At 38.6% G+C, this 144,179-nt stretch overlaps 3 protein-coding genes and 1 long non-coding RNA gene across 4 annotated transcripts in view; 3 read left to right on the top strand and 1 right to left on the bottom strand.

Moving 5' to 3' along the window:
* The window catches only part of LOC121314350 (potassium voltage-gated channel subfamily B member 2-like), an 80,158-nt gene extending 79,740 nt beyond the window's left edge, over positions 1-418 (bottom strand). Inside the window, exon 1 of the mRNA XM_041247508.1 lies at positions 139-418. The gene's annotated coding sequence lies outside the window, so the exon portion shown is untranslated. The remainder of the gene's footprint in view (positions 1-138) is intronic.
* Positions 419-532: 114 nt separating this feature from the next.
* On the top strand, positions 533-14,001 carry LOC121313821. The gene is made up of 3 exons (XR_005950044.1): positions 533-682; positions 13,095-13,237; positions 13,678-14,001. It is a non-coding gene; the product is annotated as an uncharacterized LOC121313821 (long non-coding RNA).
* A 65,862-nt stretch (positions 14,002-79,863) lies between these two features.
* Positions 79,864-119,676, top strand: LOC121313911 (transient receptor potential cation channel subfamily A member 1-like). Its single transcript, XM_041246693.1, has 27 exons — positions 79,864-79,947; positions 81,509-81,671; positions 82,362-82,537; positions 82,858-82,965; positions 83,631-83,739; positions 84,307-84,452; positions 85,390-85,526; positions 87,811-87,859; positions 90,403-90,502; positions 90,916-91,016; positions 94,063-94,232; positions 95,027-95,191; positions 96,672-96,786; positions 97,157-97,323; positions 97,794-97,884; positions 100,565-100,624; positions 100,754-100,852; positions 102,280-102,350; positions 103,053-103,221; positions 104,051-104,140; positions 105,908-106,077; positions 106,583-106,712; positions 106,857-107,039; positions 107,171-107,239; positions 113,920-114,024; positions 117,552-117,655; positions 119,343-119,676. Exons 1-27 carry the CDS (start codon positions 79,864-79,866, stop codon positions 119,572-119,574), a joined length of 3,363 nt encoding a protein of 1,120 aa, XP_041102627.1. The 3' UTR covers positions 119,575-119,676.
* Positions 119,677-141,775: 22,099 nt separating this feature from the next.
* LOC121313820 (musculin-like) lies at positions 141,776-143,335 on the top strand. Its single transcript, XM_041246614.1, has 2 exons — positions 141,776-142,294; positions 142,985-143,335. Exons 1-2 carry the CDS (start codon positions 141,848-141,850, stop codon positions 143,069-143,071), a joined length of 534 nt encoding a protein of 177 aa, XP_041102548.1. The 5' UTR covers positions 141,776-141,847; the 3' UTR covers positions 143,072-143,335.
* Positions 143,336-144,179: the final 844 nt, after the last annotated feature.

Raw genomic sequence — 144,179 nt, 5'->3', positions numbered from 1 at the left:
ATCAGACACATATATACATGGTACTGGTTAGTTTTTTTTTTTTTTTTTTAATTAAAAACTGAAATCAGAGAACGCACCTAACATTTAGACAGTACTTTAACTGGTGGTGCCGCAGTAGACGAGAAATACAGCTCTTACCTTGTACAGATAAACCACTTCTTGCAGAAAAACAATCGCTTTGATGACGAGGGAAAAGCTTCGGGATTCCCTTTTTGATGGCTAGTCAGATCCCAAGCTTTTAGAGGAAGCCTCGCTGAATGAATATACGTCCCACATTGCTTTAAAAAAAAACTAATAAGAAGAAGAATCAAAACACGTCAACATCTCAAAATAATATGCATCAAAAGGAAAATAAAATTAGTGCTCTGATTTGCCGCTCCTGCTGTAAGGAAAGAGGATCAAACACACAGTAATCTCCATCTACTGCTGTGATGTGGTAAGATGGGGGTGTCTGCGGATGTCGAATGTGTAATAACAGCGAGCTGCGGGGGGGAGGCGGGGGGGGGGGTGTTAAGCACATCATGGAGTGAACTGCAGAGACACACAGCGATAGAGAATGCTACGGCTGAATCTCACAAACTGCATCACAGCCTAGAGGTGAAACCTAATTGGATTCGGCTATACATCACCAAGGACAGCAGCAGATCAACTAGAGCAAGAAGACCACTTCGTTCTCAATTGGGTAGGGATCAATCATAAATGCTACGTTCGCTTAAAACAGATTTTATTTGCAGGTTTTCATTTATAATTGTTCATAACCGGTTAAATATTAATAATAAAGTCTCCGGGACAGAAAAGAACATGATATATATATATATATATATATATATATATATATATATATATATATATATATATATATATATATATATATATCTATATTATATATTAAACGTAAACTATTTAGATATAAATTAATTGCCATTTGCTAAATTATTATTAATAACTGCTGCAACAATGGGATGGGATTGGGATTTTTGAGTTAACACAAAGGTTACTCTTTTGCAAGGTAATTGAACTTTGACCTTTTATGAGTTAGAGCCAGGATACTTTGAGCTATTACTTAACAGGGACATCTAATATCCAATAAGTGCCCATTTGTTAACTCAAACCACCTCATATAAAACTTTAAAGAGTTTTACAGTAAGTACAACCTGTCCAATCCGTCGTTGCTTGGCATAAGAAAACTGTGCAGGATAATCGGAACAGACAATTGTGCTGGATTACAAAATTGCTGTAAAAATTTTAATACTGTACTGTATGTAAAAAAAAAAAAAAAAAAAAAAAAAAAAAAAAGGTAAAATGACTAAACAATTTTAATGCTTAAAAAAACAACTTTATTACCACACAGTATAATAAACACATTAATGACTCAAACTTTAAACACAACAATGCCTCAAGAAAATATTTACCTCTTATTAGCACAAGCTTGTTTAAACCATTCCCAGTGAAAGACGTTCCACTTGTTCGTACTGTTCTTGAATGCAGGATTCAGCAGCTTTCAGCTGCCGTTCAGGTTTTCTGCCTGTTGCTTTTAAGTAGGCTTTTTTTTTTTTTTTTCAGAATGCCTGAAACGGTTTGCCTTTGATTTTTAATTTTTCACTTCGCTGTTTTTGTGGTAGTTTTGTTAAATGTTCAGTTTTAGTGCACATTTTCTTTCAAGAGACAACTAGCTATGTGGACATTTAGACATTTTATTTGCTGTTCAAAAACAGCATCATTCAGAATCCCTCGCCTTAACAGTATGCTGCAGTCAATTATATTGTTTAATCAACCGAACGCACCTGGAATCACGTGATGAATCACATGTGGTGTATTACAGCTTCTGCTGCTGAAACCGCAGGGAGATCTGCTACTACTGAGCAGCTAAGAATGTTAGTTTACCTAACGTAAACCTTGTTCCCTGAAAGAAAAGATGGCCACCAAACATCTTTTATGGGATATACGCCTGCCTATTGGTAGGTGTCACTGAACTCTTACTATCAAAGCTGCCGATAGGCCCCACTTATCTCGATGACCCCCTCGGTCCCGCCTACCAAGGGAATAAAACAGTCATGCTGGGAAGGATCGACCTCTTTTCGCGACGAAACCATGATGACGACCGACTCGACCCTGCGGTTGGTGGTCATCTAAACTAACATTCCCTTTCAATTTGAAGATGGCTACCAAACATTGTTTATTGGAAAACAAATACAAGAGTCGTTGTGAGGGAGGGAAGAATGGCAGCACACGAGGGAGGCCTCAGCCCTGCCTGACCAAAGCTCAGCGGTGTGAGCATCCAACTTCAAGGACCCTTGTGCCAATTGAAGGCAATGAGGGACCTACCACATTAAGGCGATAGAACCTGGAAAAAGTATGCAGCGTAGTCCAGCTGGCCGCATTACAAATCTTAGCCATGGAGGCTCTTCTAAAGAGGGCCCATGATGTAGCCACACCTCTCGTGGAATGTGCAGCTACCCACTCAGGCGGGGGTAAGCCAGTACCATCAAACGCAGTCAAGACTGTGTCCGCAATCCAATGCGACGGTCGCTGCTTCGAAAGGGGCTTCCCCAGGGTCCATGTCCCGTGGCAGACAAAGAGCTAGTCAGAATGACGCAATGCTCTCATCCTATCCACGTAGCATCTCAATGCCCAAACCGGGCAGAGGAAATTCAACTTCCTATCCTCCTCCGAAGTAAACGATGGTGGATGAAAGGATTCCAGTTCCACAGACTGATTAATGTGGAAGGCTATGATCACCTTGGGGAGGAAAGCAGGATTTGCACGCAGTGACACTCTGCTACCATCATCCCTAATACTCCTGCAGGAGCGATGCACAGACAGTGCCTGCAACTCACTAACCTGCTTTGCGGAGGTGATAGTCAAGAGGAAGACTGTCTTCATAGACAAATACTTCAACTCAATGGAGTGTATAGGCTCAAACAGGGCCTGCGTGAGAGCCTCCAGTACAACCTCAAGGCTCCTTTCGGGGAGAGTCGCTCTCCTAGGAGGGTGCAACCAGCGAGGGCCTTGGAGAAACCGGGTAGCCAGTCAATGGGGGCATGGCAAGCAAAATAACCACTAGGTGTATCTTCAGTGTGGAAGGTGATCTACCAGCCTCAAGCAGATCTTGCAGGAACTGAAGATGACAGGCATGGGACAAGAAATTGGGTTATGACCGTTAGTCCGGCACCAATCCTGGAAATATTTCCACTTATAGATGTACAACGACCTAGTGGAATGCGCCCTAGCATTCTGCAAACTACCCACAACTGTATCTGACAGCCCTAAGGCTGACCAGTTGTCCCTTTCAGGGACCAGACCCACAGCTGGAACCTGCCCGGCTCCGGGTGCCAAAGCGTGCCACTCATCTCATCTGACTGAGGAGATCCAGGCAAAGCCGGATCTCCCAGGGCGGGCCGTTCAATAGCTGGCACAGGGTCGAGAACCAGATTCTACTGGGCCACCTGGGGGCCAGTAGGAGAACTGAAGCCTTCTCTGACCGGACCTTTTCGAAGAAAAAAAGGTCGGGAGTAATGACAGAGGCGGGAACGTCTAAAGGAGCACTCTGGGCTATATGTGGGCTAGGGCGTCGACGCCAAGTGGACCTCCGAAGCGGGGGAGGGGGTCGACCTACGCCTTCTTGAACCGTTCCCAAATGCGTTCCACCACCTGAGGGTGGAGCCGCCACTCCGACGGGTGCAGAGTCTCCCTCGAGAGGAGGTCTGCTGCCCAATTGAGGTCAGCCAACGGTGTCTGTCGCGCTTGGGATGCAGATGAAACGCATTGAGCCACGCTTGCAGCGGGAGCGTACGCAGTAAGCCCAGCTAGATGGCTGAGATCACTGAAGCCATCAGACCCAGTAGTTTCTGGCACAAGACAAGAGGCACCCTTGATCCATGTCAAAACAGGGAGAGATGACGCTGGAGAGCTGCTACTCTGTCATCCGACAGGTATGCGCGCATCGTAGCGGAGTCCAGCCAGAGCTCCACATATGTTGTGTACTGCACAGGCGTCAGCCGACTCTTGGCATCCTTGATGGTAAGGCCCAGCCTCACCAGAGGCTCCGTCACAAGCACCGTGTGGTCCACCGCTCCCTCTCGCGTGTGGGAACAGATCAACTAGTCATTGAGGCAGTTCATCACTCTGACCCCTTGCAGCTGCAAGGGGGCCAGTATAGAGTCTATGCACTTTGAGAACATATGGGGAGTCAGGAAGAGGCCAAATGGCAGCACAGAAACTCATAAATGCTGCAGAGGTATTTCCTGTGCTCTCGATGAATAAGGACGTGAAAATACGCGCCCCGCAAGTTCACCACGGTAAACTAGTTGCCCGGCCGGACAGACTGGATTATGTGACAATGAGTCAGCATTTGGAGCCTCCTCTGTTTCAAAAACTGGTTGGTCTAGGATGGGGCGAAAGCCACTGTCCTTCTTCTGCACCAGAAAGTATCTCGAGTAGAACACCGCCCCTTGAGAGGTGGGGTCTGTGAGACAAATGGCGCACTTGCACAGCAAGGCTGCCACTTTGGTCTGGAGCACCAAGGCCTGGAGTGGATTCATCATGAACGTACTCGTGATACCACGAAAGGGAGGAGGTCCCAAGTGAAACTGAAACTCATAACCGTCTTGTGCGGTCATGAGCACCCAAGCATCTGAGGTATAAGCGTGCCAGTAGTACAGCTATTGTGCCGTGAACTGGGTACGAGGCTGCAAGCCTTCAGGGGCCCTGCTGGGACTGCTGAGGCTGAGGCAGGGATGACTAAGGTGGCTGCCTAGGGCGATTGCCCTGGAACCACCTTCTAGGGTGCTGTTGCTTGGACAGGCCATGGCCTGCGGGCCCTCCACTTTGTGGTAGAACCCTGCTTCTTGCCTGGGGTGAGGTTTGTAGGCGATCCCTAAGGTCACCCAATGGGGTTGTGGGGATGGGCACCGTCCTGGTTACCGTCCACCTCGGAGATGTGTGTCAGCGGCTCAATCTACCCCGCGCCGGAGTGGGGGGAGGGAGCATGCAGCCACCTGCGTAGACGCCTCGCATTCTCGGAGAGACCGCTGCAGGATCTCCTCCACTGCTTGAACAAAGGTATGGTCTGGCGATATAGGTGCGTCCAAAAGCGAAGCCTTAACCGCATCAGGCACCCATGCCTGCGACAGCCACAGCTGCGCGCAACCACTAGGCCAGCCACTAGGAGGCCATCGAGGGAAGTAGGGCCCGTCGGCAGCTTTGATAGTAAGAGCTCAGTGACACCTATCAATAGGCAGGCGTATATCCCATACACGATGTTTGCTGGCCATCTTCAAATTGAAAGGGAACTTTCATTTTATTCATTTCAATTGATGTCAAAGTATAGAAACATTTTACTGATTTTTTTTAAGTTTAATGATTCCTAAACTTCTGTAATGTGTCAAAGTTGTAATGAATTGTATTCTTTGATGATTTTCAAAGTTGGAACATAAGAAAGTTTACAAACGAGAGGAGGCCATTCGGCCCATCTTGAGTGTTTGGTTGTTAGTAGCTTATTGATCCCAGCATCTCATCAAGCAGCTTCTTGAAGGATCCCAGGGTGTCAGCTTCAACAACATTACTGGGGAGTTGATTCCAGACCCTCACAATTCTCTGTGTAAAAAAGTGTCTCCTATTTTCTGTTCTGAATGCCCCTTTTTCTAAACTCCATTTGTGACCCCTGGTCCTTGTTTCTTTTTTCAGGCTGAAAAAGTCCCTTGGGTCGACATTGTCAATACCTTTTAGAATTCTGAATGCTTGAATTAGGCCACTGCATAGTCTTCTTTGTTCAAGACTAAATAGATTCAATTCTTTTAGCCTGTCTGCATATGACATGCCTTTTAAACCCAAAATAATTCTGGTTGCTGTTCTTCGCACTCTTTCTAGAGCAGCAATATCCTTTTTGTAGTGAGGTGACCAGAACTGCACACAATATTCAAGATGAGGTCTTACTAATGCATTGTACAGTTTTAACATTACTTCCCTTGATTTAAATTCAACACTTTTCACAATGTATCCAAGCATCTTGTTGGCCTTTTTATAGCTTCCCCACATTGTCTAGATGAAGACATTTCTCAGTCAACAAAAATGTCTTTTTCATAGATTCCTTCTTCAATTTCAGTATCTCCCATATGATATTTATAATGCACATTTTTTTATTTCCTGTGTGCAGTACCTTACACTTTTCTTTATTAAATGTAATTTGCCATGTGTCTGCTCAGTTCTGAATCATGTCTAGATCATTTTGGTATACCGGCAGGTAGGGGAATTTAACCCCATCCCTGCCAATCTATACAGGGCAGAGCTCTGCTCTGCCACACACCTCCCCCCACGTACAAAGTTCCACAGGCTGCAATCGGCCATACTGGGCAGGATGCCCTTCAATCAGGTGCAGGGAGAGGAGCAGTTCTCACCCTGGGCATCAGCGGCCACCCCACTACTTCCAGCACCATCACCTTCACCACCGTCCCAGGAGATATGGGACTGGCTGAGATATGGGACTGGCTGAAAAGCGATCTCTGTTCAGCATTTGAAAACACTCTATCCCAATTAAATGAAGTACTTGTGTATGTTAACTTTATTCTATGTATATATTAAAAGTACAGTAATTGTTATTAATACCTGTTCGATTAGCCATACAAATCGAATATGCAAACTAGTATTGGTCCCAATTAGTTTGGATAGTTGACTTCCATCTTAGTGCAGGAGGTCACCTTGTTATAAGGGAAGAGCGTCCCATTTTGTCCCTTGGGTGGGCTGTTTCGGTGGGAGGTGGTGGGTGGGGTTGATGTTGGAGCCCCAAGCCTTCTTTGGTTGAGGGGGCCCCGGATCGCCAAGGAAGTAAGGCGACGCTGTCAGGGGACCAGGACCCTCCAGCAAATGCAGCGCTGGTGGGCAGGCAGATCCCCCGGGCAGTGTGGGTGTGGCCTCCTTGGACAGTGTAGGTCCCCCTAGCAGCGTTGGACCCTCTGGCAGCACTGGACCCTCTAGCGGCGGAGGCGGGAACAGTGGCCCATCTCCCTCTAGTGGCAGAGGTGGGAACGGTGGCCCGGCTCCCTCTGGAACAGCTGGTGGGACCGGCAGACCCTCGGGAACAGCAGACGAGGACTGTAGCCACTCCGGTAGCGGCAGTTCCAACCCCTCTGGCGGCAACGGCTGCAGCCCCTCCACCACCAGCGGTGGGGGCTGTGGCCATTCTAGTGGCATCCTGCCTTAATGATCGAGTGCACCTCCGCGGGGCTCCTCTCAGCAGCACATGTAGAGGCCGCTGTGGAGCATCAGCCTTCTCCCCTTCTGGCTCCGTGGTCCATGGCTCCTCCCCTCTGGGCTCTGGGAGCAGCAGCTCCCTTCTCTCTGGGCTCTGGCAGCGGCGGCTCCTCCCTCTCTGGCTCTGGGGATGGTAGCTCCACCCTATCTGTTTGAAGGACTGGGGTCTCTCCCATGTCTACCGCCAGGTAATTAAGGACCATGAGGGGACCATGCTGGGAAGTATGCCGGGTGATGTTGTTCCTCCCACTTTTCTCACCTCCCCCCATCTCGACACCACAGCATATTGATAACTACGGGGAGGTCGTGGAAGAGGTCCGCCTCAGGGTGCATCAGCCAGTCCCATATCTCCTGGGACGGTGGTGAAGTTGATGGTGCTGGAAGTAGTGGGGTGGCCGCTGATGCCCAGGGTGAGAACTGCTCCTCTCCCTGCACCTGATTGAAGGGCATCCTGCCCAGTTGTGGCCGTCTTCCTCACAACGGCCACACCAGTCTGCCGGTGGCCCTTCTGGGCAGGACCTCCAGCAGTGGTCCTCCTTCCCGCACCAGGAACACCAGAGGAAGAGGCTGGCCGGGTCCTCCAGCGGTGGCTGTTGTTGCAGCAGCTTACATTTTTTTAGCTGCTGCATCTCCTTCTGCCTTTGCCGCTGTCTGCTCTTGTTTCCCTTTTTTTTTTTTTTTAAACTGTCCCGAAAGCTAAAAAAAAAACACTGCAGTACTGTTCTGAGCCTTCTGGAGGTGCTATATCAAGTGTGACACCAAGTGCGACAGGCTGGCGAGTGGATAGAGGCCCAGAGACAGACAGCAGTTCAAAAAAATAATACTTTTATTATAAATAAGCACAAAATAAAAGGGCAATTACTCCAATCAACCCCAGCCACCTGAACACAATAAACCCAGGCAGGCAGGGGAATTTAACCCCATCTCTGCCAATCTATACAGGGCAGGGCTCTGCTTTGCCACAGGTACGTTTAATTACAGTATTTCATTACCTTAACTGTAGGTGTTAAAATTTTACTGAATTGCATTAATGTAATGATTTGTAAGGCTTTGTAATGTTGTATGCTTAATGTGATATTATAGGTTATTAGCTGTGTATCACCAGTAGGATGTGTGAAGTCAGTTCCGCTTTACTGCGATGCCTCGGAAGAAGGAAAGATATCATGATTAAATGGTTGCCCAATTTAATAAGAGGCAGTTGAGTTGACCTTAGTCACACTTTTGAAAAGAAAAAAATGAAATCACATCACGTTATGATTAAATGATAGATACATTTAAAATTAGTCTTTTTTTTTTATTCCTAAACAAAATGAATGACTGTTTTTTATTTCTACATGAAATGAAAAATAATGAAATCACAACTTATCACACAGTGAGCCCCCTGCAATGTTGACACCCCAACTTTCTTTGCAACAGCAGCCTGAGAAATCACAGGAGACTCCTCCTTCTTCAAGAGTACAATGTGGTTTACGCAATTCACGCAAGTCACAGCATAATCACGCACTTGCTGCACTGTGCTACATGACCGGTCTTGTTCTGAAAAGCGATCTCTGTTCAGCATTTGAAAACACTCTATCCCAATTAAATGAAGTACTTGTGTATGTTAACTTTATTCTATGTATATATTAAAAGTACAGTAATTGTTATTAATACCTGTTCGATTAGCCATACAAATCGATTATGCAAACTAGTATTGGTCCCAATTAGTTTGGATAGTTTACTCTCTACTGTATATGCAATATCACCCAGCTGAAGTTAGACATTTATTCATTATTCACTATTCAGTTGGTGGTTACAACCTGAAGTTAGACAGTTTTTATAATTGGTTTAACCTTAAAACTGGACATTTTGAGCAGTGAAAAATGAATACATGTCTAACTTCAGTAGTCCATTCTTTGTTTATTTTCTGCCAAAGTGATTTGTTGTGAAGTGAGTGTTACTAAGTGGAAACAAATATGGCTTGCCTGGATATTATGAAGGAGAAATACGTTCAAACATTAGCAGGTGTTCTTTTGAGTTGCTACATCTTGTTCTACTATTTTGCTGTTAGCTTCTTAGGCTGAAATTCAGGGGAGGGATTACTGAATGATTGCTCACTCACTAGGATTACTGAATGACGCTCTCATTTGATCACTCCCTCGTATGCTATAAATCTTAAATAAACTCATCTGGGCATTGCCATCGCAATCCATTTGTAATCCTACCCTTCACCTCCCCAACTTCCATCTTAGTGCAGGAGGTCACCTTGTTATAAGGGAAGAGCGTGACTTCATCACGGTCCACCATTCTGACAAGTGGACAAAAAAGTCCAGAATCACCACTTCACCATACCCAAACAAGCAGTCATGATCACCACTCTCACTATACCCATACAAGCAGTCATGATCACCAGTCTCACTATACCCATACAAGCAGTCATGATCACCACTCTCACTATACCCATACAAGCAGTCATGATCACCAGTCTCACTATACCCATACAAGCAGTCATGATCACCACTCTCACTATACCCATACAAGCAGTCATGATGACCAGTCTCACCATACCCATACAAGCAGTCATGATCAACACTCTCACCACACCCATACAAGCAGTCATGATCACCACTCTCACTATACCCATACATGCAGTCATGATCACCAATCTCACTATACTCAAACAAGCAGTCATGATCCCAATATTGAATCACAATTCATAGCAAGGAATGTTGCCTACCTGCATTACATTTTACTGTGTAAAATTATATTATCCAGATAAAATGATTTACTGACAGACCAAGCATAATAAAGGAGCCTTAAGTCACGTTCTGTAAAGTTAAGGCATGTCATATGCAAACAGGCTTGAAGAATTTAATCTATTCAGTCTTCAACAAAGAAGACTATGCGGCAATCTGATTCAAGCATTCAAAATTCTAAAAAATATTGACAATGTCAACCCAAGGGACTTTTTTGACCTGAAAAAAGAAACAAGGACCAGGGGTCACAAGTGGAGATTAGATAAAGGGGCATTCAGAATAGAAAATAGGAGGCACTTTTTTTACACAGAATCATGGGACTCTGGAACTAAGTCCCCAGTAATGTTGTTGAAGCTGACACCCTAGGATCCTTCAAGAAGCTGCTTGCTGAGATTTTGGGATCAATAAGCTACTAACAACCAAACGAGCAAGATGGGCTGAATGGCCTCCTCTTCGTTTATAAACCTTCTTATGTTCTTATGTTCTTTCCTAACCAACGAAGACACAATATATTTTCTTATCAACAACTACAGCTCTGGAAAAAATTAAGAGACCACTGCAAAATTATCAGTTTCTCTGGTTTTACTATTTATAGGTATGTGTTTGGGTAAAATGAACATTTTTGTTTTATTCTATAAACTACTGACAACATTTCTCCCAAATTCCAAATAAAAATATTGTCATTTAGAGCATTTATTTGCAGAAAATGACAACTGGTCAAAATAACAAAAAAGATGCAGTGTTGTCAGACCTCGAATAATGCAAAGAAAATAAGTTCAGATTCATTTTTAAACAACACAATACTAATGTTTTAACTTAGGAAGAGTTCAGAAATCAATATTTGGTGGAATAACCCTGATTTTCAAGCACAGCTTTCATGCGTCTTGGCATGCTCTCCACCAGTCTTTCACATTGATGTTGGGTGACTTTATGCCACGCCTGGCGCAAAAATTCAAGCAGCTCGGCTTTGTTTGATGGCTTGTGACCATCCATCTTCCTCTTGATCACATTCCAGATGTTTTCAATGGGGTTCAGGTCTGGAGATTGGGCTGGCCATGACAGGGTCTCGATCTGGTGGTCCTCCGTCCACACTTTGATTGACCTGGCTATGTGGCATGGAGCATTGTCCTGCTGGATAAACCAATCCTCAGAGTTGGGGAACATTGTCAGAGCAGAAGGAAGCAAGTTTTCTTCCAGGACAACCTTGTACTTGGCTTGATTCATGCACCCTTCACAAAGACAAATCTGCCCGATTTCAGCCTTGCTGAAGCACCCCTAGATGAGTCCAATTTTCAGCTTTGCCCAACATCTGGTCGTCTAATGGTTAGACAGAGACCTGGAGAGGCCTACAAGCCACAGTGTCTCGCACCCACTGTGAAATGTGGTGGAGGATCGGTGATGATCTGGGGGTGCTTCAGCAAGGCTGGAATCGGGCAGCTTTGGCATGAATCAAGCCAAGTACAAAGTTGTCCTGGAAGAAAACTTGCTTCCTTCTGCTCTGACAATGTTCCCCAACTCTGAGGATTGGTTTTTCCAGCAGGAAAATGCTCCATGCCACACAGCCAGGTCAATCAAGGTGTGGATGGAGGACCACCAGATCAAGACCCTGTCATGGCCAGCCCAATCTCCAGACCTGAACCCCACTGAAAACATCTGGAATGTGATCAAGAGGAAGATAGATGGTCACAAGCCATCAAACAAAGCCGAGCTGCTTGAATTTTTGCGCCAGGAGTGGCATAAAGTCACCCAACATCAATGTGAAAGACTGGTGGAGAGCATGCAAAGACGCATGAAAGCTGTGCTTGAAAATCAGGGTTATTCCACCAAATATTGATTTCTGAACTCTTCCTAAGTTAAAACATTAGTATTGTGTTGTTTAAAAATGAATTTGAACTTATTTTCTTTGCATTATTCAAGGTCTGACAACACTACATCTTTTTTGTTATTTTGACCAGTTGTCATTTTCTGCAAATAAATGCTCTAAATGACAATATTTTTATTTGGAATTTGGGAGAAATGTTTCAATACTTTATAGAATAAAACAAAAATGTTCATTTTACCCAAACACATACCTATAAATAGTAAAACCAGAGAAACTGATTATTTTGCAGTGGTCTCTTAATTTTTTCCAGATCTGTGTATACTGGGATGGGCCTACTATTGTCAATAAACCATCAGTCACACATTAACAGGAAATTGAACAGTAACAAGATACATACCCTCTTCAAGGTGTTCCTGGTTATTATTAGGTATTTTGATACACTGTTATTGATTTTGTGACTATGTATAATGGAAAACTAAAAATGAGGATTAAAGTATTTGTATGAGCCATAAATAAACCAATTGGTATTTCCATAAACATAATATTGTTATGAATACAATAATTAAATATCAGCTTGAACAAACTGTAGAAATGAAGTGATAGTTTTGATGGGTGATTTCAGAACTGCTGCAACAGGATATTTAACTATCATCTTATAGTCTTGTGGCATCTATTTCTTTAAATTGGCAAATGCAAGTTTGCATTTTCAGACACATCTCATTCTCAGCTCCCAGTCCAATCTGTTTTCAAGAACTTTAATCACACATTGTTTGGTGCCTGAATTATTAAGCAGTTTTCAGTGACATTAAAATGTACTCAGTTAACAATAATTTGTATTAAAGATGACCACACATTGTATGACAGAACATTTTTTAAGCGGTCATTATTGTCTGAGGAAGAAAAAAAAGCCTATACCATCACACAACCTCCACCATGATCAACACTGGGTATGATGAACTTTTCTTTAAACTCTTCTCCTCTCTTGCTCCAAACATATTGTTGCTTTCTTGTTGAAAATAGTTATATTTTGGATTTGTCTGACCATAGAATTTGGTTGAAGAAATCATCAGGCTTCTTCAAGTATTCAATGGAAAACTCCAAATTCAAATAATTTGTTTTTAAGTTTCACTTGTTAATTATAAACTGCATATTTCCATTAATTGCAAAATTCTGCATTGAAATGGAGTGGATGGTCTAGGCGGAGTTTTCACTGTCAGGCTCAGCCATTTTTTTATGTGTCCTCATTATATGCGAGGCACACAAATTCACGTCCATGTTCATTCTTTAAGATCTCAAAAGATGCTTTTGTCAGTTGGCGGACACCCTCGTGCCCACGTCGTGCCTGGTTAAGCTGAAATCAGACCTTGCCTACCAATTCGGCCGCGGACACCATGGAAAGCTCTTCAGATTCCCACAGGCACTTCAAATCCAGGTTGGTAAGGGTGGTGTTTGGCTTTGTCTTTACCAGCCTTTCTGAAAGTTATAATGTCTAACAGGTAGACATTATTGTTAGTCTTCAACTCGTTGTCAACAGAGATGTTAAAACATCTACTGTTAAAAAATGTATTTAGTCCAGCTTTCAGCGTTATAAAACTGGAGATTGAATTATACCGGTTGCCAGTTGAACTTGCACTGGCATAAAATTCCCCCAGAATGCTGTTGAGGTTTTCTGGACTTATTACCTTAAAATTAATGTCCACATGTTTTCTTTAAGCCAGTCTTTACATACATTAACAACTCATGTTGTTTTTTATTTTATTGTGTTTTTTTTATCTTTGTTTTCTTTTATCTTATTTAGCTGTGTATCATTTACTCTTTTGTGTCTACTGCTGACAGTTGCTGTAGAACCTTTTTTTTTCTTCTTTTTTTCAGGTGGACTGAAATCGTTGGGAAAGTTAATGCTTTCTCCAAATATATTTAGTCATCTCCAAATATATTAAAGAAAATGGGCGGAATGTCACTAATTTTGAGGCAGTGGTTTTATAACAAATACATTAAATGGCAGTGGAATTTTCATGGAATTTTGTGATAGAATTTAGAATGTGGTGTGTGATCACTTAAACCATGTGAAGTGGCTCATTGTATGCGTATGCGCTATTTTTACAGTTTGGTCATGTGATGCTGTTAACCAATCAGAGGTTGTTATTTTTCTGAGCAGTTTTATAATTCCTCAGGTGGTGCTATACAAGTGAGGATGACCTAATAACACATGATTTATTTACACTTCCTTTGTGGCTGGAGGTATTCTAGCTATAAATTTGCTTTTGCAAATGCTGTTGTGAATGCCTGGAACCACATTTAACCTATAAACACAAGTAAAGGTGAAGCAAGGAGATTTTCCATTGTGGCAAAACATTTACATATGTGTCCTTTGTGGCTGAAGTCATATGGAGGAACTCTAGCTATAAATTTGCTTTTGCCAGTGCTGGTGTGGATGCCTGGCTGACACTTAGCCTTCAAACAAAGCTAAAGATGAAGAAGATTATCCATACCAGCTAGATAGATTCACAAGAGGTCACTAAAGGGGTCAAAAATGGTAATACATATAAGAAGTGAGAAAGTAGAAAGTTATAAATATCTGCTGAACTATTGTATGGTATTTATGAGTACATTGGTATAGTATTGTAACAGCATTAAAAAAAAAAATAGAAGGATGTACTTTACCATTATTGACTGGGATTCGAACAAACGAGTCAGGTTTAAATATCACTTACCTTTTACTTCATGCATGGCAGGCCTTTTGTGGTTAAATGTCTGTTTCCTCTGCTAAGATCTAGTTCTGAAAATATTGGAATGAGCTCTATGAGCACCTATACACTATGTACCATCTTTATATTGCACATTGTTACAGGCGTACAAACAGTGCACACAAAAAATAATGTCAGGAAGAAAGTCACCCTGTATTTATATGAAGTCATTTTAACAGTATCACTTGTGATAATTATTATTCTGTCCAGTAAGGTGCAATTGTTTATGATTTGGTTATCACTTAAGGGTAAAGGGTGTTATTTTTGTTAAAACAAATATTGTGTTCTTGGACATCTAAAGTGTTAAAGTCTGTTTTATAATAAAGTGCAGCATTGCTGGGGAGTAAAAAAAAACAACTTTTCTTTAAGCAACTATTGTGTGTATGCACATATGTGTGTGCTTGTGTTCTCCCAATGGTGTTGAAATGTATCTGAAACCTATAAAGAACCTCACAACTACCCCAGACCACTCCTGAATGGAAGTAGAAGTTAAAGAACATTTTAGAAAACTGCAGGTTTGGGTAAGTTAAAATACTGTACTGTAGCTTTTGGGAAACAGATCTGTGGTGGGAGGCCCCTATTTACAAATTAACCAGACAAACTGGTACTTTGCGTAGGACATAATATATAATATTATAATTTAGTATTATCAGTTACATAGCTATCTAGACCTGCTCTGATCACAAACAAAACAGACTGCCCTCACACTCTATGTTTCTCCAACTTTACGCTGCTAGCCCACCCTTTCCCCAGTGTAATTGCTTTTTTAAAGGTACATTTAAATTATAGTAAACACGGTAAATTCAAAAACAGTAAACATACAAATAAACATAAGTCCTTTTATTAATAACGTAAGTCAGTCAATATATACTCGGGTATCCTTTTTTTTATCTCAACTGATATTTATAGAATGTTAAATGGCCATTGTAACATAATAATAGCATATCTTAAATATAGTTACGGTACTGGTATGAAATAATAATGATAGTAAATAGTACAATTAACAGTAATGCAAACAACAGCAACAATAATGCAGCTAGTTTCTTTTCTGTGCACACAGGCACTAATCGTTATTTGTTTTTCTTATATGTATTTTCAATGTTCTTGCTGTGGCTACTGACAGCAGTCACTAATGTTCATGTTTTATTTTTATGTATTTTCCTTACAGGCAGGTAAGTATAATAATTAAATTACTACTTATTATTTTACCAAACTGGGCGGACACCGGAATGATAGTTCACTATCACAACCACATTTAATGTTTTTATTGGGTTTGAAAGACTGCAAAGACAATGCATAGTCTTCTGTAGAAAGTAGAGCCAAAAGGCAATAAAATTGCTAAATGGTTAAAGGGAAGACAAATATGCTACCCACTTGGGCTAGAGATCGATTCATGCTGTGTCATTTATTGAATGGGTGATTGTGTTAATATATAGTTTAAGCAAATGCTAAGAAATATGCTCAACAAAAAGCAGGTTGATAAAGACATTTATTAGACACCGATAATAGAAAGTGCCACACCCTCCAGACAAAGTTTTGAAAAAATTCAAAGTAATGACACATATTTTAAAGTCACTTCTCTGTGTTTGAAAATGATCATGACTGTGTACAGCATGTCGGCCTCGAGACACAAATATACTATGACAAGGCCTGTACATCCCTTTATGCTGGTTCCAGCCCCTAACATGACAGTTGCTCCTCCATATCTATCTTGCTCTGCAACATGCTGTGGCAAGAAACGTTGTTTCCAGACCCTGGCACACCTGTAATCAAGACAGAATCTGGATTCGTTAGTGAAGAGGATTGATGTCCAATACTTGATGTTTCACATGACGTGATCCGCAGCACATTTCAATTGTTCCTGGGTGAGTCGGGCTCAAGAAGCCATCTGAAAACCCCTGTTACAGTTTCAAGGTTGATGATTCTGGACCAAATTCACAATTTTGCTGGTACTGATTTTGACGTGTAGACTGTTTTTTACAACAAACTTTAGTCTACTGTGAAAAGCGTGGCACATTTTTACAAATTTATGTGCCAGTGCTCTGTGATTTCTACAACAACTATTCTTAAATGTTTCTAATTGCCTTTTAAGATGTAAAAATGTTTATTTGTACTATGTTATCTTTAGAGGGATGTGTAACAGGGGCTTTCTGTTACTGTGTGGATATCCATTGAGAGACGAGCGAGACACAGAGGGTTTGTGATTGAAATGCCACTCAGGGGTCCAGGCAGTTGCAGTGGTTGGTGGTCGCCACTAGGGTACCAGCAATGGTAGCCCTAGTGCGGAAGAACACACATACCTGAGTATATAATTATACATAGAAAAATTCAAAACAAAACACTGTGGATAAAACAGCTACAAAACAAAAGCTGGCCAAGCTTAAGCTGAATGCTGCCCCCACAAAAAAGGGAGGTCCCGCACAAGGAACCTTCTCCCTATACAAACTAAACAAACTTAGGAGAGTTTCATAATTAATAATCAATTATTCAATTGACACATGGCCACCTGCTACACATTATGTTCAATTAGGCAGGGAGGGAAGTCTAGCCTGCTAGCCCTGCATTATCTAGTACACACTTTTTAAAACATGTTAATAAAATTTTAAACCAAACAAAACTATTTTTATTATAAACCCAAAGCAGAACCTGCCACAGGCTGTTTTCAAAGTTTATCACATTATCTGCACTATCATACTGAGCTTGAAGCACAACCTTGAAACACACAGCTAATTAAATACACCAAACATATATTAAAGCTTTACTAATTCCATGGACAAACTTGAGAATCCACTGTCAGTCAGGAATACAGCGTATATATAATATATATATATTATATATATATATATATATAATATATATATATATATATATATATATATCCTCATTCTCAAGCGCAAACAGCGTTTACTTTCCTATGACTGTCCAATTAGAAACATTTATTTTATACATATGCCAGGCAAAGGATATTTTTTTCTTCTAAACATTGCAGTGTATCCTGTTCATGTTCCCTCCTGCAACTATGTAAGATTAGGATACGCTGAAATCCTTAAAGATTTTTTTTTTCCCCTCCTGACAAGTAAATGTTGAGAAATGTATTACCTAGTGTTCAATACTAATAATAATAATAATAATAATAATAATAATAATAATAATAATAATAATAATAATATCTATTTAATTACTTATTTATTTGGCAGACACCTTTATCCAAGGCGACTTAGTTAGCAAGGTATCTGAAATTTCTACAATTATTTGTCTGTCCCAGGACTGTAGATATGTTATGGTTTGGATTATCTGGTCAATTCTAGCAATAGCTAGAATTATACTTTTCAGCATTAACCCATTTTGAGCTGGTAATCTTAAAATGAACCAATTTCTGTCTTTATCAATAATGAAAATATAAACAGCAATAGCTATGGCTGTCACAGAAGACTTATGTGTTTTCTTAAGGAATCATCACATCAAGTAAAACTACACTACATCCAGCAATGTGTTTTAAAAATTACAGAGATGGGAGATGTTATAAAGAAGGCCGGAGGCCAAAAGAATAAAACACAACAAAAGAAAAGCCACACAGCACCATACAGAGGTAGAGAATGCAACCCTAGAAAAAGAGAGATAATCTGTTTAGAATTGTTTTGGAAGGGCTGTCATAGAAACATGATAAATTAAAGAGAAGATAAAGGCTGGCCCCTTTTTGTGAAGATGATTATCAGGGACTTCCATGAAATATATAGCTTGGCCTCATGAGGAGAGTGTAATTGAGAAGTTAAGAAACCCTGCTACAATCCCCAGCTGTGCCTTTATGGATTCTGATCGTTGTCGATGGGCTGTGGTTAAGATCTCTATCACCAAACCTGCAGGTGAGCCAGGCTCTTGTGCGTAGTGGTTAAGACAGGTGCCTGTGCGTGCCGAGACTCCTCCTTGTTAGACATGTGTCTATTGAGTGTGTTTCATTTTGTACGCAATTATGTAAAACACCTGGGAGGTCCCTAGTTTAAGGATTTGCATAGCAGCAGTAGATCCGGTTGTGCTAATCAAATAATACATCTCTAATACAAATATGCACAAGAAAATGTAATGTTCTGAATTGAATGCGGCAATGTTTATGACAATGGGACTGTCCTGAATCTCTTAAGTGTCCTGGAATGTAAAGAGAAGAAGTGCCATTACTGAGTTGCTGTGTCAGAGGAAAGCAGGGGAACGTCTAAGTTAAATTATTATAATAAGCATTCATCCATGTGTTACTAAAAATAGATATATCAATAGCAATATCAGAAATAAAACACAGAGAATGAATACCCCAAGCACATACTACACAGTAGAATATACAGTATTACTGATGCACAGTGTTTAAACATTTTCATTGTATTTAACAAATATAGGCAAAGAAAAACTGTTTTTGAACCGTTATATAATCTTGCAGTGTCACTTTGAACTAATATCAGTCATAAAACTGAACAAAAATTGACACCATGCTTCACAATGACAGTAGAATAGAGTATGTTAGAGTGCCTAATACATTGCTGAAGAAGTTTTCTGAGCTGTGGTTTATAATGCTTTACAAGGCAAGGCTGGAGGATTACATTAGACGGAAAGCAGGATGGCAATCAGTGGCAGTCAGAGAGAACACCTATCACGTTTGGGGGACACCACACAAAGATTTATTTTTCATGCATTAGAATAGAGCTGTGCGCATACAGATAGATATTTATTTAAATCTTGTAAACTGATAAGAAACATGGTTACATTTTTGTTAAAACTAATCTCCCCAGATCTGGCCCTGTTTTTAAAACTCATTTTAGAACCCATATATCATAATCAAAAGTAAATATCTTATGGATTTAACTTTTACATAGACAAAGAGCAACTGTTTATATATATATATATATATATTATATATATATATATATATATATATATATATATATGTGTGTGTGTATGTGTGTGTACAGTTGAGACTTCTGGGGGAGAAGTGGTACAGTATAGTACATCAGAATGCATGTCACACATACACATTCAGCTATATTTTGAGAACCACTTATCCACTGGTCTACTTCAGGCATTATTATTTGGGGCTGTCTGTCCATAAAGTATTAAATACATGAATACATAACCATTGCATAACACTATTCTATCATGACCAGTTCTGGAAGTCAGGTATTAAATGTGTAACTGGCATGTTGCCATAATGCTTACTACTTCCAAGAAGTGAAGGAGGGCAGAGTGATGGTATAGCCCTGTGTATCTTCACTTTCTATCTTCTTGGGACACCTCTTACAGCATCTGGCAGGTAGTCAAACAAAAGTTTTAAGTATAAGTCTCAATTTCATCACTCAGAGTCTTCATTTAAAGAGTCGGTATCACATCCATATAAGTTATAACAAAACCTGTAAACCTTTGAAAAACCTTTTTCGCCATTGTGCAAAGCCTGATGGTATGCTTAGTTTTTTGGCTTTAGTTCCAAAAATTAACATGATCCACCACAATGATATGTATTTATTTATTTATTTATTGCATTTATATAGCGCTTTTTATACAAAAGTATTGCAAAGCACTGTACAGTACATAGCAGAAAAAAGATCATACCACAATACATTTGTATAGCATGTCACACATACAACTGCCACAATCAGACCATTTAAATAACAGTATCCACATAATAATACAAAAACAGCAATTTTAAAGTTACATTAAAACCCACTAAGATAAGAAAGCCATTTTTTATGAGTGCATTTTTAGTCTTGACTTGAAAACTGTAATGGTCCCAGCTTCCCTGACAAACGATGGCAGAGCATTCCATAATTTAGGAGCGCTTCAAGAAAAGCTCCACCTCCCATGTTGCTTTTGTGACCCTAGGAATAACCAGCAGCCCTGCATCCTGTGATCTCAGAATGTGGTTTGGAAGATTCGGGGTCAGTAGCTCCTGCAAATAACTAGCTGGGTATCATCAGCATAGCAATGGAAGTTCACTCCGTGTCTGCAGATAATGTCACCTAACGGTAGCATATATAATGAAAACAGCAAGGGACCTAGAATGGAGCCCTGTGGAACCCCACAGAAAACTTAGAGACGAACAGAAAGATAAGATTTGAACTAGGATAGAACAAGGCCAGGCAGTTCTGCTGTCCTTTCAAGACGATTCAGTAAGATGGAATGGTATACAGTATCAAAGGCGACACTTAGGTCAAGAAGAATTAATACTGATGGAAAGCCAGAGTCGGAGCTTATCAGCAGATCATTCACAACTCTGACAAGGGCTGTCTCGGTGCTATGTGCAGCACGAAAACAAGACTGAAACTTCTCAAATATACCACTAAGAGTTAAAAATAGTCTCTAACTGTGTTTATAAATTTCAATACAATATTATTTATAAGAAAAGTCACTAACTTGACAGTTCCCTTGACACTTCCCATCTTTTACAGACATTGCTCATGTTGCTAGGATACGGTCTGCCTGGTGTCCCGTGCAACAGTGTCATCTGGGATGAATGAACTCAGTGGCCTATTGGCTTTAGACAGGTTATATTTTTAGACACAATTAAAATGTAATTTACAATGCCAAATACAGATTTTCACATAAAGTCCTGTCATGTGTTTGAAGGAAATTTCACATGAGGCCTCCCATAATTCCTTGCTGATCAAGCCGATAATGGCTTTCATATGCTATTACAATTGAGATAATGCAGGTTTAATCTGATTTCAAAAGAACATTTTAGTCACTGCACAAGTAAAGCTGAAAAGTCTTGTTGTAATAGCACAATAGGAAAGCACCAAGGTACTTCCTTTGTTTTTAGTTTTAATAAAAAAAAATTGTGATGCTCTAAAAATACCAACAGTGGTTACCATGGGAGAGCATTCCAGAGTCTAGGTGCTTGTAATTTGAAGTGTAATTTGGAGCGAAACCATTCAAGGCCTTATAGGTGAACAACTACATTTTATAACACTGTGTAACACATTTTTTTTTTTTTTTTGTTCCTGGGTAGTAAGTGTTATTTCCTAATTGCTTATGCCTCAAAAGTATAGAAAATGGCTATTATTCCCCACAAACTTTGCTTTTGTGACCAGGACAGGTACATTTCAAAATATCACTATTTCCAATGAGAAAACGGGCGAATTTGTATCTTTTTGTTCACAGTATTATAAATTTACAGTATAATAGTAAATCTCGAAAAACTACTCACTTCTAAATCTGTTGTAGTAATTTTTGTATTACTTTAGTATAAATTCATGTTAATTTGGATTCATATGTTGTTTTTTTCTGACTTTATGTGAACGAAAAGACACAAATTCGCCTGTTTTCTCATTGGAAATGGTGATATTTTGAAATGTACCTGTCCTGGTCACAAAAGCAAAGTTTGTGGGGAATAATAGCCATTTTCTATACTTTTGAGGCATAAGCAATTAGGAAATAACACTTACTACCCAGGAACAAAAATTGTGTTACATAGTGTAATCTATCCTACTCTTAACAGACAACCAATGCAATGATGCCAGAACAGATGTTGTATGACCCAAGCAGCTGAGCCGACTAGTTTGGATGTGCATATAATAATAACACACAGATGAACAGATAATCACAAGTGAACAACATTAAGTACCGTATTCCTTCAAAGATGCATTTTTTAAACATTTTTTTCTTCTCAAAAATAGCCTGCATCTTAAATTTGAGTAAAGTGATGTGTATATTAAAATTGTCAACAAAAGGTTTGACTACCCAAGTACACAAACAGCAGTGTGACTGACTGCTGAGAAAAGATGATCCAAAACAATACTTGAGTCATCCATGACATACAGGCAGCCATTTTCAAAGAAGTGTCATTAACTTCATGAGGAATTCAAAGAGAAGCTTTTATAATTTCAGTGTTTCTAAAAAACACTACCAGCTTGGACAGATTGGAAAGGCTGATCAGACCCCCATATTTTTTGAATTTGCAAGCAACAGTTCAAAAATTGTGAGAAAAACAGGTGTGAGTAATCACGACCGAAAATGAGAAGCAGCGCGTAACTTTAATGCTCTGTGTGATAGCAGACGACTGCAGACTGACTCCATATGTTTCATTGAGGTTGTATCTGTAAATGCATATTTATTTGGTGTTTTAATTTGTTCTCAAATTGAGGGTGGGAAATTTTGGCTGCATCTTAAATTCGAAGGAATACAGTATTTATATTCTCTCTAACACAGGAATGCAATGCCAGTTCTTTAAAATTAACTTATATAGATATACTTCATATAATACAGATACACAATACACAGAATGTATTGCCTTTTAGAAAACAGTATGTGAATTATTGTTTGTAACTTAGTAATCTAAAAAGAGTAATTACACTCGTATGATGTAGTTGTCCACCTTGGCCTCCCCAAAACTGTCACATTTTCATTTCAAGGAACAACAGTGCTAGCTTAAGCAAAGTAATATGTGTACAACTATTGTTCAGTGTGAGCAATCATTTTAAAAAAAGTTTTGCTACTGTACTTAACATGAGTGAGAAAAGAGTGCATCTCTCATTCGTACCCTAAGTGCACTGCAGACAGATCAGTCTGAAATGTAGATTGAGGGCTTTAGGGGCAGTGTTTAATGACAAACACACACTAGAAGCAGGTATTTGTATTCACCTCTGGAGTGGTGGGAATGCTTCTTGGGGTTTCCACCAACTGGAAACTTTAACGACAATCTTGTTCCAAAACGACTTAACAAATGCATTTCACATTGTACTGAGTGGTGACCCTGCACACAGTATTTAAAGGTGTGCTGGCTGATTAGATTTTGGAGATGATCTGATGTGACTGACTGTCGGCCATCTGTAGCTTTTTATTTGAAAAGTGGGTTTGTTCTTTTGTATCACACTGAATATATGTGTGTGAGTCTGTGGTCATATATATATATATATATATATATATATATATATATATATATATATATATATATATATATATATATATATGACCTATCATGAGAGGTATTGTACCAATGTAAAGTGCTGTATAATATCAATATTATAAATATTACAAACAAAACTACAAACATTTCACTTGTCCCCATTTATTGATTCCATTTTCCTGTGTGGCATTATTAGCTGACCTAATCAGTTTTTCAGCTAGAATTGTGTTTTTTTTTTCATATGAAAAAGCTTGTCCATAATATCAATTCTATTTTCCAGCCATAGCATGACTACATCTTCTGTTGCTTTTATGTCACATTTAGGATTTGTTTTTTCAGATCAAAGAGTTAGTGACTCTTACTACAATATTAAATGAGACACAGTTATACTTATTTTGAAAAGTCATCAAATACTGTCTGTCTAAGGATTTCTTATGTTCTAAAGAAAAGTGCTGCAGCTGGTGGGTCTTTGGGGGATTTATCACAACATGGACCACAGGGGCTGTAGAGTCAACTACATCAAGTTATGAAGCCTGAAGCTTTGAGTAGCTCTATATAAAAGATCAATAGCACAGTACAGTATGTTTCCATAGGTGAACTGCAATCAGTTTTGTAATTTTTTAAAATGCTGCTCCTGGAATAAAGCCATAACCAAAACAGTTAATCAGACAATCAAATGCCAAAACATTCCTCCTTTCGTGCTGAATCACCAAATCTGTGGTAGATTTGTATGTTAGGGCTGAAGTCTACAAAAGAAAAAGAAACATGCATGGACCCCGATACTGCATTCTTTATTACTTGACTCTAAGACAGAGGTCTATCACAGTGTTGACTTTGCAGCATTAAAAAGTAATATATTAGCATCAAAACAATTTTTGTGTTTGCTTTTCTTCTAGAAGCAGCAATTTAAAAAAAAAGTGTTTTAATGTGCTTCCATCTCTCCTCCAAGGTGCAAAATGTAATCACATATAGAAGGATTATAAAGATTAATCATGCAGAAGTGATGCACACCTAAGTGAAAGTGCTTGAAGGATAATAAATCACTTTCTGAAAACTCATATTCAGTTTTATACAGGTTTGAGAGATTAATGAATACAATTATGCATAGTACAATAAAATTGCATACTATGGATTTCTATTATATTTTTCTATTAAAGCTTGCAATCACTGGTCCCTGTTCACTAATATATCTGTATTATCCTTTGTGAGGTGCGTATCCTAGGTGACAGGACAAATCAAGCTCAATGCAAGTACTGGGTTAATGAGCTAACTGAGCTCTGTATGTGCTTTCTGCGATTGCTTTGGCATAATGTTATATTGTGCACCTAACATCATTTTACAGTTTATGAGATTTTAATAATACATTTGCAGAAAGAGGATTCATTCATGATCAATGATATTTAGACAGAAGAGAATGATTCGGAGCATTAAAGGGAGCCAGAAAGTCTTAAAAACAAATAAAGCCCATTGCAAAATTTTAGTGAACCAGGACAAAGCTGCCATGTTCTTGTTGTGGAGTTGTCTCTCTAATGGATTTTCTGGCAGAAAAAACAATATATTGACGTTTCAAAGCATCCACTCTGCTTTAACATTTTGGATGTTAAGGAGTAAGTGCAATTTTCCTATTAAAGCTGCTGTAAAGACATGAATTTAAAGTTTCCTGTGAACATTCACTTTCATTAGGCATTCTTACACCAGTATGCTACTGCATTGATTTTGCTTCCTGATTAAATTATGTCTGAATAGCTCTCAATGGACCCAGTTCTTAGAACTAGGCAAGGCCCTAATGTTAATGGAAATGTCATTTGCTCCTGATTTTGAGGCATGCAATCAAACTTTGCCATGTGATTTAATTTTTTAAATTGAAAACAATTCTACCTAAAATGTGCCATGCTCCTTATCATTTTTGTTCAGGTAAATGTATGTATGTTTTATTGTTTAGATTTTTTTTTGGAGCTGAAACAGAATCACGCTTGTTTTCCCCCCATATTTATTTAATATACGTACAACATTATTTTCTTTAAAGCTGATTCTTTTTTTTAACTTGTCATGACATGGTCAGATTTTCAATATTCACAATATACACAAATACCTGCAAAATTTCTTGTGAAAAAGGCAGATAAAATTAAAACTTCCTTCAGTCTAAAGTAGTAACAGATACAATGTTTTAAAATGAAAATCTTTACTTTAAAAGTCCATAGAGCTCACAGTACTAGCAGTACTGTCAGACGACTGAAGGGACCAGATGAGAAGCAGATGTCTGAATTTAATGAAGATTATTATTATTATTATTATTATTATTATTATTATTATTATTATTATTATTATTATTAGTTGTCAGATGCTTTTATCCAAGGCAATTTACAGGTGTTACAGGGCAGTACAGGGTTACAATGATTTGTATTTAAATACAGTATAGTTTACAGAAAGTGCAAATTATACTACTAAAATACATTATGAACTAGGAAGCAACAAATTAGGATTACAATTTATATCTACAATTACACAAGTGGTTGTAATGCAAATTAAATATATTGATTCATGAAATGTATACTAGACCAGGCTACCTTAGCCCTTGTGTGACCAACTGTCTTCATTTCAAGGAATCCTTAAAAGCACTGCATGACAGTAGTGGAAGAAAATCACATACAATGTGCAGATGTTACTGTAATTCAGTTGTTCCCACTCCTAGTCCTCTACACATTTGTTCTTCAAAATAAAAAAAAGAACCTCCTGAAACACAGTTGCTAGTAATAGAGTACACGCGACAAAATGTTCTGTTTATCTTTAGGATGTGGTTAGAATTCCAGTTCCAAGTTCCAGTTCTCTCTGTTCTAAACAGAAATAGCTTTTGAAAATGGAGAAACTGGTGTTTTTTTTTTTTTTTTTTAAAGTATGTAACTCATTAACGTCATATGTTTAATACATAATTATAATAATGCAACCCGCTTTCACTGTTGAGATCAAGTTGCCATTTGAAATGACAAAATGACAAATTCAAACCTGGAATGAAATTGAGATGTACTGTTTTGTAATACACTTGTTATTTTGACCAAAGAGGTACTATAGTAATCATATAGTATGCAGTAATTATAGCAATCTAATATGATGCACTGCCAGTAGTTTCACCATTCCAATGTTGCTTTTGCTTTAATTTGAGAGCATGAATTCAGTCCAACTTGACACAACTGATTTAGACCGTAATTCCTCAAAATCAAAATGAACATTAATACTTACCACTGAAGCAAAAATGGCACCTGAAACAGTAAAACAAAGTCAACTTAAAGGACAATTTGAAAGACATGCTATGTTAAGATTCTTATAGTAAACATATTACTGTTACTTCATTCTGAATCTGGTTTTATTGTTGCAGGTCCGTTTTAAATGAAATCCTGTTTGGTGGATAATTATGTGTTACGGTTTGTAGAAATAGCCAGGGCAGATGTACTTTGTGGATCTGATGTCCGATAAACATGTACTGACTGGCATCTTGTATTTTGGAACTTTCACCCTCTATGATTTGCGTACAATCACATTAAAAGGATCTCACATGTGTATCTATTACATGCATGCACCTACAGTTCAACCAATAATTCTACAGTGCGTACATCGCTATTAAACAATGGTCTGTGATCATTGTTTTTTTAAATCAAGCACTTGAAAGGGAGACAAGTCTATTTTAAAAGATTTTTCTTATTTGATAGACATCAGGCTGCACTGTGGCATTATTGTCACAATTTAAGGGGCTCCAGCTGTATTAGGTAAGATAGAAAGTTTTTTGATTGTGCTATAGACTCTGAACCTTATATCATGTGAAAAGTACTCATTTTTACCACTATATAGTACCTGTATACAGGCTGGCTACAGTGAAAAAGGAACATGCAGGTGACTTGAAAATGTACGCTTTACTATCCCTGTGCATGGCCTCAGCCCTGCCACATACTCTCACACTCAAAATGGCACCCCCAGGTCTATTCGATAAACTGCCCTCCCCAAAATGAACAAGTCTCTATAACATTGGGGCTCAGCAGGCCAAACTTGAGCACCCTGCCATCTGATGCCAGTTGGTCCCAACATAAGCTCTTTGTAGTTGTCTGGGCTTGTATACAGGGTGTCTGTTTAACCCCCGTATAACCCCAGGGCTACTATATGAGGGTACCCGTTTAACCCCCAACCTTAGGCTTCTGCAAGGGGGCATCCATTTAACCCCCTTACCTGGGCTTCTATGAGGGGGCACCTGTTTAACCCTCAGCACTGTGTCCCCATCGTCCCTTCTCGATTCCCTTCTCCGGAGGATGCTCCCGGCAACGACAATGTTTGGGAGCTTTCCCCTCCACCTTCTGCAATGACAGCTCTAGCTCCTCCAGACCTGGCTCCAATTCGTTTTCTATTTTCCTCAACAGCGTGGCTGCTGAGGGTTATCTGCTGCTTGCCCTTGTTGCTCCCTCTCAAACAGCAGCGACAGGGGGTCCTGCCTCTCAAATGGCAGTGGTGGTGTCTCCTCACTCTCAGACTGTAGCAGTGAAGGCTCCCCTCTCTGAGATGGCAGCGGCAGTGTTTCTTCCTCCTGGGATGGCAGCAGCAGTGACTCTCCCGGCTCTCAGGATGACAGCGGCTCCTTTTCCTGATCTGGGCAGTCTGCCTCTTCATAGCTGTATAACAGGCAAGAGCACAACACTGCACTGCCCTGGACCAACTTACACGGCTGTGCCTCCCAGTGATCCTCCTGTGGCTGCACCAATATGTCTGCCATGCCATTGACGGCCCCAATAAGTCCAGCGTACCAGTGATTTATTGCTTTCCGCTGGACTACTTGGGAGAAGGATCTCCCAGTGGATGGTCAAGTGAACATATTGTACATCATTGCTGCCTGAGAACGTATCTGTCTTTGGATAATCAGACAGCCCATCATAGTGTTTCCGAAATGGTTCTGTTCTGTTTTCAATAAATTAATATAACTAATGACTTCCATTAATGTCTGCTGGGGCAAAAGTGGAGTCTACTGTGATTTATGTATCTTTCATAATTTTATGGAACATTCTCAGGACCTAGGAGTAATAAGCTTTATTATAACCATTATTGTTTTTTTTTTTTATATTTCTTTTTTCTTGTTTTATTTTTTACACATTTCTAAAAATCTACTTTATTGATATAATCCTTATTATTTATATAAATATTTTGATGTCTGGTTATTTAAGCTTTTTGATTTGATGCAAGGTATAATTAACCAGTTTTTACAAAATATCATTTTTGAACAATAGCAACAGGGAAATCTTAATGAATCAAAAATTAACCAAACCAAGAGAGAGAGAGAGAGAGAGAGAGACAGAGAGAGAGAGAGACAGATACCATTAATATTATTTTGAAGAACTCTATTTTGTTGAATAAAACTGCACAACCATACAGTTTTTGCCCCACATTCCTGCCTTTTGTGCACTGCCTTCCTGAAATCACCAGTTCAAATCTCACCTCTGCCACTGACTCGCTCACTGTGTGACCCTGAGCAAGTCACTTACCTCCTTGTGCTCCAGCCTGTGGATGAGATTTTAAATCAATGTCCTGTTATAAGTGACTCTGCATATAATGTACAGTTCTCAGCCTACCTCTGTAAAGAGCTTTGTGATGGTGGTCCACTATTAAAGATGCTACATAAAAATAAAGTATTATTATTATTATTATTATTATTATTATTATTATTATTATTATTATTATTATTATTATTATATATTTCTTGTATAAAGTTATTTACCACAACTATTTACTTTGGAGAGACCAGGTGAAATGTCAGGAAGAACTTTTGAAAACCCAGTCTTAAGTTACAGCCCATCTGAATGTAAAGTATTTATTGATTACACAAGTTACCCAAGGCATGGGTAAGCAGGGAATAAAACCATTTTCTATTGATGGATATGCCAAATATTTTCAATTGCTCTTAAACCAGTCTTTAATGAAAACCATTTTAACAAATCCATGCATGGTTGGAAAGTGTGACTATCTAATGCTTCCTTGCCTGAATGGCTTGAAGATATAGCTGCAATACAATTATTATTGGAACTGTTTGTTATGTTGCACACAGTATATGAGCTTTGAATGACCATAGGACAATGTTATTAATTTTGTATGCGTATGGCAATTCCATACTTTTAGCATGATAGCCTTCTTGAATAAAAAACAAATTAAAGATCCAATAGGGTTAATATTAACCAATTCCATGTCTTTTGAAAGAAAATGATGTATGAATTAGACAAACAATGAGTAATTAAGATTCAGGGTATGTGAAAAAGTAAGTGAACCCCTGGTTTTATCAGCTCAATTAAGGGGATAATTAAAATCAGGTGTTTAGAATTAGGTAGATCTTCAGGGGTGAGTTTGGGAGGCCCCACCCTATATAAAGACCAGAAACTTTGTGAGTTTGGTGTTCACCATACAGGTGTGTAGAAACATGTCATGGCCTACCCAAGAACAAACTGGAAAATCATCAAGGAAGTCACAAAGAAGCCCAGAGTAACATCCAAGGATCTGCAGGCCACTCTCGCCTTGGTTAATGTTAGTGTTCATGATTTAACTATCAGAAAAAAAACTGAACAAGAATGGTGTTCATGGAAGGATAGCCAGGAGGAAACCACTGCTGTCTAAAAATAACAATGCTGCCTATTTGAAGTTCGACAAAGAGCACGTAGATGATCCACAAGACTTCTGGAACAATGTTCTCTGGACAGGTGAGTCAAAGGTAGAAATTTTTGGCCTATGCTTGGCGAAAACCAAACACTGCGTTCTAATAGAAGAACCTCATCCCAACCGTCAAGCATGGTGGTAGGAGTGTGATAGTTTGGGGCTGCCTTGCTGCCTCAGGACCTGGACAGCTTGCCATCATTGACACAACCACAACCTGCATTGTATCAGAAGATTCTAGAGGAGAATATCAGGCCATCCATCCATGAGCTGAAGCTGAACTGAAAGTGGGTCATGCAGCAAATCAGTGATCCTAAACATACAAGCAGATCTATGAAGGAATGGTTGCAGAAGAAGAAATTATGTGTTTTAGAATGGCCTAGTTAAAGTCTGGACCTAAACCCCATCGAAATGTTGTGGCAGGACCTGAAGCGAGCTGTACAGGAAGGAAGCCCTCAAATCACCGAGTTGAAGCAGTTCTGTAAAGAGGAATGGGCCAAAATTCATCAAAACTGATGTAAGAGATGACCAACAGTTACAGGAAACGCTTAGTTGAAGTCATTGCTGCTCAAGGGGGTACCACCAGTTACTGAATCTAAAGGTTCACATACTTTTTCACACATGAATATTGAATGTTGAATCATTGGTGTTAAAAAAAGTATCATGTTTTTGTGTCATTTGTTTAATCAGGTTATCTTTATCTATTATTAATACTTAGATTAAGATCTAACAACATTTTAGGTTTCAAATATGTGAAATATGTCAAAATCCTAAGGCGTTCACAAACTTTTTCTCATAAGAACATAAGAACATAAGAAAGTTTACAAACTAGTGGAGGCCATTTGGCCCATTTTGCTTGTTTGGTTGTTAGTAGTTTATTGATCCCAGAATCTCATCAAGCAGCTTCTTGAAGGATCCCAGGGTGTCAGCTTCAACAACATTACTGGGGAGTTGATTCCAGACCCTCACAATTCTCTGTGTAAAAAAGTGCCTCCTATTTTCTGTTCTGACTGCCCCTTTGTCTAATCTCCATTTGTGACCCCTGGTCCTTGTTTCTTTTTTCAGGCTGAAAAAGTCCCTTGGGTCGACACTGTCAATACCTTTTAGAATTTTGAATGCTTGAATTAGGTCGCCACGTAGTCTTCTTTGTTCAAGACTGAACAGATTCAATTCTTTTAGCCTGTCTGCATATGACATGCCTTTTAAGCCCGGAATAATTCTGGTCGCTCTTCTTTTCACTCTTTCTAGAGCAGCAATATCTTTTTTATAGTGAGGTGACCAGAACTGCACACAATATTCAAGATGACGTCTTACTAGTGCATTGTACAGTTTTAACATTACTTCCCTTGATTTAAATTCAACACTTTTCACAATGTATCCGACACTGTATATAGGTTTAAGGATCTCAGATCAATCATAAACTAAACAAAGAAGTTAGAAATCATGGTACCAGAATTAAGTATAGACATAAGCAGGAAAAAAACATTTAAACAAATGTTTTCATAAGCAAGCAGGCTTCAATATGGGTATGTACACGTGTACATTATGTACAGTGTTGGTGTTAAGCTTGTTTTGCAATGTAGACTGCATTTTTATTTCAACAAGTTCAGTTTTTAAGCAGTTTCAAGTGCATTTAGTATTAAGTTTTAATCCAGAGTTACTTCAAACTTGTAGATAAACTCAATCAATGTTTAAATGGTTCTGACGTTCATAGTTGTTTTCAAATGCATACAATATTGCCAGTTCAGTTACGTCTTATATATTGTTTCATCAAATTATAATTGTTTGTATTTTTAATCTTAGCAAAGTGCTATGGTGTATTAAATGTTTTTACTTCTGGTTTGCGTGTAGATATTTCCTACACAAACAGTATTTGACTTGAATCTTAAAGTCTTTGAAATGCAATACATCTGTAAATGTGGTCGTTGTTGAAAATCAAAGCTGGAATGCAATTGGTCTTCTCACGTAAAGTTGCAGGATGTACGACGAGGAGTCTGCATGGCTAGATGTGTCCGCGTCCAAGAGCCCAAGAGAACAAGTTCATGCTTGTTTTGCTTTAAATATAGCGCCGAAAGAAGAGTTTACTTTGGGATCCAGTCACTACAGAAATTAATTATTTAATTGGCTTAAAGTTTGAATGACGCTTCTTTTTACACAAGCAATGTGTGTCCGTAACACAGCTAGCGTCCCCTCCACCATGGAGAGACAAAGGTAATATTTATAGAACAAAACTTTGTTTTGTTCTAATTTTAGTTATATTGATGGACGGATTACGAAATATATATTATATATATTAGACGAATACGAAAATGTCAGTTTCATTCTCCCAATATTCTCTTAATTATCATATAATCTGTTAAACATGTTATCCAATAATTAAAGTAAAATCATTTAAGAATTATTTTCGCTTTAAAAGTCATTAAAACACAATAAACGTTTAAATTTTATTGGGAAAACATACTTAAACAACTCTTAAACTTGCGTCCACAAGATTGGTTTTTAAAATGATTCTAAAATCAATTTAAGTTTTTCTTATTTGTTATGTTTCAATTTCCAAACTTTAGTAAATCTATAACCAAGCTTGTTAAACAAGTTAATGTTATACCCTTGTAAAGGTTTGTTTTTCTATTAACTTTTAGAATAAGGAAATTAGTAATTTCTACTCACTGAAACATTCCTATGTTTCATTTGTAACAATTATTCTCTTTGGAGAAAGTCATGGCTCCTTCCACTGGGTGTCTCACTTCTTTTACCTTTATAGGAAGAAAACTGTATATTGGTCTTTTGGACAGACATTCTTAATGAACAGACTGGCAGGTCAGCACAGCAGGTAATCTAAACTTATTCCACAATTTAAATCTTTATGACCCTGTCAGGATGCGAGTGATGTGGGGAAGGAGTGAATGTCCAAACAGCAAATACAGTTTTCCAAAACGCCCGTATTTAAGAACAAATAATAAATCCACCCCCTCTACTAGCAATGGTATGGGGGTTTACACGGCAGGTTTAGTCCCCAAACAAAAGAGTACACAAACAATCCCAATCCAGCAATTCCACCTTTGTGCATGGAAAAGTGCTCCGGGGTGTGTGCTGTGCTTGTCCTGTGCAAAGGTAGTGGTGCTCCTGGGTGTATGTCCTGCCTCACTGGCTCCCAGTCCTTCTCGAACTCTGTACAAAAACAAAGCAACAACTGTGCTATGGCTGTTTCAGCGTAAGGGGCCATCCTCGTGTAGCTGCGTCCCCTTTGCACTGCCAATCCCTTTCCTGTGATCAGCACGGTGCCACGCTCTATCCAATTGCTGCGTGCCCTCCAGCTGATTACAATAAATTTGTTTTGCAGTCTTCCAACTACTCTCTTTCTCCAAGATGGCTGACTTCCGGTTCCGTCCTACCATCGAGTTGGCCCATCTCTGTGATTGTATACCATCAACCTTACTTAGCGCCTGTCCTGGTCGGGAGGTAGACTTGCAACTCAGATTCCTTCTCTTCTCATTACAGACCCTCTGTTACTAATATCTAGTCCTTTAGAAGTAGATCTAGAGAATGTTATGGGGTAAGGAAGGGGAAAGACAAACTTAACTAACATCACCCGATTTAGCCAAAGCTAATTTTCTAAACAACAATAATAAAAATTAAATACAATAAAAAAGATCAACAGGGATGGGGACTAATAAAACAACAATAAAATACAATACAAATAGTAAAATAATAATAAAAAAACAAACAAAAAAGCCAATAAAAAATAACAGTAAAAAACAAATGGAGGGGGACTAGACGTGATCACAAAGCTGGTCCCGTTTGAACCAGTTTTTCAGTTCTGAAAAAAAAAAAAAAAAAAAAAAAACTAATGTAGTCTGATATAAACAGAACATGGCACCCTTAATTGTTAATTATTCTGGTGTTGCATCACCTTCCATCACTGCTCTTGGTTCTCTGCCTCAAGTTACATCCGTTCCCCATGGTTTTGTTGGGCATCTTAACTAGTTAGGGTTCAAATCCTGTTAAAATTATGTGTGCAAATGTATGCATATTTGATGAAAGTGTAATTCATAGCAACTGCATTTTTTTTAACAATAAAAATGTGTTTGGTACACAAATAAAATACATTAAAAAAATAAATAAGCTTGCAATATAAACCCTGTATGCGAATCGAACCAAAGACATGCTACCAATGCAGCTTGCAATGCAGATGCCCAGTTTTTATGCCACAAAGTCTGTACTTCTGTTTTACAACATTTGCAAGTAGTACAGCAGTAAAGTTACAGTTTTTAACAAGTAACAAGAAGATTTTGTAAATTATTATTATAAGCTTGATCCCTTCATTTAGTATATTGTACTGTTTTCATGTTTAAGAAGTAGTATTCAGTGAGACAATGTTGAATTCTCAAAATGTTCTCAAAAAAAGAGAATTTTTGTCAGGGGCTGGAATTCACGGCAACAAAACAATAACCCTACGTTTTAGTCTTGGCACTTTCACTGCATATTCTCTCCGGTCACACCTCATACGCTCACTCAGTCACACCCACAGTTTCTCATGTTCAGCGCTAGACTGCCTCCAGTCCCCAGGCTCATGAACCACCTTATTATATTACCTCCCATTGTTTCCTGCCACTGTCCAACTCATCAATCACATCCATGCACTGCAACCCCCGAAAACAGCAACACACATTCTCCCCACTCATTCACTCACTCCCCCTTCCCATGCCAAGTACTGTAATGGCGTGACCCATTGCCCTTACAATACATAAAAGACAGACAAGACAAACTGAACAGACAAGAAGTCCTACAACAAAGCAATTGTCCGGGTCGTTACAATATATTTTTTTATTTGAAAGTAAAAATATATGAAAGCATGACGACCTTTATGTACAAAACCCCTCAATAATATACAATTCAACAAGAACCGTTAAATATTTATTTTCATTTCATACACTATTAAATGGCAGTGTTTATATGATTGTGAAAAATAAATAAATACTTATCAAGATAGATAAATTAATAAATGTCTGTGTATTGATTTATGTATTCATTTATTTATGTTTTACTTTTACCAAATATATAGGCTATCCTTCAGCATAACTAATTCTCAGAAAAATGTATGTTCCTATGTTCCTTTTTGTCCAGTGGGGATCATAAATAGCGTTACTCTCATCAACCAGTATTGAGAGGAACAGTACTTCCTTACACCAATAGGGACCACAATGAGCATTACACTGACAGGAAACCAACATTTTTCAGATCTCAGAATCAGAATCTCAGAATGATGATGATGATGATGATGATGATGAACATGAATGATGATTGGAAAAATCTCAAATAAATCAAAGTACCAGCTGGCGGACTTCATCATTCAAAATACTGCTTGCTTAACTAATCGTGTAACTGAAGGTTATAGTTTTCAAATCCCACACACGACAAACCTTTTTTTTTTTATATTTATATAAAAAAAAGATACATTTTGCAGACAAGTGTTCCATTTTAAAACTTTTTTTTTTTTGCGAGAGAAGCGTGCGTCTAGTCCATTTTAAAATATCAATAAATTGTTTACTATAAATGAGACATCAAAATAAATGCATTCCCTGGTATATTTCTATGTTGACAAAACAAGTTAATTGTCATTAAACTCGGATGTCCTCTAATATATATGTGCATGGATAAAAGTGCCTGGAGTCTGCAAAATATATATGTTGGGAGAAAAACAAGGACATTTTTACCTTACTTTGGTGACTTATTTCTCTTGCTGTATGACAGGTTGTGGCAAAGTGGCTAGTGGAGGGGTACAGGTATAGCGGTGATGTGATGCAGGAGTGACAGGCAGACAACAGTTTCCAGTGAAAAGGTGCTTTTATTTATAATCCAGGTCTGGTGACCGTTAAATAATAAATCCCCGGCTATACACAACAATGTGTAAAGCACAGGGATAGCAATAATAGGGCACAGTCCCGAACAGAACGAACACACAGTCACCAGTCCTGGGTGAGTGCAGACGTGCTTGTGGTGGGTGAAGACACTGTATTTTGTGACGGTTCCGTGCAGTGGTGATCCGGATTGTGCTGACCCTGGTCGACAGCTCCGGATAGGTGAGTTAACTGTCTGGTGGTGCAAAACGCAGACAATTACAAACAAACACAACACGCAATTCCTCTTTACAACGAGAGCTCCTCTCTCGCTCCTTCTCTCTCCGAACGTTTACCCAAACGAAGGAAAAGATCAGCTTACCCTGGCCCTTATATGTAATCCTGCATGCTATCTAGGTAAACGGTTGCAGCTGCCTTATTACTTGCAGCTGCTTCTCGTTTACCTTTCAAATCAATACGGTCTTACAACAGAGTCGCGCTTCTTTCCAGGCTGACCCACTTCCCTGACCCGGAAACGAACTGTCAGGCCAGCCCTTCCAGATACTTCTCCTCTCGTTCTTTAGCGCCCTCACAGGTCGGGAGGAAGATTCATCACCAGAACTCGTCTTTCCGTCACACAGGTATTTACTTTTTTTTTTCATTTCACCTAAGAGTTTTGGGAACTACAAATTAAAAGTGTAATGGCGCTTTTGGCCGGTTTACTTTTGCTGCGCCAATATCCTGAAACCACGTAAACTATCCTTGCTGTATAGAGTCTGGCAGTTCTCGCACTTTGCTGATAACTTGGCATAAGAAACTACCGTTCCTCTTAATAATTCGTGCTTTGCTTGAATTTTCCCTGATCAAGTCATTTATTTTTCTTTTCTGTGCATTTTTGTTTAACTTTACTGAGTTCATTTTTCTTTTCTTGCACCTCTTTGAACACAAACTAACGACTTGTTCAAAGCCTCAATACTCACTGTTTTTGTTTGACCATGCCCTCTATATGTCTGCTCTTTCTTTGATTTTTGTAGTGAGAATCTCTCTCTCTCTCTCTCTCTCTCTCTCTCTCTCTCTCTCTCTCTCTCTCTCTATCTCTCTATATCTATATATATATATATATATATATATATATATATATATATATATATATATATAGTTTTATTTTTGTATTAATTTTTGTAACAATTATATTTATTCATTTTACAATTTCTCTCCCAATTTTGGACTATTCATTACTTACAGCATCGGAAGACTAAGCAGTTCTGAATTGCGTACAGGCCAGCCTGCAGGCACCCGGCCAGCCACTGGGGACGATGGTATGCGGTGAGCCAAATACTCCCCAGCCTACCTAACCCCTACCCGCCTGGGCACCGCTTGGTCAATTGTGCACCACCCGTGGGAACTCCCGTCCACTGTCGCCAGTGGCATAGCTTGGATTTGAACCACCTACAAACTATAGGGTGTATCCTGCACTCCGGTTGGAGTGTCTTTACCGGATGCGACACTCGCGAGCCCAATAATATTTGTTTACCTTTCTGATAACGTTGATTCAGGTTTTTTCTTCTCTTTTAGGAGCTGTGCTTTTTTTAATGGAGTCTTGGAAACTGCGTCACAGATTCCCTTAGCTATCCCTTCGATAGGCAGCGGTATCAATGCAGGGCTTTGTGGGCGTGCATAGGCATGAATTTCAGCAGTATTTAACTTTTATTTGGATGTTGCATTCTCGAGCTTTCATGAGCTGTTTTACCTTTGCTCTCTGAAATGTACCTTATAGCCTGACAAACAGTACCTTTTTAATTTTTTGTAGTTTGTTTACTTTTTTCACTTGCCTGAGTTTTCCGTCGTTGTATCTATCTGTGCAATCGGGACTGTTGGTTACGTCGGGCCGTTTCTCAGAAATCCCTTTTTTCCTTTTTCTGGTGGATATGCTAATTAGCTATTTCTGTTTATTATCTCACATATAGTCAACATAAGCAGTTACAACGAGATTAATCTTGTGCATTTTAGTACAAAACAATACCCATGTTTTCCTCGGAAGCAAAAGCTCCCTTACACTCAGGCAGGCATCTTGCAACGCCCCCACTCTCTTTTACAGAAACTCCAAATTCTCTCTCCATTGTTGAGAATGTGACTTAGCACGCACATATCACACACATTCCTCATGCCTTAAGAAGTGTGCGGTCAAAACATTGTACAACTTAAAAGTATGGGTAAATCGCCTTCTAGAGAAAGAAAACATGAAATACAAAAAATAAAACCTGCTGGTTCCAAGAATTTCACTTCAAGCAAAAAAATAAGTAATAAAAAATAAAAAGAAACTGCAGAATTTGCAAGTAAGGTGGGATATCAGGGTTGTCTCTCTTGCTAGTCTTCTGTAGTTCACACTGCATGGGCTTCTAAGGCTGCCTCATTATTCAATATTTAATGACTGACATTGGCTGGGTTTCCACAAAGTTTAGAAACTCCAAATTCTTTCTCCACTGTCAGGACTTATGTGATGTAGCACACGTTCATTACTCACGCTGTAGGAAGTGTGCATCTAAAACATCGTAAGACTTTAAAGGTTGGATAAATCGCCTTCTTACGCTAAAACGCTGCATAACTGACAAAAAAAAACAAAAAAAACTTTTTTGTCTCTTATATTTTGTTGCCATAAAATTAACTCTTTTAGGGAACCGTCCTAAAATACCTCACCGGCTCTTGTATGGCTCTCTTAAGCAAGAGACGATCACAGGGGATGTTGCAGTCTCAGTGGCAGGATTCTAAGTAGAGCAATGTAAGACATTTCGTTTGGCACTTTGTCAGTTACTATCAATACTAAATGCACTTTTAAAACTGAGAGAGTTTGCACAATCTCTCCCTGAGGAATGCAACAGCAACAGCCTCTTCGATCTGTGGAGAACACTGTCACAACTTATAAGCCTGTGCTTCCCCATCCCCCCCAAGATGTAGGTAGTATTGTTCAGGCGGGTAATATTTTTAAGACAATAACCACGTCCTATTATAATGTATAAACCCATTTTCAATATCGCTTTCTGAAAACTATAGTGGATTTACACATTACAACAAGCCAAAAATAGACCACATTCCATACTGTTCAAAGTTTGGAAATCACACAATACAGTTACACATTTAATATCACATTAAAAGCATTACAATAAGAACTAAGGCTTTAAACAATAATTTGTCAATTAAATATTAGTACATACTGACACTCAAGGAATCACACAATACATGAATAGATTATTCAAGAGTATTGTTACCTAGCCTGGAAAGCAGTCGAGTTTCAGCGTGCTGTTACCTTGTGTTTCTCCGAGTGTCAGGACCCCTGATCTCGATGGATTAATATTGAAAGCTGAGGGCTTCAGGCACAATCTTGTAGTTTATTTTCTTTTTTTAATCCAAGAGAGTGCAGAGTAGAAAGCAGGTAGCCAACGATCAGAGAGCACTATTGTAATGTTTGCAGTCAGCTTTTATACTTTTCAAACAAAGAAATCTCGCGCGGCACGTTCTGATTGGTTATTTGTGCCTGAATTGGGCTTGCAATCTGGATTGTTTTCCTCCCCCCCCCCCTTTCTCTTGCTTGATTTAGTTTATTATCATAATTTAGAAAGGGGAAACTTTTAAATGTACGTAACTTTTGCTGAACCATTCTGATTTTATTCAGAATTCTCGTTCTTTGTACCATAAGAAATTACTTTAGACACCAAATATGTGGGGCTGTGACTGGTTAGAGACCACAAACAGTTTCACTTTACTTAGGGTTTTCTATGCTTCTTAAATGATTTAAGCATAAAAATGCTTGTACTTGTAATGATTGTAGATCAATAATGTTAAATAGTTTCAAATCTCTTGTTTTCTTTAAGCTTATTTAAACTACATTGTCTTTTTCTCCCCATCCCCTCCCCACCCCATTAGATGGGGTAATCAAATCTTGAAGATACAGATTCATTATCTCTTTTGTTTCATGTGTGTCTGGTGTAGGCAATGCTAGACAAATTAGATTAGATTGAATTGAATTTTGTTTTCTGTTAAAATATATAATATCCATGGCATCTGCAATATATTTCTGATGGCAGAGACTATATGATTTACAAAGAGAAACAATAACAAAGTATATACTGTACAAATAAAAAAAAGTATGTGCAACAGTCTGTTATTACAATGTTATTACAATACTGTGTCACACACATTTCTCTGTTTTGGACAATAAGGAAACATAAAATAACAAGAAGTAGTTCAGATATAAAAAATAATGTAGCTACTGTATAGTGTAAAATGTGTAGTATAAAATGTACTACATGTACCTGAAAGTGCAAAAAAACTAATTTCCATGGACAGCCAGCTCAAGTGCGCTCGAATTTGCTTGAATTCTCCCAGAACTTGAGTTGTTGGACAACTCATTATAGCATCTATAATGTCACTGTAGCAACTTGGAGAACAACAAGGAAGGCTTTCTAATCAGTTACAACTCGAGTTGGTGAAAAACGTGGTGTTGCCATGCTTTTCTGAGTTATTGTGTGAGTTGGGCAGGAAATACTACCGATTTTCCACAGAAATACAGCACTTGTGAGTTAAATGTCAAGAATCGAATTTGCTGCAGACAGTTTTATAATAATACCTCCACCAATCAGAGGGTTGTGTTCAGTGCTCGTATTAGCGACCCCGCCCTCTGTCAGACTGGTATACGTGCCACCTGCAGTTAACAAACACAAACGTCTTCACCGACTTTGCTTGGTAACAGCTGTAAAGACCAAGCCTTAATTGTGGATTTTAGCAGACTCAGCAATTTGTGTTCCACACTTCACTTTGGTGATACAGTACGTGTGATACGTGTCTGTTAAGGTAATGGTAGATGATTTATGGTTACTTGCATAAACGATCAAGGAAACTGTCTAAGAAGTGCCAAGCAGTTTAATTTAATATATACCGTAAATACAATAATGAGTGGATTTCTGTGACAAGACTCAATTTTAATATCTATTTAAAAAAGGAAGCAATTAAGGCAAACAATTTTAGTTGACAAACCCAGCCAACATCCACTGGTAAAGAACATTATAATTTATAGTATGCTATTTTGTGTTGAAAAATGCTCCCCCAGGCTCTCCAGCAATGGTTATCAATCTCACCAGTAATGACTCTCCATGTCAACAAATGGTAAACATTTGCTATTCAGAGTTATTGGTTATTTACTCAACAGCTGGATGTTGAAGCCTTTTAAATAATGTTTTGTCATACAATTTTTATGTTATAAGCACTATGAACATAGGTGAAAAATAAGGTCATTTTATATTTTGACTTATCAAAACGATTGTTTAGGCTACACAGTTTTACTTTGTATTTTAAATCCTTTCCCGCCTCCCGGATTCTTCTTGGTTGTCTTGTTACTAATTGTTATAGATGTTTCCAGAAAAATCATTGGCAGTCACTCAGGTGCCACTCACGTGACTTAGGATGAAGCAATGGGTGGTCTCCAAGGTAAACATCACAGGGTAGATCGGTGACATTCAGCTACATTTTGTGCAGGAAGAACCATTCCTTAAAAAAAACCCCAAAAAACCCTAATCCTCGCAGTGAATACTCTTGCAGCGAGCAAAGCTGTCACAAGTAACATCATTATGGAAAAAAAGGTCAACACTTACTACTCGTTATGTAGCAGACTTAACTATTCATTTAAAGTGTTGGACCTCTATGGAAAAGGATAAAAAATGTATTATTTTGTACATGTTTCAAATATTTTCTACATGTTCTAATTTGACTTTAGTACTTCTTGTAATTCAAATTATTATGCATACTAATTTTCCCAATCAGATCAGTGAAAATTAAATGAGAACCAATTAATTTAAAGAAAATAGTATGTGCAACAAATTATCCAATTAAGTCACCTTGCATCTGCCATTTCCGCCCAATTCATTGTGGTATATGAACTTGGCATTGGGTAAAGTCTAGTGAGAGATGAACAGACCTGGACCATCTGAGTCGAACATCAACCGGCAGTTTCCGAGCCTTAGAAATCGCTTTAATTCAGCGGTAACCCAGCTGTAACTAATATGTAATTTTAAACAAGTGTTGAAAGATCTGATATTGAATCTAATATTAGCATGGTAATTCAAAATGTTAGTGTAAAACTGAAATAAATATAATTAGAAAATCAAAAAAACAATTGCGTACATTGTTAATACAAACTGAACTGTATTAGAGTCAACACTGTCTGTCTCAAGAAGTCGGCAACACTCAGCAAATCTATATTTGTACCGTAAAAGAAAATCTCTTGCCTTCATAATTTACAATTTGTCTTATTCTTTCATGTCTAAAAATTAAAACGATGTTATCCCGAAGGTGACTGGCTACTCTTGTAATTAGACTGCATGACTGTAAACTGATTAGCAACTACTGGTACTACTATAAAATGAACAACCCCTACATAAAAAATATGTAGTTAATTTGCATTAATTTAGAACACATACTATTTTATGTATTCTGATTGGTCCAAATCAATACATGTACTAAATAATGTGTTTTAGAGTGGAATCCTAGGCCATACATAAGAACATGGCTTGGCAAGGGATGACGTTTCTTATGATGCGAAAAGTCACAAGATTATCAGAGCTACCAGCCACTGTGGGATTTTCTTAAAATTCAGTGGTACTATATTGAATGGAATCAAACTTTAAAACGTTTTTTAAATCAACCTTAACTAGACTTAAATATATATTTTATTTCTATTAAGTGTTGTTATAACTGTTAATAGGAAGTTAGAAAGGCCAAGAGAGAAATAGAAATGAACATTGCTAAGGGAGCTAAAACCAATTCCAAAATGTTTTTCCAATATTACAACAGCAAGCAAACATTCAAAGAGGAGAGACTTATGTGTAAGAGATACAAATGGCAAAATCGTAGATGAAGAAAAAAAAATAGCAAATATATTAAATGATTACTTTTCACAAGTTTTTACAAAGGAAGATACTGACAACATTCCCCACATGTCATCCAGTTCCTATCCAGTTTTAAATAACTTTAGCATAACTGAGGCAGAAGTGTTAAAGGGACTAGGAGCTCTTAAAATAAACAAATCCCCTGGGCCGGATGAGATCCTCCCAGTAGTACTCAAAGAAATGAAAGAAGTAATTTACAAACTGCTAACCAAGATCATGCAGCAGTCTCTTGACACAGGGGTGGTACCAACAGACTGGAAAATTATAAACGTAATGCCGATCCACAAAAAGGGAAACAAAACTGAACCAGGTAACTACAGACCAGTAAGCCTGACTTCTATTATATGCAAACTTATGGAAACTATAATAAGATCCAAAATGGAAAATTACCTATATGGTAACAGGGTCCTGGGAGACAGTCAGCATGGTTTTAGGAAAGGGAGATCGTGTCTAACTAACTTGCTTGATTTTTTTGAGGATGCAACATCGATAATGGATAATTGCAAAGCATATGACATGGTTTATTTAGATTTCCAGAAAGCTTTTGACAAAGTCCCGCACAAAAGATTAATTCTCAAACTGAACGCAGTTGGGATTCAAGGAAACACATGTACGTGGATTAGGGAGTGGTTAACATGTAGAAAACAGAAAGTACTGATTAGAGGAAAAACCTCAGAATGGAGTGTGGTAACCAGTGGTGTACCACAGGGATCAGTATTAGGTCCTCTGCTATTCCTAATCTACATTAATGATTTAGATTCTGGTATAGTAAGCAAACTTGTTAAATTTGCAGGAGGAGTGGCAAACACTGTTGCAGCAGCAAAGGTCATTCAAAATTATCTAGACAAGATTCAAAACTGGGCAGACACATGGCAAATGACATTTAATAGAGAAAAGTGTAAGGTACTGCACGCAGGAAATAAAAATGTACATTATAAATATCATATGGGAGATACTGAAATTGGAGAAGGAATCTATGAAAAAGACCTAGGAGTTTTTGTTGACTCAGAAATGTCTTCATCTAGACAATGTGGGGAAGCTATAAAAAAGGCTAACAAGATGCTCGGATACATTGTGAAAAGTGTTGAATTTAAATCAAGGGAAGTAATGTTAAAACTGTAGAATGCACTAGTAAGACTTCACCTTGAATATTGTGTGCAGTTCTGGTCACCTCGCTATAAAAAAGATATTGCTGCTCTAGAAAGAGTGCAAAGAAGAGTGACCAGAATTATTCCGGGCTTAAAAGGCATGACATATGCAGACAGGCTAAAAGAATTGAATCTGTTCAGTCTTGAACAAAGAAGACTACGTGGCGACCTAATTCAAGCATTCAAAATTCTAAAAGGTATTGACAGTGTCGACCCAAGGGACTTTTTCAGCCTGAAAAAAGAAACAAGGACCAGGGGTCACAAATGGAGATTAGACAAAGGGGCATTCAGAACAGAAAATAGGAGGTACTTTTTTACACAGAGAATTGTGAGGGTCTGGAATCAACTCCCCAGTAATGTTGTTGAAGCTGACACCCTGGGATCCTTCAAGAAGCTGCTTGATGAGATTTTGGGATCAATAAGCTACTAACAACCAAACGAGCAAGATGGGCCGAATGGCCTCCTCTCGTTTGTAAACTTTCTTATGTTCTTATGTTCTAATATTAATAATATATATAAGGTTCACAATTAACGATTCAAAATTCCCTCTCCAATTAGCTTTGGTCCCTATGAATTAGTAGTGCCTTGTAGCTTACAAAAACTTTTACAGGGGGCCAGACGGATGAATGAACAATAATACAGTATTGGTAAGAAATGAAAGTTACTTTCACCTCTGACTATGAAATATGCACATGATTATCACACTTAAGTAGTTTGTTCAAAAGTATTGAAAGCAAGGGAGTACCCAGTGCTGAACAGAATTTGAAAATAAAAAAGTGTGTGGTTTCTTTAATCTTTTTTAAAAAAATGTTATAATAATTGATTTGAAGCGTTAATACTGTTTATTGTATAAACTGCTATTTCAAGTATTCATCTACTAGGACAGACTCAATTTGAGATTTAAGTTAGGATTTGTTTGTTTCCATCAGCAAGAGATTGAGATTAAATATTTCAATTTGTACTCTGTCATCCATAGTAAGGATGGTCTTCTGGAAGAACCTGATTAATGCAACTCACACAGATGTTCAGTGAGAGGGAGGTGAGTTTTAAACCTTAGACTTCAGAAAAATAGCAGATTGACAATGAACATTTTGAAGATAGGAGAATTAACATAATACCTACTGACAATCTCTGACCTGTGTAATGTTTGGTGCAAGCTGGATGTTGAGCACTGATTGGCTAGAGCGGCAGCCCCAGTTTGATTTTGGAATAGCCTGAAATTGATTTTTACATTATATACAAACACTCCCGTAAAAGGGATCTTCTTCAAGCATATGGGAACATCACTGTTCACATTTGCATATCATTAAAAAAAAGGTTTCTGGAACAACAGAAGTCTGATAGTAATTGAGAATACCAGTTCTCAGGGGCTATATTGGTAGGAATGGTTAGGCATATACTCTCTCCAGTGTAAGTAGGACAAAGATAAATACAGTACAACAATCCCCTTTGCTATCAGGGCTTTATTACCCCTGATACCAAAGTTGGTAGAGGGGCGGATTTATTATTTTCTGGGAGCTCAAAGTCTGGACATTGGTATTATTTACCACACTACTCACCACATCACGAAGGTTGAAAAAAAGGGAAAATTGTTAAAATCTGTAATACAATCCATGCCAGTGTAAAGTGGCTTTACCTACAATTCATTTGAGAAAGCGTTAAACCCTTGGGCCGCCCGTTGTTCTTGTGAAGAAGAAAGACCAAACTTGGAGATTTTTGAAGGCTTAATGTAGTTATACATAAGGATGCATACCCATTACCCTGAACTGAAGAATCCCTGACTACCCTCAAGAAGGTGTCCTGGTACTCCATCCTGGATCTAACCAGCGGATACTGGCAACTAGCAGTTGATCCTCGGGATCGGGAGAAGACGGCGATGAGTTTGACCGGATGCCATTCAGACTTTGTAATGCCCCTGCTACCTTTCAGCGGCTAATGCAGCATTGTTTAGGAGACCAGGTAACCGACCTTTTATCAATATATCTGGATTATAATATTGTATATTACCCTGACTTTGCTACTCACCTTGTTTCTTTAGCCCTCAGCAGTCCTATGTCGGATTACAATTTTCCCTTTCCAGTCTGATGTCGGACCCTCTCCGACATCATCAAAAAGACGTAAAGCACAGGTCTCTAGTCACTTTTTCTCCAGAAAAAGCAGAGAGAGACCAATACCGAAAGAAATCGAAAACATAAAAGGCCGTATCTCATAACCCCTGCATTAGATAACACAGACATAACAAAGGAAGCAGCTGCTTCTGCATCCAGCACTCAAAGAATATCACAGACATCTGCAGAGCTTTTTGAGTTATAGTTATAGTATAGTATTTTTGTGTGATGTTATAGTAATAAAATAATGACTTGGGGAGTTTGGTGATAAAATGAGTGATCAGGAGTGGATTTATCCAGTATGCACATCTATAAAGAGGTACAGTGACTTTCAAAAGTATTCACCCCCCTTGGACTTTTCCACATTTTATTGTGTTACAACATGGAATCAAAATGGATTTAATTAAGAGTTTTTGCCACTGATCAACACAAAAAAGTCCATAATGTCAAAGTGAAAAATAAAATCTACAAATTGTTCTAAACTAATTACAAATATAAAACAGAAAATAATTAATTGCATAAGTATTCACCCGCTTTGCTATGACACACCTAAATAAGCTCAGGTGCACCCAATTGTCTTTAGAAGTCACATAATTAGTTGAATGGAATCCACCTGTGTGCAATTAAGGTATTTCACATGATTTCAGGTTAAATATACCTGTCTCTGGGAAGTCCCACAGTTGGTTAGTACATTTCCTAACAAAAACTACATCATGAAGATGAAGGAACATTCAAAGCAAATCTGGAATAAGGTTCTTCAAAAGCACCAATCAGGGGTAGGATATTAAAACATTTCCAAGGCATTGAATATCCCCTGGAGCACAGTAAAGTCCATTATTAAGAAATGGAGAGAATGTGGCACAACTGTCAATCTGTCTAAAACAGGCCGTCCTCAAAAACAGAGTACCGGGGCAAGAAGGGCACTATCAGGGAGACCACCAAGAGGTCTATGGCATCTCTAAAGGATTTACAGTCTTCCACGGCTGAGCTGGGAGACACTGTGCATATGGCAACAATAGCCCGGGTGCTTCACAAAACTGGCCTTTATGGGAGAGTGGCAAAAAGAAAGCCATTGTTGAAAAAAACTCACATAAAATCTTGGCTAAAGTTTGCCCGAAGGCGTGTGGGAGACTCTGAAACCAGCAGGACAATGACCCCAAACATACAGCCAAAGCCACACTGGATGTGGCTTAAAAACAAAAAGGTCAATGTCCTGGAGAGGCCCAGTCGAAGACCAGACCTCAATCCAATTGAGAATATGTGGAAAGAGTTGAAAATTGCTGTTCACCAAAGGTCCTCATTCAACTTGATGGAGCTTGAGAAATTTTGCAAAGAAGAATGGGCAAAAATTGTAGTGTCCAGATGTGCAAAGCTGGTAGAGACTGTCCAAATAGACTCATGGCTGTAATTGCTGCCAAAGGTGTCTCTACCAAATATTGACTCAAGGGGGTGAATGCAATCAATTATTTACTGTTTGTAATTAATTTAGAACAATTTGTAGATTTTATTTTTCACTTTGACATTATGGACTTTTTTTGTGTTGATCAGTGGCAAAAACTCCTAATTAAATCCATTCTGATTCCATGTTGTAACACAATAAAATGTGAAAAAGTCCAAGGGGAGTGAATACTTTTGAGAGCCACTGTATGTGAAAAATACAGCGAACAAAGTGTGAGGCTTGGCTGTAGATACAGTACTGAGTGTCCTTTTGCGATTTAATGCCTTTTAAACCTGTTTTACTCTGAAAAAAAACAGCGTTTGTGAAAGTAAATTGGACCTGACGCACCTGACAAGCGCTGAATAATGCAAAGGGTTAGAACAAGTATTTGAGCAACTCCGGAGCCCTGGCTTAAAACTACAACCTGCTAAATGTCAAGTGTTATAGAGGCAAGTCAACTACATGGGCCATGTCATTAGCCCCTGATCCGGAGAAATTAGTCGACTTTCAAGACTGGCCTCCACCTGCTATGGTACATCAGGGTTTGTGGGATATTATTGACGATTTATTCCAGCTTTGCTAAAATAGCAGCTCCATTACATGGGTTGTTGATCAGGATGGCGACAACTGGAAAGAAGACTGCCTGGTAATGTGGATGCCTGAGTGTCAACAAGCATTTGAGAAAATGAAACAAGTCTTGTTGGAAAACCCCATTTTGGCTTATGCTGGCTTCTCTAAACCATTTTGGCTGTATACCGGTGCCAGCCTGAATGGGTTGGGTGCAGTCTTGGCTCAAGAACAGGATGGAATGGAGCTTGTCATTGCTCATTTAAGCTAGAGTTCCTGGCTCTGAAGTGGGCTATTGCAGAAAAATGTAAAGATTACCTTTGAGGGGCTAAGTTTATCATTTTCACTGACAATAATCCTTTCGTTCATTTGGATACAGCTAATTTGGGATGGGCTGTCGAATTGGCTCATTTTCAATTTGAGATCAAGTACCACCCTGATGCAGTCAATACCAATGCAGAACACCAGAAGGAGCAGCAAGCCAAAGTAATACTGTGGCGACTAACCCTGCTTTTATTCCTGAGTTGGAGCCACCTCCTGAGTCACAAGAACCCTTATGGGGAGATGCGTTGGCAAGAGTGGCATCAAGATGACTCCACTATTCTGGATGTGAAGCGTCAGCTTGAGAAAGACCCCTAGTTGGATCTAGAATTTAAGAAGACAGCAGCCCGGCCTGTGCGCCGGCTTCTTCAAGACTGGAACCATCTGGGCCTCCAAGATGGTATAGTTATCAGAAGGTTCGAAGGCAATCACTCAGATGAGCCTCATATCCAAATCCTTGTCCATCAGGAACAGACCTGGATGGTGTGGGACAAGTATCACCAGGCATTGGGCCATCTGAGTGTTGAGAAGATCTTATTGGTGTTGTGAAGCTTCTTTTGGCCACAGATGGAAGGTGACACCCACGACTGGGCTATGGAGTGCCAACAGTGTGTACTGAGTAAACGAGGACCTGAGGTGAGAGTCCTCATGCTTCCAATAGCTAGTAGTGCTCCTATGAAAGTAGTAGCTATTGATTATTTGTCCCTTGGTCAGCCCACCGTTGCTCATCAGTACATTCTAGTCATGACTGACCTCTTTTCTAGGTTCGCTTGGGCAGTTTTGCTTAAGGACCAGACAGCTCAAACCGCTGCCTGAATGTTATGGCACACTCTAATCCAGCCTTTCGGTTTCCTAAAACGCATTCATAGCGATCCGTGGGCTGGATTTGAGTCTGCCATTATCCAGCAACTTTGTGATCTGTATGGTTGTGTTAAGAGCAGGACTAAGCCATACCACCCTCGGGGGAATGGAGCTTGTGAGCGACTGAATCGGACGCTATTGAGGAGGGACAGCGATGGAGGAACGACTCCCAGAAGTCCTGCATGCATACAATAATACAGTACATAGTGGAACTGGGCTTACACCCTTCTTTGTGATGTTTGGGCACCATGCTTGCCTCCTGGTGGATTTAGTATTGGGTGCTATCCCCCACCCACAGGTCGGTGACCTGGATCAATGAATTTAGAATCATCAGCAGACCCATGCCCGTGCTTACGACAAAGCAGGGAGGCAGACACCAATAGTAGCAGGCAGCCAGTAAGTAGAGGTACGATCGGAAGGCTTGGGTGGCAACATTAATACCCGGGGAGCAGGTACTCAACTGGAGTTGCCGAAAGAGGATATAGGAATAGCTGGCTAACTGGTGAGGGTTGGTACCATACATTGTGATTGGGCCCCTTAGACCTGGACATCCAGTCTATCGCATGCGACCGGAAGGACAGTCAGATCCCAAATGCACTTTATGCAAATGCAAGTGTGTATCTTCATTTACCCAGAACCTGCTACTGTGCCCCCTATTGCACAGCCCCCTATGTCTGAACAAGTCAAAGAATGGGATTGGTATTCTTATCCCTGGCAAATATGCAAGGTACCCGTTCCTGCCTTAATAGTCCCAGTCCCGTTGGCCAGACCTGCTGTTGCCCCGGTCACGATGGCTGAGCTAGATCCAGTAGCAGAACCCACCAAGGTTCCAGCCCTTGAGAATGCTGCTGAGATGGAAGCTGCTCCCCTTAGGTGCTCCCAGCGAGAGGGATGGTGAGCCTCCCCTCCAGGTGTCTAGATTAGAAAGTAAATTATATTGTCGGGACAGGGAGAAATCTCACGATACAGTTTTATTACACAATGGTTTTTATGGTTACAATTAATATACTTTTTTTTTATAATAGTTGTTCACTGTTTTAGTGTATTTTATTGTTATTTAAATTTTACATGTATGGTTTTTAACTGTTATATTAATTACCCAAAGGGAGACCCAAATAGCTGGGTTAAATATGTGTGCTGTTATTTTTTTTAAATTGTTTTATCATGGGCACCATTGCAAGGGTTTCAGCCTGAAACGATGGCTATGTACATGTCAGACACCACTGATTATTCCCAACACAAAAGAGGAACTGAAAGTTCAAGAAGCCAGAAGAGGCGAGGGAAGCACTAGAAGGCACCAGGCAGACATTTTGATAGTGAAGAAGCAAGTATATCATCCTGGACCATGGAAACAGATGAGACCACTTGTTAAAGAAGGAAAGGACTGTAAATATGGCTGGGAAGAAGAAAAGACTAGCGGCAGATCGTGGACCCAGATGGATCAAGCTGTTCACCGGTAATTATTTGTGAGGATTGAACGTTTTTTGTAGCATATTCAGAATAAGTGAAGGAGAACTGACTTTGACGGCAGGTATTGGAACACTCCGAGGCCGTGGAAGGCCAGGTGACTGTACAGTGGTATCGTGGATATATGCTTTTGCTTTTCATGTATATGGTTCGGGACATTGGGGGACTTAATCATCTGGTTCAGTAGGAACTGTAATACTTCCCTTGCTGCTGAAAATCTGTGCACTTTAGTTTACTCTTGTACTGTACTGTTTAGGGGTTTATACCATTTTTAGGATATTCATTGATAGATGCTATGTAATGGTGATATGTTATTCTTTTTATTGTAAATGGTTTTATTGTTAACTGCATTAAAGAAAAGATACTTTTACTGACTTGCCTGTGTGGTTCCTGGGAGCTCTTTGGTCAGTCCAAGGTCAAAAAAACCTGTAGGTGAAAAGAGGGAAAATAGTCCAAATCTGTAATACAATACGTACCTGTGTATAGTCTCAGCATACCCTGTGACATTTATATAATAATCTTTTTGTGTAAGCAAGAGCCATTTGCCAAAAAGAGTAAATATTAAAAACACAGTACATAATGCTGACAAACATAACTACTAATTAGTTGCCATGGTTGGGCTCATTTAACAATGTGTTTGTATGGAGAAAATAAATAGTTTAACAGCCCTGTCTTCTTTTCCTGTTTTCTGATTAATACATCCCTTTCAAGCCAGGAAATTATTTTGCTTTGTTATCCACGTGTTTTCTCTTTATGTACAATGGCTTTTGTTGGAAGAGTTTTGTATATTTTCTCACACAGACAATTTTTTCTCCTTAGTAGTTTTCAGAAGGGGTTGAGGTGCTGTATTATTGTATTATCTGTGATGTGCTGTGTTGATCAGAGCACAGCTTCTTTGTCTCTTGAAAAGCTAAGACACTGCAGCCATGTAACATGGAGTCAGTTCAGCTAGTCATCTAAATGGCAGTGGATCTAAATTAAGCCATCATTTGAATCACAAAGATGACATTTTACATATTTTTACAGACAGAAAAATACACCAAGAAACTCCAATTCACTTATGGATGCTTGATTTGCATAACCTTGGTAACAAAAGACAGTTAGAAAACATTACTGATGGCTTTATTTAGATCAATTGAATAAACCGTTCCACTGTTGCTGGTTTTTACTGATTTATACCTGATTTTTGTCTATTATTCAATATTTTCCTGGTACTATTTTCTTGGAAATACACTATAGTTTGATTAAAATGTTGTTTTATTTTGACTCTGACATTGTAATAAGCAGACCTGCACTGTATCCTAGGATGCAGCAGACGTTTAGACGTCAGAGGATCAAATAATGTTCAAACTTGGTTCTCTGTCATGACTATGTTCACCTGATTATTTTGGCCAGTCAAAGTTTAATTATTGCGGAAATTGCTGGCCAAGGTAACTACTAGCTTGATCAAAAACTAAATTGAAACACACGAAAATATAATATTTTTAGTGGATGAGGAATGGAGAGAAAACATAAATCTGTTTATGAATATTTAAAAATAAATTAATATTTCGAAGTATGCAAAAATAACAGAAGTGGGTCAATGAGGCAAAAGATACATAGCACTGCAAATATTGCTGCACTGAGGCAGATGTTTGTGCTGACAATAAAAGAACATACAGAAAAATAAGTGACGCATTAAACTAAACAAAAAAGTGAACTGACACAAATCAGTTTATGAAGCTTTTACACGCGCTTTAATAAAAAGAGAGCGCTGAATGACTGCATTAATGCATGCACCATAAACCAACTGCAGCTAGTTCAGAATGTGGCTGGCAGGATCTTTACGTAAAAAATGTGATCACATCACCTCTCATCTTGCCTAGCTGCACTGGCTACCTGTAAAGTTCAGGATTACTTTCAAAATTCTCCTGCTCACCTACAATGACCTTCATCACACAGGTTCTGAGTACCTCCTCAACCTGCTGAGGTCCTCTGACCCTGGCCAGCTTGTTATCCCCAAGCAAAAGTGCACCACACTTGAATACTCTAGCATAGCTTCATAGCTTCATGGCTCCAACTCTTTGGAAGCTTTGGTGCGTGATGCTCTCAATGCCACTCACTTTAAATCAGCTCTCAAGACCCATCTGTTCTCTTTTGCTTGCGATGCTCTTTAAGCGTGATATCTGCTATTAGCTGCTGTGTTGCTGCTACTATTTCATGTATTATGCTCTTTCCACTGTATTTAATGTATTATGCTTTTTTTTTTTTTACTGTATATCATGTATTATGCATTTCTCTGTATTTAAAGTATTATGGATTTTCTTGTTACTGCATCTTGTAAAGCACTTTGTGATGGTGGTCCACTATGAAAGGCGCTATATAAAATAAAGATTGAGATTGATTGATTGATTGATTGATTGATTGAATGAGTTTGTCAGAGTGATGTGCTTTGCTGGACAGCCACTGTTAATTGCAGACTGCAGAGAGGTATGTATTGGTGACTTTGTGCAACGGTACTGTCCATCAGCTAAAACACTGCCTAACACTGCCAATCTTAATCGTAAATATTTAAAAGAAAATGGTGATGCTTTGGTAAACTTATGGAATGCATTGATGGAAAAGTCCGGTGTGATTTTTGACGCATCTCCCGATGGCTTGCACCGCCCAGTTCTGTCAATTCTTCTTTTATTTTTATGATTTCAAGGTGAATAAACCTAGCTGAGCGGCAGACAGTAGCATGCAAACACGCTCCTCCTGATCCGCCAGACCTGGGAAAGGACCACCCCAATTCACCAATCACTGGACAAAGTGCCACTCAGGGCATCAAAGTTCCAAAGATCAAAGGTCAGCTGGCAGTCACGTCAGAATGGGAAAATGCAATGTAGAGCATTTTGAAACCCTTTTTGCTCAAGTTTATTAAAACTTACGTTGGATATTCAAGTTGTACGATAAAGAATGGTATGGTTAATATAGGTATAGTTCATTTGGGGATGATTTACTGTGTAGTTTTGGAATTAATAACTTTAAATCAACCGAATCGCATCATTTGTCAGACTGGGAAAATGCAATATGGAGCATTTTAAAACACTTTTATCTCAAGTTTATTAAAAGGTGTGTTGGATATTCAAGTTGTATAATAAATAATTGTATTTTTACTATATGTTTTGTAAGTTTTACTGTGTCGTTTTGGAATTAAACATCTTTAAAATCACCAAATAGCATCAACTGTCAAATCGGCACATGGAACATTTAGAAATCTCAAGTTTGTTTAAAAATGTGTTGAATATTCAAGTAGTATGATAAATAATCATATTTTTGCAATCTGTATAGTATACAAAAAAGTATCTAAAACATTTTTAAAAGAACTACCTCACCCAATGTCTCCCCACGAAACAGTCTTTAATTTTATGACACCAAAAGAAATATCGAAGGGAATCCTCAGGGTACGTTGCAGCAGCTGTAGTGTCTGGTCAACAAGCAACAAGCCGAAGTCCCAAGTGCATAAAACAGCAGCCTACACAAAACAAACAAAACAAAACAAAAAAAAAAACCCAAAACATTAGATTTCAGTGCAGAAAAAAACATAAGCAATCAGTGCAGAAAACTTATAATACTTGTTCATAATCTTATTGTAAAATGTTATCGCAATTGATCTCGTGTGTGATAATGCCGCAATCCAAATAAATGAAAAGTATTTCAACCCAAAATTAGAATAGCGTGCTCACTTTACTGCAGTTGTTTTTGTATCTATCCTTACTAGCTTCTTCAAAGAAGTCTAAGAGGTTTGTTAGAACATAATTTTTTGAATTTCTATTGGCTGTTTCCTATGCGTTATTATTGTTGTTATACATATAGAAATCATCCTTCAGTGCCCTTCATTTCCTGGTTTCAAGCTACCTCCACTTTCAGTACCACATTTGCTATCCACTGGTCAGCTGTTTATTTGCCTTCATTTTGAAACGGATATATTTGGTACTATACTAAATTTAAGAAATCTGTGTAGCAAGTATTCTATTAGGTAGCCTTGAACTTCATCTGGAGAATGACTTTTTCTAGTGTGCCTGTATAATTGCCTAGGGAGTGAAACAGTAACTGACTATCTGAAAAAAGGAAAGCAAACAGTTTGAAATAAATAACCAATTGTATTACTTATGCTCAGTTCACCGCTACCACCCCCGCGCTGACTTGGGAGTGGCAAAGACAAACACACTCTGTCCTCCGAAAAGTGTGCCATCACCCGACCTCTTCTTTTCACTCTGCAGACTTGCCATGCAGCCACCTCAGAGCTACAGAGTCAGAGGACAATGCAGCTCTGGGCAGCTTACAGACAAGCCCACAGGCACCCAGCCAGACTATAGGGTTCGCTGGTGTGCGGTGAGCTGAGGACACCCTGGCCGATCTAAGCCCTCCCCAATGGGGCGATGCTCGGCCAATTGTGCACCGCCCCTTGGGAACTCTTGTAAGTGGAATAGCCTGGACTTTAACTGGTGCTGTCCAGGCTATAGGGTGCATCCTGCACTCCACTCGGGAGCACCTAACAGAACTTTCTTTAATGTATTGTCGTAACAGGTTTTATGTTTTCAAATAATACATGTTTTGATATAACATAGAGAGTAAAGTACAAGCAACTGTACACAATCAAATAGTAAAAATCCACCAAGGAGTTCCATGACATCACAAAGGACGAGGCCGCAGGCTGAGTCCTCTTGAGATGTCATGGAACTCCAAGGTGGCTTCTTACTACCTGGTTATGTCTGTACAGTAGCTTGTATTTTATTTTGTAGAATACCAGCACAAAAAGAAAAAAGAAACACACACAAATAACATTAAACAAATATTTTCTTTACTAAAACATTTACTAAAACATTTATTTTTTTAATAATAATAATTAAGCGCTGTCAGTTAGTATCTTGGCTTTTTGTTTTGGCTAACATCAGGTTCATAAAATTTCACGCTGACTTTTGAATTGTTAAAAATGCAGTAATACCCCAAAATTGTCTGGAGGCTGTAAGTTAGAGTTTCGTGTGTGTTGTTATTGTTAATTTTTTTCTCACTATATTCGTTGTTTTGTGAGGGATTGTTTCTACTGGTTGCAGTTCACTGATCTCTGCCAAGTATGATCTCAGGATAGTGATTGGAGATGGTTTTTCTTATAGTGTTGGTATTTTGCTGCTGTGATTTCTATTTGAAAATTGTCTACTTGAACTTTTAAAGTACTTTGAAACTGTCAGATAATTAAAAGTTTTTAAAAAAAAAAAAGTTAATTCCATTTACATCAGATGGCACCTGTAATCAGAAATATCATAATAGGGATTAGAGGATAGTACTGTAGTTACAATAGGGATTACAGTATAGTAATGTCGTCAGTAGTAGCCTGTAATCAGTTAAGAATAAGGTTTTATAGGGAAATATCAGTTACAGTGGTATTATGTAAGTTTCTTTCAGAACTGACTATGTGGTTCCTTCATAGCGAATAGAAGATCAAGTCAAGATTTATACCATTCTATTTCAACCAATGCATGTTTTTGTTTTTGTTTTTCTAATGGGGAACAAGTTCGTTATTACTGCATCAGTCAGTCAGGGTTTAGGCCAAAACAATTATGATTCATTAGTACAGTATTGATTTTTGAGGTTTTTAAGTGCATTCCTAGGAGATTTCTCTCGAGTTAAATTACATGCTGTGACAGAGAGAATGAATCTTAGATATAAATCTACCTCCCTACTTGTGAGGCTGCCGTACAAAGGGAACAGAGTGCCCTGGACTGCCAATTCATTCCAGGAAAAGGTGGAAGTCGGCCATCTAGAAAGGGGGTGGTGCCACGGCACACCAAGTCATCGCCCCAGAAGGGAAGTGATATGGCAATCGTGGATTGGAGGAGAAAAGGTTGCATTAGCTGACCATGGGGCAAAAGGGGACAGGGCTAAGAAATCTGTTCCTTGTTTATGGTTGAGACGAACAGAAAAGGACCAAGAATAAAGTTAATGTGAGTGTCCAGTGTTTGTTTGTTTGTTAGTTTATTTGTCAGATTCTAATTGTACTTGTTTGTTATTATTAGACGGCTAACACGTACCGGAGCCGTCACTTCTAAGGCCAACACTACTTTTTTTTTTTTTTTGGATGTATACAAAAGGTTTAAATGATAAAGTAATTCAGGGAGCTTTGGCCAAAAGCCCTTCAGCTGTGTAGAAGGAAAATGTATATGTGTGTATATACTGTGTGTGTGTGTGTGTGTGGTGTGCGATGTGCGTGTGTGTGTGTGTGTATATATATATATATATATATATATATATATATATATATATATATATATATATATATATATATATAGTAATTATAGTCCTGCAATCAGGACGTTAGTACTATACTTTAAGTTTCAACCTTAAAATAATTTAGTGAGCCTGCTTGTATTTGTTTAAAAAAAAAAAAAAAAAAACACTTTAGTCATTCTGACAACCATTTATATTAAAGCTAACAGCATGAAGCCCTAAAATGAGAAATCTAAATATTTGTGTTTTACTTAAATTTCATATACAAATTGTTGTCCTGCACCTGCTGTTATGTCAATACTTACTTTCTAAGGGTCGATTTGCAATGTACCAATGTTAGTCCACTTGATGCGTCTAACTCGCGGATTAAGCAGGTTTAGTCCGCTTGTTTGTACTAAAATTAGTACACTTGTTAATCCCGGTTGCAGTGTACCAGACGATAACCACCACAGGTGGATCATCCGCTAAATCGGACTAAACAAGATACTGATTGCAGAGTACCAAATCGGTTGTGAGAGGATCCTGTTCAGAAGGACTAACTTAGTACTATGAAGAATAAGACTAACTTAGAACGCATGATCGTCCTATGTTTTTACAGAACATTTTAACACGAAAACAGCGCTACTATTGTCTGAAAATACCTATAAAAACGAGAAGTGAAAAGTGAAGCCTTTTGAACCCCAGTTTGAACCCTTGAAGCATTTTGGTTCAGTAAGGTTCGCTCGCCGAGTCACAGAGATATCCTTAATAAAATTGACAGTTGCACTCTGTAATGATACAATGTACCTTAATGTGTTGTTGATACACTATATATTAAGCAATTAATCATTTTCTTAGGGAGACAGTGAATGTATACAGTAGTTTAAATAAGCTACTAGAGCAATGCAGCACCCTTTCCCTTTGTGTCTAATTTATTACGGCTGAGGAACAAAGTGTTCTGAAGAAATTGGTTTTGTTTTTTCATTAAAATATTGTAAAAACTTTAAAGTGCTGCACAATAAGACACGGTGTATTTAAATAATAAAAAGCTTGCACTTTTGATCTATTCAATGTAACCTGAAATGTCAGTGTAATATGTATTAAATATAAAAAATACATTTAGAACTTAACGTTCAGTGTCAAGCAGCAATAGGCTACCGGCAAGTTAAAATGTAAGTATGATCTGTGTGCGGAATATGCATAAAAAGACTTATATTCTGAATATAGGTGTGCTTTTACTTAAATGTGTTTGCCTGAATCACGCCTAATGTAATAAAAACGATTTTATCATTAATATATGAATTATTTGCTTGTTCATACCTTTTCATATTTCTGAATTTTTTGCCGGTTCAATATTGTAAGATTTTTTTTTTTTTTTTTTTTTTTTTTTTTAAATCAAATGCTAGTAATGACATAGGCCTACACGTAAATGTCCAAGTTTGTCTTTATATAAAAATTGTCAATTTCCGTCAGCATTTGTAATGGCTTGTTATGGGTTATAGTCCTCATTATCTATCTAAAGTGTTCTGGTCAGCTAAACCAATTTTCAGGATTAGCTTTTTGGTACGATGCAATCAGAACTAAGTTAGAACAAAGCTGTAGGATTTGCTAGACTGCTTTTTAGTCCACTTGATGTGGACTCACTGGTACGCTGCAATCAACCCAACATGTTTTACAAAGCAGGTGTGTGAAAGCAAACATTGGTTTCATGATTATCTTTCTATTACATGAACTGAACATGTGTTAATAAGGCTTATGAGAAATCCACTCCGAAATTGGTATATTATACTTGGACTAGGATGGTGAAGCGGCAATTGGCTTTCACTGTAGTTCATTCACTAGTCCATAATCCACACAATATGTTGGTCCTATCTGGGAATGGTGAAGGTATTAAGGTAACTGAATCACTGGGATCCTTTTAGACACCATTTAACAAAGTTATAAGATCAATCAGCTACTAGGAATGGGACAAGCAATGATAGACCGAATGGCCTAGTTCCTCTCGTTTGTAAACTTTCTGGAACATCGTCTGTTTGTTTTTGCTGGCTATTAATGGTTTCTTAGCAGCAATTTTACCCTCAAATATATATTTTCACATCTGGTGCCATTACGATCCACATTAATCACAGATTCAATTAGATGATTGAATTGGATTTCTACTGAAACCAGGTAGCTAACCCTCTGTCTATTCAACTCTTCATCAAGTATATCAAATAATTTAATATGGTACTATTGTATGAAGATAATTTACAGCAATGTTTGCTGATATTTGACCCTCAGCAATATCACATAACAATGGACAAATGGTGCTGCTCTTGTCAGATGAGTGGGATTGTTTAGAAAAACAGACCTAATGAATTTTTAAATACAATAATCCACAGATAATTATATCCTATAACCTGATAATCCTGTTTAATTACCTTTAGTGTCCATTTAAATTCCGGTTTCCTCATCAACTGCATCCTGTACAGCCTTGGCTAAAAAAAAAACATTGACATTTCAGCATTAATTGGGAATCTCTGTGCAGCTCAATTAATAGAGCTTTTGCTTGAAGTTACTTACAGCCTTGTTTCCAGTTGCCACAGGGCTTGATCTGAGCAAGCTGATTTTAACAGAGTCCATGGCCTTATTCAGTTTGCTCCTGGATGTTTATATAAAAGGGGTCTAATGGATAGTTTATGGGTATCCTCATTTAATGAATGATCATGGAGTATTCTGTTTATGTAATAAGTAAAATTTTGTTTAAAAAAAAGAAAGTAAACGTAAACCTTTATTTAACAGCTAAATTAAGAGGGTTATTTTCCTTGGATTAAGCTCTGCAACACCATGGTGTAATTTGGAATAGTGAAATAATAAAAAAAAAACAGCGAAAGCAAAAAAACCCCCCAAAAAACCACATAATTATGGGTAATTTCAAAGTGCTAGGCCAAAGACGTTTTATTACTTTAAGATACTTAACTGCTGATTCTACTATATGAGGACTTCCGCCACGCTGCGTGCAGAAGGTTATGTGATATAAAGAAAGATCGAGATAACTTTTTCTATTGAGTCTGGAGTAGTATCAGAGTGAGTTGATTTATATGGATGTTTACTACTGCAGTAAATAAAGTATTTTGCTACATGTAAATATGATACTGAAATCACAATGTTTTTACACAGCACTAGAAAACCTGTGATCTTAACTGCGCCTGCACGGAGGAAGGACTTTGTTCGTTTTTCTTATCCATTACATTAATGTCATCATCCAGCGGGTTAATATATTTCTTCCGTGGACTCTGGGCAACAGTGAAACAGATTTCAATAGGGTTAAAATTTTAAACAAAACCAGCTTGATCCAATCCCTCTCCATAGACACTTGATAGAAAAATAGCCCTTGAGCTCTCCATGCAGACCAGATGTTGATTGTATAAATGTTTTATTATAAAAAACAATTAAAACCGGATGTTCATTAGCACTCATTTTTTATATAAAAAATTCAAAAAATTTTTGAAAACAATAGTTGTTAAAAAAAAATCAGTATAGTATTTGGAACTATTTGATATCAAATTCCATCTATCTATCTCTCTCTCTCTCTCTCTCTCTCTCTCTCTCTCTCTCTCTATCTCTATATATCTATATATATATATATATATATATATATATATATATATATATATATATATATATATATACACACACACACACACACACACTGTGTACTTATATATATATATATATATATATATATATATATATATATACACACACACACACACACACACACACACACACACACACATACATATTGCTATCAGTGATATAATTATTGATACTGATTGCTAAATTTATTAAAATTCAATTAGTAACGGCACAGCTTTACTTCAATATTTACCGGGGTCCTGGAAAACAATAAAAGCACAACACACAAAAACATGTGTGGTTCAACCATAATCTGTGTTATACAAAGATCAAAGGATATAAGAAATAAGACATATATCGGTTTGTTAATGTGGACTGAAGAAGAAGAATTGTCAGGAGGTTATAAGTAGAGAGAGAAAGATGATCAAATTCTGTCTTCATGCTATGATGGAAACAATGTCACATCTTTGGGAGATGATATGTAAAAAATAATTCTCCCATAGGTGTTTGAACCCTTGGAACAATCAAATTAACAAAATCCTGAGAGCGTAAACTATAGCCAATGCTTGTCCTTTCTGCCAGATCACTCAAATAAGGAGGCACCAAACCTTTAAAAACATTGAACTCAAAATAAGCTTTGCCAGCCTAATTTTACTCTTGAGTTCCTGGGTGTAAAAGAGGAAGGTGGCTTGGTCGTGGGATTGGAGGACACCCGCTGAACCGTCAGTTCTCCTGAGCTGTGTGGGGAATTGTTGCGGTGAGGGAACATAGTGAAAAAAAAAAATCTCCAGGCTTTGTGACTATGGTTTGCGTTTATATTGACCACACCTAAACTGAATTGGCATTACGTTTCAAATATGAATGCACTGGGGATTATAGTAAGACTTTTCTATGGAGACAGACTGCCCTTTCAGTAGAATACAAAAGAACAATTGTTTACTGAGTGCCATTCTTGAACTGTTTCTTTGAAGAACGATGGGTATGTATGATCCTTTATTTACTTGTTGGGAGAGTGATGTGACTAGAGTGCCCATCTGTGACTAACGCATCATCATTATTGATTCTTCAAGCCATTGAATAATAATTGGATATCACTGAACACTCACTATATAAACACCCACTTCCTAATGAGTATTCAAAGAGTGTGCAATACTTTGTATGCAGTGTGAAGAAGTTGAGAAAATATCAAGTTAAGGTAGGTGACATTCATATTTTAATAGATTTTTTTTTTTTTTTTTTTTTTTGTAAATTTACATCCTGTATATTTATCAGAACAGGTCTGTGAACAATAGTGTATATGCTATTTATCAAATAAATCACTTGAAATAATTCAGTCCTTTCTGGGCAGAATTTTATTAATCATTCTACAGTATTTGTATGCAGATAAGCAATATGTTGTTCAAATGTAAATAGCAAGTTACAGTATATGTGAATTTATGTTATTTGGAATTTTTGAAAATAGAACATACTTTAACATTCAAGCTATCTAATGTGAAGCCATTTATTATGAATTAAGCTCATGTAAGTAAATGTTTAACATAGAAACATTTTGTAAACAAGAAAATGTGGATTTCATACATTTTCAGAAGTTCAGTTTGGGTTGTGCGTAATTTTATTTTCTCTAGCTGTTTTTAGTTGATCAACAGAAATTAGTCATTTTAAATGGTCTTAAAAATGAATTTGAAATATTTATATAAATTAGCCAAAATACTGATTAATAGATAAAATAGTGAAATGTTAATAAGCTCAGTGGAGTTGTATTGCCCAACAAAGAGGATACTCACAGGTTATTGAGTTCATTATTTAGTAATAAAATAAGGTTTGATAATTCTAAAGATATTCTAGAATTCAGATTGAATACGTAAACAAATATTTATTCCCATTGCTTGATTTACAACCTTTTGAATAAATCTCATTATCTTGCTTTATTATCTGAGTACCGTTTCCTGTGCCCATAATGCCTCTGTCAGGTTATTGCTTCTATATATATATATATATATATATTATATATAATTATATATTTGATAATTAACCCGGGGAAAATATATATATACATGGAGTAACTGATTAATTGGGCCCCTTTTTACAATATTATTTTAAAAAATCAAGGTCTCTGTTTTCATGACAGATCATACCTCTAACACAAGCACTAGAAATATCTGCTCCTGATTTTGATAAAAAAAATGTCCTGCAATGCGATTTTGGTGACACGTTTTTACTCGTCTTTTTCCTTAATTGCTAGTCAACACCTTTTAATGACATTGACTGTGTTGAGTAGTAATAACAGTATAAGACATGTCTCTCTACTCCATTAATGGAGCCGGGCTCTTTTAGCACATATTTGCATATTTGCCTTTGAACCAGGAGATACAAGTTTGATTGTGTGAATACCACCTATATTTAATTAACAATGTTGTGGAGCCAAGTGGGTAAAGCCATGCCTCTACTGCTTGAAACAGGTAATTTAATTACTGTGTATTTAATAAAAAAAAAACTGTGTATTTAACACAATAGGATGGTGTGTTGTCTGCATAATGAGCTACAGAATGTATGCTAGCTTATAAGACAGTTGTTTCTGTCTGAAGTTACTCCTGGGGGGCAGCTGCTTGTTGCCATTGAGAAGCTGACCTTTAAGCTTCCTCAGCCTGGGTTGGGTGGATGCACAGAGGTTTATGTACATATATACACTGCTGTGCAAAAGTCTTAGGCATCTTGCCTTTTTCTACTCTGATGCATTATGAGCTTCAACAATTTACTCAAAGCCTCTATTAGTGTGTTCTACTATTATAACAACCTTGACTTGCATAGAAAAACATTGAGTGAAATAGCTTAGAGTGAAATAGAAAGAAGACAAGCGTTGAATTGATAACAGAACTGGCAGAAGGCACAGGTGTCGTTGTTCATCAAATCAGCAGTACAAAGGTCACTCTTGAAATCAGAACTTAAAGGATGTGTTGCAGTAAGAATACCTCTGTTAAGTAAGGGGAACAAAATAAAAGGCTAAAATATTCACAAGAACACAGAAACTGGACTATGGAACAATGGACAAAGGTGTTTTGGACTGTTGATGAATGGAGAACAACACCTGTGCCTTCTGCCACTTCTGTTGTCAATTCAACACTTGTTTCTATTCCTTAAGGATATTATCTTTAAGTATTGCTCACCCTTGTTAGACAGCTTTTTAGGTCTTCCAGTCCGTGTTTCTCGGTACTTGTTGATAATACTTCGGATACCACACCTTTAAAATCAAGTGATGCGAATTATTTCTGTCAATGTTTTTCATTCTATATGCAAGTCCTGCGCAGGGCCGGATTTTTACAACCCGCTTCTGACCCAGACCCGCTACTACAGCACCCGACCCGAACCCACAACCCACTGCAGCAATGTCTTCTTACCTGTGACCCAATCCGACTCGACCCGCTTTAATAAGATCTGCAACCCAACCCGAAACCACAAGTTTTTATCCTTTTACCTACTGCCTGCGTCAGCTGATTCTAACGCTCTCACACTCACACACATATCTTTACCATTCTCCACAGATTGCGTTTATACAATAGGCTATACAGCGTGGCAGCTTTCTCTAGTGGTCTGAATATATTTTAACATTGTAACATATTAACTATCTCTACTTGCTTTACTATAAAATACCTGTCTATTCCTTTCATGCCACCTGTTGAAAGGGAGCTACACCTGTGCTTTCGCAGAGATGTACCATTTTTGTGGCTGTTGTTCATAAAAGCATAATGACACGTTTCACAAGCAACAAATCCAGTCATGTTCATTATTTTCATTCGCTATGATTACAAAATAATTCCACACTTCTGATTTACTTCTTGAACTAGTATCCACTACATGATATAAACCCTGCACTAACTTTTGTTTCACAAACAATTTTAATTTCACCAAGCAGACGTGATAAGGATCTTGTGACTTGTGATTGAATATTAGATCGCTCAAGGACACTTGACCGCCTACAAAATGTATTGCCAAACTTGTTTTGTTCTAGTTGACACACATTTAATGTAATTATTCAATTACATCAAATTACCTACCATTTATTTATCAAGTCTAATGCACTTTCAACAGTCACACTGGCAACTTAAGTACAGGAAATGCCACTTTAAAATGCTCAGAAACTAAACTAAAGAAACAACACGTTGGGATGCACAATTTGAAAAATGTCATAGATGACAGGAAACAATACTGACTTAATACCTGGACTTTATAATTTTTTAAAATTAAATATTTTAGCTGCCTCTAGGGACGACGGATTATATATATATATATATATATATAGATATATAATATATATATAGATATATATAATCTTAGACCTAGTACATATTAAAAATCCAGACATTACAGATTATTTGTAAACTACTTTTTTTATTAAGTTGGCAGCCTGCGAAATGCTGTAAGAAAATACATTTAAAATAAAAACAATTTTGTAATAACACCGCAGTTACATAGGCCAAAAATATTTAATCAATGAAAGTATGAAGAAATGGTGCCATGGCTAGTGAGTACCTCCTACTTTTTAATGCTCTAAACCAGGGGTTTCCATACTCTGGTCTGCAGCCCATGCACTGATGTATTTATTTTTATTAGCGAAAAGCACGCGCTGGCGGCAGCTGAAATAAAGTGTAGCAAGGGCGTGTTGGCGGACTGTCAATCAAAGCAGAAATTCAGAAATCGGAGCTAAGAGATTGCCTACCTGTAGGCAGGAAGTAAAGCGAGAGCTCTGACAATAGGGCAGTGTTAAGGTCATGTGATCGCTCTGCTGGGAGATGTAAACAATGTGTTCAGTATTAATAAAATTACAATATGTCGAATCTGCTACCAAAGAATACATTTTGCAAAGTATAAAGAACAAAAAGGCAGCTACAGCGGGTTGACTGGATTTGTACCGTGGTTTCAGTTCTGGGTTTTTTCTTTCATAGAAACATTTTCATTTTAACTTTTGTACTTGATAACATTAATTAAAAAATTCAATTGATGCCTATGATGAATATGTTTTTGTGACTAATTAGCTATTAACTTTCAAAATATTGAGTACTTTGATGTATGTTTCAATATTAACTAAATCAAGTTATTAAATCAAAAAGATAAATCTTGTTACATACCGGTAACTGACTTATTAAAATGTTTTGATACACTGCTGTTTACTTACTTACCGCTCACAGTTGTCTTCAATAACGCTAGAATATGTAATTCGAATATAATATAATATAATAATAACTAGATTGGAAGTTTCTAAAGAAACTACATCTGTGTTGTATGGTTGTTTTGTGTAGCATGTAATTTTAAAAGTATGGTGCAAGTAGTTTCAGTAGCAGTTAGTTTCCTATACATGTGCAATAGTAAACATGAGTCTACCTGCAGTAGGTAAAGTGATATAAGCTGTTAAAACAGTCAATTGTCCAGTTTGATCAATAACAAGAGGTTAAAGGTCAATGTCCAAGACACATTTAGAAAACTCTTAGTTGGCTCCCTATATGTGTTCAATAGTACATATGAGCCTATTTGCAGTCTGTAAGTAGATTTAAGCTGTCAAACATTTCCTCAGGTCAAAGGTCAAGGTCAAGTACATTTTTGGAACAGGTATAGTTGGTTTCTTGTACATGTGTAACAGCAAGAGCTGTTAAAATAGTCAATTGTCCAGATTGACCAATAACGGGAGGTCAAAAGTCAAAGTCCAAGCCATATTTAGAAAGCACAGTTGCAACAGGTGGTTTCCTATATATATATGCGCCTATCTGCTGCCTGTAAGGAGATATAAGCTGTTAAAGCAGTCTATTGTCCAGTTTGACCATGACAGGTCAAAGGTCAAAGTCGAAGACATTTAGAAAGCTCTTAGTTGGTTTCCTATACACGTTCAATAGTAAATATGAGTGTATCTGCAGTATTTAAGGAGATTTAAGGCCATTTATTTTATTTAGTAAAATTAAAGTTTTATTTTTTTTATTTTCACTCAGTGCATATTCTATGTGATTTCCATCTTTCCCAATATTTATTCAAATGAATAAAGGACAGATTTTAGGGTTATTTAGAGTTTAGGGTTATGTGGAAGGGTGGTGGGTAATTCACTGACACACGAGACAGAACAGTTGTACTTGGAACACCACCCAGGTGCCCAGTTTTATTTTCAGCAATTTTACTGTTTTACCCGCAGAGGTCACTGTTGTCCGTGGGCTGCCTATTAACAATGATAAACAGCACCACGGAAATACTGGTGCGAACTCGCAGGTGCTCAAAATAATACAGAGAACAGAAGGCGAAAAGAACAAGGGAAAATAAAACAGTAATAAAACTACAAATAAAAGGTGCTGCACTCGGCAGCGTTATCCCGGTCGCCGCTACCTGCACGACCCGGATCACCGTCCTACTCTGGCAGCTCCCTGTCTAATCTAAACAATAGTTTGGGGTCTGCCCAAGAGTTCCCTGCTGTCACTCTCTGGCTTGTTCGCTGTTCCCAGCTCGTCTCTCCGTCCTTGACCAGCGCTTCCGCACACACAGCGCGTCTACAAAGGCAGACCTGAGGAAACAGCAGAGCATTATTTTATAGGACCAACAATCTCCCAAGACGCACCTTTCAGCCATTCAGAGAGGGGGAAAGTCCACACACCCACTTTCCCACCTCCCCGTGTCACTGCCATGACTCACAGGCGGTTGTTGGATGACTGCCGCCCTCTTCCTGCAGCCCTGTGAACACGCCAGCAGAGTCAGCACAGATCTCTCCCTGTTACATATCCTTCCCCTCAGAATGACACCACCAGTTCATTCAAAAATCTTACACCCCCATGCCTTCCCGAGAGAAAAAGTCTGCGTTTTGATTCAACTTTCCTGCTCAGTGGACTACCTTGAAGGCATAGGGCTGCAAGGCCAAGTACCACCGTGTGATTCTGGTGTTGCTATCTTTCATCCGGTGAAGCCATGCTAAGGGGGCATGATCTGTAACCAGGGTGAAGTGTCGCCCCAGGAGGTAGTACCGGAGTGACTCGACTGCCCATTTTACTGCGAGACACTCCTTCTCGATGGTGCTATATTTTTTCTCGCGGGGAAGGAGCTTCCTGCTGATGTACAGGATTGGGTGCTCGCTTCCCCGAACCTCCTGCGACAACACTGCCCTGAGACCTGTCTCTGACGCGTCCGTCTGCAGGGTGAACCTCTTACCAAAATCCGGGCTGCATAGTACTGGCTTACTACACAGCCTCCGCTTCAAGACGAGAAAGGCCCTCTGGCACGACTCCGTCCACTGAACCGTATTTGTGGCAGCCTTCCGGTTGAGGTCTGTCAAGGGAGCAGCGAGCGTAGCGAAGCTCGGGATGAACTTTCTATAATAGCCCGCTAGTCCCAAGAAAGAGCGCACCTGGGTTTTAGTTGTAGGAACTGGCCAGTCAGCCAAGGCTTTCACCTTAGCAACTAGCAGTCTGATCTGACCGCCCCCTACTCGATACCCCAAATACTCCAACTCACTCTTCCCAATGGCACACTTCTTTGGGTTAGCAGTGAGCCCCGCCTCCCGCAAGGATTGCAGCACCGCCGCTAACTTACACAGATGACTCGGCCAGTCCTCACTGTGGATAACCACATCATCTATGTAAGCAGCGGTGTACTGCTGATGGGGCCGCAAGATGCGATCCTTCATCCGTTGGAAAGTGGCGGGTGCTCCGTGCAACCCAAAGGGCATGGTCCTAAACTGGTACAACCCGAAGGGAGTCGAAAACGTCGTCCTCTCTCTAGATTCCGGAGTCAGGGGTATCTGCCAGTACCCCTTCGTTAAATCCAGTGTCGTCAGAAAATGAGCTGTGCCTAGATGCTCCAGCAGCTCATCTACCTGGTGCATTGGATAAGCGTCAAATTTTGATTTCTCATTGATTCGTGTGAAATCAATGCAAAATCGAGTTGACCCGTCTGGCTTATCAACTAAAATGATTGGACTGTTCCAGTCACTTTGGGACTCTTCTATTACCCCCAGTCTCAGCATTTCGTCAATTTCCGCTTTTATTACCTGTCTTTTACGCACAGATATACGGTACGGCCTCTGGCGAACTAGTGCCCCCTGCTCAATATCAATGTGATGATGGGCTACTCGAGTCTGCCCCGGGACGGAAGAGAACATGTCGGGAAACTCCGTCACCAGACCGTGAGCCTGACATTTCTGCATTGGTGTCAGATTCTCAGCAATCTGTACCAATCCTTTTCTTGCCAACACAGAAAGATCAGGTCCCAAGTCCGTGACGTCATCTGCATGCGCCACTAACAACGCCTCTGGCTGCAACCAAGGCTTTAAGAGATTGATATGGTAAATGTGTTTCTCTGTCCGTCGCTCCGGCTGGCAGATCTCATAGTCCACCTTCCCAACCTGGCGTGTAACCTCAAAGGGTCCTTGCCACTTAGCCAAGAGTTTTGACTCAGAACTGGGTAATAACAGAAGTACCTTATCCCCTGGCTGAAATGTGCGCAACCGGGCTCCTCGGTTATATTGTGTCTCCTGTCTGTGCTGTGCCTGCTGCAAATTGTCATGCTCCCATTTCCCAACAGACTCAAGATGCTTGCGCAGGTCCAACACATACCGGACGGTATTGGTCGAATTGTCCTGCTGCTCCTCCCACATCTCTCTGACCAGATCGAGCACGCCCCGGGGTCTCCGCCCATACAGCAGCTCGAATGGTGAAAACCCCGTGGAAGCCTGGGGAACCTCTCTGATCGCAAAGAGAAGGGGAGGAATCAGCTGTCCCAGTAACGCACATCACTACAAATAAACCTGCGCAACATGCTCTTAAGGGTTTTATTAAAGCGTTCCACCAAACCGTCTGTCTGAGGATGAAACACAGAGGTCCTAATGGTCTTAATTCCCAAAAGCTTACATGTTCCGCGGATTAGCCGGGACATAAAATTGGTGCCTTGATTGGTTAGTATCTCCTTGGGAATCCCCACCCAGGAGAAAACCTTAACAAGCTCGTTGGCAACAGACTTAGCGGACATAGATCGGAGGGGAATAGCCTCTGGATAACGCGTAGCGTAATCCAGAATGACAAGTAGGTGGGTGTATCCTGCCGCGCTCCTCTCTAATGGCCCAACTATGTCCATCCCAATACGTTCAAACGGAACTTCCACTAGGGGCAAAGGCACCAGTTGGGCTCGTGGAATGGCTCTAGGACTGGCCTTTTAACATTTCCCACAACGCTCACAAAACTGCTTGACATCGCCATCCAGCCCCAGCCAGAAGAACCGTGACACAAGCCTTGCTTTAGTTTTATCCCTTCCCAAATGACCAGACAGGGGAATAGCGTGAGCCAGCTGCAACAAATCCTCCTTAAAGGGCTGAGGAATGAGCAACTGATGACGCACTTCACCGGTCTGGGGTAATTTATCAACACGGTACAGCAGGTCTCGATTAATTTCGAAGTGGGAGTATGTGGCAGTGCGCCTGGGCTCGACCACCCGACCATTAACCACCGCTGCTTGGTCAAAGAGCCTGCCCAGCACGTCGTCACACCCTTGCTCGAGTCGGAAGTTAAGCTAAGAAATCAGCTCCCATGGCCTCCAACTCAGGGTCAGGTCGATCCCGAGCAGAGGCAGCCGAGCCAGACCCCTGCGCTGGCTCCGCGACCTCCCCCCCCCCCCCCCCCCCCCCCCCCCCCGGACTCTTCACCAACCGCCCCCACCTGAAACTTCTCCGACTCCCTCCATTGCCAGCCCTCATTCTTAGCGATCCGGTGCTCCGGTTTAGTGTTATGGGGTTTAAATTTATGGCAAAACCATTCTGGATCGCGAAAGGGAAAAATCTCTCCAATTATTTCCTCTTTCTTAGCCAATAAAGAGGACGGGGCTGTCAGAGCAGCCAACCAATCTTTAAACTGCTCACAGTCCCGTCCCAGAACTACTGGTACCGGCAATCGAGGACAAAATCCTACCTGCACCTGCATCACCTGCTGGGCAATAGTCATACACACATTGATCTTGGGATAGGAGTGGACATCCCCATGAATACATTTAATATGCACCCGTCCCAATATATGTTTATGCCCCGGTGAGATTAGGCTCTCCTGTACCAGAGACTGACCACACCCTGAATCCAGGAGAGCCTGGGTTTTTGTACCATCCACTGTCACAGGAATAACGAAACCCGTGTGCTGAAGTGACTGAGGTAATCGAACGTGCCTACCTGGTCGGCTGAGGTCACGCTCCATCACGGGGCAGTCCCGGGTGAGGTGGCCCACCTCCCTGCACGTCCAACTCCTCGGTGGGCTGGTTTCTCTCCCCGAAGTTTTGGCAACAGGGGGAAACAATGGAGCCATAAAAGGGGCTCGCCGATAAGGCGTCCGCGCGAGACCCCGGTCCGACACTGCAGCAGCCTGTGGGTATCCCCACCCTGCCCCAGTTCCCGGGTTGGGAGCTCCCGCCGACACCCCCTGACCAAATCCTAGACTACCCCTTTCCCCCAGTCCCCTCGCCCTCTCCGGGGCCAGTTGAGGGGTCGATCCGGTAGCAGCGCTCCTCCCAGACGGTCTCGCAGGTGTTGGTTCCGCCGCCTGGTACTGTTCCGCCAGTTCGACCGCCCGATCCAGAGTATCTGGTGCCTGTCGCTGGACCCATAGCCAAGGTCCCAGGGCCAGACACTCCAGAAACCACTCCACCACTATCAGCTCCACCAACCTGGCTTTGGTGACCGTGTCCGGGTTCAGCCAGCCCATGGCATAATCCTTGAGCCGGTGGGCAATGGCTAGGGGGTGCTCCCAAACTCCCAAATTCTGCTTCTCCCAGAATTTCTTCCGGTAGCCCTCCGGTGTGGCCCCCACACGATTTAGGATGGCTGCCTTCAGCAGGGTGTAATCCAACATGTGCTCCGGGGACAGCGTCCTCGCAGCTGCTTGAGCCTCCCCGGTGAGTTGGGGCAACACATAGCTAGCCCACTGGACTTGGGGCCACCCGGCCGAGATTGCCATAGCCTCAAACACCTCCAAGTAGGCGTCAGGTCGAAGTCATTTTGGTGGGTCTCTGGATGGAGTGGTCTGGAGCTGCGGGTCTAGCCGCCCCCTGCACCGCGGCAGTGAGAGTCTGGTGCAGGAGGTCCATCAGGGCTGCAAATTGGGTGGCATCCATAGCTTCTGTGTCCTGGCTCGGTGGGTGCACTGCTTTTACGGGCAATGCCAGTGAATCCCACTGACACCACGTGTGGAAGGGTGGTGGGTATTTCACTGACACACGAGACAGAACAGTTGTACTTGGAACACCGCCCAGGTGCCCAGTTTTATTTTCAGCAATTTTACTGTTTTACCCGCAGAGGTCACTGTTGTCCGTGGGCTGCCTATTAACAATGATAAACAGCACCACGGAAATACTGGTGCGAACTCGCAGGTGCTCAAAATAATACAGAGAACAGAAGGCGAAAAGAACAAGGGAAAATAAAACAGTAATAAAACTACAAATAAAAGGTGCTGCACTCGGCAGCGTTATCCCGGTTGCTGCTACCTGCACGACCCGGATCACCATCCTACTCTGGCAGCTCCCTGCCTAATCTAAACAATAGTTTGGGGTCTGCCCAAGAGTTCCCTGCTGTCACTCTCTGGCTTGTTCGCTGTTCCCAGCTCGTCTCTCCGTCCTTGACCAGCGCTTCCGCACACAGCGCGTCTACAAAGGCAGACCTGAGGAAACAGCAGAGCATTATTTTATAGGACCAACAATCTCCCAAGACGCACCTCTCAGCCATTCAGAGAGGGGGAAAGTCCACACACCCACTTTCCCACCTCCCCGTGTCACTGCCATGACTCACAGGCGGCTGTTGGACGACTGCCGCCCTCTTCCTGCAGCCCTGTGAACACGCCAGCAGAGTCAGCACAGATCTCTCCCTGTTACAGGTTATTTATAATGTTACAGGTTTAAACATATAAAATGTTTTTTAATTTGATATTTTCCCAGGGAGTGCTAATAGTGGGCCACATTGCCTAATGCAGCTGAACAGGTGGGCTTTAGGCAAAAAAAAGTTTGGGAACTCCTGCTCTAACCAATTTACACAGAGTTCATCTTAAACTTTTAGGTCCCACTATTTCGAGTGTGGCACAACGTAACGCGAGCAATATGACATTTTTGCATTCCCACAACATTTTATTTGCATTTATGAAAATCGTGCCCCATACATGCAATAAAATAATTTGGCTGGTTTTCCTTATGTGAGGTTTTGGTGTGCAGTTCTTGTATTAAAATTTGCAGGGGAACAGGTGTTACAGTATACCACTGAAACAGGGAGTTAAGATAAATTGTACAAAAGAAAAACAACCACACAATGATCACTTATTGCAATGAAGAAAATGGGCCAGTGTTGCCCAAATACCGATTCTGTACATGTGCTTTGTATATTGTATGTACTAGTTGTGAGCTAGGTTGCTCTGTTTATCAGGAGGTCTGGCTGAAGTGGTGTACAAATGGTCTGAAGGAGGCAGAAGTGAGGAAGCAAGGTGAGTTTTATTTACAACAGAGCAAACAGAAATATTTTTTATAGAAAACCAAATGCCTATCCCACTCATCAGGCTCTATCTATACTTCTTCAGATCTATCTAGTATTTGAGGTTGGCTAATCCAACTCTCAAATAAAACAAAAACAAAATGTTCACAAACCAAACTACTTTGCTGATCCACTGATCTTTTGGGTTTTGAAAACAATCTGTTAGCTCACCGCTGGGGATTGCACACAGGTGAGTTCTAATTCAATTCTTTATCTTTCCTTAGGTGTTTTGTATTCCCAGGATTAATTTATGTTTCCTTCCACAGGTATGTATAGAATACTGACTATTACAGTGAAGTGAAAAGACTGACAGTTTATTTCAGTGTACAGCACTCCTTTGTTTCTCAAAGGGGTCTGGAGCCATCTGTTGGTCAATATTAAGCAAACAGCATGTCCATGTTAGTTTTGAAAACACGTTTGTCTTCTGGCTTTTGTAAAACTTCATTTTGCATACCACACTGGGTAAACACAGCAATGTCTTAAAGTACTGTTTTTCTGTTCTTGCCTTCAGACTTGCGATTCTGATAAACAGCTCTTTACACGTGCATGCAATTCACACACATACACCTCAATAACTCTGTGCTTTGTAATCTTCGGGTTCCAGGGTACTGAGATCAGAGCTGCAGTCCTGTTTCAATCTGCACTTACGTGGAATTGTTTTCTCAACCATAAAAACATGTCAGCTACACTCGGTGAAAACGGGAGCTTGAAATCTTCACCACACAGACAGTTGCATTGTTGCCACAATGTGGTAGATTATGTAACTTTTCTAAATCATAAAACACACTCTAAGATTTAATCTAAGAGTTTAAACTAACGCACATGCTGTTAGTCGTACCTGCTCACAGTGTCCACCTCCTCTATTTTCCAAACTGCTCCGTTTCGATTTTACTTTCGGTTTCAGATGCTGAATTGCCACACACCTCGGATATTTGTAATCCAGCTAAACTTTAGGGTCACAGCTTCAAGTACAGCTCACACGCTCTCTCGTTTATTTGTATTTCACCACCATTACAGGCTCGGCTCCAGCACCTTTAGGATGGGGGGTCCAGGAGACCTCATATAGGAGCTACCATTTAGACACATATTTTTAAAGTCATATTTGTTGCAGTTATAATATAAGCTTATAGGCAATTCCTTATGCAGCAAAGGAAATGCATCTGCATATCCATGCAGAAGTTCACAGACAGAAGCACAGTCTGGCCATTTCATTGGCCATGTCATTTCTGTCAACAGCAGCTATCATCTGAAGAGGCTCTAGCATGGTAGCATCAGGAAATGTACTAGATTGGGGTACAAGGCAAGACAAAGACGTCATTAAATCCAGATTCTTCTGAGAAAATCTGTGTCCCATCTCTGCCACTGCTCTGTCTAGAATGTTTAACACAGGTCAAACATTTTCGCAATACTAGAATGTCCTAGTGTTGAAAACACAACAGAACCAGCTAGCTGCTTACTCATGGTTCTCTGTCTCTTTCATACTATGCACATCTACAGCTACACTACAGTGCTCATTCCAGAAATCTCCATCTTGACTTTTGCATTTATCACCTCACTAGCTGAGCACAGATCAACAGATTGTGACTGAAGAACAGCATTGGTTGGCTTTAAAATACCAAGAATATGGACTAAGAACTTTCCAAGACCAAAGAAGCTCTATTTCTTTATCTGAGAAAAAAAAGTCTGGATGGTTCTGTACATAGGTCTATGGAAGCAATGTCATCCTCTGAGAATTCTGACAATATATCAAGAATAAGATCCTGATTTATCAACAGTGAATTTCTATTGGTGAACGGCCATTGTACTTTTGAGTAATGTAGTTCTGATGAAAGAATGCATTCAGAGAACTACAAAGATAAAGATCACTTTGAATTGCATGCACTACTAAGTGCAGCTGATGGTTGTAACAATGTATGTACAGTATTTGCAGCAAAGCATGCACACCCCCATTAACCCCACTCATCAGTGATGTACCACTGTAGCATTGGCTGATGTTGTCAGCATAAAAACCTACTTCAGTGAGGTGTTGCAGTATTTGAGTTGTCATGCCAACTGATGCAATTCAAGCAAGCCAATCAGATGCTCCTCAGGTATTGAATCAGTAACAAATCTTACCATGATGGACAGATTTTCAACATTCCACTTATCTCGTGTCCCATCATTTTTGATACAGTTCCCACTATAATCAGAACGCATATTCTCTTTAAATTGATTAAGAACCATTTTACTTAATCTCTATCACGTCATTGTATATGTAGCAGCAAAGGTAATTCACAATGATCTAGATAAGATTGAGAACTGGGCAGACACATGGCAAATGACATTTAATAGAGAAAAGTGTAAGGTACTGCACGCAGGAAATAAAAATGTACATTATAAATATCATATGGGAGATACTGAAATTGGAGAAGGAATCTATGAAAAAGACCTAGGAGTTTTTGTTGACTCAGAAATGTCTTCATCTAGACAATGTGGGGAAGCTATAAAAAAGGCTAACAAGATGCTCGGATAGATTGTGAAAAGTGTTGAATTTAAATCAAGGGAAGTAATGTTAAAACTGTAGAATGCACTAGTAAGACCTCATCTTGAATTTTGTGTGCAGTTCTGGTCACCTCGCTATAAAAAAGATATTGCTGCTCTAGAAAGAGTGCAAAGAAGAGCGACCAGAATTATTCCGGGCTTAAAAGGCATGTCATATGCAGACAGGCTAAAAGAATTGAATCTGTTCAGTCTTGAACAAAGAAGACTACGTGGCGACCTAATTCAAGCATTCAAAATTCTAAAAGGTATTGACAGTGTCGACCCAAGGGACTTTTTCAGCCTGAAAAAAGAAACAAGGACCAGGGGTCACAAATGGAGATTAGACAAAGGGGCATTCAGAACAGAAAATAGGAGGTACTTTTTTACACAGAGAATTGTGAGGGTCTGGAATCAACTCCCCAGTAATGTTGTTGAAGCTGACACCCTGGGATCCTTCAAGAAGCTGCTTGATGAGATTCTGGGATCAATAAGCTACTAACAACCAAACGAGCAAGATGGGCCGAATGGCCTCCTCTCGTTTGTAAACTTTCTTATGTTCTTATGTTCTTATATACCTTTTGATGTATACTTTACATTTTGTGGTACATTCTTTACTATCTCTGCTAATTTTGGATCTTTCTGTAGTGTTTTCAAAAAGCCCAGTTGTAAAACGCTCCATATGATTTATTTTATCACTATCCCCACAAAGGGGGAGTTAATTGACTACAAGAAAACATACTATCTCCCAATGCGTTTAACATAGTACCTGTTTTTCTCCACTTGTTTGGGGCCTAACGGAGAATAAATGGTTCCTTTTCAATTCGAAGATGACCACCACTACATTAGGTGTGGGATATTCCTGCCCTTGGGGTAGGTATTGCTGAGCTCTCTATACCAGAGTTGCTGACTGGCCACTTCCTGGGAAGACACACTCGGTCCCGCCCACCGAGGGAATAAAACCGTCACCCAAAGGAAGCTCTTTATATCTGTCTGTTGTATGTGAGCGAGATGCCTGCCCCGCTGAGGAGTTGACTCTGATGGACTGCCTCAGCCCGTCCTCTCGTGCGCTTAAAAATTGCAGTCCACCCGCATTGACGTGGTGTCTGTTGTATTACCCTCACAACTTTGCTGTTGTGTGCGTGTGTATATGTGTTTTTTCTTTACTGCCTTGCAGTAAAGTACAGTCTGGGCAGGCAGAGGAGTTTGCGGACCCTGGTCAGATTGCTGGACATCACTGCACATAAATGCATTGTAGCTGAGAGCAGCCCAAAGCGGTTTTGTACGCTTTCCTGCCTTTACCGCTACTCCCATCTGTTCTCGAAAAAGTCCGGTTTTAGAAAGCATCAGTTCTCCTAGTGGCCCCCAAGTGGCCCAGGAGTGTATGGTTTTCGACCATGTGCCAGCTGTTAAATGGCCAGTCATGGGAGGTTCCACTTTGCATGGATCTCTTCACTCAGACGAAAGACTCTTTTTGGCACCCGGAACCGGGCAGGTTCCGGCTATGGGTTGGGCCCCTGAAAGGGACCGCTGGCTAGCCCTAGGGCTATCAGATGCGGTTGTGGGTACTCTGCAGAGCGCTAGGGCAGACTCCACTAGGTCTTTGTATACCACTAAGTGGACGTATTTTAAGGCTTGGTGTCTGGCTAGAAGTCATGACATCATATCTTGCTCTATGTCAGTCATCTTGCTGTTTAAGCAAGAACTGCTTGATATTGGAAGGTCACCTTCCACCTTGAAGATGTATTTAGCAGCTATCTCTGCTTGCCGTGCCCCCATAGATTCAATGTCTCAGGCTGCACATTTTTTGGCTACTCGTTTTCTTAAAGGCGCTTGGCGATTACACCTTCCTAGGAGGACTGTTCTCCCCGAATGAATCCTTAATATTGTACTGGAGGCTCTCACGAAGGCCCCGTTGAGCCCATACACACCATAGAGCTGAAATACCTGTCTGTGAAAACAGCCTTCCTCTTAGCTATCACCTCCGCTAAGCGGATCAGTGAACTGCAGGCGTTGTCTGACAACAGCTCCTGTATGCGTATTTGGGAGGATGGCAGCAGGGTATTTGTGCACACCAACCCTGCTTTCCTCCCCATGGTGATCACAGCTGTCCACATTAATCAGTCTATGGAATCGCAGTCCTTCCATCTGCCCAGTGCAGGCATTGAGATGCATCGTGCATAGGACAAGAGCTCTGCGTCAATCTGACCAGCTCTTCGTCTGTCATGGGACACAGACCCGAGCACAGCCCCTCTCTAAGCAGAGTGTCGCACTGGATTGTGGACACAGTCTCGACTGCATATAATGATGCTGGCTTGCCCCCACCTTGTAGGGTAGATGCACACTCCACTAGAAAGCTGCCTTGATGTCTGATATTTGTACTGTAGTTAGCTGAGCTATGCCACATACTTTCTCCAGGTTCTACTGCCTTAATTTGGTAGACCCTGCCTTGCCTTCTGTAGGCACAAGGGTCCTTGAGGGTGTAAGTTTACACCATTAACCTCTGGGCTAGACAGTGTTGTGCATCTGTCATATGCTGCCGTTCCTTCTCCCTCACGATGGCTTTGGTATACATTATCCAATACCTAATGTAGTGGTGGTCGTCTTCGAATTTAAAGGGAACATTAGGTTACATACCATAACCCCGGTTCCCTGAAAGAGAAGATGACCACCACTCGTCAGTTCGCTTCAGTCATCCTCATGGGTTCGATGGAAAAAGAGGAGGCTCTTTCTGTGAGTGACGGTTTTATTCCCTCAGTGGGCGGGATCGAGTGTGTCATCCCAGGAAGGGGCCTGTTGGCAGCTCAGGCATAGAGAGCTCAGCAATACCTACCCGAAGGGCAGGAATATCCTATGCCTAATGTGGTGGTCGTCTTCTCTTTCAGGGAACCAGGGTCTCTCCCATTACCTGTCTGTATTTAAACCCACTCCAGCGGCAACAGGTGGTAAATGAGCATGACCCGTGGCATGTTTGTGAAAACCCTTTTCACGTTCAAGAGTACATTTCCAGTTGTTAAACAGCGTACTGTCAACATGGCACCCTTGTCATTTACTACCTTGAAAATGCGACAAGGAAAACAAAAGCAGATATGCTTTGTTACAGAATACTCGAGTTAGAGACGCGTTTTATACCAGCTTGCGTTAAAGCTTCTCTCTCGCTGACCAAACATACCTCAGCATAGATAAGATTTTAAAACAGGCTGACTAGGAGTATCTCTATTAGGATCATCAGCTGTTGCACTAGAAGAACTTTCCTCCATTGGAGTTTTATTATCAGTGCCACTAGTACTGGTGTGAAGCAAAGGTTCTTTATTTTGTCAATTAAGAAACCGATCCATTGTGATGCAGCAGAACTACGGTAGGAGGCCCAGAAATAAATAAAACTAACTTAATTACTGTTCTCCATCGCAAATTTACTATTAATTTATTATTATACTTACCTACCCAAATTATATATATATATATATATATATATATATATATATATATATATATATATATATATATATATATATATATATATATAAGGAACCATGTCAAACTTTGATACTTTAAATAAATCACTAACCTAAATTTACTAACCTTTTTATAATCTCTCTGTTAGCTTTTCTTAACTGTCTACATTACTTTCCTCTCTCACACATACTCTCTGTTCGCTTTAATGGCTTCTTAAACTGGATGTGAGCTTAAACTGAGTGGGCGGATATATAATTAATTTAATAGTGTGAGGTGCTTTGCAAGTACTGTATCTATATTCAAGCCTATGAGTCAAATAGAAAATGTATGGATGAAATTAGAAAATGAAATGGAAGATAATATACGTATTTGTCCCACCCAACTTCACCTATCTTAAGAGATTTAAAAAAAAAAAAAAAAAAAAAAAAAAAAAAATCTTAAAATGGGGGATGTAGTCTTTACTCACGGCCCCCATTTCAGAGCGATGCTGTTTATCAATTTGAATACAATATCGCTACTCCTTTTAATACTGTGACAAATAATACAGCTATAGTTGTACTATATCAGAAACCCCCTCTGTTTCTACATGGATTAATGCTCGATAGCTGTCCATTTGTCACATAGTATATTAGTACTATATAAATAGAGACAGATGACTGCTGTTCTTTTCAATCAAATTTACATACATTATTATTTCTCCAGTTTTAGACGAATTACAAAAAAATAAAGAAGTGAGATCCTGACCAATGTCTTTTCTTAATGGAAAGAAGAAACAGAGTAGTTTCTATGAAAGTGCTGTCAATGAAGATGATTCGGCGGATATATTCCAAGTAAGTTTTCTATCTTCGTATCCTTGGATAGATATATACCGAGCATCCAAAGAAACTTGTCACTATTAGAAAACGATTGAGTGCGAACAGCCAATCAGCTTCCAGATCTAGCGGACTGCTATTTTGTATAGATGCCCGCTGGCACATTGAAGTGCTTAACTACGAATTCAATTTTAAAATCAATCTGCTCATGCATACCAGCTTTTTCCCTTAACATGCTAATCTACAACTAATCTGATAACATAAAAAGCTACTTAAACATACTTTCTGACGCTGGTCGAGAGACAAAAGAAATCATGTCTGGGACAGTACATCGTAATGAAAGCTCAATTTGCAGCTACTGGACAGCAAATCAACAGGGAAGACACGATTGGTCCACAATTCTGTCATCGGCTGGATCCAAACAACACCCTCCCTCAAAACCAGCCAATCAAACTCCCAACCCTGTTTCAGTTCTTTCACCACTAGCCAATCCACTCCCTGCCTGCTTGAATGACGCCCCGCCTCCAATAAATTTCGAGTGACTCAATACTACACAGACTATTCAACAATTGTACATGTCCAGATAAATTATAATAAGAAAGCGTAAGACCACAATAAATAAATATGTTAGCAATATTAATAATTTTAATAATAATAAAGCTTTCTCTATGTGTATGTCATTTTTCTATTCTAATTATGTTAGGGACTATTTTCCTCAGCGGAATGTTACCCGGCGAAATATCAGAAATTCAAGGTAAATATAGTTTTTTTTAAAAGAGAAAATAAAGAAATAAATCGTTTTCTAATAGCGATAGCGCCCATCGATGCGGGCTCTACCGTGTGGTAGATTACCTTGACTTTCGTTAGCGCCCTTGCCTACGACTCGGGACGCATAACTGCGGTCGCGGTCATCTACCACACATCTATATCCCCTCAAAAATAGTTGAAACATTTAGTAAGCAAAACTTTCAACAAGTACAGGGGGGAATAATGAAGAACAAATATCCCACCGGCCAGTGTTGCATTGGAAGTAAATGATTAACGATGGATTACCACTACAATTATGGGAGGACTTGTTCATTAAAATAATGTGCAAATATACTGTATATTACAAATTCTCTCGAAATCTACCTTCATCTGGCTTTGAACCGAAGTGCTGACTCTGAATATCCTCCTGCAGCCCCACTGCTTTCTGTCTATTTAGATTGTCAATTGTTTTAAATGAAATGAGGAAGGCAGCAGAACCACTCAGCATGATTACAGATACCATAAAACCGTAAGAGAAATGTAACAGAAAATGTAATTTGATGCTATTTAATATTTAAAGTCATTCCCTCAAGCAAACTTCTTCAAAAATTGCCAGTAAAAAAAAGTTGCCTGAAAGTTATCTGGTGTTTTATGGGATTAGTAGTTTAATGGCAGTCTATTTAGATGACGGACATTTTGTATGCGTTACAAAACCAATCATTAGCTGTATGTCATTGTATAACATTTTAAAAAGATAATAATATTGTGTATTATATACTGTACTATGTGCTTTTGCTATTTTTAAAGCTCTAATGTCTCATTGGCATACCAGGTGGTGTCTCATGGTAATGTAGCCAAGCTACAACCTCTGATAAAGATGAACCCTAATTGTCTGAGGAGTGTAGATTCATCCAATTCAAGCCCTTTGCACTATGCTGCTGGAGGTGGACGTATTCAGATGATACAAGCAATCGTAAAAACAACGGGCTCTGAAGGTGAGATAGCAATTGAATCATTCTTAGCTTTCAACCTTTTATAAATACATTGAGAGCCATAGTTAATTTACATTTTTGATTAGTTTTATAACAATTTTTCTTATTAAAAATGCACAATTTGTAACGCTCCTGAAATACACTTACCACTTGATAGGACTAAAGATCAGTCAGCAACCACACCTGTTGCACCTAGCAGTGAATGTAAGCAAGCTCCTGAGCCCTATAGGCAAAGGCCAGCATGGGAAGTCTCCACCTTGCCCTGTAGGGCACTTGCCCAATAGCTTTCCCTGACAAATTTCCTCTCCAACCCACGGGAGCTGTAGCAAATGAGTATTAATCAAACAGATAAACATTGCTTGGATATGTCAAATTATATATTTCCCCCTGTAGTTATTAATTGTATTTAATTTTTATGTCACTGCCCAGATAAACAGTCCAAAATGGTCAGGCTCATACACAAAGCTTAGCCTGGGTTTTCCAAAAATCTAGTTATTTTCAATTGGGCCTGGGGCAATACCAGTCAGATGATTTCATGTTTTAACTAAGTCACTAATAACATTAATAAGAGTATGTAGATTTACTTAAGTAGAATTAAACTAACAGTTATGCACCAGTTTACAGTTTTTGAGTAAAGTTTACATTTAGTTTTTCAACGTTTGTAATTTTAATTTTAAATTATTTTTCACCTAGGTTTAAACATAACAAATAACAAAGGGAATACACCCCTGCATCTTGCTGTTAAAAACAAACAGTTAGAAAGCTGTAGAACACTGCTTGAATTAGGAGCGGACCCAAACATCCTGAACGTCAACTTAATGTCTGCTTTGCACATGGCTGTAAACTTAAGACACAACGACATTGTTGAGGTAAGTCGACTACACCCCCCCCCCCCCCCCCCCAAAAAAAAAAAAAACCAACAAACAAATGACTATAGATGCAGAATCTTTGGTGTTATTTACAAAACTACTGGACACCACTCAAATCAGTGACCAACAGCACTTTGATGTGATTAGGTACCGGGAAAAGGCTGGTTCAATTTTCTTAGTAACTGGTAAGGACTTTTTTTTGTGATTTTTATTTAAAATTGATCATGTATTTTCAAATATCAACCCTTGTGTTAGTATGGTATTTACATGTATATGAAATTAACACATTGGCTTAGTTATTTCTATTTCTATGTTCCTAGGTGTTACTGTCTCACAGCAGTGTAGACGTGAACCTGGAAGGAGATCTTGGAAACACCCCAGTTATGTTGGCCTGTTGTATCGACAATCATGAGGCATTAAATCTCCTGGCAAGTAAACTCTCTAGCCAAAGTTTCCTACTCAACTATTTGTTATTTAACAGTTATATATCCGTTGGCTCAATGGCGTAGCTTGGGTCTTTTTTTTTTCAGTGTTTGGCTAGGTTACAGTATTTGCACTGTTCAGATTTTATTAATGGTATTAGTTTAAAATGAATACAGTAAAAATGATTAGTTGGAACCCAGTTTTGTACTGCGCAGCTAATGTTACTGTAGCTTTAACTGGAAGGTCTTATGCACTGTGACGTGGCTGCTGAACTGTGGGGAGTTTGGCTGTGTCTTGGGATGAGGTGGAGAGATCATTACCACAGGGTACTTTGAGCAATTCTCATTGAGCTCCGTATTCTAATGCTGTAACTAAATGCAACAAACCTGTGGTAAGGAAATACAGAATATTGCTAAGAGGGACAAGACCAGAGTGCAAATTAATCTCCCCAAAAATGAATACGTTCATCACAGAAGTTAACTGTGATTAACTGACCCCCCTCCCCCGAAACAATCCTACATAGATGCAAGATGGGGAAACTATTTTGCTACTGTAAATGGGGAAAGTTTTTCAATGAAATCTAATTTTCAGTGAGCAATAAGCTCAGTTTGATTTGCAAGCTACAGGAAAAGGTAAACTTTGTTGTTTTTTTTCTCTTTTGTCTTTTTAGCTCACACATGGCGCACATCTGTGCAGACAAAACAAGCTGGGACATTTTGCCATCCATGCAGCTGCTTTCGCAGGTTCAAAAAAATCTATGGAAATAATTTTAAAAAAAGGTTGGTTTATACATACAATTATATATTTATTTTCATTCAAATTTAGGATGAGATTAAACTTACAAGTTTGTTTACTTAGATCTGCTTTTTTGCATTTTTAGTGTCCATGCCAGAGGTCTTGTCATAAATATTATGTTACAAATAAAGGTTGTTACAGTGTACACCAAAAAAAAAAAAAAAAAAAGCCTGTTCTCTTTCAATATCATGTGGGACTCAATTTGATCTTGTTGGTACTGTAAATTGTAATGTTGTGAGATGTCAGCCTATCTGCATTGGGTAAAATAGTTGTGCTTCAGTTAATCTCGTTGCTCTTATGCTAAATTCAGAGGTTCCTGGATTTTCTCAGTTTTCTGTGCACCACCAGAGATAAACACAAACATGTCATGATTTTGTGAGATGCTGTTGAAAGTAAATGCTTTAGAATATGCATATAAAGACCTTGTTCAAGTTTGCCAGGGAAAACAGAACAAACCACTTTTTTTACTTTTCTGTTTCTTCTGTGTGGGGATAGGCGGGCTCTATTGTAGAATGTTCTTTAAAATGTAACATATTTTTGATTCTGTAAAGGAGAAGAGACGGGACTTCAAATTGAGCGCCATATTAACTATGTGGACAGATCCGGTAGTAGCCCCCTTCACTTGGCTGTCCATGGTGGGAACACTGAAGTGATTAAACTTTGCATATCAAATGGTGGAAAAATTGATTTGCAACAGGTAAAACATTTAACTTATCTAATGTAGTTGTAAATATATTTATTGGATCTGATATTGGATGTCACAGTAGTTATGCCACCAAGTTGGAATAAAGGTTGGAGGAAAACTATTGTAACTACCCATACAGGACTGAACTTGATAGGAGTAGGGTATTGCCATAGCTAGCCCAGTTGTTTCAGCGCCATTCAAAAAAAAAAATTCTGGACAACTGTAAACACTATAGCTTAACATACAAAAGAAGAGTAGAAGAGATAGGTAGTTGAAAAAAGTGGGAAAAAAGTCCTTGCTCTTCTTATTGATGAAGCAAAACATATAATAAATGAAGATGGTATCTTCACTAAACTTGATACTTATAGGAAATTAACTGTAGCAGTTGTATCATTGAACTAGGGATTTGAACTCTATAGCAGTTGTATCATTAGTTTTATTCCATGTTCCATGAATTGGCATATGTAATAACCTCACATGGCCATTCTAGATGAACAGAATCTAAATTCATGACTCAAGCTAATTTTGTTTATATGTCGATACAACATATGGCGGTATAACCCAAATAGCTGCTAATAGTTCTATAACTGTATTATATACTGTTGCATATATTTGTATCTTGTAAATATACAAATAATAAACAGCTATATTTGTTTTCTATTCATGACCAACCAGTTGACTTTTTAAAAGCTGGTGACGTCAACTGCACCAATATTGAGAATTTAAGGACAGTAAGATCTCAATATGCTACCGTTGTCACAAATTGAATTTGTGGAAACCATGGACTCCGATTGGTTGAAAGATCATCAGCAGTCTGATACCTTGTTAAATTCTGTTTTTTTTTTCCATAAGTTTAGTCTAACTATAAAACAGATTGTTTATATTTACTAAGAAAAACACCAGCAAACCAGAATTTAACATTTCCTTTCCTTCAAATGTTATTATACAGAGTGATAAATCCACTGCACTTCATTTTGCTTGTACGCAAGGAGCAACGGAAGCTGTCAAACTAATGCTGTCAACATACAACGGAGAACAGGATGTGGTCAATATTGTCGACGGAGTTCATCAGACACTGTTGCATAAGTTAGACTTTATTACATTTCATCTGCTATGTTATACATGTGTTTATATAATGTTTTGTTGAATTTGAAATCAATCATTAAAAACAGTCATTGTAATAACACAAAAACATTTATAAAAATGGAATTGCATTCATAAAGCATTTTTTAATATATATATAAAAAATAATATATTAATATATATAGATATATATATATATATAATATATAATATATATATATATATATATATATATATATAAAAAATTATCCTATGTACCTGAACCGATATGTAATTTAATTTGCGGATCTTGAACAACACCTGTTGAGTAACAAAAAAATTATTATGCCGTACAAAAGTGTTGTTTTATTGTTTACAAAACGAAATTTTGTTTATATTATAATAAAATTATATTATATAATCCATGACTCTCTCTCTCTCTCTCTCTCTCTCTCTCTCTCTCTCTCTCTCTCTCTATATATATATATATATATATATATATATATATATATATATATATATATATATATATATATATATAGAGAGAGAGTTAACAGGAAAAATTGAACTGTTGATCAGGGAAACAAGGAGGAATATTAGTTATCGTAATCCCATTGAAACTCACTTTGAAATTAAACTAATTCCACGTTGATACATTTCTGTTCCCCTAAAATACTCTTCAAAAACTTGCCTGTAATTACATGTGTAGTAATTACATCTTTAGATACATAGTAAATACACAACCATAAAAAAAAAAAAAAACACTATCACCTGCCAGTATTTTCAGTTTTGTATTTAATCAAGTTTCTTTGTAACCACCCTAATTATAGTGTAGTTTTTAATGTAAAGTGTTTCCAAAAAGGTTATATGGTATGTTATGAATAACGACGGCTTGTTTTATCAAACAAAATTTGGATTTTCAAATTCTTCAAACCATGTAACGTTTGGTTTTTTGGCTTATGGCAACCTGATATTTTATCAAACTGGTTTATGTACATAAACTTCAATATATAGTATCCAGAACTGGGTTCAAGTGCATTTAAATGCAAAACACATTGTACTTGTCTTTTACAAATGAGTGAACATTTTAGAATTTTATATTAAATACAAATACAACCGAGAACTGTTTACAAAACTATCTAACAATACATCAAATGTATTATATATATATATATATATATATATATATATATATATATATATACACATTATACATACACACACATACACGCACACACACACTGAAACCAATAAGTGCAAACATGGAAGCTTTTCTCTATGAATTCAAACTACTCTATGTTATAACAAACTTTTAATCATGCTCCTCATGTAATTAGTTAAGTGTTCTGAAATGATGTCAAGCACTTGTAAATTCTCTGTGAACCATTAACAATATGTCTCCAATAGCTGCATCATTAATTGCACTTTGAGTGGATTAACTAGTAACACTTGCTAAATGATTTTGATAGATTACTCAGATTAAAAATGCACTTACACTTAAACCCAATCCCGACAGTATCCTATATGTAAATGTGCTCATTAATGGACATATAAAGTTAAAAATATTTGTGTCTGAGCAGTACGGCTACTTCAGTTTTACCTCGTTCAGTGGCCGGGTTTCTGTGCATTTTAGAAACTCTCAGTTGTCGTGAGAATGTGAAGTAGTTATAGGAAGTGCACGGCCAAAACATTGTACGACTTAAAAAGGGTGGGTAAATCGCCTTCTCACGCTAAGAAGAACATTGACCATGTTTTTTTTTTTTAAATGTCTGAAAACTGTACCTTATGTTCACGAGACTTCAGCAGTGAAGATCCCGTTTATGACGTACCCTCGCACAACGATCTACTATAACTAAAGGCTGTACCAAGCAATTATTTTATTTATCTGTATGTATTTGTTTGTTGTGTTGCGCTATGGTATGGGTTTGTGTTTTGCTTCCCTTTCTTTATTGTGTTTTTTGGTGGCCAAATTCGACAGGCTGCATATGTGGTTCTTCAACACAACCTAAAAACTTTTTGTAAACCAAGTTCAAGTAAACAGCACAGTATCGGCCTTCGCGCAAGGCCATACTGGAACGCAGATAGGAACATTTAAATACATCCTCCTGTCTTTTAATGATAATTAAGTCATTTGCATTTGATTGAAAAACATACTCTCCCGAATAAAAAAAAAACCTACATGAAAACCCAAATTACCTGAAAAGTACTACCAAAATAGAGGGAGACTTTAATTTTCTATGGAAACCCTGCCACTGATGAAACCTATGAATACAGTATGACAGATCTGAATACTTATTTCTTTTATTAGGGCCACAATGTTTGATCACGTTGAACTGGTGGAATACCTGTTGATGAAGGTAAATATTATACCTGGTTTTAACCTTATTTAACATGTGTTTTTAAAATGGCAGTGGTTGAGAGGGAAACATGTTGTTCATACAAGACTTTGGGGTGTAAACATAACCTTCCTTTTTGTATGTAACTTAGGTGTGATGCAAACACCTGTCATGTTTTGTACCTGCTGCTGAGTTGTGAATTAATACTAACCAGCAATGTGGAGGCTCATTAAACAGAAACTCGCCTTATTAACATACATTTCACAAGGTTGAAGAAAGCCAACATACTGGGATGTGGTGCTTTTCATAGTATAATATATAAGCTCTGAATTTAGGAGCTGAGCAGCCAGAGTGTCTTTATAGAAGAAGTAAGGATCAAGTTTCATTTTGTATTGCTGGAAATAAACAGTGCAGTGTTAATGTAAAGATAATTTGACTGATGAGGCTTCAAATGTTAGTAAATCCAGTTTGGAAGCATGTGACTATCTTTTGTGTGTGCATATTATATATTTAATAATATATGTACAGAGAAAGCACATACAAACTAGGGTTTTATATTATTATTCATCCACATTGTGTTGCTATAGCAGTAAACATCCTTTATGAACAAAGTACACATGGATATTATTTACAGAATGCTTACTGTATTGGAAGAGTGGCTGTGTGTAATTAGCTCAGAAATTAATATTTCACTAAATGATCCCCATCTGCCACTCTTTTTAATTACATTTGTTTAAAGCTGTTTGTCTGAATTTGATGTGGTTTACGAACTTGCCCTGTCAAAACTTTGAAAAGAAAAATATTGTGCATTATAAAGTAGATATATAGATGGGAAACTAAACATGATACAAGTATGTATGCAGTACCATGAATAGCAACATTAGAATAGCCACTCTTTAATTATCATAAATCAACACACACCAGAGCACTTTGAAGGTTGTTGTAAACCCTTCTCATAATAAAAATAGACAGGGTCAAGGGTTTATTTTTTCAGGAACAATAGCACAACTATCATAGTGTGCTCACTCAATTTTTCTCGTAGACATAACTTTTGTCCATATAAGTTAAATAAGGTTATATAATGAAACATATAACAGCGCATATCAGTGTTGTAATTGAGTCACAAAAATTGGGACTCGAGCTCAGCCGAGTCACGGGGGGGCAAGACTCGAGACGAGTCATAGAGTTTGCTCGAGTTGAGTCGAGTCAGTTTACTCCAGTTACCTATCTGGCACCAGTCAATTGAGTCATTAGTCCTGACAGTTCGAGACAGTTTGATTTACTCAGATTCATTTTGCAGGAGATTAGCAGTCTACAAGTCCATATATCGTTCAAATGTTTCCTCCCAAGTCAGGTTCATTACGTCGACTCCAAAAAAATTTGGTAACGTATGAACGTGTATATACTTGCAGTTTTAGTTATTCCAGTTGGAAATCGAATAAATAACCTAATTACTTTACATTAGAACTTTCCGATATCTTCAAAGGCTATTATCACGTACAATGTGCATACTAAACAAGAAATGTTATTTGTCTAAATACAATCATCAAGAACAATAAACCAGATAACAAACACTTAAACCCCTATTTTTCTACCACATTTAAGTTAAGCGTACTTAAATAAAAAAATCTATTGATTGATCCACCAAATAAGTAATTTTATTGATACTTGGTAAGAAATGATAAAAAAAAAGACCAAAAACTATTTCAGTTATTTTAGACACCTTATCTAGTTTGGAATTTATCAATGCTAGCAGGCTGCAGACTGCTTTTTTCTCTCCCTGACTATTCCGTAGTTCTCGACGACCGCAAGTACTCTTGATTAACCCTCCATGCTGCTGACATTCTTCTCTCTCTCTCAATGTTGTCACGTGTTTCTCTCTCTCATAAAGAGGCAGGGCTTATATGCATCAGAAGAAGGGCTTGGTTATTGAAAATGAAACTGATTGTGTCATTTATTTTTATCATAAAGACTGGATTGAATCGAGGGGAGACTTTTAGTTCGGGACTTGATGATGGACAATGACTCAAGTCACCAAAAATTGCCTCTCAAATCTGACTCGAGTCAAGTCACTGACTTGAATCATTACAACTCTGGCACATATTAGTCTCTATACTGTATTTCCTTCTACAAAAATAATAGCAGCAGTATTCAATCTGCCACTCTTAAGATACATCTAATAGAGCGATTTTCCCAGGACTCAATTAACAAGGAATTTACAACCTTTGGCTAGATTAAATCTAAAACTAAGGCGGATGTGCGTTCTGAGAAGCTGCGAAAATTATGTGGCTTTCCAGTTTACGGTTTCTCAGCACCAAATCAAATAATTCCTGAAATTTAGGTGGCAGATCTATCAAAAAGATGAACAACAAGTGATATAATGAGTCACGTTACAAAAGCCACAAAAACTCCCCCCCACACCCCACTTTTTTTTTTTTTTTTTTTTTTTTACCAAACAATTGGGTGGCATTGTGAATTTCTGTTTTAAAACAACATTTATCCTCTCTTGGATAAGGAGGTGTACAGAATTTAGACTGAATCTGTCCTTTATATTTACTGTGTAGGGTGCCAATATTGACAGCCTTGATTGTGAGTCCCACTCCCCTCTTCTGCTGGCTACAACTTGTGAAGCTTGGCGGACAGTTGAGCTTTTAGTACAGAAAGGTAGAGTTTTAAGAAATTACATTTTGCATGAACAAAAGAAAGTGAAGGTCTGAATAAAGTGTGTTCCTTTCTTATTCCCCAGTCTACCTAATTCAAATTAAGGCAGGAAATCTGTCAAGGGTCCTAATGCTGTAAATGTCAACATGGCCAAAGAATGAGTTATCGAAACTGTGAAACAACACTGCATTTGCAAAATCTAAGCTAAGTTCCTAAATTCAAAATGTGAAACAAACATTTGTAAAATATATAAATACCACCTGCTTTATTAGTTTATAAGAAATCATTTTTTAATTGAACACTAATTAAATACATAAATTATTTAAGAATTCACCATTTTTTTTTAGTAAAATACCTGTAATGTGCTGAGATGTTATACTGTATTATGCAAAATATTTGTGTTTAATTTATTTCAGGAGCTAATGTAAAGATAAAAGACTCTTGTGGCTGCAACTTTCTACACTTGGCTGTGCAGCAGCCCAAAGGACTGAAGAATATATCTGAAGACATTTTACAAGTAACGTTTCCCATTTTTTGCTGTTAGACGTGGTTACACTGCTATTGTTTATTTTAAGGGTTGCGATACAGACCAAAGTTCTGTTCACAGAACTTTAAACGTTCGATTTTGATGAAACGTGACAAAAGGCAAATGTAAGGGCAAAGTACTTGATGCTTGTGGAGGATTGCGCCCTCCCCTTTTTGTTTGAAGGGAGGTTGAGCTGGGCTGAGCCCTGGTGGAATTCCATTAGTGCTGACCAATTAAGTAAAAGTGTGAGTCAGAAGCTGCTAGAAAAAACTGACATTCCCTTTAAGAAAACTATATCCCTCGTGATTGACTTTGCTGTCAGATTGATGAAAAAAAAAGTTTCTCTTTATGTCATAGCACTATTTGTTAATGTATATATATATATATATATATATATATATATATATATATATATATATATATATATATATATATATATATATATATAGCTCTGGAAAAAATTAAGAGACCACTGCAAAATTATCAGTTTCTCTGGTTTTACTATTTATAGGTATGTGTTTGGGTAAAATGAACATTTTTGTTTTATTCTATAAACTACTGACAACATTTCTCCCAAATTCCAAATAAAAATATTGTCATTTAGAGCATTTATTTGCAGAAAATGACAACTGGTCAAAATAACAAAAAAGATGCAGTGTTGTCAGACCTCGAATAATGCAAAGAAAATAAGTTCATTTTCATTTTTAAACAACACAATACTAATGTTTTAACTTAGGAAGAGTTCAGAAATCAATATTTGGTGGAATAACCCTGATTTCCAAGCACAGCTTTCATGCGTCTTGCTATGCTCTCCACCAGTCTTTCACATTGATGTTGGGTGACTTTATGCCACTCCTGGCGCAAAAATTCAAGCAGCTCGGCTTTGTTTGATGGCTTGTGACCATCCATCTTCCTCTTGATCACATTCCAGAGGTTTTCAATGGGGTTCAGGTCTGGAGATTGGGCTAGCCATGACAGGGTCTTGATCTGTTGGTCCTCCATCCACACCTTGATTGACCTGGCTGTGTGGCATGGAGCATTGTTCTGCTAGATAAACCAATCCTCAGAGTTGGGGAACATTGTCAGAGCAGAAGGAAGCAAGTTTTCCTCCAGGACAACCTTGTACTGGGCTTGATTCATGCGTCCTTCACAAAGACAAATCTGCCCGATTTCAGCCTTGCTGAAGCACCCCCAGATGAGTCCAATTTTCAGCTTTTCCCAACACCTGGTCGTCTAATGGTTAGATGGAGACCTGGAGAGGCCTACAAGCCACAGTGTATTGCACCCACTGTGAATTGTGGTGGAGGATCGGTGATGATCTGGGGGTGCTTCATCAAGGCTGGAATCGGGCAGCTTTGGCATGAATCAAGCCAGAAATGTTGTCAGTAGTTTATAGAATAAAACAAAAATGTTCATTTTACCCAAACACATACCTATAAATAGTAAAACCAGAGAAACTGATAATTTTGCAGTGGTCTCTTAATTTTTTCCAGATCTGTATGTGTGTGTGTGTGTGTGTAGATATATATATATATAATATATATATATATATAATAATATATATTATATATATTATATATATATAACAGAACAATTTTGGTGTATGTGATTTCAGTGTTTTGTTCTATTTAGAAAAATACATTTTTATGATTGTTGTTCTGATACATACTTCCAGCATCTGCAATATATAGCTTATTTACCATCCCAAATCAGTTCCCATATACCGTAAATAATTTATGATGTACAGTATATGGAAACTGTGATGTTCCAAATAATGTGAATGTGATTTGCAGCCGGGATCCATGCAAAGTGTCTGTATTAATAAAATACAAATAAAAAAAAATAAATATTGACTTTGGGTAATAAATAAGCGCTGCAGCACAACCACAAAAAACAAACAAACAAAAAAAAAAACCCCATCATATTGACACCCCCACTACATCCCTGGCAGAGCTGTGTCTACATTAGCCCTTTACAAAATGAGTCCCATTAGTCAGTTACACACATTTGGAGGAATACTTACACATTTTTTGTTGACATAGCATGCTGGGATGTAAGATAGGTCATACAATAGTTGATGAAATGCACAGAGATCGGGGGAAATGGATGAAATTGTGTTACTTTGTGTACATCATTAGAAATGTGCTAGTCCAATACATCATTGACAAGGCTGAAGTCTTCAGATTTCAACTATGTAGATATTATTTGTATAAGTCAGCTTTACAAAAGGTCATTAATGTCTAACACAGACTAATGACAGGTACAGTAGGTAACCGGTTATTTTTTATTGTTTGTGTGTGTATTTTTGTAGCATTTTTGTATAATTTGTCATCTTGTGGGTTGTTAATTCTAAAGATTGCCTTTTTTAAGACTGTTGGCTTGTTTAACTTTACACAGTAGCACTAAAGTTTAGGTATAAATAACAACTTTTAGGAAGTCTCCAAGGTCACACTGTACCGAGAGAAAGACATCCTTACCAGCTTCATACAATTTCTGACAAACAAAAACAACCTGAAATAAATTCCGATACATATGTATGTATGTTTTGTTTTTTTTCATATAAATCCATTTTTTTTCAGGGCAGCCCTTAAGTTAATGAAGGCACATTCCATATCATAGTTTGCATAGCTATATTTGTTTGTTTTATTAAAAAGAGAAACATGTATAGTATATTAAGTGCCCCAAGTGTTTAAAATATTTTTTATTAACATTCTTACTAAAAACAGTACTTTCAAATTAATTAATAAACATTTACTAAAACACATGAAAAGGATTTCATGTAGCAAGGTTGATTTATTCATCAAAATGAGCTTAAAAAAAAAAAAAAACCCTAACAAAAGATTCCTTGAAACAATCTTTACAATTTCGAGAATTGTAAGCAGTTACTGCATTACTACATTTTTTATCAAATGAGAAGAGACTTGGAGTAATATGAAAACAAGATGTGCAGCAGTGTAGAGTTTAGCTAAAATGCTTCTCTTTAGCGTTTCACTAAAGAATTTGTATCTTCACCTTCTTTGTATTGACTTTGATTCAGCGCAAGGACGTCAGGGAGCTTCTGAATGATGAAGACAATGAGGGGTGCACTCCGCTTCATTATGCATGCAGACTAGGAATCCAAGAATCAGTAACTAACATGCTGGGGTTGAAGGTATCACTCCATTTAAAATCAAAGGATAAGAAATCTCCACTGCATTTTGCAGCTGGGCAAGTATTGTACTTTTCTGTCTATTATTATTATTATTATTATTATTATTATTATTATTATTATTATTATTATTATTAATGTACTTTATTGTTTGTTATATCTGTTTTCTAGAACCACTCTTTTGCTATTATTTTTAACTGAACACAGCTTAATGTACATAAATCCAGTAATGAAAGACATATCCTACAGAGAAGCTGTAAACAACATACAATACTTTTGAAACAATGACCTATAGAATCTCCTCCACCACCACTTGCACACACAACAATGGGTCTGTTGAATTTGAAAAGTATGTAGATCAAGTATGGTGATTAGAGGGGGCTAGTTCACTGTACGGTTCATTAATAGGTGTGGAGTCTCTGCTTCGGCTTCTAGGACACCTGGAATATACATGATATGAAAATGTCTAACCTAAATGTTCTTATCCTAACTTCTGAGCTACCTAGCTGTGTTTAGAAACTTTTGTGATGGTTCCTAAAACCAAGTATATTTTCCATTTGTTTTACTTATGGTTACATCATTCAGATGTATTAATGTAATGACATGTTCGTATTGATTTGAGGCTACATCTGTTACCACCATATATATCATGAATATAATGATATATATATATATATATATATATATATATATATATATATATATATATATATATATATATATATATATATATATACTTATGAATAAATAAAGGCAGTCACAGCTATTATAAAATAAAGGTCTTTATAATTGACTAATTTAAAATACTTAATTGATACCTAATTGTGTTTTTTTTGTTTTTTTTCTGATAAAGGTTTGGCCGTTTCAACACCTGCCACCGATTGCTGGAATCTGTGACAGACTGCAGGCTGCTTAATGAAGGAGACGAGACAGGAATGACCCCACTCCATCTAGCATCTCAGAATGGACACATTAAGGTTGTTGAATTGTTGCTAAGGAAGGGTGCTTTATTCCTTCGGTAAGATTACTATTATATGTGCAGTGCTGTATGTAAACGAATTAGCAATTAAAAATATTACTGTAGGTTAAAAGTGTATGAACATAAAATGTGAACAGATTGAAATGATTTTGTATGAGTGTGCGTGGGGGAGTGGGGGATAGCATTAGGCAAGACACATTTTACATGTTTAGAACCCTAGAATAAATGTCTGGGTTAAATCAACTGTATAGTTTAACTGCAGAACAAACAAAACATTCAGACGAATATATACTTTATGATTGTATGGAAAGATTCCCTGCACTTTGATATGCTGAGCTAGAGAGATATAATCCTTAGAATATGCCCTTATAATGTTTGTAACTGCAACACAAAAACAAATCAAACAACATCACTCAACCTTTTTTAATAACGTCCTAATTGAAGAATGGTAAGTCAAAACTCCCCAGAAAATAACACGAGCACCTTAGAGAGGTCTAACTACACTGTAAAAGTAGTACAGAGAAGAGTGCTGTCGGACGAACTGAAAAACCAACAACTACTAACAGGGAGACCATGTATTTTTACATTTAAACAGAAAAAAATGTAAATTTGTTTTTATTAATCAGTTTAACATAATATCAGAAACAAAAATTAACCATTAAAAATCCCTTTTTGAATGCGCCAAAATCAGCGCATCCATCTTTAATTTATTGAACATGCTGAACTAACTTTGAGTTTAAATAGTTACAAATGATTATATTAAGATAGCATAACAATTCAAATTAAAAGTGAAAGTGTGCTGCATTTTTTTGATAAAATAGCTAATTGTTGACATGGTTCTACAAGGCTCTAAAAACAACATCTCTCACTGATACCTGTCAAAAGAGGAAGGCACCGATTGAGCTGCTGCCCCAGTGCACCGTAAGTCAGTACTGCAAAAAAAAATAAAAAAATCGTAGGAGTTATTTACATGGTTAACGTTAATTTATAACATATCAAAACATAATCCTTAAATGTATGAGGGGCCCTGATGATCTAAACTGCACCATCAAGTCACTGGAGAAAAATATATAAACAAAGTCAGAAGAATCCGTCAGATTTCTATCTTTATCTACCAACCTGACGAGATCCAACCAATGTGAGCGACAAAAATATCTGGTATACCTGCAGGCCTTTAGATTAAATCGGGAACATTGTGCTGTAACATTGAAGTATAAAAGCAATAAGATCCTCCACATCGGGCATAATGCCTGGTAATGTCCTCTGTATCAGGTCTTTTTTTTTATGCATCAACCACACTTTCGTTTATGCTGATGCAAACGTGGCCGATATCGACTATTCAGTACACAGTAGACAGAAAGTAACTCTCAGAACCAGATTCACAGCTAACACTATCTCTGATAAGACTGTACATATATGTTTTGTACATCCAAAGATGTAAGTGTTGATTTTTATTTGTAGAATGCATCAATTCACCAGTAAATAATCAGAGATCTCTGTTGTGTTCTTTTTTCTTTAGTGATTATAAAGGCTGGACATGCTTACATTATGCTGCAATGGAAGGCTATACTCAAACTATGAAAATACTTTTGGAAACTAACATAAAGCTTATAGATAAGGCTGATGAAGAAGGGGTATGTGTCAGATACTCTGTTAAAATAATCCATGCACAGTAAATTGTCATTGTTTCAGCATATATAACATCTCTTGGGTAGAATCATTGAGATTAAATTCACATTTTGCGACTCAAAACATTTTCCTTTTCAGGTAAAAAAAAAAATCTGTTCCGTAATAATTGTAGTAAAATATAACTAACTCTCACATGGGACAGTCCATAGTTTTTTGCCTTCTACAGTATCAACAAGACAGAGCTTTTCACAGTGCTGAATGTCACGAAAATGCCCTTTCTCCCATTAATACCCAATATCAACTACTCAATTACCTTGAATTAAAATGTAGTTGCATTGACTTCTGGAAATTGATCATTTTGTTTTCTTGATAAAGAACACAGCCCTTCATCTAGCTGCAAGGGAAGGACATGCCAGTTCTGTAAGCCTTCTGTTGAGTAAAGGAGCGGAGATTTCACTCAACAAAAGTGAGGCCTCTTTCCTTCATGAAGCTATACATCAAGGGAGAAAGGAAGTAGCATTTGTCGTCATTGAGAGTGAAAGGTAATTTTAAAAGACTGCACTAAAAACATCAAGTATATCTGAAGAAATACTGTAATAGATGTAGGTTGGACTAAATTGCAGATTTAGCTTTTAAAGTAATAAAAATCGGTACACAGAATACATTGAACAATAATATTATTTTCTTAAGTTTCCTGAAGTAATCATTATGCAGTGTAAACATTAAGTATTCTAACAGATCAGAAGTGTACAGTATTTGAGCTTTTTTGATGTGATAGAGTACTGTTGCCACTACCTTTCCTGTACCATGTAGGTTTGAAGATATGGGAGATATATTTCAGAGACTACTAATCACAGGACTGAAATGTAACCAAATGGGTTAAAATGGGTTTGTATCGATATATATACCTATTAAAAAGCTGGTTTATAATAACTGTTGGTTGCATAAAGGAACCATATAGCAGTTTAGAAACTGGCCTAGATAAGTGTTTACATAAGTGTTTGTACTTCAGGTGCCACGAAGCTATTACAACGTTTAAATTGGGATCTGCGAATAGAGCTCCGAAACTGGAGATGATTGAATTCCTTCCAGAAAGTTTTAAGGTAAGCCTACTTATAATTGTATTGGAGTACAGTTGAAACTACAAAAACAAAGTGATAATGGTCAAAATGATTGATATTGCCTGGTGATTTACAGCTTTTGTATTTCAGTCTTGCTGTGTTCCCCAAAGCAAGGTTATTTTAAATCAATTCATATGCCATTTGACAGGACAGGAGCAAGGGTTACATGGAGGAAGAACCTTGTACTGAGAATAAGACAGAAGTGCATTGTGACTTAGAAAGGAGTATAGGGTGTTCCCTTGGCTCATGGGGGGGGGGGGGGGGGGGTTTGAGACCTAACAAATCAGCCTCCAAGGCTGGGAAGCAACTGTTACTTCCCCCAAGTGGAACCTAGAGGGTAGAGAACAGGAAAATAGAAGAGAGTTAGGATAGATTTGGCCAGGTGTCCCCTCTGGCTTGCAGAGAAGCTTCCTGGTGGAGGATATGCTCAGAGCAGCTGGGCCTCTAAGGTTGGGAAATGAGCTTTACTAGCACCCAGAGGGAGCGTTGCAGAGGTGAAGCAGCATAGTGGAGGAGGAAGGGAGGATGGAGGAAACGAAAAATACAAGACATGGAATAAGGGCATGGCTTGGGCTTTAAATAGGCAGATATTATTGGCTGAACAGAATGGGGGAGGAGTCCTAGGTTACAATTTTGTTTTCCTGGATAAGATTATACTGCATTATTATTAGGGGTCTACCTAAATCATGATTTCACAGAAATCTGGGAAATTGAGGGGTCACCGCAAAATTCACCTCTTTTAGGGGCCAATGCAACCTTGTTTAGGTGAACTACTGCATAACACAAATGATGCAAGCTACGGATCATCCTAATACAGATAGGCTTTTTTTTTTTATTCCTTTGCTGTCCTGTGTGCATTATCCTTAGACAAATAACATTTACAAAACAGTACTCCAAAGCAGTTAACGTTCTTGTTTACTGTTCAGATGACAACAATGTTTTAATAAGCAGTACCCCTGTACTATACAATACGGGGTGGGGCAAAGTCAGTGCTGCATTGTTTTGATTTAGGTTGCTAAAATCTAGTTTTCAGCATTGGAGGTAAAATACCAGAAATGGACAACAAAGCAAAAAAAGCAAACTGTATTTTGGATGATGATCCTGTCAAGATATTTCCCAAAGAAACTGTACATGCAGATAGAGGTGATGGTTTTGCACATCTTGTAATGTGTCTTTGGAGAAAATACGATCAATCGCTAATTAGCATTAGAACATAAAATAAAAAGCTTTCAGAAAACAAACTGGAAAGTCAGCACAGGGAAAAAGTATTTGTTTGTTGTATCCAAGTTAAGTCAGTACTACAGATACGATCTAGCACAGCCACCTCCCTTCAGACAACCTGCTGCTTACTTTTTAAACACATTTAGAATTTTAGAACTGAGTAGTCACGCTTTCTTTGTTTTGACTCAGTACTAATAAAATAAATTATTGGATCAGTCAAATAACGTGACAACGAACGTGTTGCATATATTGCCTTTATTAAAGTATGCCAGATGCCCTTGGGTTTTGGGACTGTTCGATTTCCACATCTGTATAACTTGGCTTTGCCGTACACTTCTGCATCCACTGAATTGGTTGGAACATGCAGTCTGTATGGGCGAGTCCACACCAGACAGAGAATGTCGGCAGCAACTGCAGGGGGATGTTGCATGCTTGCCTTTAACAAATGACAGCACTCTGTTTTAGTAAGGAAGCAAGTACCACTATTTTTAGGCTTTTATAGTGCTCTGAAATATTGTCTACTTAGGTTTATTTAATGTTTAAACAGGTCGCGAAATGTCTGCAAAATCCTAATTTTATTCCATAACCTACCCGTGAAAAATACGTAAATTTACCGCGATTTAAGTAGACCCTGATTATTACAGTGTCAAGAAAACGCAACCTAATAAAATACCAATGTACAAGCAACAGTAAAAAAACGAATTTTAGATACTGTATTGTTTTTAATACCATCAAGTGACTTTAGTGTATATTTCAACAAAGTGCACTGTAAATTGTTTACATTTACAACTTAAAGCAGTTAAAGCTCTGTATGCAGTCTTCCACTTAATTGAAAATAAGAAAATCGTAGTGTGTGCTCGTAAGCTGCATGATGCAGTGCACCAGGGCCACTGTATCAAAAGTCTCACCATACATCGCACCATGCATGTATTTTGTGCCTACAAACCAAGGTATTAAATTTACAAATGTTATTGTTTGTAAATTTTGTTCTAGTACACATACGTAATGTAAGATTAAATCGGTTCTTTTAGCCAAAGCTTTTCGAAAGGATATATATAGGATATATTATATAATATATTATATATATAATATATATTATATATATATATAATATATATTTCCTGAGACAGAAAAGATTTGTAGAACCGATTTTTTTAAAAAAATGAGGTAACAGCTTCAGTGTCATATTGTATTATTAGTGTCATTACCCTTCCATACTTTAATTTTTTTTTTTTAAGTGCTTAAAAACATATTCGATAATGCAGTACTTTGAAATACAAGAACAGTTCTAAACTTCTAATGCTTTCAAAACGTAATTTAATTAATCAAAATGGGCTTCAGACAAACATTTATTAGGTTGTGCTTTAGGGTAGTTTGCCAGTATGTGATCAAATTGGGGTCTCACTTAGACTGATACAGTATACTTTTATATTTCTTACAGTTGCTTTTGGACAGATCTATGAAAGAAGCAGAAGATGATGTCAGTAGTCAAGACTACTGTGTGAGTGTCAAATCAAATGTGTATTTCTAAGCAATGTTTAATCCTGTAATTATTATTATGATTATTATTATTATTATTACATATTTCTGTTTTAATTTTCAATTAAAGATACATATTTTATTTCTGCAGATTGAATACAATTTCCAATATCTTCAGTGTCCAATGAAGAATAAAAAGCTGTCAAAAGAAGATACACTGTTTAAGTGTCAGCCTCTTATTTCACTGAATGTGAGTAGTCACAGTAATATGGAAATGTTGGGCCCCTTTCACAAAAATGTAAGACTGTTAGAACAGTTTTTTGAAGAGTTTATGAATATTCTCACAGTATAGAACAGTGGTGCAAAAACTTTTTATATGCTACCCCCTTAATTAGCATACATTTTATTATGCACCCCCCCCCCCCCCCCCCACAACTATATATTTGAACAAGTGCTTGTTTTACAGGTTTCATGTAAATAGCTTATTTTTTCTTAGATTTAACAGCAAAAAGTCCAGCTCTAGCTAAATATGCAAATTTTAACAAACACATTCTTAGATGTTTTGAAAATTGTACTTTCTGATGTCATTTATAAATGTTAAAATGTGTATTGAAAATTCAGCATTTAAAAGCAGTTTGTAAATCTTTTTTTAAACTTGACCAGTCAACATTTAGCTAACATTTTTAACAAATAAATCAGTGAAAAAATACATATAACTTACAGCTGCTTTATTTATTTATGTATTTATTTATTACACGTAGCGATTCAACATTTACCTAACAGATACGTATGAAAAACATTATCGTTCAGCAATTAAATCTGAAAAAAAAAAAAATCTATGTTTTCACTAAATACATATTTATTTTGCCAGCTAAATCTAAAGCTAAATGAGCCCCCGCCTATTGAAGCGTTTGGCATTGTATGCTGCAGAGCTACCCTTACACCCCGAGAGCCAATGTCTCTGCTTCCCCGCCTCCTCTGTATACTACATTATGTACACCTTTCAAAACGTTTACGAAGGCGTTTGTTAACATTTACTTATTAAGCTAAATCAGAACTTTTTTGGGGTTAAATCTAGGAAAAAATACATGATTTACATTAAATCCGGGGAAAACACTTTAAAATTATTTTGGCTCTGTTCACTACAGTTTCACTAACACTCGCCACTTCAAACATAATTTCTCTGGTTCTACAAATCCTAGCTAGATCATCAATGGCTCATTTGAAAGGTAATAACTTGGACTAATTAGCTGTCATTTATGTATTTATTTAAAAATGTCAATCGTTTAAAACATAAATTAAAAATGTTTTTTTACAGAACTGCATCTTTAGTCATAGTCATGCTGACCAACTCCATCCCCCCCGGGGGGCGTGCCCCACACTTTGCGCACCACTGGTATAGAATACACCTCAAAACAGTGGAACACAATTGTCATAAATGCAACTTTGAAAAACCATTCAAATAGTCCTTCAAGTTTTGTAAACAGAGCCTGTCATGTGTTTTGATGTAATTTCCCTTGGGTTGTCGTGTCATCAGAACAGACTGCTCATCATTCATTAAGTAATATATACGGTACATATATATTTAAAAAACCTGAAGATGCTATACTAAAACAACCAATAGTATATTAACAACCCACTGTAAATATGCATAAATGATAATCTGTGTTCTTTCAGGCCATGGTAAAGTTTAACCGCGTTGAGCTTTTGACCCACCCTGTCTGCAGGAAATATTTAGAAATGAAATGGTAAGTCATAAAGATATTTATACTGGGAATATAGAATACACTACATATGTTTTATCACATGTTACGCACTGTGAAGGACTTCACTTGTTTTAATGTTCATTTGCCGTTTTTTTTTTTAAATAGACCCATACACAGAAATTTAAGTTTTAAGCACTTTTGTGTCATTTATATTATAAAAGAAAAAAAGTCAAAAACAACAGTACTAACTACACTTTTTCATGTTCTTCACTACATTGGATGGCTAAACCATTTTCCGATCACAAAACACTTTTACATGTTATTGCCCACACAAAAGGTTTACACAGTACCTTGTTCTGTTACTGACAGCCTCTTGCCTTCACACAGACTGCCCTGAACAAACTTTTTGGTGACCCTCATCCTGTCTCCCATGGCATTCTGGGGGATGCAGTCCTTTATCCCCCCCTGAACTACATTTCTCTCCTCCTTCCCCTAGTTTGCCACAGAACATAATACAATTCATTGATCAGTTAATTTCAGTGCGTAAAGACTACTCCCTTAAAATACTCAAATTTGATTATTTTTGTTAATTGCATTCTCTTCGTGCAGTACTACTGCAAAGTTACAGCATACAAAACACTGCAGTGTTAATACTACACCAGACAACTTATCCTTTTTTCTGACAAAAAAAAAAAAAAGACTTCCTTGTATTATAAACTGAAATGCAATATTTAAAATGTGTAGGCATGCCTATGGACTGAAGGCACATGTTCTCAACCTGGCTGTCTACAGTCTTGGTCTGGTGCCTCTAACAATCCTCATTGTGAAGCTGAAACCAAAAATGTCTGTGAATAGAACAGCACACAATGGAACAGTGAGAGAGGTGACTATGAGTACTGAGGCCCTGGATAAGGTATGTATGTGATGAACCATATATCTTCTGAGAAGTTTTCTCTTCTTGGGAATGCTAAAATGGCAAGATTATTCAGACCCACCACAGATGGGGTTGCAAACATTTGTTTTACTTACAGCCACCCCAGATAGTCTTTATGTGCTAAAAAATATTTATTACAGTACATGTTTAGAGTAGTTGTAGGAAAACCTACTATTGATTGCATTATTCGATGACAATTCCTGCTGTCCTTAGGTTGGTGTCAGGCGCCACATTTGTCTCTTTGAAACAATTCATGGAACCACTGTTTGTTTGTTTAAATGTATTACTTGTCTTGAGAAACAAATGTTTCTCATAGGAATTAGGTTTAAGAGACTTCACATCAACTATAAAATACGTGTGACATGTTTGTGTAGTTTGGACAAGTGTGTTACATGCATGGAATCATGTCTATATACAGAATAAGATGTACAAGAATTTTGATAAATACTGAAACGTGATTGGTTGATTTCTCATACATGATTTACAATGTAAAAATTATCAAAGGAAAGAAAAGTCAGTATTTCCTAAATATATTCATTTTATGATATACTTGCATTATTGTATGTTCCATTACATCTACAGTCTCTTTAATTTTTAGCAATTTTAACTGAAAATTAAACTGCATACATTTTAGTGATGAAGGACACAGAGTAAAACCATTGTATTGCATGATATCCCCTGTATTGTGCAATAAGCAGCCATTTAAGTTAGCAATTTAAAATGTACATATAAAAATAAAAGGGGGTTGCAGTATATTAAAGACAAAACACACGTTTGACTGTCCTAACTGAATTTTTCTGTCTTGCAGGAGAACTATTTTTATACAAGCTTCATGATTCTGGCTCTTGTCATGAATCTATATGCAATTGGTAAGGAGATGGTCCAAGTATTCCAGCAGGTAATGTACAGTAAAACTCTTTTAAAATTGACCTTTTACTGGCAAAATCAGTTTGCAATGCTGCTTATTAGGGGTGCACATGATTCACATTTAGAAATGGTGGGGCTAAAAAAGAAGTGAATGTGGTCACACTGAATGCTGTTCGGTTTGTGAGAAATGTGTTTTTACACCACTTCCAGTTATTGGGTCCATTCACTTCTGACATTACCACACATGACTCACTTCACTCACTTCTAAGTTCGACATTAGTAGATTAAATAGCTTACATTCCTTATTTGGGCCCACTGTTACTTGTGTCCTTAGACCAAAAATATCATTGCTAAGGAACTTGAGCAGCCACATACAATTGCTTGGTTTACATGCAAGAATATACACAAGTCTTATCTTTTTGCCATGCTATTTTGGTAGTACCTTTACAGTAATTCGGGTTTACATATAGTTTTCTTTTAGGAAGAAAAATGATCCTTTCAAATGACCCAATTAATACTACAATGTGCGATATATCATTAACCGTTTTTCAAAGGCTGCTGCTGTGGGTAGCTTCAACAACTGTGATACTTATGGTAGAGCTAAAAATTTAAATAATAATATACCGGTATATATAGTAACAGTTTGGGGATCTGAAACGCTGTCTGTGGGTTCGTTTCCACGGTCTTCTACATACAAGTATTTGACACACAGGTTTAACTGTAGTTTTAACCAAGTCAGTACCTAGAATTTTATTGTCAGCACACAGAACAAACAAACAACGCTATCTCCTTCTTGGAGTGCTAACTAACATAGTTTGTTTCCCTAACTAGAAGTTAGGCAACTAAGCCAAGTCAAAGATTTATTTTCTTTTTAAACACCGCTCACCTTTACAGGTCAGTGTCCACACAACCTCAAGTTCTGTCTCTTGTGTGCCCTTTTTTATACTCTCTGATACTAACTAAAAACAGCTGTCTCCCATTTCTCCTAATGAGCGGCCATTCTGACTCGCGACACACTACCATGATGACCTTTGAGCCAAGATGGCTGCCAGTTAACAAACCCCAAAAATGCTCTCCCGGCTGCGACAAAGCATGCCAATATACATAGTTTTCCAGTTGCTTATTTTAAAAAAGGATACAATTCTGGGACCTATATTTTCCCCCTATATATATATATATATATATATATATATATATATATATATATATATATATATATATATATACACACACACACACACACACACACACACACACACACACACACACACACACACATATGTACAGGCAATCATCGACTTATGACACTTCGATTTACGATGCACGGCACTTACGACCCTTTTGCATTGGCTGCGTTCCTAAATTCAACGCTGAGAAGCAACAACTCTTAAAATCGTTCCTAAACTCACTGTTGAGAGCTAGTGACGCGCAGCGTTGCCTCAACGCTGACTCAACGAACTCTCAGCTGGTGAGCTGCTCAACAGAAAGATGGTGACACCCGATTAAGCTGCTACACACATCTTGAGTGCCCTGTGGTCCCCCAAGGTTTGGACATTGCCTTATCTGGCCTGTGAATGTAATGTAATTACCACTGTACCACTGATCTAGTGGATGGATAAGGAAAGTGCTGTAGGAGCTTGGATCATAATTAAAGATGCATACTCAGATACATAAAGCATGGCAGGCACTTCAGCTTTAAACAAATTACTGTGCATGCACAAGAATGTTTACTTAACAGTAAGAAAGTACTGTTTGTTTGTTTTTTTTTGCTGACATTTTTTACTGATTTTCTTCATAGCGCTGGAGATACTTACTTGACTACTCCAATTTTTTGGACTGGGGTGTAGCAGTCTCTTCTCTTCTCTTTGTTATCCCCCTCTTGTATAACTCTCAGGAACTCTGGCCATGGCAATGTGGGGCTGTTGCCGTGTTTCACTCCTGGGTCAACTTTCTCCTTTATATGCAAAGGTATATTTTTTTTTTTGAAGTTCCTAAACTATATAACTTGGTAACCTTGTGTAATTATTACCTATGTAATATGAATTTACGTACAAGGGAGTGTATGTCACTGTATATATACATTATGTACATTTTTTTTAAAATTATTTAATAGTCTTTAAAAGCCAATTGTTGTTATTTATTTATTTTTTTTATCATGTTCTCCCAATTTAGAATAAACAATTATTTTTAGGCTCAGCTCACTCCTAACACCCCCATACTGACTAGGGAGGGCAAAGATGAACACACGCTGTCTTCTGAAGTGTGTGCCATCAGCTGACTGCTTCTTTTCAGACTGCAGACCCACCATGAAGTCACCTCAGAGCTACAGTGTCGGAGGACAATGCAGCTCTGGGCAGCTTAAAAGCAAGCCTGCAGGTGCCCAGCTAGACTACAGGAGCCGCTGGTGCGTGATGAGCCGAGGACACCCTATCTTCTATTTGATCATGACCATTTTTCTGTCCCTGTCCTACAGGTTTGAACGTTTTGGGATTTACGTAGTGATGTTTGGTGAGATCCTCCGAACTCTTGTTTGTATTATCCTGCTGTTCTTTTTCTTGAATTTGGCATTTGCCCTGGCATTTTATGCTATAATGCTTGAACAGGTTAGACAAACTATTAACTATTTATTTATTTATTTATTTATTTTGTGAATGCACTAATGTGTATTTCTAACAGGAAATGTGTTACGATGCATGTATTTACTTTGTGCTGAAACATTAAAACAAAGGCACCATTTTGTTTTGCAGCAAACATTTGCAACTCCTGCACTTTCCATAATGCAGACTTTTGCTATGATGGTGGGAGACATTGGTTACCAGGACTATTTTCTTACTCCATTCATAAGAAATAAATTACCTTTTCCATTTCTCACCTTTGTATTTCTCTGCTGGTTTTTACTACTGATGCCAATCCTCCTCATTAACTTGCTGGTAGGTTTTTTTTTTTTTTTTTTTTTTTTTTTTTACTTTAGTCAAACTTTTCTCAGTCTAAAATATTGTATCAAGCATGCTGGCCAATGTACACAAATTTGCACCTAAAATGTTGATATTTCAATATTTAGATTGGTTTAGCTGTTGGAGATATTGCTGAGATCCAGAGAAATGCTTGCTTGAAAAGGATTGCTATGCAGGTAAGTCATTTACTTGTAAGAGCCAGAAATCCAACTTCACTGCAGGATTAATTTTGGTTTGAGCATTCACAGTGTATAAATAATGTTCACTCAACACACATTGCATACATCTGACAAACCGCTTCTCCAGTTGGCCTGTAACTTGGTATTAACATTATTTATTTTTAAATTATTGAGAATTTCTGATTCTAAGAATATATGGGTCTGTCTGTCTGTCTATCACTACGTCTAGCCATCTGTATGCTACTTACATTTTTGCATATACTGTAGGCCCCCCCATATGGAGAACTGCTTATCCAATTGTCATGAAACTGTTGATATATGTCATATACTCTGATTTTAAAAGTATGTTACAGACATAGTTGTTTATGTAGTGTAAATAGAGTATATGTAGGATAATCAGCAATGCAAAGCTTCTTCGGGATGGAATTGGTGTTGTCTGGCTGAAAACAAAATGTTACCAGGCAATGGAAATCGCAGCATTTTCTTTCTTAGTTGTAATTATAAACGATAGATTGTGGATGCAACCCCGGTTCCCTGAAAGAGAAAATAACCATTAACGTATGGGACATTGCCGTCAGGTAGTAGGGATTGGCTGAGCTTTATAGCAAAGCTGCCGATAGGCCTCTGTGCGAGCTGCCGTGTAAGCCCGCCCCCCTGGGAGCTTACTATACACAGCGCGCAGAGAGTCTATTCCTCTTTTGCTCTTCGGGTCAAGAAGGCTTCCGGAGCGACCTCGCGGGTTAATGGTTATTTTCTCTTTCAGGGAACCGGGGTTGCATCCGCAACCTATTGTTCCCTTTCAATTCGAAAATAACCACTAACGTATGGGAACAGTGTACCCAAGCTGTCGCGAGGGAGGATTCTCGGCAGTAGGACAGACTTACGTCATAACGCAATTGTGTAGGCAATACATCTAGGCATATGCGGAGCTGCGCCTCAGCGTCTATGCTCGCAATAACACCTGTCCTAAGGTGGGGTATCAGACACTACATTGGCATCCTGAGGTGCCACAGAGTGTAGTACAGATGCTCCAAACAATGGAGCAGAGGAATCCAGCACATTTAATCTGTAAAACCTCATAAAGGTATGCGGTGTAGCCCAACTGGCTGCCGCGCAAATATCAGACACTGGCACCCCTCTAAAGAGGGCCCAGGACGTTGCCATACCCCTAGTGGAATGCGTCTTCAACTGCCCTGGCGGTGGAAGGCCTGCAGACTCATAGGCTAATTTAATAGCATCCACTATCCAGTGGGAAAGGCGTTGTTTTGACAACGGCTGACCCAACATCTTAGAACCATGGCATATGAACAGTTGTTCTGTTTGCCTCACGGTCTTTGTACGGTCAATATAACACCTCAATGCCTGCACAGGGCAGAGCATGTTTAACCGTTGTTCCTCTGGAGAGGAAAAGGGAGGAGGATGGAACGCCATCAACTTGACCGGCTGGTTCATATGGAACGGGGATATAACCTTTGGCAGAAAGGCTGGATTTGTATGCATAGAGACCTTAGAACCGTCTCCTGCGAAGCGGATACATGAAGGGTGCACTGACAGTGCATGTAATTCACTGACCCGTTTTGCTGACACTACCGACAGCAAAAACGCGGTTTTCATAGACATGAGCTTCATATCCACTGAGTAGAGAGGCTCGAACGGTGCCTTGGTAAGGGCTTCTAGCACCACGTCAAGGCTGCATGACGGTAAGTTGGTCACTGTTGGAGGTCGCAAGCATTTTGCGCCTTTAAGGAGCTGAGATGCTAAAAAATGGCAACCTGGTGATAATCCGTCATTGCGTACATGGCAGGCTGATATGGTGGCTAAAGGGTGGAGACGTCATTCTCCTGCAGAGGGCCTCCTTTGGATAGGAGGTCCGCTGCGAAATTGACTCTGCCCGGTAGGTGAACCGTGCGCAGAGATGTCAAGCGCGGCTGTGCCCATAGCAACAGTCGTGCTACCATTCGGTGGAGGCGGGGGGACCATAGGCCGCCCTGGCAGTTGATATACGCCACAACCGTGGTGTTGTCTGACTGCACCAACATGTTCTTGCCCAGAAGCACTGGCAAGAAGTGCCGAAGGGCGAGGTCCACTGCTCTGAGTTCTAGAGCGTTGATGTGAGCTGACCTCCAGGGTCCTGACCACAGTCCGCGGGTCCCTGAGCCGTTCCAGACTGCTCCCCAACCTTGGTTGGAAGCGTCGGTCGTAACCACTTCCCTCCGGAAGATGGGACCCAGGCGAACGCCCTGGCGGATGTTTGCCGGAACTTTCCACCAGCGCAGTGCTTCCCAGCAGGTCCGGGATACCGTCAACCTGCGATGTTTGTCTCTCCGCGGAGGTAACGCGAAGGCATTGAACCAGGCCTGTAGAGGTCTCTGGTGTAAAAAGCACACGGGAAGGGCTTGTGAGGTGGTAGCCATCAGCCCCAGCATGCGCTGACACAGCTCCATGCTGATTGTTTCTCTCAACCTGAACAGGGAGAGACACCGTTCCAGCGAGGCAACTCTTCCATGGACACTGAGTCCAGATGCAACCCCACGAACTTGGTCTGTTGGCTTGGCACAAGGCGGCTCTTCTCTGAATTGACCTTCAGACCCAGCCGCTGAAGATGGTTCATAACTATCGCTGTGTGCTGTGCTAGCTGCTCCTTGGACTGTGCGCAGACGAGCCAGTCGTCCAGGTAGTTCAGCAGTCGGACACCTTGAGCCCGCAAAGGAGCTAAAATGGCATCCATACATTTAGAAAAGGTTCGAGGAGCTAGAGACAGACCGAATGGGAGAACACAAAACTCGTACACCCTGCTCTGGAATGCGAAACGCAGATACTTCCTGTGACCCGGGCAGCCTTCACTGCTGTTACAACCACCCCCCTGAAGGGGGGAGGCTTTAACTGGAACTGAAGGGTGTACCCAGTGGAGATGGTCTTGTGCACCCAGATGTCATTGGCGCACTGTTGCCAGAACTGGATCTGTGGAACGGTGTAGGGGTGAACTAATAGCTGCCTGGATGTCTCAGGGCTGCTTTTGTTGGGCTCGCTCACGAGGGGCCTGGCTCACGCGGCTTGCCACCACCTCTAGGGTGCCATTCCACGCGCCGTGGTCTTGGAAAACCAGGCTGGCTGCGTGGTGATGGACCTGCGGGGGAAGTCCTGCTACCCCGAGGTTGCGCCTGTTGCTGTGGCGGTGTCTTACGCCAAGGCTGTTCCTGAGGCCGCTTCGGCTGGAACTGCTTACTTGGCCACATTTTGGCCATTTGCTGTAAAACCTCCCGTGCCTTGGCGGAGCGTTGCAGCATCTCTTCCACTGCCAGACCAAACGTGTGTCCGGGAGTGATTGGCGCGTCCAGCAATGGGGCCTTATCAGGCTCCTGCACTCTCACCTGGGAGAGCCAGAGCTGTCTTCTAGCCACCACCAAGGAAGCAATGCTCCTGCCTTGCGCCCGCGCGTTTAACTGGGCCAGCCTTACCAGCAGCTGGCTGACAGTACCCAGCTCACCTCTGAGGGCCGCAGAAGGGCACTCAGGTAATTCCCTTATCAGTGCTGCCTGGTACACCGTCAGTAGACTGGCTATATTAGACAGCCTGACTGCCTCCGTGGCCGCAGAGTACCCTTTTTTAAGGTGTGTTTCTGTGGTCCTGCACTGCTTGTTAGGACACGCTGGGTCTTTGGTAAGCCCAGACAGTGTCGGCGTCTTTACCAACGCGGCGAACGCAGCGTCCACAGGTGGAAAGGACGCTAGGCCGGCCTCACTGGCCCCCTGCATAGTAAAGGCCGAAGCCTTGCGAGACGTCGCAGGAGCAGAGGCCGGAGCCCCCCAGGTAGACTGCACTTCCTTGATAAAGTCTGGGAATGCCGGGAGCATCCTGGACTGATGGGACTGAGCTGAAGGCGACTCGAACAGAGATCGCCGGGGAAGCTCTGTCTGGGGCCAATCGATGCCCAAGTGGCGGGTTGCTCTGTCAGCCACAGACCACATAGGGTCATCAGTGTCCATCAGCTCAGACTCAACATCCTGGTCTGAGTGGTGGGAGGCTACCTCAGCCTCTACACTGTCCCCTTCCAGGATGTCAGAAGCATCTCTTTAGACAGTGTCAATATCCTAGTCCTTCTGTGACTGCACTGGGAGGGAACTAGCCAATGGAGATTCAGGGGGGGCCATGGTTGGCTGGAGACATGCCCGGCGGGCTGCTCTGGGGCTCGAGGTCCTGCTGTAGCCAAGGACGTAAGCAGGGACTGCTGTCCCATCATGACCTCCATAAATTGGGACATTTTGGAGGTTAGCTCTGCCACCTCAGATCTATCCCTGTGTCGCCTGTCTCGCCGAGGGGAACGAGAATGTCCCCTACGCCGAGGCGATCTAGAGCGCTATCTAGACTCCCGACGAGGGCGTGCCCTAGAAGGGGAGGGGCTGCTAGCCCGAGCGTGTCTGGTGAGGGACCTCTGACCAGCTGTAATCTGGGAGGCTGGGCTCGTGGAGAGCTGCAGTCATCCTGGCGGCGTCGCCATGGTTGATGGTGGGGCTGAGATGGTGTGGGAAGAGCCCGATGAAGGGGAGTGCCCACCCACTGATTTCTTGGCCCTTTGCCTAAGGGCACGAGTCTGGAAACCAGCGCAAGACTGGCAAAAAGCCCTATCTGCCAGCGCCTATGCGGCGTGCTTAGGCCCGAGGCATGCCACACACTCGTCATGTGGGTCACTGGCAGGCAGCTTTGCCTGACAGGACGTGCAGTGGTGAAAGCCCGACATTTTGGGTGAACACGGCATAGTGAACATCGGCCGAGCTCCGATCGAAAATGTCGAACAGCGAGCGGGGAACGCCGATGCGTCGAGCGTATAGCGCCGCGTGTCAATACGTCGAGCGTCGATGCGTCGAGCGTAGATATGTTGAGCGTCGAGTACGTGGCGTTGAAGCGCCGAGCGTCGATGCGCCGTGTCGAGTACGTGGTGTCGAAGCGCAAAGCATCGAGCGTCGAAGCGCCGAGCGTATAGCCTCGAGGTGCCGAGCGTCGAGCCAGTGGTGTCGAAGCGCTGAGCACCGAGCGTTGAGGTGCGTGCATCGAGAGTCGACATCGAGCACCGAGCCCCAAGCGCAAAGCGCTGCACCAAGCACGGAAGGGCTACACCAAGCGAGTACCGAGCATATCGAGTACCGAGCGTGGAGACGCTAGCACAAGACGCCTAAGCGTCAGCTGACCCGCAGAGCGGAGACGCTAGTGCTGGTACGGTGTCTATATGGTGTTTATATACTTACCTTCTTACCTTGGTGCTGGGGAAAATGTGCTTGGTGGTTGTCTTTTTCTTCTGGTGAAAGGAATTTATTTTTTTTGTTTTTGTTTTTATTATTCTGGAACGCTGCAGCAAGTGCTTGGTGTACTGTAGATGGGCTGTAGGGCAAACCATACAGCTACCACGCGGTGGGGAACACACAGCAGTGGAAGATAATAGCGGGCTGCAAAGCAGACTCCACACACACACACACACACACACACACACACACACACACACACACACACACACACACACACACACACACTCGGTCTAGTCACGCAAGACCGAGGCTGCACTATGCGCGTGGCCAAGACCATCGACGCGCGTCCTAAACAATGTGTATATATATATATATGAAAAATAATATATACAACCCAAAAACACACAGTATAAATAATATTTAATAATTATAAATAATTATAATAATTATAATAACAGAAGAAGATGGGAGACAATGAGGTTACACAAAAACGTGATGCCGAAGCAAAGCGTGAAGGATATAAATGTAATATATAAAAATATATAACACAATTATAAAATCCAGTAACCAATAATAAACGTAACTGAAATAAACTCGGAGAAGGGGCCAAAACCAGCTTCTCAAGCCTAAGCTTTGTGAGTACAGACAGTCATGGCTCTAGTACCTACCACTACCAATGCTGAAGACAAAAGAGGAAGAGAGTCTCTGCGCGCTGCGTATAGTAAGCTCCCAGGGGGGCGGGCTTACACGGCAGCTTGCACAGAGGCCTATCGGCAGGTTTGCTATAAAGCTCAGCCAATCCCTACTACCTGACGGCAATGTCCCATACGTTAATGGTTATTTTCGAATTGAAAGGGAACACAAATAGTATAAGAAATGCTTGTCCAGGTTTTTAGTAAATATTCAGGATTTTTTTAAAAGTCTGTTCATTGGTATAGCACTGTTAAAAGATGGTCTCTGGTTGTGTGATTAAGTAAAGGACCTGGTTGGAACAAGGTCATAGATTGGATCTAGTATTATCGTTATCATATACAGGACATTGTCCTCGAGCTTACAGTGCCATATATGGGTTGATTGAAGATAATATACACAGAAAGAAACACCTGTACTACAAGGAGTAATGTTCCTGCAACTGTGTTACATGTACAGCTTTGGAGCAACTTTCACCTATGGAAGCAATTTCAGATTGGATTTGGTTTTAATCAAGTCAGTACTCAATTGACCCTTAGCAGATTGAATTAATTAATTTAAGACCTGGCTGAAACAAAGACCTGGCTTGGAGTAGGGTGGGGACTGCTGAGTGCCACTACACTCAAGGCCACTGCACTAACCCATTCAATACAGTTTATTGCAATACTGTACTCACCCCTGTTACTGCTACTTTAAACAATTGATTTATTATGATAAATAAAATAATTTAAAAAGTTTCATCTACAGATTGAACTTCATACTAGCTTGGAGGAAAAGCTGCCATACTGGTTTATGAAACGAGTGGATCAGGTCAAAGTTACAGTCTATCCTAACAGAGCCTGTGGGTCAAAGGTATGTACAACATAATACTACAGTCCATAAGAGAATAATTACTGGGTCGATAGCTCCTTTTAGAGCACATTTAAATGAACTGTAGCTAACAAAATTATTCCCCAAACCTTACCCACTTTGCATACAGTCGCAGACAAAAGTATTGGCACACAATGCTTATTATACCATAATTTAAGGTAACAGATTAAGGACAAACATTTAATAAACTTGAACCACTTTTTTATGAATCAAAAAGCAAAATACACAATTTCTATGCATCTTTATCAATAAACAAACATTTAATTTAAAGAATTTGTTCATGAAAAAAGTGTTGACACCCTGCTTTAGTAGTATTCATAACATCCTCCATTGGCTTTAATTACAGCTTTCAGGTGTTACTTATCATTTTTAACCAGCATGTTACAGCTTGTTGGTGAAATCTGGGCCCATTCTGTCTTGCATATTTCCTTCAGCTCATACAGATTGAATACACAATGCTTGGCTACAGACCAGTCCAAAGCAGTTCTATTGGATTGAGATCATATGCTTGTGAAGGCCATTCCAGAACTTTTGTCTTCATTTTCTTCAGGATTCTAGAGGACCATGTGCCTTGGGTTGTTGTCATGTTGCAAGATAAATAGTCTGCCAATCAGCCTACAAACAGGTGGTATCATTGTACTTTGTAGAATGTTTTGATACATGGCTGCATTCATTCAATCTTCAATCACATGTCTCCAGTCCTTGAACTGCTAAAACACTCCCATATCATGATCGAACCACCTCCATGTTTAACCGCAGGTACAAGGTTTTGTTCATTGAAGGCTTTCCATTTTTTTTTCCAAACATACTGTGTTCCATTTTTGGGTGAAGGTTCTAGTTTAGTCTCAGCGGACCAGATAATTTTGTTGAAGAATGCTTGGAAAATTTTACACGTTTTTATTTGGTAGATTTCCGTTAAAAGTGGTTTGCAGCGAGGTCTACATGTATACAACTCTTCTGTGTTCAGGTGCCTTTGTACAGTTCTTCTGTGCACTGTTATGCTTGATGCTTCTAAATGTTTCTTTAAGCTTTTGGCTGTTCATCGTGGATTGTTTTTAACTGATTCTCTTACCTGCTGTACCTGTAATTTTCTTTGGACCTCCACTTCTTTCAAGCTTTCCAGTTGAATTTGTTCTGTGGTACTTCTGGACTGTTGCTCTGATTGTGGATTTGGATATTAAATATTTATTTGATACTGTTCTGTAGCCATTTTCGTTGTTAATAGTTTGCTACAGGTGTTTTTCTCAAATGTGAATCCACTCCTTTGTCTTGGTCATCATTTGCTGTATTGCCAAAACATTCTTCTTCAACAGTTAGAAACAATTAACTCTTTTTCTGGCTATTGACTTTATAATGCAGCTTAGTTACTGTGTAATGTTTTTCAATCAATTCAATAATTAGTTATTTTAAATGTCTACACTTTTAATGTAAAGGTGCCAGTACTTTTGTCATGAACAGATATTTGAAATTGCTGAAATACTTTTGGTGTTTTTGTAAATATTGTTTGTTACACCACCAGAAATGTTATATTGATTAGTAGCTAATGTTCACTAAATGCTTGTATTTAACATATTTCCTTGAATTCTTATATTACGTGTTGGGTGCCAATACTTTTTTCTGCGATTGTAGGTCTCAATTATGCAGATTTTAAAGAAAAACATGTTATTAAAATATAGATTTTTCTCAAACAAATTATAGAAATTCACATTTTATTTCTACATTGAAATTGAGATAACATTTAATAGGTAATGCATGTGTCTTGCATGCGACTTTTAGGCTTCCAGATTGCTGTTTTTCCAGACAAATGTGGCTTGTTTTGAAAGCATCTACCTGGTAAATGTTGTCTGGTTATTTTTTGGCTATTTTTATCATGCATGTAACTTTCTGTTCCTTTTGATTATGAGGTCATCACCAACACAGAGCTTCAATCACCACAGTGCCCTGTATAGTATTATCATGTCCTCCCCGTCTTTTTTTTTTTGGCCACATTTTGGCCGATTTACTTCAAACACTTGGTGGGCCGTTGCAAAAATAAATCTGGCAGCGCTGCCCTTGATTAACCTCCCCCAACTAAATTAGAGACATGAGAAAAACATGGACACACATTCCAGCTCACCGGCACCTCATTCCTCCCCCACCAAATCATAGCTTAATACACACTTTTTCCCCTGCACATTTACAACGTTACCCTGAGGGCACAAAATGCCACACTAAGCCAGTTGCAAGGGCAGTTGTTCGTTCCAATCCCCAGGTCTCCGCACTGACCGATACACAAAGCAGCTTGAAACTTGTGTTTATGGTCACAGCTGTAGGATGCACTTTTGCTGTCTTCTTCATCAGCATTTTTACTTAAAACATTTTTTAGCCTTCTTAAAGTAGTACTGTAGTTTGTAATAGAAGTTCCTAATGTTCTCTTCATTGCATCACAAGGATGACTGAAATCAGACAGTTGTGCAGGAGAAGCATGTGACTCTTGACTGTACAAACATTTAAAATATGTGCCTGTACCATCAAAACTGGTATGTTGGGAAATGGATACTATTTTTTTTGTTCCTACTGCCTATTCAATGGAAAGACTAATTTGATCGCTTGATTGGTGCCCAGACACTGAAATAAGACTGGTCAAGCACCATCTAAGCATTTTCATAACAAATCAGTAAAGATTCTAAAGTTAATTCTTAAGTCAAGGTTCTGCCTCTAGAATAAAGCTCTGGAATGGCGTTCCAGCTCGACTGCCCAGGTGTTTAGACGGACATCTACTACACTAGTTTCTCCACTTTCTGGCCTTGTCTTCAAGGAAGTCTATTGCTTTACTCTTGGCCATTTCAACCTAGCAGTGTCAGTCAACAGGGGATACGGTTGATTGGTGATTAACAGGAAAGAAGCTAGTAAAGGGGTGGGGCAATTTTACCTGGCTTGTGAAATGACCCCAGAATTACAGATGTAATTTACCGTCACGGATTGTTATGGAGAGATTTGATCTAACCAAGGTATGTAAATGAGCTGTGTCCCCTACTTAAGACGCCAATGACATAGACCATCTGTTTACACCGTCACATTATGGCTACTCGACATGTCTGGAGACAGAACTGTAACCACCAGCAATGTATTTTACTGGTTGAGAAAAAATGATCCAAGGATGATAGCACAGAAAGACAGCACCGCACGGTTACATTAAAATAGTATTCATTGTTAAATGGTGGAATCTTTTATTTTATTTGTTACTGTATTCCCTCAGTTTGCAATGACTGCACAATTCATTCAAATACAACACACAATAATAATACATCTAAAATCAGATGAATATGTTAACGAGAAAATTGGTCTCCAAGGGCACGTTATTCTAACTTTCTAAGTTTTTTGGCAGTAAATGGTTTTCATGAATTGCCCAATGAAATACATGTTATGTTAAACACTGTGATAGTGGACATGGTAAGTTTTTTTATTCACGTGGCTCATCATATTTTAAGATGGAAGTACACGCTTGTATTCATGACATTTTTTAACAGTTTCCTGCCTTCTGGAATGGCAATTCTAAATCAATAACCCGGCTGAACACAGGCCATTGCCAGTCAACGCCTCTGGAAGTTGAGGTGCAGAATCAGAAGTACAGGTATGTAATGACCAGGTTGATTCTGGTTTTGTGCCTGGTAATGTTTTTGTTCCACTCGTGTTCCACCTCACGCTGGGATGCATTTAGAAGGATTAGAAGAAATTGTTTTCCAGTAGTTCAAATATACACCTTTTATTTACTTCAATAACTCTCTGCTAAAAATCAATATCGTATTGGATTAAAATAAATATATTAAACAACTGATCATGTTCCTTAACTGCAATAAATGCATCTTGTTAATATTTACAGAACTTAAACATTGTTGCCAGCTTTTCTGTATTTGAAGTTCCTGGTGGCTGTGCAATTGTTACTGCTGGAAAGTGTTTACTCCTTTGCTGAATCAGTTCAGAATATGGGATGGATTGAGACTAATCTAAGTGCAACCAAAGCTAATTCAGCTGGAACTTTGATCAGCATGCATGTCAAGATGTGATATGTGAATTTAGGTTTATTACATTGTCATTGTCAAGATGCTTTGCTGTGCAATGTGTGCTTGTTTTGACTGTGTGAAGTTATGTTAAATAAAGCACACTCACTTTTTAAGCGGACACTAACTAACTTTCCACACAATATTATGACCAGCTATTAGCAAGGGTTAAAACAGCACTTGAAACTAACTGTGTAGTCATGTACATGCATTATACAGCAGCTGAGAATGGCGGGGTTGCCATGGAAAAATGAGTCTCACCTTTTTCTCACGCTCAAGCCTAGTGCTGTGAGTAACCCCCAGCAATAATACAAGAGATCACTGGCTCCAATTTCCAGCTATGCTCATTTAATACATTTTGTGGTACAAACAAAGTGGCTTTCTTTTGTCCTTGGTAGGTACCCATTATACAGTAGATGCTATGTAAAGCTAATGTACAATAAATTGCATCTTATCAAAGTCTAAAAGTGTAAAGGATGAAAAATTAACACCTTAATGTGCTTTGCAAAGGGCTTTGTTATTTATTGATTTATTTACTGCATTTTTAAAATTTGTAGTAGCTTCAGTATTTTTTTTATAACCTTGCGTATAAAACAACTAAACTATAAAGCATAATTTTAGAGTAAAATGGTAATAATGTGAAATGCTGAATAAATTGTGTCAAATAAAAAAAAATACTGAATGAAGAGGTCTTTAAGCCCCTTGTACAGTATACTGTTTTCCCCCTTTTTGGTCAAACAGCTTGTCAGGGCTACTACAGATCTCACAGACTTTAGTTATAGTAGAAAGTTGTGCAAGGTTATGTCACTAATGGGTTCTTCACTGCTGAAGTCTCGTGACCATAAGGTACGGCTTTCGGAAATGTTTCCATGAAAAAAAAAAAAGGTTTGGTCATTTGTACAGCGTTTTAGTGTGAGAAGACGATTTACACAGCCTTAGTCTTACAGTGTTTTAGATGCACACTTCCTATAGCTTGAAAATGTGTGTGGACAGTGGAGAGAGAATTTGGAGTTTCTAAACTGCGCTGAAAGCTGGCCAATGTTTGCTAATTTAGAAGTCATATGTTACTAATCAAAGCAAGCTTTATTAATGTTTTTATTATATTAAAAAGGTGTTGTTAGACAAAGTTGAGGTTTATAGAATGGAACAGCCCTGGAGTCTGTTCATACAGATATCGCCCTCCAGTGGCCTTTGCAGCATATGGATTTAGCCTTTTTTCTATTGGCTTTAATTAATACATTTTTAAAAAAAAATTTGCAGGTTGAAGGATATTTCAATGATTTTGGAAAAACAGCACAACCTTCTAAAACTCATCGTTCAAAAAATGGAAATAGTGTCAGAAGCTGATGAGCAGGATGACACTGAACTGTTCCAGTATGGCAATGTGAAGAGGCAGCAGCAACTCAACAATAAGAGCAAGTGGAATTATTTAATAAAAGCAGTGCATGACAAAAAACATATATCAAAAAAAAACATATCAACGATTGTATAACTGGTGTGTAGTGGAGAGTTTGGGTACAACATGCGGTTATAATTTGATTTGCAAAACAGTACCTCCCATCATGCTGTCCTGCTGTGTTACTGGTGTCGGTAGCGTGCGTGATCCACTAGCTGCGATGTACAAATTTAATTTATTATAAGTATATATATATATATATATATATATATATATAATATATATATACTTCGCGCGCTATATATATATGTTATAAATTTTTACAAAAAAATGGGATTTCCCTGTTTATTGTGTTTTTTTGTGTTGATCCATTAAAAAAAAAAAAAAAAAAAACCAAACAAAAAAAAATCTGATCCTGTTTCTATTAGTTGATGCACGCACTTTTTGAAAACAGGATATAGTTTCCGGTAAGAGGAAACAGGATGTAGAGCACACGAGAGAAGGTACACAGGCTGTAGATTTGTTGTTTTTCTTGAATTATAGGTATTGCATGTTTGAAATACATTTGTTAATCGGGTTCTTAGAAAAAGAAAAACGCCAATCAATGGAATAAAATGATTAAATAATACTTTATGCATGATGTTTGCCTACGAGACTGACAATGATTGATATGTACAGGGTTTGTTCTCTTAATATAAAATAAACTTGATTATACTGTGTTTGTATTTTTAGCTGTATTATTTTGATTAACACTATTATATTATTAACAATAAAAAGCAAATCTCTGCGAGCTTACCTGATTTTCTTTTTAAATCCCACAATATCGCCATATGGACATTATTATCGATGTCGATATCATATCAAAATGTCAATATTGGTGCCCAACCTCAGTTTTAACATAAATCCATGATTATTTGCGTCTAACCAAAGCATGAGTATTTTTTAAATCAACAAAATGTGTTTACAAACTAGCTTAACGTTCACAGTACAATGAAGAGGCTTGTGAACATGAAACTTTTTTTTGCAATGTATTGTTACCTGTTACGTCTTCTATTGCGCACATACCTTTTTGACTTGCTCTGAGACATGTTTGCTACTACTTTCCCACACAATCTGTTCTGTGAGTGTGGGCGGGTCATGTGAGTAGTCCAGACCTAATGAGAAACTATCATCTATGGTTGCTAAGGTATAATATATATTTTTATTTTTTAAATTAAACATTTCTATTGGCATCAGAATTTGTTGTTGCTGGCACTATATGGGGTAGCCTGGTACTAGAATCTTGTGCCATAGTGCCAAATTTGCACCGCTGATGTACGATGTAATGTAATCATAATATATTAATCTCATTAATACTATCTATCTATATACTGTAGTAATATTAATCTCATTGATACTATGTCTATCTATCTATCTATCTATCTATCTATCTATCTATCTATCTGTTTATCTCTATCTATTGTAATAATATTAATCTCATTAATACTATATAGATACACCACCCACTCTATATTGCGGGTGTCAGGGTCCTACACAAATCCGCTATATAACAAGGGCCGCAATATAGCGAGAGACCCATAGAAAAACAAATAGGCTAATAACAAATACTGTACAACCACTCCCTTGTTTTATCGTGAGCGTCAGGGTCCAATATAGATCCTCTACGCAACCCGCTTTTTCTCATTTTTCATATAAAAAGCAGCGCACTGTTTTAATTCGTTCTGTGGAGGGTAATGCTTCTCATCAATTTAAGTCTCCAATTACTTTAATTAATCTTCCTCTCCTTTCTCAAATTATTAAACAGCTGCATTGAAAGAATCCATTCCCAACATAGAAGGCTTGTTGCTAGGGAGCTGACATCACTACCCTGTGACTTTTGCTAGTGCATTGCTTATAAAAAACACTTCAGCAAGTAGATATTTAATTTGCTTTGTGTTATTTGCAATGTGTGTGTATATGATAACAGTACGATATTAATGCATTGTTTTTAATTGTTCTGTATATTTTAGTTTGATGTGCAGTACAAATGCAATGAACAGTAATTCTTAGTGAAGCTGTCTATGTACAGTGCAGCTAAGGCATGCGCGGTTACACTGTACAAATGGTGAGCCAGCTCCAGCACCATGATATAGCCTGTCCTAATCCACAGTATAGCGAAGGACAATAAGACGAGTGGTGTGTGTGTGTGTGTGTGTGTGTGTGTATATATAAGTTGTGTAGCATTATAATATAATAGGGTTCAATAAAACAAACTAAAATATTGTTTCGTTCACTCTCTTTTCACCTGTATGGTCGGTGTGTCATTATTTTGTTGGTCATTTATTTAAGTATAGCTAATAAAGTCAATAGGATGTGCTTGATGTTTGTGTCTGCCTTTCTCCTGTCTCAACGACTTTAAGTAGAAAATATTGTATGCAAAATATGTTAGTGACGTGGTCTTGAAATCAAAATGCTATATTCATGTTGTATACAGTGCATTTTTAAAAACATTTGCTGGCAGTGTGTAACAGTTTATTAGAATGAACTATGATGGGCTACTGTTTTTTTTTTCTCTGTTGGCTAGTGGAGAAAATGCATTTAGCATCCGAACTGGGGTAAAACCTGTTTAGACTGTGCTTGCAGATCTCTTAATCTACTACGACTACTGCTACTGGGTCCTCAGCTGATGCACTATTGCACTACTAATATGACATTGTAGATATAACTTCTAATCCTAACTTGTTGCATCCTAGTTCATATTGTATTTTAGTTGTATTATTTGCACTTACTATACTATACCATATTTAAATATTAGTCCTACATTGTAACCATGTACAGTACTGCCCTGTAACACCTGTACGTCACCTTGGATAAAGGAGCCTGCCAAATAAATAAATAAATACATGATAATAACTTGCAAAGTGTTGTCATTCCGAATATAATAAGAAGATTCTGCTGTTGCTAAGGGCTAAATGGGACCCCCAAGCCCTCTGCATATTTTCTGCCTCCTCATTCTTAAGGGCTAAATGGGACGCCCCAGCCCTCTGCATATATATATATATATATATATATATATATATATATATATATATATATATATATATATATATATACACACACACACAGTATATATATGCTCTTTTCAGGTCGAAAAACACATTGCCCTAAATGATTGATGCTGTACTGGATATTTTTAAAACCTATGACAAAGTGTTATTATGTCTTTTAAAACAAATTTGAATTTAAAAGCAATCCGATTTCCTGAAAGGGTGAAATAGGAAGCTATTACATTAAACAGTTTGCAGACGTTTGTTTCTTATAATCTCCAATGGTAATTATGTGCAAATCGAATCTTACCTTCAGGCTATAACCATTTAAATACACATTCACAGAACAGGAGCGAGAGTTGCGTACAAAGAGGGGGTCTCCAGAGAGGGAGAATGACACAGATGAAAACCAAACCGATCAGCCTCCAAGGCTGGGAAGTAACTTTTCCCCCAAAGGGAACCTAATGCTGAGAGAACTGGAAAACAAGCAGTATTAGGATATATTTGGCCCTGGGTCCCCTCTGGCTTGTGGAGGATGAGGCCAGCGCAGCTGGGTCTCTAAGGTTGGGAAGTGAGCTTCACTTCCCTCCAGAGGGAGACCATTGCAGAGGTGATGTAGCAAAGTGGAGGAGGAAAGGATAGAAGAAAACAAAAAAGCAAGACAAAGAATAATTCCAGGCTTTACATAGAGTGATTGATTGATATTTTAGTGGGATATAAAAGGGGAGGAGACCTAGCTCCTGTCTGCAAACCACACATAAAGGTTACAAAAAAATGTACAAGTATGGTTTTGCCAGAAATGTAATGTTTTGCTTTCTTTCGTGGAACTCTTTCTCACCAGAGTCTTGAATGTAATCACCTGGGAATAAAGCCCTACTTTGATAAACTTTAAATTGTAATGTCTGAGGGTAGTGTTAATAATGTAACGTATCTGAAAGTGTAAGTTAAAACTGGATTCATGTTTGTACGACTAGTAGTGTTCTGGCACACAAATACAGGTGAAAACATGCTGGGCTCTTTCCAGGGGTCAGTAGCTTGCTATCATCTATTACTTCAGTTCATGGTGAAAACAGACAATTGGTTTAACTGTGGGAATGAAGATTGCCTGTTGATCTCCAGTCCTCCTGATCAGTTAGTGTGTTGCAGAGGTGAGGCAACATCTGAAATTGACTTTAATTGGAGAGTAAAACATGAATACAATAGAGAACAAACACAGTAACAGACAGACTTTCAGAATTGAGTGTAAAGGGTTAATTTGATTTAAGACCATTTTATAGCACTAACTCTGGATTAACCATCCTGCAGTTATCCCAGGATTACCACGGGAGTGTGTGTCACCCCAATGGGTATAGGTTGATCAGGTTTTTCCCTACTGTGGCCTTGTATCTTTTGCAGTTTCACTCCTAATCATAATAAGACTTTTTTTTTTAAATAACCCTAGAAGTCTGTTCAAGGCATTTCATTCTGTGTTAAATATGTTTTAAACTATTTCTAACTATGTATCGATCAGAAAACTATGCAGTACCATCAGCCAATCAGCTTCCAGCTCTAGCAGGCTACTAACTAATTGTCATACTTATTTAAATAAATCTACCAATTCATTAATGAAAAATGTGTTGCATGATACATGAAAGGCTATCTGAGCCTCTCTTTTGATTTTTGGAAAAGAATATGATAAGTGGTTTACATGCATTGGTTTTACTTGGCCTGTTCAAGTCATAATAATATGCATGATGGTTTCTGTGTAAATTAAGGAATTAGCATGTAAATTTTGGTTGGCTTCCAGCCCAGATTCAAGTTTCTGTTATAGCAAATGTTGAGTCCATGCTTTTTCTGCTGGCTAAGGGAGCAAGCATAATTATTATTTATTACAGCATTCACATAATTCAACTCGTTGTTTGAGAAAGTGAAATCAAATTCCCATGAAGAAGGCATTATATTCAAAAAGCTTGTTACTCAGCCCTAATTGTAATTTCACAGTGTAGGCTATCCACAAAGATTCTGTTAGAGAGTATAGGGTATCATTTTGTGCACCTGCACTGCAAATGTAGTTTTGCCAGAATGATGTGTAACAAAGTAACTAATAAAAAATTGCCATAGATAATTATAGCAAATTGTAATAAAGTATAGGTAAACATTATAAATCCCAAAGAGTTATGGTAAAGCATATTGAAAAGCATTTCAAACCATAGTAAACTATGGTAAATGCATAGAACCATTGAAACTGCAAAATTACTGTGTAAATTTGCAATGGTTATTAGGGTATAAACACCATTTTAATGTTCAATGCAGTTTGCAGCATTTTTTACACCATCTAACAATATTTAAGACATGGGTTTAAAATAATAATTTTCAAAAGTAAATTCATCTAAGCAATAAGCATATTCTGTATATAATGATTTTCAAAGTAAGCCTAATTTATCATATAGTTGATGTAAGAACTAACCACTGTGTTTGCATTATTATCCTAATTAAACCCTTAACCATGGACACATAAAGTAAACCTCAGTCTAATCTTGCTCCTATAATAAACTGGAGTTGCCATCATTTCCAACTTCAGTCTGCAATTAAATCTGTGGCGTTATACAATCATACACTGAGTGTACAAAACATTAGGAACACCTGCTCTTTCCATGAAATAGACTGACAAAGTGAATCCAGGTGAAAGCTATGATCCTTTATTCATGTAGCCTATTAAATCCACTTCAATCAGTGTAGATGAAGGGGAGACAGGTTAAAGAAGGATTTTTAAGCCTTGACACAACTGAGACATGGATTGTGTATGTGTGCCATTCAGAGGGTAAATGGGCAAGACAAAAGATTTAAGTGTCTTTGAACAGGGTATGGTAGTAGGTGCCAGGCACGCCAGTTTGATTGTGTCAAGAACTGCAACGCTGCTGGGTTTTTCACGCTCAACAGTTTCCCATGTGTATCAAGGATGGTCCACCACCCAAAGGACATCCAGCCAATGACAGGCCAGTGATCAAAAATGGCTCATTGATGAAAGAGGACAAAGGTAACTGACACAAATTGTGCAGAGCAACAGACGGGCTACAGTTAGTCAACTGACAGTCCAGTACAACATTGGTGCCGAAAGACCCATAAAAGAATGCACAACTCGTCGTACCTTGACACGAGTGGGGTATGGCAGCCGACAACCTAACAGAGTTCCACTTCTTTCAGCAAAACACAAGAAACTGCACTTGCAGAGGGCTAAGGAACCAAAACACTGGAGGACTGGAAAAACATTGCTTGGTCTGATGAATCCCGGTTCCTGCTGTTTCACTCTGATGGGAGGACTAGGATATGGAGAAAACCACATGAGTACATGCATCCATCATGCCGCGTGTCAACATTGCAGGCTGGTGGTGGTGGAATGATGGTGTGGGATGTGTTTTCATGGCACACATTAGGCCCCTTGATAAAAGTGGAGCAATGTTTGAATGCTACAGGATATCTGAACATCATTGCCAATCAGGTGCATCCCTTCATGGCAGCAGTGTATCCATCTGCTAATGGATTTTCAGTAGGATAATGCCCCATGCCACAAGACTAGGATTGTCCAGGAATGGTTCCACGAACATGACAGTGAATTCAGCTTACTGCAGTGGCCTGCCCAGTCACCAGATCTCAATCCAATTGAGCATCTGTGAAATGAGATGGATCAAGCTGTTCGGAGTAGAGATCAACTACTAACCAACGACACAACTGTGGGAAGCATTGCAGTCAACATGGGCCAGCATCCCTGTGGAACGCTTTCGACACCTTGTAGAGTCCATGCTCGGATGAATTGAGGCTGCTTTGAGTGCCAAAGGGGATGCAACTCAATATTGGGAAGGTGTTCCTAATGTTTTCCCTGATAGTATCATTTATTCACAATCTTTGGTTCTGACGATATACTTTATTTTTCTGAAGCCCAAGATTTAAAATCCACCTCTTGCCAGCACGCAATCATTGGAGTCTGCTGTATTAATCAACTTTTTACGATGTTAAAATGTGCTTTGAAAAAATGTGAATAAATGAATAAACTATCTTTAAAACAGCTGAAAAAAGGGTTTTATGAACTGCAAACTTCATATATTAAAACAGTTTTTTAAAATACAGTTCACAGCAAAACATTTTTTATAAAAAAAACAAAAAAAACAAACAAAAAAAAACTGTTATACGAACAAGGCCCAATAAGAGCTTATCATTGGTAAATGTATGACACTGCTGTGATTTATGAATGACAAACTAATGTAATATTGAACAAATAAGCTCTTTTTTTTGGGGGGGGGGGGGGGGGATTGTTTTGATGCATAGAAGATGTGGGTGACATATTTCAGAGTTTCTCCCTATCTCCCACTTGACACTAATAATATTTAACAGTATGTGCACCTGCAAAGCAACTGGTTCTCAACACTGGCTTCACAGTCACCACATCTGTCAGAGATCAACATAGGCATTAGTGTATTGAAGGCCTTACTGTTCCAAGAAACAGCGTTTAATTTTCCCTTGGGTAAACAAAAGCAATAATGGGCAAATAATTCAGGATTGGATTTACTGGAGCTACCGGCCAAGTAGTTACAGCAGCCTTTTAACTGCACTGGGAAAAAAGGAAGAATGAGGTTTAGACTAGAATTTTCATAACTAAATTGTCCTAATGCACACTGGGTTTGCATAATGGGTATGCTGTTTAAAGTCTGGAGGAGTCTGGAGGAGATAATGCAGTTAAGGCACTAATTCACCCTCTGTTGCAGACAAAAGTATTGGCACCCTACACTTAGTATAATTCAAGCAACATTTTAAATACAAGCCTTTATTGAATATCAGACACTAATTAATATTACGAAAGACTAAAATACACAATTTCAGGCAGTTTAACAAACAATCTGTTAAAAAAAAATATATATAAATTAATAAAAATATAAAGAATAATAAAGAAACATATTCATTGATTCAAAACTATTGCACAAAGTAACTACGTTGCATTATCAGGCCAACAGCCAGAAAAAGAGGGCATTATTTCCAACATCTGTTGAAGAACGTTGAGGCAACACAACAGATGATGATCAAGACAAAGAAGTTGGATTCACCTTTGAGAAAAGCACTTGTAGCAAACGACAACAAAGGAAATGCCTACAGAACAGTTTCAAAGAAACATGGAATACTAAAATCCACAATCAGAGCAATAATCAAGAAGTACTACAGAACAAATTTAACTGAAATGTTTGAAAGGAGTAGACACCCAAAGAAAATTGCAGGTACAAAAAGAAGGTGGGAGAATAGTCCGATTAAAAGCCAAGGACTTTAAGAAAGATTTAGAAACATCAGGCATAATAGTGCATGAAAGAACACAAGAGTTATATGAAAAGGAAAATTAATCATTCTTTAACAAAATTCTCTTGTCCAATGAGTCAGAAATATAACATTTCCCCCAAAATGGACCATACATAGTATGTTTGGAGAAAGAAAGGGCAAAGCCTTAAATGAAGAAAACCTTGAACCTACAGTTAAACACACATGTGGTTCAATGATGATATGGGGGGAGGGGGGGGGGTGTTTTAGCAGTTAAAGGACTGGAGAGAGTAATGTGATTGAAGAGTGAATGAATGCAGCCATGTATCAAAACATTCTACAAAGTACAATGATACCATCCGCTCGAGGGCTGATTGGCAGACAGTTTATCTTCCAACACAACAACAACCCAATACATACAGTTAAGTCAACTCTGGAATTAAAGAAAACAAAGATAAAAGTTATCCTTCTTAACCACCAGATCTCAATCCAATAGAAATACTTTGGACTGATCTGAAGAAAGCTGCAGCCAAACATTGTGTGTCCAATCTGTCTCAGCTGAAGGAAATATGAAATATGTAACATTCTCGTTAAGAATTATCATAAACATCTGAAAACTGTAGTTAAAGCTAAAGGAGGACACACAAAATACTGTCACAGTGAAACTGACACAATTATATTGAAAACCATTCAAATTGCATTGTTTCATACATTTCAGACATTAATAATGACCACAGTAAGTAATACTGCTGTTTGAGCCAACTCAAAGGGTAGATGTAAGGATATGTGCAAAGTGATTTGCGGGTGCAAAACCCCCATAATGCTGCTGTAAATTGTGTTTAGCTGGCCCCTAAAAATGCAGCGTATGTAAAGAATGGTGTTCACCAGGCGTTCTGCACCCGCTATCAAATGTGCACTTTGTCATCATTAATCCATTGCAAGCATTTTGAAATGCATTCAAATGAAGAAAAAAGCATGGATTTACGTGGGATCTAGATACTTAAATGGGTGATACTTTATGTGATATAAGGATTTTGTCTTGCACTTAGGCAATTGCTGACCATCCAAAATCTTTGCATGTCTTCTTACAAGGTGCAAACCATTGTAGAACAAGTAACTTACTGTAAGAGTTGTATAAAAGCACACACCTGCAGAGACCTGTCATTGGCTTCAGGATGGCTGCTGTGGTACACTTCCTCTTATTGAGGAAAGGAAAAAGCACGTTCAGAGGAGCAGGGTAAGACAAAAAAGACCCTGCATATTCAATCCCAGGGTCACTTTGTTTGGGATGTAACAGCTGAATTGAGGGATGAGCTTGACCCCAGTGTCAATCTATGGACCACTATCCCTGCACATGTGAAAGTGCTGTGTTATCTGCACTACTTCTGGTTCCTTTCAGACCAGAGTTGAAATGTCTGGAGGGATAGCCAATCCACCTTTTCCAGAGTGTTAGGCAAATTTCTGGATGTCATGTTGAAAAGGGCAGGCCAATACATAAGGATTCTAACTTGTATTTTCTTTTCCGTACGTCAAGAGGACTTTGATGCCCTTCCTTTGTCATATTGTTTTTTGGTTTGTATTTTTGTGCTCCATACAGCTCCTACTGCTCTCTGTACTCTGCAGATCATTATTTATGCGTGTTGAGTAATTTGCATTGCTCTTAAGCTTACATAGGGCACAGTGTAAAATCATTGCTTGGTCGCAATGCAATTTGAATTTTGCATCCGCAATTATTTGCAATTCGCCTATACTTACATCTACTCCTAAATGTTAAACATATAGGGCCCAATTTAAATAAATACAAAAACAATGCCATGTGATGCACAAACTCAGCGTTTGTGTTGCATAGTGTTAAGTACCCAATGTTGTAATTTTGAGTTTTCACTGGGCGCTGCTGCGAATTGGTTAACACTGACCAATCGATGAAAACTGTGAGGAAGAAAGAGTTAGTAATTCAGAAGCAAGTTACTTCAACTTAAGAGTAATTTTTATATTATTGTTGACCTTTATGTCAGTGTTTGTGCCTTGCAATGATGATCATTTTAAAACTATTAAAACTAAACACAAAAAGTAACTTTTCTGCTTTTAGAATGCTATTTTGTTTTGTATTGAAAAGATGAAAGAGGTCCATCCTAAAAGGAATGAAAAAACAAACAAACATAAAATAAACAGGAACTTTATCATGCAAAGTAAATGCCCTATAAAGTATGAGTACCTTTGGTACTAGAGCTCATTGTTCAAAATATATGCTTTCACAGTTTAATGTTATGGAAATCACTACTTATCATTGCTCAAAGCTAAAGACCTTGTGCCTCAACAGCAGTTGAAGGCCTTAGATATGGTTGCCTTTAAAAGTCAGCAAAAGAACACCTGGCCTAGTTTCCCAGCAGTGCATTACTCAGAAACTGGAGAGTGAAGTGAATTTGGAGACTAATAAGCTCCAGATGAAATTATTGTTAAACAAGAAGGCTTCCTTCTCTCAAAGCTCAATGTCTGATTGATGAGCAAATTGTTTGAAATGGTCTAAATCTTGAAGCACAACTCCCTGTTTTCTCATATTTGTTCTTCTTACTACTAATCCCAGCTTAATGAAACAAGGAAGTAATGCTATATCACTTAAACACTGGTGCATTTTTTTATATTCCACTTGGTTTTATTTATTTAACATCCACCATATTGTATTTAACGTATCGGGTCTGGAGAACATGGTAGGGTGTATTCAAATTACTTTGTTCTTGTAAATAGGAGGCCTTCCATCCATAGCAGTAAAAACTAATTTCTCACACAATCCTTGCAAGATATAGGTGAAGTATTATAGAAACAACTTTGTTATGCTTACACAATTTCTCAAACTTTACATGTTATACATGTATAAAATGTACTGTTTAGAACTGCCACACACTTAATACAATACAGTAAAGACTGTTAAGATCAAAATCACACACGTTTGCCAAACCCATTGGATCCATCAAATGAAAATATACCCAATGAAGTGGTTAGCAAATCTGAAAAAGACAGTGGAGTCTATTTTAATGATCTAACTGTGGGGGATCTGAGTAATGTCATCATACAATTCAACTGATCTTCCCATTGCATTTGTTGCATTTAGTAATGGTGAGGAAATGCATCTGCAACTATTAGTATTATTGAAAATAGTGCAACAGTATAACAACTTTTAATTCTGGATTTTAATTTTGATCTTTTCTTCAATTTTGCCCACTATAAGAAAGACATGATTCTCCAACGAGATAGTTAAAATTTTTGGGAAGATGGCATTTCGGAATGGCAATTCTCCAATGCAGCCACTCTCAGCACAGCATTTTCCGAGAACACTTTAATATTTACTGTTCTTAAATTTCATATCTACAAAAATTACTTAAACAATTACTGGATGAATAAACATAACCTTATATTCATATATATATATATATATATATATATATATATATATATATATATATATATATATACACACACACACACACACACACACACACACACAAACTGCTCTTTTATTGATACAGTGCTAGTAAGGCATTTAAAATGTTTTATTTGCCATGTGCTCTGTAGTACAGCTGCACAGGCACAGTATCCATGGTAACAAATCTGCATGGCAAACAGAAATCGTTCCTGATGTCATTAGCTTGCACCTGCCACAACCAAATCTGACTGTGAGAGTTGGAGTAAATGTTATGTTTTGATGATCCTTTTACTAAAAGGAGAATTACATTATTTAATAGTGTATTAAAATAATATATCCAGAACTTCAATTTGGTGCCTAGGCCAAATGATTAACCTTATATAGAAACCAATTGATTAATTGGCCATGGCTTTTTTTGTTAAGCTTTTAAATATTTGTTGGTACCATATGAAAAATGATAACAATGGCCAGGTTTCCATGCAGCTTAGAAAGTCGACTCTCTCTCTCTCCATAGTCATTATTTATGTGACGTATCATGCACATACCAAACACATTCCACATGCTACAAGAAGTGTGCGTCTAAAATATTGTATGACTTTTTGGTTACATTGTTAAAAAGAGGGGGGCTCCCGAGTGGCGCATCCAGTAAAAGTGCTCTGCGTGGAGTGCAGGACGCATGCTGCTGTCTAGGGATGCACTGGCGTGAATTCTGGCCCCAAAGAGGAGTTCTCTGTTTATACCTCAATAAACTGTGAATTTGAGAATTCAACACTGTCTCCCTGAGTCCCGCTTCATAACATTACAATATGTAACATTACAACTGACAAAACATTATAATATGTATTAAATTAGCCTTGTTTTAATATTGCTGCTGCCTACTGACAACACTAGGCTTGAGCAAATTCATTGAGCAAGATTTGGACACAAAATCCTTGTAGCTAGTAGGCGGTCGGCAGTGTCATGGCGCCTGTGCCTGGCCTTGGGGAGAGTCCCTTGCAGGTCCTGAACTGGAGAAGGGGGTCTGTGGCATGGTTGGTGAAACTGGTTAGGAACAGGTCGACATGTGGGGCATGTTCTCTGTATCCTTCTTTGTAAAAACTTGTGAAAAGTAATCATTTAATATATTTGCTATTTTTTCTCTTCATCTATGATTTTGTCATTTGTATCTCTTAGACATTTTACTTCTGCCATGAATCTTGTTTTGCTGTTATAATTTTGAAAAAGCCTTTTGGAATTGGTTTTAGCCCCCTTGGCAATGCTCATTTGCCCTTTCTAACTTCCTTTTTGACTTGCGTTTGCAATTCCAAGTACTCTTTCTGTGTACTTTGTTCTTTGGTCTCTTTGTTCTTTGGTCCCTTTTGTGCCTTTTTTCTCTGAAAAATTATGTTATGTTATGATCTATTAAACCATTTTAGCCATTTTGTTTGTAGATTTTGATTTGTCTACTTTGGGGGTGTAATTGTTTTGCAGTTCTAGTACTACATTTATGAAAAATAGCCATCCTTTCTCTGTGGATATTTTCTCTATTTTACTCTAATCTACTTCTGTTAGTCTCTGTTTCATTCCTTCATAGTTTGCCTTTTTAAAATTGTAAATCTTAGCTTTAGTTGTTACTTTTGGGGTTTTAACTAGCACTTCAAATGAGATCATGTTGTGATCTGAGTTTGCCAATGGTTCTCTAACCTCTGTTTTAGTCATTCTGTCTTCGTTATTTGAAAATAATAAATCAAGGCATGCCTCCCCTTTAGTCAGTGCATTGACAAATTGCATTAGGAAGCAGTCATTTGTCATATCTACCATTTAATTTTCATCTGTCCTGCTCCCTACCAGGTTTTCCCATTTTATATGGGGCAAGTTGAAATCCCCCATTAGTATGGCTTCTCCATTGCTACACGCATTTCTAATGTCATTCTATAACAGATTATTTTGCTCGGTTTTGTTAGTTTCTGTAACAGCTATCACATCGTAGTTACTTGTTAGTGCAGTAGCTTCAAGTTCTAACATTTTGTTTTTGAGACTTCTAGCATTTAAATAAATACATTTAATGGCTATCTTACCCGAGTTGTTGCCCTTGTTTTGATGGGGTCCCCCTTCTGTTTTTTGTTGATTTCTCCCCCTTTTTTTCTGAACCTCCTCAAGTATTCATTTTCCGAGTAGATTGGTTCCCTTGTTATTTAAATGAAGTCTGTCCCGCCTATATAGATGAGACCTCGTTACAAATAAGCATTTGTTTTTGTCATTTGAGCTTTTTCTGAAGTTGTATTGTTCTAATGCAGTAGTACAGCACCGCTATTACATTATGATCTGTAACAATAGCTACCTTAAATTGAGTCAGCTGGGTTTTGACAGCGGTCGCAAAAGAGTTTGTGGGACTTGTGCATTTGGTAACAATAAAGTGCTGTTCCTGACCGCTAAATTGTGCATTGTGAATACATAACAATGGCATCAAAGCAAAGCATTGTGTGGAATTTCTATACCAAACAGAAGAAAACAGAAACTTTGGAAAGAACTATCAGGCCTAAAGTCCCTAAAACATTTCAGTGTTTTTCAAAGACTGATACAAATGCAATATAGCTTTCTGGAGCATGGTGAGCACTAAAACTTGAACTTTCTGAGAATAGACATTTTAGGTCATTTAAAATGGACAAGGGAGCTATCTGACAAATAAAGCATCACAGCTTCAGTTATGTATGGTGGACAATTTATGAAGCTTGGGTAAACTAATATCATTGGTACTGGTGATTTGGTGAAAACTGATAGCTGCCTCGATAAATGGCGAGTTTAATGTGCCAGTATGTGGCAGGCTGGCGAGTGGATAGAGGCCCAGAGACAGACTGCAGTTCAAAAAAATAACTATTTTATTATAAATAAACAAAAATAAAGTGCACAAGGGCAAAATAACAGATACTCAAACACAAATAAAGCAAAAACAAAACTCACAAAAATAAAGTTTCCAGGCTGGGCAATGCCTTCACTGGATTTAGAAAATTCAAAAACCACAAAACAACCACCAACCTGCTTCCTCAGCTCCCTCTCCCCAAATGAGAAGCAGAGGCCTCCTTTTATATCAGGTGGCTGGGCGCTGATTGATCGTTAATCAACCTAATCAACTAATCAACCCCAGCCACCTGAACATAATAAACCCAGGCAGGTAGGGGAAGTTAACCCCATCCCTGCCAATTTAAAGGGCAGAGCTTTGCTCTGCCACACAGTAGTTCAGCAAATTCAATTAACACAGGGCACTCACCCAAAAAAGATGTTATTTTATTATGTACTTTTTTACACTGTGTATATCCTCCTAAATGACTGAGTACCTCATTTTGTGAAATGTTTTTTTTTTTTTACAATAGTATTTTCCCATTTGCTAAGGTTTACTGGAAATTGGGATACAGTGGCATTTTCAAGATCACATAATTGAGTGGATGTTGCAATTCAATACCTCACCAGATGACAAGTTCAAGGGTGATCCTTTATTACTAAAGTCCAGCTTATTTTGAAGTTTCATGTGAAACAGTTTAGAGCTGCTGGATTAATTAATGTATGAGAAAGTGTCCTTGGATTATGGAACATTCCTAGATAATGAGAAAGAGAAATCTGAGAAATATTACAAAAAATGAAACACAGTGTTCTTTTTCTTTTCTTAAACAAGAAAAGAAAAGAAAACAGGTATGATATATATATATATATATATATATATATATATATATATATATATATATATATATATATATATATATATATATATATAGTTATTAAGTATATTTTGTAAACTCATTTTTCATGATGCTGGTATCACAATATGACAGAATCAACATATGCTTTAAAAGACTAAATATATAATACAGTATATATTAGACCCCGATACTGTATTGATGTGTATTTGACATTTGACATTTATTTTTATCACATACTTTGTTTCAGATGTAAATGACATCACATACAAATTAGCAGTACTGTTTCATTATTCTTACTCCATAGCAGGCAATATAGTGCTGTACAAAACTGAACAGCAGTACAGAAAGGACGTAGTTAAATTTTAACAGAAATGATAAACTACAGCTTCCTACAATGTTAACTCTGCATACTTGAACTGTAAAATGTAGCATGCATCTCAGTTGTGCTATTAGATCATTTTTGGCAAAGGGTCTCCATTGTAATAATTTTAATTTCAACCTATGACAGTAAAAGAATGACAACACTGTGATAGCAGAGCACTTTAGTAAATATCCAATAAGAAGACTGGGGAATTGTTAATTTTTAATTGTGTGTTGAAGAGTAAACAACATATATGTATGCTATTGTGTGCTTTCTCTCTATTGGAATTTCACATATTTTATCCTTTTTATTCATCAACAATTCAACTTCAGTTGCATAACTCTGCCTTTATTGGTGTTCTGTTCAACTCTAGGCACAGTAATACAAACAAACTAAATAGTCCATCAAGTGTGAATAAACTATAAGAAGTGTGAATAACAAAATGCCCAGCTTCGTCAACTGGATGGTAACTGCTTATGCTGAATTTTTTTCTTTTTCATACTGCAATCCAGGTGAACTCTGGTTAATTTGAAGGCTGGTTGCCTTGATTCACACCCAGGCTTTAAATTCTAGCTTCTATTAAATTACATCTTGGAATATGATGTTATTTAAAATGTTATTTATATACTGAACTTGTTAACCATAGTGCCAGCTAAGTACGCTGCTGCCTGCTGGCACTTTAATAATGGTTTGTTAGAGGACAAGAACTTTGCAACTTTTGGATGGTCTGGCACAGCAGACAATCTCGCTTCACCATGTGGCGCCAGTGTTGGGACATGGAGAAAGCGCAGATCAAGATCTTCTGTCAGGATTTCATGAGGGGTGTCAGTGCGAGCAGGTGGAGGGACTCACAGATCGAGCAGCTGGAAAGGGAGCTGCTTGAGCTGGAGAGCCGCCTGGCTCGTGGGGACTAACTCACGTAGAGTGCGTACAAGGAGAAGAAGAGCACCTTGCAAGACCTGCAGCTCCAACAGTCTTAGGGAGGAGTTTATGCACAATCCCTTTGGGAGATGGACTGCAAAACACACTTCTTCTATGCATTGTAGAAAAAGAAGGGAGACCAGAAGAACATCACTTGGCTTCTGGCAGAAGATGGCTTCCTTCTGTCAGATCTAGAGATTGTGACTGAGAGGGCCAGGGTCTTCTACTCTGCTCTCTTCTTTCTGGATCCTGTTGACTCTGATGCATGCAGGGTTCTTTGGGTTGGGCTTCTCATGGTCAGCCAGAGAGTCTGGGATGAGTTTGTAGGCCAACAGACTCTGACGCCCTCCATCTGATGCCTTACAACAAATCACCAGGCATTGTTGGGGCTTGCCTTTGCGCATGTCCTGCTGGAAGCCTACAAGACCAGAGAGCTGCCCCTTTCGATGAGAAGGGCAGTGATTATATTGCTGCCCTGGAAAGGGGATCTCTGCTGCTTCAAGAACTGGTGCCCGGTTTTGCTGCTTTGTACAGACTACAAAATCATGGCCAAGACTGCCTCCCTGAGGCTCAAGTCTGTTCTAGCAGACGTGATCCACCCAGAGCAGTCCTATGCGTGTTTATTGCAAAATAAATACTTAAAATGGTTGAACACAAAATGAAACAATGCAAAAATAAATGGCATGATGGCCAAAAGATACAGACAAAACAAGCATCATGCTGGTTCTTCCAGCATGAGTAGCAATTGTTTACTTTATATTTATTTCTCCCATCTCTCTTATGTTCTCTCCTCTGATCACCTACTGATGAACTACTTGTGAAGCACTCATGCCCAAATACCTCTACATTTTAGATCATAATAATTCCACCCCCTGTGCACCAATACATACATACGTAAACCATATGTAGCCCAGCTATTCCAGCCTGATCTACCGCAAGCTCCAACTGAAACTCGCCTGCAGTGCATGTAAATACAGTAACAGTAAATACCTCTGCCCTGAGTAACTCATGCAGGTAATTAAACAGTTAAACTTTTTTATGTTCACCGCGAATGTCCCAATTCTGGGGTGAACAGTTTGCGTTTGCGACAAATGTGCAAGTGATAAAATATGCACAGGGGTAGGTGTACCTCACCACAATCTTCTTTGTTCGGGAATGCAGCAGGAGGACTGGTCAGTCAGTTGCCTTTTTGTCTCTCGACCAAGAGAAATCAAAATTCACAATCACAATCTCTTTGGAACTCTGAAAGCATTCGGGCCACAGTTCGTTGGCCTCTTCCGAATGCTGTACGCCTCTGCTGAGTGCCTTTTAAAGGTTAACTAAGGCGTCCTCGAGTGGCTCATCCAGTTAAAGCGCTGCTGTGGTGAGAGCAGGATGGGTCATACAGCTTGGACAGCGGTGGTTTGTGTCCAGGCTGTGCAAAGAGGCCGAACTTTGCTGGGGATTCCGAAGGAGGTGTACCATTGGCTCTGACGCTTCCAGGGATGGGGATGGGAAACCAGCAGGGACTTATTCTCCTCATCACGCAACAGAGAACCCTATCCGCCAGACACCAAGCATATTTAGAATGGATAAGAAGCAAGGCTGATCTCTGTCTTCTGGGATCGTTAGCCTGCCCACCTCTGCTCTGGATTGCTCTGCATAAAAGCAATTCTGGCTTTAGGCTTGTGAGATCGAAGGATGCTCATACACCCTCAGAACATCTGTGCTGCATATGGGGACTCGCTGCAGTGAGGAGAAAAAATATAATTGGACCTATCAAATTGGGGGAAAAATAAATAAAAATACTAATTGGTCTCTCTTAAATAAAAAAAAAGGTTAACTGGTACCTACAGTGGCCCCCTGCGGAGTCCACAGGTGACATGATGGCCTTTGCCGACCAATGGGTTCTAAATGGTGTGCTCTGTACCATCCACTTCATTTGTTTTCCAAATGAACATTTAATTACATTTTTATTTTAAATCAGTTAGAAGTCAGTCCTCGTTAGCATCTTCTTTTTGAACGCAAACGGTCATTTAAATAGGACTACTACTACGACTACTACTACTACTAATAATAGAAACAATAATGTGTGAGAAGCATCCAACTATTTCAATTACACCTCATTGTTTAAACAGGACAACACTGATGCACTCCAAACCACTGGCTTGGGTGTAAATTATTGCTGTGTATGTACATCTGGACAATACCAATCAACAAAACAATTATGTATGATTGAGGTGTTTTTTTGTTATTGTTTTGTTTGGTAAAAGTGCACTCTATCACAAGTAGCTGATTGACAAACTGAGCAAAATCACAATTTTAGCACCAAGTGGTATCCGTTACATGAGAACTTTCTTCTGGCGCCAGGAGGCATTAAAAGAGAATTTGCTACTCTCTTCCAAAGGGGGAAGTGTTGTGTAAGTGAGTGACATCTGAGCAATGCGGGCTACATTTGTGTTCTTAAAAAAGTAACGAGCCTGAACAATTAATAATGACTTCTTAAAGGTTATTTGATTTGAGCTGCTAGGCACCAAGAAGACACATGTTTTTTAAGCATGGGAATTTTCTGTCATGAATTCAGAATACAGTAGCAAAATCTAAGTATATATTATAGTACTGGTATAGGCTACTATCTATTTCTTAAATGGAAATTGAATTTGAATAACATTTATATTTAGTGTAAATTGTTATACACATGCCTAATATGTTTAATTAGCTGTAACAAAAAAACAAAAAAACAAAAACAAAACCTTTACTGCAGTGTAATAAACTCCTCAGTTATACACTGACATTACTAACATAGATTATGTTATTTGCTATGTTAGCCTATTTAAGTTATTTTGATTTAGATAGTAGACAGAGTTAGGGCTCGGTTAACAGATGCCTCAGAATCCTAGTCTGCACAATATACTGCCTCACAAGACCACACTTACAAGAGATGACTGTAGGGGACATCATGGAGAACAGACTTTGTTGAAAGAAGCCATAACAATTGAGATATGGCCAAATATCCTTCCAGAACAATGTAAATATAGTGTAGTCGTGTGGGGTCCTGGTTCAACTGTCCCTGGGGGCTTTTAACCCTATTACTGTGCCTAGTATTTTCATAAACAATAAACTTGTTTATAAATATATATATATATATATATATATAATATAACAAATAATTGTTTATATATATATATATATATATACGAAAAGACCATTTAGAGATGTCTTGTTTGCACACACATCATATAACTTATATTTATAAGAACATGACCACTGCAAATTACTACCATCAACCTACAAACCTTTGCTAACAGCGATAAAAGTATTTGGATTGTTATTGAGACTTTTTCTAATTTATAAATTGCCTTATATTTGTTTGCACCTCTAATAACAAGCATTGTGGTGCACGTTATGTCTTCTAGTTTATTTACGACTTATTTAAAAGATAAAACTCAAATCGCAACAAACAATAAAGGGTGACTGGATGGTGACCTTACAAAAAAAAAAACGTTTTGTGCAAACAGCGGGAAGACAAAGTCTTACAATGATGAATGGCATTGGGACCAAGAATTAGAGACCGTAACCTTGTGTTGGTGTTGGTTATTTTGATTTTTGTGTGTCTTCGTTAAAACCGTCTCACAGACACAGCGTGGCAGAGTCTGTTCGCCTTGCGAGAGAAAGGCCCCCCCTTCCCGTCTGGTGTTCCACAAGGCTGAGCCACACGTCCTCGGTCCCGCCTACCGAGGGAATAAGTAGTCGCTCTGCAGAGCTCACTTCCTCTTTTGCATCAAACCCGCGAATGCGAGTGATGCGACCTTGCAAGGTTTAGTGAGCGTCTTCTCTTACAGGGAACCAGGATTAACCTAATGTTCCCTTTCAATTTGAAGATGAGCACCAACCAAAACTTTTGGGAAAGTATACCAGAGCAGTCATGAGGAAGTGTGAGTGGATGGTGGTGTGTGCGTACAACCTCAAGGACCCTTGTGCCTAATGAAGGCTTAGCGGGATCTACTACTTTAAGTCAGTAGAACCGAGAACCTGATGAATGTATGCGGCGCAGCCCAGCTAGCAGCAGTATAAATGTTTGTCAGTGAAGCACCACAAAAGAGAGCCCATGACGTAACCACACCTCTGGTAGAGTGCGCGGCCTACCAGGTGGGGGTAGGCCGTCATTATTGTATTCAGTCTATACTGTGTCCACAATCCAGTGGGCCAGTCTCTGCTTTGAGAAGGTTTGACCAAGGGTTCTTTCACCATAACAAAGAGCTGGTCAGACTGATACAGCTCTTTCATCTATCCACATAACCTCTCAATGCCCTCACTGAGCAGATGGAATTCAGTTTCCCCTCCTCCTCTGAATCAAATGGAGGGGGATGGAAGACCATCTGAGACACCTAGCCTTAACCGTGTGTAGTGAACACAACCCAGGGTAGCGCATAGTATCACCGGGGTGGATATACAGGCTCGAGTGGCCATGGTAAGCAATCAGGAGAGCATTACAGGGAAGCACACGGCGATAACCTGGTTGTGGACAGCGTCCAGTCACACAATAGGGCAGCGCATAGCGTATACTTGAGTGGAGCACATTCTCAAGGAGCTGCAGTGTGTTAAGACAGGAAGAAAAAGCGCAATAAGAAAAAAATAGAGGCTCACACACACACAGCAGTTGAGCTATGGGAGAACAACAGTAACCACATCAGGCTAGTAATATAAAATTGTATTATTATTATTATTGTTATTACTAAGTGCGTCGAGTGGGCGGGCTGAAACAAGCCAGCGGATTCTACTCAACAACTGGGGCCCGGTGGAGAAATTGCGCTTCTTTAAAAAAAAAAAAAAAAAGTTACACTGCAAGGAACAAAAAAAAAAAACAACAACACATACGCGCACACAAGCAGAGCTGTGAGGGTAAATAGAACAGTCACCACGGAAACGCGGGTGAACTGAATTTTTAAACCCACCCAGAGGGTGGGCCGAGACAATCTAGCGAAGGTTAACTCAACAGGTTGGGGGTTATGGGTAGATAATAGCGACACCTCACTTCTTAATATAGCACTACACCCCTGTGTATACAGAGAGAGAGAGAGAGAGAGAGAGAGTAATTTATCTAGGCTACAAAAGATTATTGGAGTGGACTTTTGTGGTGGTTGTTTTTATTATTATTATTCTTATTTTGTACTTCTCAAAATAATCATTTGAAACAATTAATTTTATCTGCTTTACAATAGATGCAGATTTGAAGGTTATAATTAATATCCAATATTAAATTGAGGTGTTTTGTATTAACTGATGTAATTAGAAGAGAAACCAGGCAGAACTAGTTACAGCTCATAAACTGTGAGATACATTACCAAAGTGCAGCAGAAACGCAATCAAATCAACCCAGTACTTTATTTCGCGCATTTTAAATATGCCAGTTCTTAAATAGTTAAATTGGGGGGCAGAGGGCGGGACGATTGTTTCAATGACTACCGGTAGCTACATGTATTTATTTTCCCTCACATAAAATCAAAATAGTTTGGTCTGTTGGATCAATATAAATACTGTACTGCTGTTAAAAGTAGATATATGTCGTCGTGAAATCTAGGAAAGTAGCCTTCTAATAAAAAAAAAAACGTTTACCCTTAATGAAAGAAGTCACAATTGTTTTTTTTAATATCTCTTCTTTCTTTCTTTTGTTTCTTTTCTTTTTGTGTACACAATTTGACAGTGCAGCATGTCAACAGGCTCGGTTAGTGATACTGATGATATTCAAGAGATGGTTATACAGGGACTTGATTTTCACTACCATGGCTCAAGGCAGGATGCTACAGACAACGATTTGTACAATTCTGCCGCAGAAGACGAGCCTTGCACAGAATTCAGCGGTAGCAGCAACTGCTCAACCAAGCAAAAGAGAGACAAATCAAGTAAGAGCCTACCCAAACCACACAAGGAATGCAAACAGTCACAGAGAAATGCTGCCAATTCCCGTGAAAGAGCAAGGATGCGAGTTTTAAGTAAAGCTTTTTCCAGATTAAAAACCAGCTTGCCCTGGGTACCACCAGACACCAAACTTTCCAAACTGGATACGCTGAGACTGGCTTCAAACTACATCGCACACCTCAGGCAGATTCTGCAAGAAGATAGACACGAGAACTGCTTTGTGCATCCTGTAAGCTTGGTAAGAACGTTATCTTTCCCTGTTAAAGATCACCATGGAAGACCTTTGTTTTCGGTAAAGGTTCTATTGAAAAGATGATGAATGCACCCAACGTTCCTACTGCATTGTTTCAATTTCAAGTACCATTTGTTAAGCAAAACTAAATAATAAACATATACCGGAATATACCTTAAATTATTTAGAATATATGGTTAGATATTTCGAATTTGTTTTAATTATGAAATGTATATTATGGAGAAAAAAAATGCAACACCTATATTTTGTTAATAATGTATCAGAGGTAACAACCTCTATTTCATTAGGCTTCAAGTGCTCTTACAAGCTGTACTCTGAGAGAAGTGTTGAAACATAATACAGTACATCACATGTTGTCATAAGTACATTTAAAGGAATTGCTTTTACTCCGTTCTTGTTAAGAATATATTTCTTTTTAATATTATATTTCATATTAAATGTACATTTATGTGTGTGTGTTTTTTTATACCTGTTCAGTGTTCATTTACGTGCATTTTGTAAGTGCAAATGCTACTTATGAAAGCCACCTGTCTTAGGCAGTCACACATGGTCAAACCTCTTGGTGATCAGTTAATTCAAGTTTCATTGTATGTAAAGTACACGGTAGGTTTGCTACCTGTTGCTGACGCTTTGATTATATTATATATAGATCTTTTTTTTTTTTTTTTTTTACAGACATGGCCATTTGTGGTTTCAGGAAGACCAGATTCAGAAAATAAAGATATGTCTGCCACATCCAGGCTCCGTGGAGCTACAGCATAGAGGACTATGCAAGACTTTTTTTTTATATATAAATGTAATTTTCGAATGTATATTTTTATATTAATTTGTATTATGCTTTGTATATGCAAAACTGTGGAACAGACAGTTAACCAAGCACTTAACCACAAATTGCTTGTAAGACATGCAAGTCACCTTTATGCACTGTGGAACTTGTGTTCATTATTTAACAATAAATCAGAAGATTAAGATCAATGATTGCCTTCTACTTCAAAGAACAGTTGGACACCTTAAATTTAAAAAACGTTTTGATAATGTGGAATGTAACTATGGTGATTATATCATGTACTATGATATATAGATATATGCAATACTTATATATAATATATATATATATATATATATATATATATATATATATATATATATATATATATATATATATGTATATAATAACATATAGTGCTGTCATGTGTTGTAGGTAACGACATCCATGGCTGTACTACTGATACATACACACACACACACACACACACACACACACACATATATATATATATATATATATATATATATATATATATATATATATATATATATATATTTTTGAATTATAATAGAATTTATATTTGTGTGTGTGTGTGTAACATATAAAATTTACATTTCATTAACACTAGAACCGCCTTTTACAATACGTGTTTTTATTTTGAATATAACCTGCAATATTCTATTTTATTTTTATATACAAGGCCGTTGTTATTTATGCTGGCAGCCATCAATTCTTTAATTTTGCACGAGAAATGCACCAGGGAAAATATCAGTAGGAGAAATTTCATCTTGAAGCTAGCCATACATAGCGCTTCGGCAGAAACATTACGATCAGAAAACTGCAAAGCTGCAGCCAGGTCGACCTGTGATTCGAGTGACAAACATGCAAAATAAATCATATGTTACTTTCGTTTTAGATTAAAACTACTTTTGTTTTTACAGTTTTGTATGTACATAAACCTGTTTACACACTAGTTTCTTTTGAAATGTTTATTTTATTATAGTTTTTCATTTTTTGAAGTAGTGCTTTACATGTGGTAAGTTCGAAAATAAATACTTATATTTAATTGTTCATTTAAATACAGAGTTTCGGCTGTGCAGA

The sequence above is a fragment of the Polyodon spathula genome, chromosome 4 (assembly GCF_017654505.1).
Source record: "Polyodon spathula isolate WHYD16114869_AA chromosome 4, ASM1765450v1, whole genome shotgun sequence".
In the NCBI taxonomy this organism is placed as follows: domain Eukaryota; kingdom Metazoa; phylum Chordata; class Actinopteri; order Acipenseriformes; family Polyodontidae; genus Polyodon; species Polyodon spathula.
Note: the sequence above shows the minus strand (reverse complement) of the source record. Positions and strands in the feature narration are given on the sequence as shown.

What these genes read in the sequence shown, in the direction of transcription:
- LOC121313911 (XM_041246693.1), top strand. Translation starts at nt 79,864, where the DNA reads ATGTCTTTTCTTAATGGAAAGAAGAAACAGAGTAGTTTCTATGAAAGT. An exon ending in CATCAGACACTGTTGCATAA is followed by an intron (nt 85,527 to 87,810) that starts GTTAGACTTTAT and finishes TTCTTTTATTAG; the next exon opens with GGCCACAATGTTTGATCACG. An exon ending in TCCTCCTCATTAACTTGCTG is followed by an intron (nt 107,040 to 107,170) that starts GTAGGTTTTTTT and finishes TTCAATATTTAG; the next exon opens with ATTGGTTTAGCTGTTGGAGA.
- LOC121313820 (XM_041246614.1), top strand. Translation starts at nt 141,848, where the DNA reads ATGTCAACAGGCTCGGTTAGTGATACTGATGATATTCAAGAGATGGTT. An exon ending in TTGTGCATCCTGTAAGCTTG is followed by an intron (nt 142,295 to 142,984) that starts GTAAGAACGTTA and finishes TTTTTTTTACAG; the next exon opens with ACATGGCCATTTGTGGTTTC.